The sequence below is a fragment of the Nyctereutes procyonoides genome, unplaced genomic scaffold (assembly GCF_905146905.1).
Source record: "Nyctereutes procyonoides isolate TBG_1078 unplaced genomic scaffold, NYPRO_anot_genome, whole genome shotgun sequence".
Lineage (NCBI taxonomy): Eukaryota > Metazoa > Chordata > Mammalia > Carnivora > Canidae > Nyctereutes > Nyctereutes procyonoides.
This window is the reverse complement of record NW_026575122.1, coordinates 21573598-21692433: the sequence shown is the minus strand read 5'-3', so window position 1 is coordinate 21692433 and position 118836 is coordinate 21573598. Positions and strand designations below refer to the sequence as shown.

The 118836-nt window shown below is 39.6% G+C and overlaps 3 protein-coding genes and 1 pseudogene across 12 annotated transcripts; 3 read left to right on the top strand and 1 right to left on the bottom strand.

Annotated features, from left to right (window-relative positions):
* The first annotated feature begins 6769 nt into the window (after positions 1–6769).
* TDG (thymine DNA glycosylase) lies at positions 6770–31306 on the top strand. 3 transcript variants are annotated; one of them, XM_055336212.1, is made up of 10 exons: positions 6770–6970; positions 19003–19145; positions 21597–21838; positions 23154–23223; positions 25537–25672; positions 25864–25946; positions 26027–26121; positions 28234–28405; positions 28862–28987; positions 29430–31306. In XM_055336212.1, the coding sequence occupies exons 1-10, from the start codon at positions 6948–6950 to the stop codon at positions 29558–29560; spliced, it is 1221 nt and encodes a 406-aa protein (XP_055192187.1). In that variant the 5' UTR covers positions 6770–6947; the 3' UTR covers positions 29561–31306. The 3 variants fall into 3 exon arrangements, with proteins under 3 accessions (XP_055192187.1, XP_055192188.1, XP_055192189.1); XM_055336213.1 differs by lacking the exon at positions 6770–6970 and adding an exon at positions 7152–7350; XM_055336214.1 differs by lacking the exon at positions 6770–6970 and adding an exon at positions 7404–7422.
* On the top strand, positions 13200–15074 carry LOC129516752 (protein SET-like; annotated as a pseudogene).
* Positions 31307–31499: 193 nt separating the features above from the next.
* On the bottom strand, positions 31500–72707 carry GLT8D2 (glycosyltransferase 8 domain containing 2). Of its 7 annotated transcripts, XM_055336220.1 has the most exons (14): positions 72522–72707; positions 71878–72174; positions 64371–64543; positions 60659–60860; positions 60425–60548; positions 51576–51622; positions 48984–49076; positions 45497–45668; positions 41552–41669; positions 40317–40401; positions 39675–39787; positions 37587–37753; positions 36456–36568; positions 31500–32079 (listed from the first exon to the last, which is right to left on the bottom strand). In XM_055336220.1, exons 6-14 carry the CDS (start codon positions 51592–51594, stop codon positions 31907–31909), a joined length of 1053 nt encoding a protein of 350 aa, XP_055192195.1. In that variant the 5' UTR covers positions 51595–51622; positions 60425–60548; positions 60659–60860; positions 64371–64543; positions 71878–72174; positions 72522–72707; the 3' UTR covers positions 31500–31906. The 7 variants fall into 7 exon arrangements, with proteins under 7 accessions (XP_055192195.1, XP_055192192.1, XP_055192193.1 ...); XM_055336217.1 differs by lacking the exons at positions 71878–72174; positions 72522–72707 and adding an exon at positions 69771–71490; XM_055336218.1 differs by lacking the exons at positions 71878–72174; positions 72522–72707 and adding an exon at positions 69841–71490.
* Positions 72708–72831: 124 nt separating this feature from the next.
* Positions 72832–113830, top strand: HCFC2 (host cell factor C2). 2 transcript variants are annotated; one of them, XM_055336486.1, is made up of 16 exons: positions 72832–72994; positions 74468–74616; positions 76031–76191; positions 83477–83685; positions 84483–84567; positions 86624–86730; positions 86840–87028; positions 92736–92903; positions 93408–93460; positions 94954–95125; positions 98585–98788; positions 99349–99422; positions 101730–101867; positions 103592–103777; positions 104688–104973; positions 109264–113830. In XM_055336486.1, exons 1-16 carry the CDS (start codon positions 72832–72834, stop codon positions 109269–109271), a joined length of 2352 nt encoding a protein of 783 aa, XP_055192461.1. In that variant the 3' UTR covers positions 109272–113830. The 2 variants fall into 2 exon arrangements, with proteins under 2 accessions (XP_055192461.1, XP_055192460.1); XM_055336485.1 differs by lacking the exon at positions 109264–113830 and having other exon boundaries at positions 104688–109248.
* The last annotated feature ends 5006 nt before the right edge of the window (positions 113831–118836 follow it).

The following is a 118836-nucleotide window of genomic DNA, read 5'->3' as shown; positions in this document are numbered from 1 at the left end:
CGACTTCATGAGACAAGAACTTAGGCTCGGGCTTCCGGCTTCGCTTTGAGATCTGAACCAGGCACACCCGCCCTGCTGTTCCCTTGTGCTATGTGCTGCTGGGATGAAAGAAAACTGAAGTGGGCATTGTTTAATCTATGCGTATTTAGATTGCCATAGGGCTATGGATTGATTTTGTTGAAAGAGTTAACCCAGGACCAAATTCTGAAGCATTATGATTGTATGTATAACATGAATCATGATACACTCAACCTTTTTTTTTAAGATTTTATTTATTTATTCATGAGAGACCAAAAAGAGGCAGAGACACAGGCAGAGGGAGAAGCAGGCTCCATGTAGGGAGCCCGAAGTGGGACTTGATCCCGAAATTTCAAGATCACGCCCTGAGCCAAAGGCAGATGCTCCTCCACTGAGCGCCCCAGGCGTCTGGATACACTCAACTTTTAAACACAGAGGGGATGCCTGGGGAGCTCAGTTAAGCATCTGCCTTCGGCTCAGGGCGTTATCCTGAGGTCCTGGGACCAAGGGCGGATCAAGGGCGGAGGTCCTTAAACACGAAGGTATATTTGACATAAACGACATTCTTGAAATAAACAAATTGACAAGGTTTGACATGTGTATGCCTGTGTCATCACTACAACCAAAATAAGATATCCAGTATACCCAAAATTTCCTTGTTCCTCTAATTCCTCCCTTACTGTCTCCTCTGGATCAACCACTGATCTGCTTTCTGTCACAATAGATAAATTTGCATTTTCTAGAATGATATATAAATGGAATCATGCCATACAGTATGATATTGGTCTGATTTCATGTAGCACAATTATTTTGAGGTTCACATCATTGCATGTCTCTGTAGTTCACTTCTTTTTATTGCTGAGTATAGTTATAACACAATTGGTTTAGCCATTCACCTTTGGCAGACATTTCAGTTTTTCTAATTTGGGACTTATAGGAATAAAACAATTATGAATAGTGAAATTTACCCAAAAGATTCACAAGCCTGTGAACATATGCTTCCATTTCCTTTTTTTTTTTTTTTAAGATTTATTTATTTATTTACTTGAGAGTGCAAGCAAGTGAGCACAGAAGGGACAGAGAATATCCAACCCAGACTCCCACTGAGTGTGGAACCTGACGTAGGGCTCGATTTCACAAACCCTGAGATCAGGACCTGAGCCAAAACCAAGAGTCAGATGCTTAACCAACTGAGCCACCCAAGCACCCCCCGTATGCTTCCATTTCTATCGAATACTTTCCTAGGAGTAGAATGGCTGCAGCATATAGTAAGTAGGTGTATATTTTACTTTTTAAGAAATTGCCAAGCCCTTTTCCAAGGTAGGTATACAGTTTCGTATCCTACCAACAGTTTTAAGAGTTCCAAATCCTCTCCATCCTCTTCCAACACCTGGTCTGGTTAGTCTTTTTAATATTAGGCACTCTGATAGGTTGGCAATGGTGTCTCATGACTAACAATATTGGGAATCCTGTTATATGCTTGTATTTTCTTTGGTGAAGTATCTGTTTAAATCTTTCATCCATTTTTTGTTTTATTATTTTAGTCATCTTTATCTATTATGGATAGAAGTCTTTTATCAGATAGATTGATCTACAAATACTTTCTCCCCGTGTATAGCTTTTTACTTTGTCTTAATAATCTTTTGAAGAGGGATGCCTGGGTGGCTCACTGGTTGAGTGCCTGCCTTTGGCTCAGGGCATGATCCCAGAGTCCCAGGATCGAGTTCTGAGTCCCGCATCAGGCTCCCTGCAAGAAGCCAGCTTCTCCCTCTGCCTGTGTCTCTGCCTCTCTCTTTCTGTGTCTCTCATGAATAAATAAATAAAATCTTTAAAAAAAAAGATTTCAAACATTAACCAAATTCTTGGATTATCTGTGGCAAATGGTTGTTGTTGATGTTGATGTTGATTAAATACCATACTAAAAGTCAGAGGCTATTTTCTAAAAACAATGCAGAAAATAATTTATATTAGGAGAATTCTACCCTTTCTAAAATGTATTTTCTAAGACTTTATATTTAAGTAATCTCTATACTGTCATGGGGCTTGAACTCACAACCCCAAGATCAAGAGTTCCATGTTCCACCCACAGCCAGCCAGGTGCCCCAAGATTATTTTTAAATTATACATTCTTACAAACGAAGAAAGTATGTACTTTTTTTTTAATTCTTGAGATAGAATACATAAGAAATTTCAGAACATCTTTTCAAAAATTTTTAAAATTGAAATTCAATTTAATTAACACATGGTATATTATTAGCTTCAGAGGCAGAATTCAGTGATTCATTAGTTGCATACAACACCCAGAGCTCATTCCATCAAGTGCCCTCTTTAACGTCCATCCCCTAGTTACCCCAGCCCTTCACCCACCTTCCCTCCACCAACCCTGAGTTTGCTTCCTAGAGTTAAAGAGCCTCTTATGGTTCATCTCAGGAGAACATCTTTTTTTTTTTATAAATTTATTTTTTATTGGTGTTCAGTTTACCAACATATAGAATAACACCCAGTGCTCATCCCGTCAAGTGCCCACCTCAGTACCCGTCACCCAGTCACCCTCACCCCCCGCCTACCTCACCTTCCACCACCCCTAGTTCCTTTTCCAGAGTTAGGAGTCTTTCATGTTCTGTCTCCCTTTCTGATATTTCCCACTGATTTTTTTCTCCTTTCCCCTTTATTCCCTTTCACTATTTTTTATATTCCCCAAATGAATGAGACCATATAATGTTTGTCCTTCTCAGGAGAACATCTTTAAGGCAAGATAAGTACCACAAAATATTGGCTTAGCACACCTAAAAAGCAGTGAAGTTGCCTTAAAAAGCTGTTAAATGACAAACTTAATTGAGTAAAGACTCCATTCCACCAAAGAGAAAAATTGTCTTTTCTATCTTTTGAGTTTTCTGCTATGCACCTCAAATCACATTTTATGCAGTGCCCAACTCCCATTCTGATAGTCTATCAGTAATGGGTCCTGTGTCCATGTATCTTGTGTCTGTCTTCTTAGAAGGACACCAGTCATTAGATTCAGGGCCCACTTTAATCCACTATGACTTCCTCTTGACTTGATTACATCTACTATGACCCTATTTTCAAATAAGGCTACATTCACAGATATCAAGTGCACATGAGTTAGGAGACACTAGTTAACTCAGCACAAGCCCTTATCACCTATACAAAAACTTAAAAAATATGTAAGCAAAATTTTAAATGTTAACTGTGAAAAAAATGTTCAAAGGCCCATAAAATTTAAGAATAAGGAAAGTCAGGGGATCTGGGTGGCTCTGCTGGTTGAACATTTGGCTCTTGATTTTGGCTTAGGTCATGATCTCAGGGACATGGGATTGAGTCCTGCATCGGGCTCTGCATTCAGTGGGGAGCCTACTTGAGGATTCTCTTCCTCTGCTCATCCCCTGCTCACTCTAAGATAGATAGATTAATTAATTAATTAATTAATTAAAAATTAAGTGAGTTCTCTGAAGCCTAGAAAACCTTGTATCCTCCCCTAAAATGAATGTTCGTTAAAGCCCCCTGACACATAGATTTTCCTCTAAATCATTTGCTTGACACATGTAGCTATTCCCCCCAGTGACACCACAAACCCCCCATTCTACAAAACATAGGTTAAGGGGGATCCCTGGGTGGCTCAGCAGTTTGGCGCCTGCCTTTGGCCCAGGACGCGATCCTGGAGTCCGGGGATCGAGTCCCACGTTGGGCTCCCGGCGTGGAGCCTGCTTCTCCCTTCTCCTGTGTCTCTGCCTCTCTCTCTCTCTCTCTATCATAAATAAATAAATAAATCTTAAAAAAACAACAACATAGGTTAAGTAGTAAAAACCTGCAATAAAGGGCTGAGTAGATACAGGAGTGTGAACCACAGGCTTCCTAATTTGCTGTCTATCATTTGCAAGAATAAGCCCTATTATAATGACTTTGCAAACTTTTTTTGATTGTGATTCACAGTAAGAAATACTTTTATAACATGGTGATCCTATCTGTACACCTGTACCTATGTAAGTATAAACCAATACTTACCTTTATTACATACAAACACTTTGACACTTATTCTATTTCTTCTTAATGCTTAATTTCAGGACCCACTTGTGGATGAAAATCTATAGTTTGAAAACCCCTCCCCAGTAGCAGACCTTGTTGAAAATATGATGCAACTGAATGACAGAACATTAGCTAGGAAGGAAGCAAGCTCACTAGATTCTTAAAAGGGAGATGAGTATTGGGAAGAAGAGGGAAAAGGTGAAGCGACTTGGCCTTCTTTTTTGTTGTCCTATCATACAAGAACTCTTTGAGGTAGAGATACATCTGGCAACGACAGGAGGACATTCTTCTAGGCTTCCCCCAAGCTCTGGCAGGCAAGGCTCACAAGCAGAGCAAGTTTGTCTTCCAGATTCAGCTTCAGAGGGTGAGAGAGATACTGATGAGATAGGAACCTCTTTGCCACAATTGCTTCATCGTTTCCAGGTTTAATGTCCTTCTTCCCAACACTTCTTCCAGTAATCTCTTCTTTTTGCAAGGCAGAAGTGAGCAGAGGCAAAATAAATAAATAAAATAAAATAATTAAAGTTAAATTAAATTAAAAAGTGAGCAGAGGCCCCCAGTCAGGTTATGAATGGAGCTGGCAGGCCAGAATGCAGAGCACCCCACGGTAACTCCATGTAAGTGAAAACATCCTGAGAAAGGGTTTCAGCTCTTTACACTCATTTTTAGTCAGCAGAATTCTCTCTCTGAAATAACTGCTTTAAAACTTTTCTGGATTGGGGCGCCTGGGTGGCTCAATCAGTTAAATGTCCAACTCCTGATTTCAGTCCAGGTCACGATCTCAGGGCCCTGAGATTGAGCCCCAAATTGGGCTCCATGCTCAGCGGGGATCCTGCTTTAGATCTCTCTCTCTCTCTCTCTCTCTCTCTCTCTCTCTCCCCCCCCGCCCCTCCCCTACTTGTGCATGCCGTCTCTTTAAAATAAAATCTTTAAAAAAACAAAAAACAAAATTTTTCTGGACTGTGGTCCTGAGTGGTAAGAAAAACCAGAGAGAGGGATCCCTGGTGGCTTAGTGATTCAGCGTCTGCCTTTGGCCTGGGGCGTGATCCTAGAGTCCGGGGATCAATTTCCACATTGGGCTCCCTGCATGGAGCCTGCTTCTCCCTCTGCCTGTGTCTCTGCCCCCCGCCCCGGTGTCTCTCATGAACGAATAAATAAAATCTTAAAAGAAAAGAAAAACCAGAGAGAGAGAGAGAGAGAGTGAAAGAATGGGCTGCTGTTCATTCATTCAACAGATATTCACTGGACACCTACCATGAGTCAGGTTCATTTAAAGTTTCATTTAAGCAATCAATATAATACAAATTAATCACTCTGTATTTACTCATGAAAGCCCTTTTCTGGATCCCAAAATGAAGAAGACACATGAAGAAAGAGCCATAGTCATTCCCAACCATGTTATATTAGTAAGAAATAAACCTTGGTTGCTGCAAAACCACTGAGATTGAAAGAGCCCTTCAACTGTCTCCATTTTGACCACAGTCTGTATTTTCTAATTGACTGAACTTTTCCTTCCAGTTTATCTCTTAACTCAGCAAGAGACTCAGGGGGTAATGCATCCCATGTTGGGAAACAAAAGCACCCCTCAAGCAATAGGAACTACCTTGATGCGAGCAATACCTTGCATGACTGACCTGAAGACAATGATCAACCTGATGTTACTGCCCACCTGCACCTACCCCACAGACTTTCTCCTACATTTTCCCTATATAAACCTACAAGTATTTTCAGTGTTTTGGAGACAGTCGGAGACTTAGTCTACTGTCTTTCTGGTGTTGGCCTTGCTGAAATAAATTCTCCTTTCACCACCATTCCTCTCTCTGCCTTTGGATTTTGTCAGAAGTATGTGACCAAATCTGGTCCATTTGGGACCCCTGGAGCCATGTGCTCTTGCACCCTAGGGCTCGGGCAACAAGATTTTGGAGTCATTTGTTCCACAGCCTAACTAGGGAAAATTAACTAATACAGCAGCCATGATTTTCATCATGCAAACTAGAGAAACAGAAAAGCCTATTTCCATTAAGTTATTTCATGAAGTCTTTGTACAAACACCAGCGAGAACTTGAAAACTAATGAAAAAAAAACTAGCTGGAAGAGCCATTGGAAAATAAGAGTAGCTAGTCTGTAAGGAAGACGTGCTGTTAAATCATCATACGCTTGAAACGTTATTATCTTTATATATACAAATTAAAGCAATGTTTCACGTAAAGCTTTACGTTTTACGAAGCAGTTTTACAATCGTTCTATTTTTACAGATGAGGAAATTGAGGCCCAAGATGGCACAGTGACCTCAGCTCCCCCAAGTATTCTGACTCCAAAGTCTTACTTGCCCAAAATCACACTTCATAGTTGATCCCTGGTGATTAACGCAAAATATTGTTTTTAATCAGGATAAAACTTGAGGTGGACTGGCCTGCATCACCCTGATAAGGATGCCCCTTTTCAGGGCCCCACCCACACAGCGCCCCCAGGACGTCACCCTCCCAGCTCCCACCCCGCCGGGGCCTACGAAATCTTACGTCAGCAGAGCGCGCCTCGCCCCACCCTTTTTCGTCCGCCACCCTTCCCGAAAGGCCAAGCGGAGAGCAGGGGGAACCCGCGAGAGGGGAGCGGACGTGATTGGGCTGGCTGTGTCACGTGACGGCCACGAGGCGTGGGATTCGGCTTCGAGCAGGCGGAGGCGCCGCGCGAAGGGAGGGGTTCGGGCTGGGAGCGGCTAGGAGGTCGGGGGAGGAGCTTGAGCGCCGGCCGCCGTCCCGGCTCTACCAGACATCGTGTCTAGTCTCTGGTTACTGCCGTCCGGCCGCTGGCCCCCCGCGGTACTACGGAGGCCAGTCGCTCGCCCGCCCGCCAGGAGCAGCCGCCAGCTGGGGCGACAGCGGGGGATGGAAGCGGAGAACGCGGGCAGGTAAGGCCGAGCGGAGCGCCGCCCCTCCCCCGCGCCCCTCGCGGCGGCGGCCGGCGGGCGCGCGCACGCACGCGGGGGTCTTTAAATGCCGCGGCCGGAATACAAAGGCCGGGACCGCGCCTGCGCACCGCGGGCCTCCCCGGCCGCTGGCCGCGGGTTCCTCCGGCGGCGGCGGCGGCGGGTCCAGCGCCTCAGCTCTTCCTTCTTCCGGCCCTCCCGGCATCCGCCGGCTTTTAGATGGGTTAGCGAGCAGCCAGCGGTCTCCACTTGATGTTTCTTCGCGGTTCCCGTTCTGGCAGCGTTTCCCTTTAGCCTCCCTTATGCGAAGAGCTGTGAAGATGGAGAATCACACGTATCACCCCTGGAGGTTTTACTTTAGAGTTAGTAGATTTATTGTGGCTTCTCCCCCCCCCCCCCTTAGGTTTACTAAAAGCACCGTGAGGAGCCCCAAGGTAGGTAACACTGCCGTACTAGAGCTCTTGAATTCTGGACTGTGACTAGTACCCCAAGAAGTCATCAGTCCTTTCCTGTGATCTTGGAGGCGAACTTAAGAATCTGCTTTCAGGGATCCCTGGGTGGCGCCGCGGTTTGGCGCCTGCCTTCGACCCAGGGCGCGATGCTGGAGACCCGGGATCGAATCCCACATCGGGCTCCCGGTGCATGGAGCCTGCTTCTCCCTCTGCCTGTGTCTCTGCCTCTCTCTCTCTCTCTCTCTCTGTGACTATCATAAAGTAAATAAAAATTAAAAAAAAAAAAGAATCTACTTTCAGTGTGACCTTTGGGGAGTGTTAGATACGTAGAGAGAACGTTTGGCAAGAGCAGGTATTTCACAATTTGAACTCCTGGCAGAGAACTAAACGAAAAAAATAATTAGGTGGGGTAACCGGGTCTTTAAAAAGAAAAAAGTAATCTACATTGGAGTAAGATTGTTTTAGACCAAATGAATTTTCCTGACTCTCCGTGGCTAATGGGTCCTGGACTTAAGACATTTCGCTTCTCTGGGTCTGTTCATATTTGTAAAATAGGGCATCTCTGATACCGGGTCCTGCATGCTGTGAATCTGGGTTGTATGGAAGGGATTAGATTAAATAGTCTTTAGCGTTTAGGAGAGGTATATGTAGACAAAGTGTGGGCTTGATATCCTGCCTTTGCAGGTCGAATCCTGAAATAAAGTATTGCACTTCCTTCCCAGAAGAACTTTACATTTAAAAGAATTTACTGGAATTTGTGGAACTTGCTCCTACCTCTGTAATCTTACTTCACATCAGCACTGAAACCTGTGTCGAGTCTAACAGCAGATGAATTACACGTTAGAAGGCCTTGCTCACTGTCTCACAGCAAAGTAATAGGTGTCTTATACAATGTTTATCCACAAATTGACATTTCTGTTTTAACTTCATCCTGTGTTATAGACCATTTTTAATTTTGACTGGCAAAGTTTCAATCCCAGGAAATAAAGAGAATTTTGTGTTAGTAGTGTAAGGGCTTTATCCTTGGGGATTCTGAAATGACCGAGGCCCCAGATAATCCCGAGAGTGTCAATATCCACTTTATGCTACTCAAGGAGTAGAATGGAATGGGTATGATGAATTTACTTTTTATTTTGGAAGAGTCATTTTTAAAAAGTCAAGGAAAAAATTCTATTAATATGGGGACTCTTTTTTTTTTTTAAAAAAAAAAAGAAGATAATTCAAGTATCATGAGTATTTAAAGGCTAAACCAGAGAGGAAAAAAGGAAGAAGAGGATACTGTTTCAACTGAGCTCCAGCACAAAAAGGACATTTACCAAATGGGGGATCCCTGGGTGGCGCAGCAGTTTGGCGCCTGCCTTTGGCCCAGGGCGCGATCCTGGAGACCCGGGATCGAATCCCACATCGGGCTCCCGGTGCATGGAGCCTGCTTCTCTCTCTGCCTGTGTCTCTGCCTCTCTCTTTCTCTCTCTGTGACTATCATAAAATACAAACAAAAATAAAAAAAAAAAACGGTAAGTAGGGTGTCAAATTAAAAATGACTGGAAAAGTGTAACACAGACCACTGAAAATACAGAATGGCAATAGTAACCCTCAAATGAAATCAGCCTTTCTAGAAATGTTAGAGACTGGGGTACCTGGGTGGCTTAGTGGTTGAGCGTCTGCCTTCAGCTCAGGGCGTGATCCCGGGGTCCTGGGATCCAGTCCTGCATTGGGCTCCCCGCAGGGAGCCCGCTTCTCCCTCAGCCTATGTCTCTGCCTCTCTGTGTCTCCCATGAATAAATAATAAGTCTAAAAAAAAAAAAAAAAACTGTTAAACCAAGAATTTTTTTAGTTAGATATTGACAACTGGGGCAAGAAAGGCTTGGGTTTTCTGCGTAGTCCACTGGCATGCTATTAGGAAATAAACACTTGGTTCTGGTGTTAATTTTTTATCTCTTGTGTAAAGAAAAATGATTGTAGACTGGGAGTGGCAGAATGAATGTTTTTAAGAGACAAGATCGGGCAGCCCGGGTGGCTCAGCGGTTTAGCACCACCTTCATCCCAGGGCACGATCCTGAAGATCGGGATTGAGTCCCATGTCAGGCTCCCTGTATGGAGCCTGCTTCTCCCTCTGCCTGTGTCCCTGCCCCCCCCCCTTTCATAAATAAATAAATACAATCTCTAAAAATAATAATAATAATAAGAGACAAGATCGATGAGGGCATTTTAGAGAACTTTCAGCTGATCTAAGAGAAATCATATTTCAAATGAGAGGTAGATTACTGCCAGTCCATAAGAACTTGTAGAAAATGGGAGAGGAGCCCGAAGCCTGAAAATAAACACGTGGGATCCCATTTCTTCCAAAGGTGGAGTCTGTCCTCTAATTTATTGACTTTGATCCTAAACAAAATTTTTACTTTTCAGTGGTTTTGAGCATATTTAAAAGGAACCAGTGACCATTAGGCTACAGTATAATTTCAGAAAAAAGTAGGACATACCAAGTTAAGTTAATTCCATTTTGGATAATGATAACTGGACTAGCATCAAGAGGATGATCGAAGGTACCTAGAGTATGTCATCATTTCCTACTGTCTTTATTATTCCAGCAAAATTACTATATACCAGGGAGTTTCAAGTGTTTTGCATGTGTTAACTAATTTAATCCTCATAACCAGTGAATTAGATACAACTATTGGCATTGTGCTGATGTGGAAACTGAAACAAAGAGGCTAAGGAACTTGAGTCAGTAAATGACAGAACTGGAATGTGTACCCAGGCAATGTCCCTCAAAGTCAGCTTCCCTAACAACTGTGCATGTGCTGTACACTTCTCTGTGGGCAGGATGGACTGATGGCTGTCTGGTTAGGTAAACTCCAAACTGGTTTACCGCTGAAAGAATCAAGGGTCAGCTCTGTGTCGTGTACTTCTACCCCATCTTGTTCTTTTCAACAATTTAACAATGTGAGGGTGCTGATAAAATTTGTCAATGACCCAACTCTGGGAGAGGTTTGTGGAATCAATAGTTTGAGTCAGAACCCAGATCTATCCAAACTGGCTGGGATGGTGAATCACCTTTTTTATTCTTTTTTTAAAGATTTTATTTATTTATTCATGAGAGAGACAGAGAGAGAGGCAGACACACAGGCAGAGGAAGAAGCAGGCTCCATGCAGGGAGCCCGATGCAGCACTCGATCCCGGGTCTCCAGGATCAGGCCCTGGGCTGAAGGCGGCGCTAAACCGCTGAGCCACCCGGCTGCCCGTGAATCATCTTTTACCAAAGAGCCACAATCCTGTGCCTAGGTGCAGAAAAATCAGTGATACAGTGGGGAGGTGATAAAAGGGGAGTTCTCATTGACAAAAGTCAATGACAAATGACAAAATAGTGAGGATATTTGAAATCCTACTATATGAAGAATAGTTGAATTAGTTGAGGATTCTGGCTTACTCTAAATCTTTGCGTTTATAGTTTCTGATAGGTTGTATACCACAAATACCCAGTAATGCATGGTGAAACACACACTTCCACTTTGCAATATTAAGTCTAGTCTTTAGGGGATCCCTGGATGGCTCAGTGGTTTAGCTCCTGCCTTTGGCCTGGGGTGTGGTCCTGGAGTCCCAGGATCCAGTCCCATGTCAGGGTCCCTGCATGGAGCCTGCTTCTCCCTCTGCCTATTTCTCTGCCTCTCTCTCTCTGTGTCACTCATGAATGAATAAATAAATAAAAATCCTTAAAAAAAAAAAGTATAGTCTTTAAATAGTTATGGTAGTATTCCATCATACTTTATGTAAAGGTAGTTTCCTTTAGTTGAGCATTTGGATTATTTAGCATTGATTGTTATTTTGTAACTATTCAGTGTTGTATTATTATTATTTAAATGAAAATAATAAAATACCGCTATATGAGTATCCTTCCAAAATTCATATGTTGAAAACTAATAGTCCCACTGTGATAGTATTTGGAGGTGGGGCCTTTGGGAGGTGATTAGGTCATGAGGGTGGAGCCTTCATGAATGGGATTAGTGCCCTTATAAAAGAGGTCCCAAGAGATCCCTCACGTCTTCCATTTTCTAAGGATTTAGTGAGAAGGAACCCATATGAACCAGGAAGCAGACCCTCAACAGGCGCTAAATCTGCTGGTGCCTTGAACTTGGACTTTCCAGCTTCCAAAAGTGTAATAAGTAAAAATGGTGGGGGGTTTTTGTTATTTTTAGTGAGCGAGAAAGCAGGGGAGGGGCAGAGGGAGAGAGAATTCCAAGCAGGCTCCACACCCAGTGCAGAGCCCAGCGCACGGCTGGTCTCAGGAGCCTGACATCCCGACCTGAGCTGAAACCAAGAGTGGGTCGCTTAACTGAGTGGCCTAGTGCCCCTAAAAATTGTTTCTGATGAGCCACCTAGTTTATGGCATTTGTTACAGCAGCCCAAGGGGACTAAGGCAAACGTATTTAGAAAAGAGCAACCTAAATCTTTAAAATGGTGGAAAATAACAGGATTAAAGAAGTTGGAGTTTTTAATTTTAGAGAAAACCTGAGAGAGTTTTTGAAATTCAGCAAAACCTGAATTAACTGGACTCCTCAGTCCACTGTGTTGTGTTTTTGAGAAACACTGTCAGGAAATACGTAGTTCATCAGGAAAATGGACAGTATGTCGATTCCGGGTGGCCATAAAAAACAGTGCTTTGAGCACTGATGTTCAGGAGAAGGGCGGTGTGAATGGCGGCCTGGGAGGGGATGGGGGGGGTGGTTAGCTGGAAGCACAGGAGAGGTGGCCCAGAGAAGTGCAGGGACAAATGTGATAGAGAAGATAAGTGAGCAAAGGGAAATAAGACCATCCCTCTTGCTTAGAGATTTAGTTATCAGGGAGTTACAGAAAATAAAAACTCTAAAGAGTCTGTTTGGAGTCTGGACAGATTTAGTCCCGTTTTCTCTACATTGTCCATATATAAGAAATCATTTTCATGGTTCTGAAAGGTCCTGAGAGGATGAGTGACTTGGCCGGGTGCTCTTCTGTTGCTGTCCCTCACACAGAGAAAATGAAGGCTGTAAGTTTTGCACAATTCTGAGTTACAAAGTGGCAATCCTGTCTACAGCAAATGTATTAAATATTTTCACATTAAGGTTGAACAGGTTTATGCTGCTTACAGGTAGAACTATTACTGGATCATAGAAAATTAAATTATCCAGAACTCCAGTTTCCTAGATTTGAAGTTCTTGAAGGTTTTTGTATGGATATATTGCTTCTGCCAAGTAATAAGAATATGTGACACACTTTTTGCTTTTGTTCTTTTTAGAAAACTGTTGAGATGCTAAGACTAAACACACAAAGATAGTGTATTACCTTAGAACTTATCTATCACATTTTTCATAGCTTTCTTTTTCTATTCCTAATTTCTTTATTTTCTATTTCTAGTTTAACTGGTTGTCAAGTACCAGGGATCATTTTTAGAAAGATTAAAAAGGACATTGTTGATATTATCAGTAAGTTTCTCGGTTTCTTTCAAAATAAATAGATCTATGTCTCTAAAATCAACTTCATATTTTTTTCTTCCTTTTCATTTTTTCTTCAGCCAATTGATTTCTAAAATTTTAGTTTTCAGATTCTGAGCTTCAGAATTTAATGACTCCTAAATATGTGAAAGGAACCACATTTTGGAAATTTATTTTTTAAAGTTCAGATTCCTTTTGTAATGTGGTATTTTCCTAAATTAAGTATCTTTTTTTTTAAAATTTTATTTATTTATTCATGATAGACATAGAGAGAGAGAGAGAGAGAGGCAGAGACACAGGCAGAGGGAGAAGCAGGCTCCATGCCGGGAGCTCAATGCGGGACTTGATCCTGGGACTCCGGTATCGCGCTCTGGGCCAAAGGCAGGCACTAAACCGCTGAGCCACCCAGGGATCCCCGCTAAATTAAGTATCTTAAGTTTGGACTTTGTGAAGTGCTTGAAATGGGACTCCTCTGTGAAACTCTTGAGAGAGGTAACGAGGCAAATGGAAAAGGGTGAAGGTCGCCCTCCTGAGTGTGGCATACTAAGAACAGACATCGTGCATTCTTCTGGCGCTCAGTTATTATGACCATATATCTTTACTTTTACATATTCCAGTTGAAAGGGGCTGCTAATAGCTCAGGAAACTGCAGCTGGCCACAATCAAAAGTTACAGTTCATTTTACTAGAATTTCCGAAGGGTAACTAAATAAGATGTCTCCATGTAACCTAGCAGTATCCACACCTTCATTGGAGTATTTGTGTCATCAACACTAAACAACAGGACAATCGGAGCTTCTTCCAGACATGCCTCTCTCCCGGTTTCATGGAGTTTCCTCGCAGCCCAGGCACCACCCCTCGCTCAGGCCTCAAACGAAGGAACCGAGGCTGCTTCCTGCCCCCACGCCGGAGGAGACGTCAACCTCTCAGCACTTGCCGAAGGGAGAAAAAGAACAGCAAGAAGCAATTGAACATATTGATGAAGTACAAAATGAAATAGACTTAATGGACAAGCCAGTGAGGAGATTTTGAAAGTAGAACAGAAATAAACTCCGCCAACCATTTTTTCAGAAGAGGTCGGAATTGATCGCCAAAATCCCCAATTTTGGGGTAACATTGGTTAACCATCCACAAGTGTCTGTACTGCTTGGGGAGGAAGATGAAGAGGCATTGCATTATTAACAAGAGTTGAAGTGACAGAATTTGAAGATATTAAATCAGGTTACAGAATAGATTTTTATTTTGATGAAAACCCTTACTTCGAAAAGAAAGTTCTCTCCAAAGAATTTCATCTGAATGAGAGTTGTGATCCATCTTCAAAGTCTACTGAAATCAAATGGAAATCTGGAAAGGATTTGAGGAAACATTCAAGTCAAACACAGAATAAAAGCAGCAGGAAGAGACAGCACGAGGAATCAGAGAGCTTCTTCATCTGGTTTACTGACCATTCTGATGCAGGTACAGATGAGTTAGGAGAAGTCATCAATGATGATATTTGGCCAAATCTATTATAGTACTACTTGGTTCCCGATATGGATGAAGAAGGAGAAGATGAAGATGATGATGAGGGGGGGAGGAAGGAGAGGAGGATGAAGGAGAAGATGACTAATGGAACACCGATGGATTCCAACCTTCCTTTTTTAATTTTCTCCAGTCCCTGGGAGCAAGTTGCGTCTCTTTTTTCCCCTCCTCTTGTGCTCATCTGCTCTATTTTTTGAAGTCTCTTTTCTCTCCCTTTATATCATGGTTCTCAACTTATTTTGGGAGGGAAATACCTTGAGCAGAGTACAGTGGGAAAAGAATCTCTACCCCTTTCTATTCCAAATTCATTTTTATTTCTTCCTGTCTCAACAAAAACTTTATGGAATCAACACCACTGTGATCTGTGGGAAAAAAGAAAAACCTTCTGCTCCCTTAGCTCTGCTGGAAGCTGGAGGGTGCTAGGCCCCTGTGTAGTAGTACATAGAATTCTAGCTTTTTCCTCCTTTCTCTGTGTATTGGGCTCAGAGATTACACTGTGTCTCTATGTGAATATGGACAGTAAGCATTTACCAGCATGTACCTGTCTACTTTCTCTTGTTTAAAAAAGAAAAAAAAAACTTTAAAAAATGGGATTATAGAAGGTCAGCAAAGGGTGGGTTTGAGATGTTTGGGTGGATTAAGTGGGCATTTTGACAACATAGCTTCTCCTTTGGCAGAGGGAGAAGCAGGCTCCATGCAGGGAGCCTCACACAGGACTCGATCCCGGGTCCCCAGGATCACGCCCCGGGCCGAAGGCAGGTGCTAAACCACTGAGCCACCGGGGCTGCCCTCCTTTAGCATGTTTAATTGTGATGTTTAACAGACATCCTTGCAGTTTAAGATGACACTTTTTTTTTTAAGGTTTTATTTTTATAAAAATGTGTGTGAAGTGAGTGAGTTGGGTGTATTGTGCACTAAAATTTTCTGATAGAGGAAGCCTGATTAAAGAATGGTCCATGCTAAGGACTTATTAGATCTAGTGCGTTCTCCATTTAATAATTATATGCTATTTCTATATTTTCATTCTCCTATCACCTGTCTTGCCTTTTTCATTATTTTATTATGAAACTTGTGTAAATACAATTTTGTTTCTGTACTTTTTTGGCATAACATAAATCTGTGAACTTGAAATTTTAATTTTGTGTTAGAAAATTTGTTTGTTCTTTGTTTAGTCTTGTCTCAGATTTTATTATGTAAATCCCATTATTCAAAGTTGCCTAAATCCATTTGGAAATCTTTAAAAAAAAATTGGGGATTCTTAAAGTGAATTTATTGGCTTTTCTGATCCAGTTTTGTTTGGACCAAAAACCAGTATTGTACAAAGTATTAAGCCTATATTTTAATATTTACTGAAATGGACTGTGGTGACTTTGGATAATGAGGAAAAGTTTAATATTAAAGCCATGTTTATTACAGTATAATTAACATGTTAAACCATGGGATAAAATGCCATCAATAAAAAATTATGAAATATTAAAAAAAAAAAAGACACAGATTGAGAGGCAGAGACATAGGCAGAGGGAGAAGCAGGCTCCATGCAGGAAGCCTGACGTGGGACTCGATCCCTGGTCTCCAGGATCACACCCCGGGCTGCAGGAGGCGCTAAACTGCTGCGCCACCGGGGCTGCCCGATGACACTTTCATTCATTCATTCATTTATTTTAAACTTTTAAGATTTTATTTATTAATTAGAGACACACACAGAGAGAGAGAGAGAGAGAGACAGGCAGAGGGAGAAGTAGGCTCCATGCAGGGCACCTGACGTGGGACTTGATCCTGGGTCTCCAGGATCATGCCCTGGGCTGAAGGCGGCGCTAAACCGCTAAACCACTGGGGCTACCCCCGATGACACTTTTAAAATAAAACTCTCCTAATGATGACTTGAGCCCTGCCAGTCAATGGGAGAATCAGCAGAACCTGTAGGATCTTACTTGGAATTGACATTCTCTATTGTAATTTTGTTCCTGTATTTTTAAAGTTTCATTTTGTTTCACTGGAAAGGAAATATGCTCAGTTTTAAACCTTAAAAGTGTACGAGTTGCTTTGTTATAATAAAACTAAATGTGTACATATTCACAAAAAACACTGAACAACGGATGTTTTTACAATTCATCAAAAAGTTATGAATACTATTAAAGAAAAGTAGAGGGTGGGGAAGAGGACATGTTACTTTGTGCCTAGCACAATTTAAGCACTTCACTTCTCTTCATTTTTCACATTTGAGCTTCTAGAACTTACTACATACTTTTCTGGTGTGCAGCCTCAGGTTACAATACTGTTCTGTGTTCTTTCTACTTTAAAGTCTGCATTAAACAATTTCTGTGCTTTTAAAAATATCAAATGTAATTATGCTACATAGTATTTTCTCATGTTAATGTATCAAGTTTATTGCATTACTGTGTTTTTTTTTACATAACTGAATATGATATATTTAAGGAAATGAAACACTTAAAAAAAAAGATTTAATTTGAGAGCAAGAGAGAGAGCACAAGCAGAGAGAGGCAGAGAGGGACAAGCAGACTCCTTGCTGAGCAGGGAGCCTGATGTGGGGCTGGATCCTAGGATCCTAAGGTCATGACCTGAGCCAAAGGTAGATGCTCAACCGACAGAGCCACCCGACACCCCAGAAATAAAACTCTTAAGATATAGTATAATATCTTTCTAATTCTTAACCTTTTCTTTAGCAGCTTATCTTAAAGATAGCTTATAGCTAAAATTCCTCTCCATTGGTTTGTCCACTGGGGTTTGGCCCCTGTATGTCTCATGAGCACCCAGCATCCTAGCCTAACCACCACAGTCTATTACCCTGTATCTACCTCGGACATTTAAGTTTATTAAGGCTGTTTTATTAAGATGCAAATTATACACTATGAGTTTTTACCCATTTACTGTGTACTAGTTTGCCTTTTTTTTTTTTAATTTTTATTTATTTATGATAGTCACAGAGAGAGAGAGAGAGAGAGAGAGAGAGAGAGAGAGAGGCAGAGACACAGGCAGAGGGAGAAGCAGGCTCCATGCACCGGGAGCCCGACGTGGGATTCGATCCCGGGTCTCCAGGATCGCGCCCTGGGCCAAAGACCGGCGCTAAACCACTGCGCCACCCAGGGATCCCTAGTTTGCCTTTTTAATCTCTACTTTCTGAGCTTCTTCTTTGCTTTCTTTGTGACTAAGAAGTGTGTAGTTAACCCACAGAAAACATGACTTTTCTCTCCAAATGGCAAATGATACCCATTTTATTTCCTAGTGTTTTCTTTCCATTGTGTATTTAATGGCATCATTTGGCATCAGTTGTAGTTTGAGTTCCACAAAATATATGGTTTATTCCTCTGGCTTTGTGCTGAGGGAAACAGTTTGAAATAGTGATTTATAGTCACTGTAAGATCTTTTTGGCAGTTTTCTGTGAAGGCCTGTGTTCCTTATATTGAACTGACCACTGGGAACCGTCTAAAAAATATTCAGAAAAGAGGTTTAAAGTGTTTTTTTTTCCATAAATTCACAGATACGTACAGAATATCAAATTCTAGTCTTAATCTAATGGTAGAAGCCCAGCAACAATTTAAAAAAGATCCAGGGCAGCCCCCGTGGCGCAGCGGTTTAGCGCCGCCTGCAGCCCGGGATGTGATCCTGGAGACCAGGAATCGAGTCCCACATCAGGCTCCTTGCGTGGAGCCTGCTTCTCCCTCTGCCTGTGTCTCTGCCTCTCTCTCTCTCTCTCTCTGTGTGTGTTTCTCATGAATAAATAAATAAATCTTCAAAAAATAAAATAAAATAGATCCAATGAATAAATCATTAAGTAGGCAGATCAACCAAAAGAGAACCTTAAGTTAACTTGGAGGGAAGGCAGGAATAGGGAGATTTGGTTGAAGGTATAAAGATTACCAAGGTCTGGGGATCTAATGTACATCGTGGTGATTACAGCTAATATTGTACTATATTCTTGAAAGTTTCTAAGAGATTTTCAATGTTCTCATTGCAAAAAAGAAATAGTAATTTTTTTAAAGAAATAGTAATTATTTGACATAATGCAGATACTAGCTAAGACTCTTAATAATCCTCTTTTGCAATACATGTATCAAATCAACATGTTACACATCTTTACCTTGCACAGAGTTGTGCAATAAATCAGTAAAGCTAGGTGAGGGTTAGATTGGCAGAATCTTTGTGACAAAGGGATTAAATCTGAAGATAGAGATGCAAATTGTTTTTATGGACACTTTAAACCTGTATGAGCTGCTGTGCCTTTTAAGTTTCTCTGCTCTAATGATCTCATTTCAGAGAAAGCAGAGACTGACTTGACAAGACTGGTAAGTTTTATTGATGACACATTTTGTCATTAAACAGTGGAAGAGTTAATTAGTGTTTGGTTAGTAAGCACAAGGTAAAATTAGGGTGAATGTGCACATATGGAAAAAGATATTCCTTCTCCCTTTTGACCATTTTATCAACTCTAAATATTACAATCTGTTACTAAGTGTTTGGATCCTGAAGTCTTTTATTACAGTTAATTGTTTAAATTCCTGGTTAGGAATGGCATTTATTGTCATATTTTATATTTTTATACTTTATTTTTCTTTCAGCTATTCCCTTCAGCAAGCTCAAGCTTTTTATACATTCCCATTTCAACAAATGATGACAGAAGCTTCTGATATGGCAGTGATGAATGAACAGCAAATGCCCACAGAAGTTCCAGACCCAGCTCCTGCTCAGGAACCCGTACAAGGTAGCTTTTATCAGGATAGTTTAGAAAATTAGCTATTGGACTAGCCAGCTTACAGAAAAAAAGGGTTAGTGATGAATTTTAGTTTTATTTCATTTATTTATTATTTTTTTAAGATTTTATTTATTTGACAGGGAGTGTATACAAGCAGATGGAGGGGTAGTCAGAAGGAGAGGGAGAAGCAAGCTCCCTCCTGAGCAGGGAGCCTGACACGGGTTCTGGGATCATGACCTGAGCCGAAGGCAGGTGCTTTATCAACTGAGCCACCCAGATGCCCCTGGTTTTATTTTAGTATTAAAATTTCTAACTTCTTTTTAAGTATGTACCAGGCACTGTGATAGGTTTTGGGAAATAAAAGAACATGGATCCTGTCCTCAAGTATCTCATGATCTAGAAGTAGAGAATAATAAGTAGAGATCCCTCGGTGGCTCAGCGGTTTAGTGCCTGCCTTCGGCCCGGGGCGTGGTCCTGGAGTCCCAGGGTCGAGTCCCTTGTCAGGCTTCTGCGTGGAGACTGCTTCTCCCTCTGCCTGTGTTTCTGCCCCTCCCTCTCTCTCTCTCTGTCTTTGTGTCTCTCATGAATAAAAAAACAAAATCTTAAAAAAAAAAAAAAGAAAACACAAGGGAATTACTTATTCTTTTATATTATATTTCAACACACAAAGGTGAGGAGGGGCATAGAATGCCTTGAGAGCTCATAGGGTTGACACCTAGTTTGGACCAAGGCTCAAAAGCAGCTTCCCAGAACTCAGGAACCAAGGGTGGGGAGATTTTATCACCATGAATAGTGGAGTGGGGAAATTCCAGTCTTAAGGAGCAGCATGTGCAGAAGCATAGATACAAAAAAAGCATGACCGTTAAAAAAAGTAGTGATTATGTGTCACTGGCCTCTGGTGCATAGCCAGAACATAGGCTTGTAACCTGATGAATGTAGAGTCTGTTCTGAAGGCAGTAGGGAACTGTTGAGAGAATGTAAGCAGAGGGTGACTTGCATAGACTGACATTCTAAAACTCAGCCTAGAAATAGTGTAGAGGATAGATTGAATGGCAGGAGTTGAGGCAGAATATGGAGACAAAACATGGACTCAAGACTGAAGAATATGGGGATGAAATAAGGAGGTCCTGAGGGGATGGAGAAAAGGTAATGGCTTTCTCCAAAGTAGCAGTATCGTAGGAGAAATGTGCTCAGAATTTCACTGTATGATTTCAGAAAACGCATCTGCCTCCGTTGCGTCGGAGATGGCCCTGCTCTTGACTCTCCTATTGGTGTAGAGGTAGATCCCTTAGTATAGGAGTAAACAGAGTGAGGTAGAAGAGAGGACGGACAGGAGGCTGGGTTAGGGAACCGCCAAAAGTAGTAGAATGGGAGAGGGGCCCAAGAAATTGAGAGATGTCAAAGAATTAAGGGTAAGAAAACCCAAGCCTTCTTGTGGGTAACTTTAGGTCAGTGATTCTTGACCGAGCAACTCCCAACCACCCCCCACACACACGCACATCGCGCAAGGAACATTGCAAGGAACATTGGGCATTGTCGGAAATGACTTTGTCATGGTTGGCAGGGTGCTCCTGGCAACTATTAGGTAGAGGCCAAGGTTGCTGTTAATTTCTGTAAGGTACAGGACAACCCCCCATAACTAAAAATTATTCAACCTAAAACGTTAGTAGTGCTGAGATTCAGAAACTCTGCATAGGTCCTGAAGTAGATCCCTACTCTTCCCTTTTGAAAAATTCTTTCCTCTGAGAGATTTCATCATTAGCACCTCTAAATTCACCTCTTTGGCTGTGTGTGGAACAGAATATACATTCAGTCTCTAAAACAAGCCCACAAGCCATTTGAGGCTTTCTATTGCTGGAAATGGGAAATTGAGTTAAAATGTTTCTCTTTCTATTTTTCTACTTATTTTTTCATTTGTTTATTGACCTATTTGTGTATTTACATTTAGAATTTCTATAAAATAGTATAGATGCCTTGTATCCCTGGGGAGGCAAAGATGACAGGTAAGAGTGTGTGGAAAATCAGTCTTAGTTATTATGGGCATTTCAACCAAAGAACAGCTAGCAGGGGGATCCCTGGGTGGCGCAGCGGTTTGGCGCCTTCCTTTGGCCCAGGGCGCGATCCTGGAGACCCGGGATCGAATCCCACATCAGGCTCCCGGTGCATGGAGCCTGCTTCTCCCTCTGCCTGTGTCTCTGCCTCTCTCTCTCTCTCTGTGTGTGACTATCATAAAAAAAAAAAAAAAAAAAAAAGAACAGCTAGCAGAGGAAGGAGGGTGGGGGATGAGCCCATGTGAACCCAGTCCCAGGGTGAAGAAGGAGAGAATAGTGCAGAGGACCCTGAGGTTGGGAGATAGAAGAGAAAGATAGTGTTAATAGAGTGACTTTTCTGGGAAAGTTGCCTGATGTTGTATAAGTTATATTTTTCTGCATCTACATTCTGGAAATCATTGTGTTTCAGAGACTCCAAAAGGAAGGAAAAGAAAACCCAGAGCAAAAGAACCCAAAAAGCCAGTAGAACCTAAAAAGCCTGCTGAGGCCAAAAAATCTGGCAAGTCCACAAAATCAAAAGAAAAGCAAGAAAAAATTACAGACACATTCAAAGTGAAAAGGAAGGTAGACCGCTTTAACGGTGTTTCAGAAGCTGAACTTCTAACCAAGACCCTCCCAGACATTTTGACCTTCAATCTGGACATTGTGATTGTAAGGATTTTTGTCCCTATTTGGTTCTATAAATGGCACATTGCATTTTGTTGAAAACAATCATTTCTAAAAAATCCTTTTAGTGGTAAATGGTGTCTCCTTCATGAGAATGTGTTATATGGTTGTGTTTAAGAGGATGGGCTCCACTGTGGGGCTGTCTGGTTTCAGATCCTGCCGTAGGATATAGGGGTATGATCTCAGACAAGCTTTAACCTTCCTAATCACCAGTTTCATTACTGGTGAAGCAGGGGTGGTGATAGTACCTCCCTCATGGAGTGACAGATAAAATAATCCATGTGGATTGCTTAGATTATATGACACCTGTGAGTTCTCCATAAATAATACTGCCTTTGAGCTTTGATTTTTGTCAGTAACTCTCAGAAACATCAACATGCAAACAGCTCTGGGTGATGTGGAGTGAGCTGCATGGTGGGACCTCACTCTTTCCAGCCCAGTTGGAAAGAGTGAGGGGGGCCTGGAGATATATGAGGAGTAAAATGGTTTTTATTTTTAAAATTTGTTTTTTTTTTCCTTTGTATTGAAGCATACTTGGTACAATTACATTCGTGTAAGGTGTACGACAGCGATTTGAGAAGTCTGTGTGTCACTCCACGCTCCTGACGGGTGTAGCTACCATCTGTCCACATACACTGTTAGAGTACCCTTGGCTGTATTCCCTGTTCTGTGCCTCCTGCTCCTCTTTGCCTGTTTTGCCCATCCCCCTTTGCCTCTGGCAAACACCATTTCCTCTCTGTATTTATGGCTCTTTTTCTGCTTTTTTTTTTTTTTCCCTAGACTGGTTTTTGTTTTTTCTTGTTTTGGTTGGTTTGAGAGAGAGAGAGAGAACGAGAGAGCAAGTAGTAGGGGCAAAGAAGGAAATAGAGGGAGAGGGAAAGAGTGAATCCCAAGGAGGCTCCACACCCAGCATGAAGCCCCACGAAGGGCTCAGTCTCTATTATCCTGAGATCATGACCTCAGCCAAAACCAAGAATTGGATGCTTAACCGACTGAGCCACTCAAGGGCTCTCAGACTGGTTTAAAAACAACAGCAACACTTTAAATATAAAGGGAATGTTTTTCCTCAAAATGGAATACTTTGGGGGTGCCTGGGTGGCTCATTAGGTGTGGAGTCTACTTAAAAAAAAAAGGAATATTTTGTTCAGATCAAGAATAGGTACTTAATAAAAAACATTGCTTATGATGCTGTCTTAAATTTTTATTTTAAAAAATTCAGTTTTGTCCACCACCTCTCCACAGAAGCCCTAAGGTTTAAACCATATTTTTCAAGACTTAACTATATAAACATTTTTTGTAGATTGGCATAAACCCAGGACTGATGGCAGCTTACAAAGGGCATCATTACCCTGGACCTGGAAATCATTTCTGTAAGTAATTATTTTTTTTATCATTATACTTTTATTTATTTTTTTTATAAATTTTATTTTTTTCTTTTTATTTATTATTTATGATAGTCACAGAGAGAGAGAGAGAGAGAGAGAGGCAGAGACACAGGCAGAGGGAGAAGCAGGCTCCATGCACTGGGAGCCCGACGTGGGATTCGATCCGGGGTCTCCAGGATCACGCCCTGGGCCAAAGGCAGGCGCCAAACCGCTGCATCACCCAGGGATCCCTTATTATACTTTTAAACTATGTTTGTTAATATTTGGGGATTTTTTTAAGCGAATTGTGTTTTTTAAAAGAGGGTATTTGTAAAGATCTATATGTGTTTTCTATGCCGGTGTACACAAAAATAAAAGATTTGAGAGGATATGTCACTGTTCACATTTTAGTGTAAGAGTATGAAGGGCAAGAAAACAGTACTTCCCCTTTTGTTTTGTCAGTTATTTTATAGGGGTTTTACTATATTTTTTTAAATGAATTTTCTTTTTTACTTGTTATCTATGGTGAGAATAACAATAGTACATCATTGTGCCAGAGCAGACAGAGAACTGACCTTTCCAGATTTCTACTGATCTTATTTCCCAAGAAAGATGAAATGCATTGCTCCCTGGCAGTCAGTTATTACAGTAGTTAAGAAATTCTGGGGGATCCCTGGGTGGCGCAGTGGTTTAGCGCCTGTCTTTGGCCCAGGGCGCGATCCTGGAGACCAGGGATCGAGTCCCACGTCGGGCTCCCTGCATGGAGCCTGCTTCTCCCTCTGCCTGTGTCACTGCCTCTCTCTCTCTCTCTCTCTCTCTCTCTCTCTCTCTCTCTCTCTGTGTGTGTGTGTGTGTGTGTATCATGAATAAATAAATAAAATCTTTAAAAAAAAAAGAAATTCTGTGTTGGAGACATTCTCTACAGATTCTTTGTATCTAGCAGAAAATACTTGTAGAGTGAGCTTTATTTTTATTTATTTTTAAGATTTTTTTATTTATTTGTTCATGAGAGATAGAGGCGCAGAGGGAGAAGCAGGCTCCATGCAGGGAGCCCGACGTGGGACTTGATCCCGGGTCTCCAGGATCAGGCCCTGAGCTGAAGGTGGCACTAAACCGCTGAGCCACCCAGGCTGCCCCAGAGCGAGCTTTAAAACCAAGTATAACTACTGTTGTATTACCTTATATGTAAGTCTACTCACCTAACACCACCTAATAGAGAAAGGCCTGCAAAAGCCCTCAGGAAATACTAGTCAATTATCTAAGAGTAACATTAAAAACATTTAGGTCAGGGGTGCCTGGGTGGCTCAGTCAGGTAAGTGTCCGCCCCCAAGTCAGGTCCTCTGCTCAGGGGGGAGTCTGCTTCTCCTTCTCCTTCTTCTGCCTGCTGTTCCCTCTGATTGTGCTCACTCTATGTCAAATAAATAAAATCTTTAAAAGAAAAAAAAAAAACATTTAGGGCAAAAGATCTAGTAATGTGTTTTTGGAACTAAGGATTGATTTGATTGATTGATTTATAAAGATTTTATTTATTTATTCATGAGAGACACACACAGAGGCAGAGACACAGGCAGAGGGAGAAGCAGGCTCCATGCAGGGAGCCTAATGTGGGACTCGATCCCAGGTCTGCAGGATCACGCCTGAAGACTGCGCTAAACTGCTAAGCCACCCAGACTGCCTTCATCTCCATTATTTAAAAAAAAAAAAAAAATGTCTGTAGAAGTTGGGTCTTTTTTTTTTTTTTTTAAGATTTTATTTATTCATGAGAGAGACCGAGAGAGGCAGAGACCCAGACAGAGGGAAAAGCAGGCTCCCTGTGGGGAGCCCAATCCCAGGACCCCAGGATCATGACCTGAGCCAAATCCACTGAGCCACCCAGGCGTCCCAGTTTGAACTTTTCATTTCTTCCATCATCAGGACATTTGAATGTTCTGGGTCTCTTGGTGTATGTTTTTATCTGTTTGCGATATTCTGAGGGCAGGGGGTAGTATCACCAATTTTTAGAAGGGAAACAAAGATTTTCAATTTCCTACACTGAGTAGCAGTGTACTTCTGATAGCTGTTTACTTAATCTGTCCTGTGAAAAGGAGATAAAAATGGTAATTAATGTCTTAGAAGATCATTATGATCAATAAATGAGATAATCCATACAGAGGGCTTAGCACATAGTAATTGCTTGATACATGGTATTTGATCTGTAATTTTTTAAGTATCCTAAGTTTTTTTTCTTGTAATTTCAGGTTAAAATTTAGACTACTGTGTCGATTCATGGGGCAAAAATGTTTGACTTACTGGAAATAAACTGAACTGTCATTTTCACAGGGAAGTGTCTGTTCATGTCAGGCCTGAGTGAGGTCCAGCTGAACCATATGGATGATCACACTTTACCAGGAAAGTATGGTATTGGATTTACCAATATGGTGGAAAGGACAACACCAGGCAGCAAAGATCTTTCCAGGTAATTACATTTTATTTTTATAGGTTGGAACTGATCATGCCAATGCCTCATATACTCTAAGAATGCTAAATGTACCTACTTGAGGCTGAGCTTAACAAATACATGAATAGATATTTTATTCAAAGCTATCTGAATTAAGCGTATTAATATTGCCATACTTATATTTTGACTACTTTTTAATTCAATTTTAGTAAAGAATTTCGTGAAGGAGGACGTATTCTAGTGCAGAAATTACAGAAATATCAGCCACGAATAGCAGTGTTTAATGGAAAATGTAAGATTTACTTTTAAATTTTATCTTTTTTTATTTGCTGACATTATGGGCAATGTAAATATGTTTGTATTTCATTTTAGGTATTTATGAAATTTTTAGTAAAGAAGTTTTTGGAGTTAAGGTTAAAAACTTAGAATTTGGACTTCAACCCCATAAGATCCCAGACACAGAAACCGTAAGTACTTAAAGTGATTCTTGTAACAATCAGCTAAATAGGAATTTTTTTCTAGCTAGTTTCCCTTTTTTATTTGTCCTATCCATTGTAATTCATGCCATTCTAAAAACACTGTATTTTGTTTAGTAATAGTTACATGTCAACTGAAACTAATTGTTGCAAATTAATTCAGGAACTATTTTAAAAAATAAACCTTTTTTTGGATAAAATGTCTTACTGATGTTATTTGGCTAAACTACTGGGAGGAGTTGAAAATAAATTTAATGGCATATTTTTATTAGCAAATTCAGGTAGGTTAGTCCTTTTTCGGTATGAAACAAACATGTAAATACAGACATGCTCCTGATGAGTAAAACTGCTCATTACCCCCTACTGGTGTATCTTAGCCCAATTTCATTCTAAAGCTGTATGAATAGTATGCAGCTCGGTTGCAGACAGACATCCAGCTAGCCTGACTGGCATCCGGTACTGTTTACTGGTGCTGTGTCCACAAAGGCGTCGTGAAGAACAGTGGGTTTCAAACTGTCATTTCTGCAGAGTTTCTGCAGACATTAGGTTTAAATTTGCTTCTTAATGTAGTTTTGTTTACAACTTTTTAAAAAATAACATACATGCACAGACCCATGTGTTCTAGACAACATTTTAAATAATGGAGAAGCCCATGTGCTGACGGGGTTTTGTGGAGAGCTCAGAATAAAGTTTCTGTCATCTCCATACATTTGAACTTCTCCCTCTTAAATTTCTTCTACATAAATATATGCTTGATAAAGTAAGTGGTCTTTCTTAAAACCGAGGCCTAGGGATCCCTGGATGGCTCAGCGGTTTAGTGCCTGCCTTCGGCCAGGTGTGATCCTGGAGTCCGGATTGAGTACCACATCAGGCTCCCTGCATGGAGCCTGCTTCTCCCTCTGCCTGTGTCTTCGCCGCCCCCCCCTTCTCTAATGAATAAATAAATAAAATCTTTAAAAAATAAAAAAAATAAATAAAACCGAGGCCTACGCTTGTCTACTTTGGTAAAGTTGGTGCAGCTGAGTTCATTGCCTTCTATAGAAAACTGCTTTATTGTCCCGTAGGAGCCAGATGAGGCTAGGCTACACGCCTTGAATGTAGGTGACCATAATAGTGCAGTACTAAGTATTGGATAATATCATGACAGGTAATGTTAGCTCCTATAGTGACTTGGGAGTGCTTGTGTGTTTTAGTTTATTCTTTGTTATGAAATATTTGCAGTTACTGATGATGTTAGTGATTCAGCTTTGAAACAAAATTTTTTTTCAAATTTCTGCATCATTTATAATTGAAGAATATCTTGGGATGGGAAAATGAGTAATTACAAAACCTGGTAGTATTTATACCTACATATCTTTAGGAGTCAGGAGTTTCTAAATTCTTTATTAAAAAAAAGTTTGTTTTATGGAATGTTATGGAGGGCAATATAAAAATTGCAAGAAATTGCAACTAGAAGTTCCATAATCGAGCAGCCTCAGTCTTTGATATGTATGTGATATATAGTATTATATATTTTCTGTTCTATGAAGGACAGTTTGTCACCATTATCCCAAATAATAAATGCAAATGTCTTTCTCCTTAGCTATTTGACAGAATTCTGATTATGCTTTTGAGTCAAAAAGCAGGATGTAGAACAGGAAATAGCATGTGACCATTCGTGTGTATTTAAAAAGGGTGTGGGAGAGTACATATGTGAGATACATTTGATCATATATTCATAGAATACATCCGGAACCAGCAACTGTGATTGCCCTGGGAAGAGAACTGGTAGAGACAGAACTGGGAGGGAAGATTTTCAGTGTATATACCTCTTTGCCCTCTTGCACCTTTAGAATTGTGAACCATGTGTTTACTATTAAAAAGACAAGATGATTGGTAAATGAACATGAGGGGGGGCAGCCTCTTCATTTTTTATTTATTGACTTTGTAGTAAGTAAATTTTACAAATTTGAACTCAGACACAACTACTTGTATTGATTTGCATATATTAATGTGTGATGAGCATCATTTTTAACCAAAAAATGTATGAGTTTTTTAATCTCTATGTGAGTGGATTCAGTAGACTTGGAAGATTTATGTAACTGTAAAATTTTATGATTCCAGCTCTGCTATGTTATGCCATCATCCAGTGCAAGATGTGCTCAGTTTCCTCGGGCCCAGGACAAAGTTCATTACTACATTAAGCTGAAAGACTTAAGAGATCAATTGAAAGGCATTGAACGAAACACAGATGTGCAAGAGGTACAATATACATTTGATCTACAGCTAGCCCAAGGTATGTTCCCATTTTCAACCCATTCATTCATTTCATGGATCTGTACCTTACAGAAAGCAGGTTGTGAATTTAAAAGCAGGAGAAAAGAAAAGTTAACATTTGCAGCATGAGTTCTCAGACAACATTAGTCACTGTTAAAATCTCGTTTTACCAAGGTCATCTATCTGTTGTGGGTACACCTACAGATGTTGAGGGTATAAGAAACATGGTAAAAAAAAAAAAAAAAAAAAAAGAAAGAAACATGGTAGCCACTTGAGATTAAATCTAATAGGTTTTTGCAATTCTTAGGAGTTAATTTAGTATATGTTATAAAGAGTTTAAAACATGATACTAATGAAAGATACATCTCAGTATATGTGAACTAGAAAAAGATTCGTTCATGATGACCTTTGAATAAAGCTATTTTCAAAACCGTTGTACAAAATCCATTTTAAATCCCTTTTACTCTCCTCACAGAGGATGCAAAGAAGATGGCTGTTAAGGAAGAAAAATATGATCCAGGTTATGAAGCAGCATACGGTGGTGCTTATACAGAAAATCCGTGCAATGGTGACCCTTGCAGCTTCTCTTCCAGTGGGCTAAGTATGTTCCCCTCCATATGTGGATTCCTTTTAAATGCTTGGTTTTGTCAGGACTGGGGGCAAGTTTTTTTTGTTGTTTGTTAGCTTTTTGTTGTTTGTTTGTTTTTTTTTTTTTTTTTTAAGAGAGTGAATTATTGAAGTGTAGGAATGACACTGAAAATCTGTAGTGGCCAGTAATGGAAATTACAGTGGTTATCTGATGTCCCGCCACACATGTGTGTCCAGCTCATTCTCTCTAAGTTAGCGAGTCATCCCATTCACAGTCCCTCTGTGAAGTCCTGTATCTGCCGAAAGAACAGAGATTTATTTATCATGTAGTCAAGAAGCTTGCATAACTATTTAATAGCAGTTTCCCCTCACTGGACTGCTCACATCTCCTCTTGAATCCTGTGACAATTTTAGATAGAACAAACTAACACTAACATTCTTTTCCCCCCTGGCAGCTGACAGTGGAGAATCATCTTTCGGTGACATTCCAAATGGGCAATGGATGACCCAGTCGTTTACAGACCACATTCATTCTGTTAATAATCATCGTGAAACCCAAGAACAGGAAGAAGGAAACCATGCTTAAGAGTGGTGTCTCTCAGCTCTACTCAAATGCTGCAGTTTTAATGCAGTTGTCAAGAAGTAGTCCTCAGTTTGCTGACAGGCATTTTATTAGTATTTTGCTCTGGTGATACAATGATAGTACAGTTGTGTGGTAGAATCAACTGTATGAACCTAAGTAAGTGGGAAAGGAAGAAGTGGGTTTTTTTGTATTTGAATTAACCATCATTCCAGCTTTTTATAAACTATACTTCATTCATGAAGAAACTGATTTTCTTGTGGGAGTCACTTTTAATCTGTAATTTTAAAAGAAACATTCTGAAAAAAAATTCTGAATATTTATACTTGATTATTAACTGTGCATAAACCCAGATACACTGTTACTTCTTTTATGCTTAAGAAGGACATGCTAATAATAATTACCACTGGTAAAGAGGCGGATGTATTCATTTTTGTATATGAAGTTAACCCACAGTGGAGTCTCACTGGGTAGTCGTTAGCAGCGTTTGAGTTGTATTCACACTCAGACCTCTTTATCTCCACTGGTTTATGAGAGATGCTCAGCAGTAGAAGTGTAGTTTGGCCTTAGGGCAGCAAGGCTAGCCTGGCCTTCCCTGCCAGGATACCAAGCCCTGGGTGTAAATCCCCTAGTACAGGCAGAATGGGAAGTTCCAGAGAATGAAGCAGACCTTTTTTAAGTTTGTTACTTCCTCTGTGTTTTACCTGAGAGACATACATTTGATAGGGAAGGAATTGAATTTTTCTTACAATATCTGTCGCCATTCTAATTTTATCCTTGGCTTTAAGGGTACGACATGGAAAGTGGTGAGAAATGAACTCTCAGGCTGAGCAGCAATATGCTGGAAGTGTTTGATAATCTTATTTAAACTGGTGCTTTATGTACATGAGATGTATTAAAATAACAATTTTTCTTGCTAGGTATATCTAGTCAGTAATTTAAAAAAAATCTCTGCATCATTGCTGTTACTGTGGACTTACTGAGCTTCACGGCAGGGTTGGTTTGAAGTAACATCCCTTTGTGATTTTTCTGATGCCTCTTCCATGGTGCTACAAATAGTCCAGACTACTCGGCCTGGTGGATAGTGAAGCTAGGTATTCAGAAATGCTACTGCAATTAACTCCTGGTCACTTCTGAATGTCCTGATTTCATACATACCCAGGGAGCATGCTGTTTTTCAATATGAAAATATTTATGAGGCTTTGGGGTTTTTTTTCCTCTAAGAGATTATATGTTCTTCTCTATGTAATAAGAGAAACAAATTCTTATGAATCTTTTTTTTTTTTTAATTCTTGTGAATCTTAACATGCTTTTTAGCTGTGGCTATGATGGATTTTATATTTCCCTTAGTCTAGGTCAAGCTATGTAAAAGTTATTCAACTTATGTTATTTAACTCATGTACTGTACTGCTGTTTACATGGATGTTTTATGCGGGTGCTTTGAAGTGCCTTGCATCAGGGATTAGGAACAATTGAATTATTTTTTCATGGGACTATGTAAAGCATGTAAGTAGGAATTGCTTTGGTGTATAATAATTGTAGCCTTACATTAGATTGTTTTTCTTTGAGTAGAGAAAATACTCTTTAAATTATGATGGACACTCATTAGAGAATGAGTTTGAAGATTTTCCAAGCTTACAATAATGGTGTTTTTCATTACATATGAAAAATGAGTGGTAAATGTTGATATATCCTATACATGATAATATGGGACTTTTTCATTAAATAATATTGAAAAAGTTTTTAAATTCATTTGGAAGTCTGATCGTTTTTACAATAAAAAATATTAAGAACGGTTATCCCAAGTTACAAGTTTTTCTGCAGCAGGAGTGACTGGTATTCTTTCCCCCTTTACATGTGAGGTCAGTCTACCCTGTATTACATTTAACCTGTAGAATAACATATATACTGAAAATCATTAGAAAATCTGTAAATATTTTATTTTTTCAGACATTCATGTTTTAAATGAAATAGTGTTTTATAAAAGATAAAAAAAAAAAAAAAAGACTGGCAGCCTGTTAAAAAATACCTACATGTGAAAAAACACATTTAGAAATTTTTAAAAATTGTGAATACAAGTTGTCATTCAGAGTTAAGCAAATTGCTGAAACCTAAACATTTCCTTCTAACAATATATCTCAGGCACATCATCTTATTTCCATAGTTGCCACCTATACGTAGGAGGTCCATGCCTCTGTGATCCGGAGTACCATTGGCACACAGTAGACTTTGTGTTGTACATTGTGAATCATCTGTACTGAAAGTGCTAGTCATAAGAACAATGAAATAAGAGGGCTGCGAATGCACAATTCCACATTTTTATATAGGAAATACTTGAAATGTCAAGTCATATCAGCTATTGTGGTGATGGAGTTTAAATATCCCTGCAGGGTCAGGAACAAACCAGCTTTCCCATAAGTCGTTGTGAACACTAGGGAAGTCCCAAGGTTTATGTCTTCCATTCCAGTGGAGTAATTTTGCTTCCTGCAGAAAATGCTCTGAATATCTGGTATCTGGATTCCAGCCTTCATTTGTGTTTAGAAGAAAATAATAGACTTGTTAGAAAGTAAGATTTTTATATTGAAAATTGAATGCAAATCCATTATTTAAAAAACTAAGCAAATCAAAGAGTATACAAGGAAAGATTTACCACCTACTCTAAATCACCAAAATAACCACTGTTACAAGAATTTCTTATGAAATCCTTCCAGTAATACTCTACCTGTATGAGTGTGTGGGGGTCCGGGGATGTGACACATGCAGAGTTGCTGAATTATTTTTAATGACTTTAATGACAATGGATATATAGTTATTTTTATTTCTTTAGTGAGTTCTTTATTGAGGATATCTAGGTTTCCTTCCCTTCACAAACGTCAGTGAACACTGCACAGACTTCTGTGCATATCTTGTGCATGTCCACAGATACATCTGTAGGGTAAAGTCTTATAGGTGGAATCCCTCAATTGAAGGGTGTATGCCTTCACATTTTTGGTAAGAGATTGCCAGATTGTCCCCAGGAGAAGTTATATCAGGTTTCCTCCCACCAAGAGTTTATAGGAGTTCTTGTTTCTCTACATTTCCCCTCCTTAGTATGGCAACATCTTTCTATAATGATCTTGTTTTTACCATATGAAATGTGATGGAGGAATAAGATTCACTTCTTAACACAAAACTATCCCCATTTGGATATTGCCCTCATAAGGAGTCACTTAGAAATGGTGTGTTTAGGGATCCCTGGGTGGCCAGCGGTTCGGCGCCTGCCTTTGGCCCAGGGCGCGATCCTGGAGACCCAGGATCGAATCCCACGTCGGGCTCCCAGTGCATGGAGCCTGCCTCTCCCTCTGCCTATGTCTCTGCCTCTCTCTCTCTCTGTGTGTGTGACTATCATAAATAAATAAATTAATTAATTAAAAAAAAAGAAATGGTGTGTTTACCTTGATATTGCCATTGGTTAGAGTATTTTTAGAATATATCTTCCAGCAGTACATTAAGATCTTGCAAATGTAATGATTTTTTTTTTTTGAATCCTCTATGGTGTTAACATTTTCTATGAAAGAATTTTTTAAAACTGAAAATCCCTTGGGATGCTTAGGTGGCTCAGTGGCTGCGCCTCTGCCTTCAGCTCAGAGCGTGATCCCGATGTCCTGGGATCGAGTCCCATCAGGCTCCCTACATGGAGCCTGCTTCTCCCTCTGCCTCTGTCTCTGCCTCTCTCTGTCTCTCATCAATAAATAAAATCTTTAGGGGATCCCTGGGTAGCTCAGCGGTTTAACGCCTGCGGTGTGATCCTGGGGTCCTGGGATCGAGTACCTCAACGGGCTCCCTGCATGGAGCCTGCTTCTCCCTCTGCCTGTGTGTTTGCCTCTCTCTGTGTGTCTCATGAACAAATAAATAAATAAAATCTTTTAAAAAAAATCTTAAAAAAAAAAAAACAACACTGGGATCCCTGGGTGGCACAGTGGTTTGGCGCCTGCCTTTGGCCCAGGGTGCGATCCTGGAGACCCGGGATCGAATCCCACATCGGGCTCCCGGTGCATGGAGCCTGCTTCTCCCTCTGCCTATACCTCTGCCTCTCTCTCTCTCTCTCTCTCTCTCTCTCTTTCCTCTCTCTCTCTGTGACTATCATAAATAAAAAAAATAAAAAATTTAAAAAAAATTTAAAACAACACTGAAAATCCCTTAAGAGAGGGTAAATAGCTGGAGTTGTGTTATTCCAGCTTAACATATCATGCAAGAAAAAAAAATCTGTCTTCTATTCATAAACAGCTGTGAAGGCAGTTGCAGAAGAGGATTTAGGTGTTTCAGGCTATGGTAACATAATTGGAATGATTACCAACTTCCAAAGACTACAAAGGAAATGCTCATTTGGGAAGAAACACCTTAGAGTCTTGATTCTGTGGGAGATCATCTCTCTGCCCCATGATTGGAGGACTCCATATAGACGTAGAATTTGCTTTTAGCTAAATATATATCATAAATTCTTAAAATCTTAAGACCTGCTTGAACCCAAACTTAATACCCATTAGTGTCACATTGGTTTCTGCTTCCAAAACACACTAAAACTGAATCATTTTTCAAATGTTAGTTTTTTGGTTTTTTTTTTTTTTTTTTTTTTATTTATGATAGTCACACAGAGAGAGAGAGAGAGGCAGAGACACAGGCAGAGGGAGAAGCAGGCTCCATGCACCAGGAGCCCAATGTGGGATTCAATCCCGGGTCTCCAGGATCGCGCCCTGGGCCAAAGGCAGGCGCTAAACTGCTGTGCCACCCAGGGATCCCTAAAACTGAAACATTTTACAAATGATTTCTGTGTAGCTTTACTTTGCTGACTTCGCAGATTCCAGAACCTTTAGCATAGATGTAGTCTCTGCTTAAAAGAAAAATCACTTATTTCCCTTAGGAAGATTCTGTCCCTTCTTCCCAGTTAGATATTTCATAAAATGTGATTGCGACTCTATTCCAAGGCCATGGAGTGTTCTAACCTTATCAATGTAAACTATGCGTAACTGTTCCTACACAACCATTCTTATAGACCTACAACTTTGATGGGATTTTCTGCACATTCATTACATGGAAACATTGATATTTGACTTAACAGTCCCAACATTATTATAAATCAAACCAGATGGAACACTGGTGTCCTTAGCTCCCCTGCGTTGCTCCTGTGTGCATACAGATTCTCAGGAAAACCGAAGATTCCGATAATGAGGCAGAAGCAAATCTATACAGAATCCTTAAGAGGAGACCCAGGAACCCACCTTCTATAGTTTTATGTGTCCCTTCTTTTATTTATTTATTTATTTATTTATTTATTTATTTATTTATTTATTTTTTATTTTTTATTTATTTATGATAGTCACACACAGAGAGAGAGAGAGAGGCATAGACATAGGCAGAAGGAGAAGCAGGCTCCATGCACTGGGAGCCCGACGTAGGATTCGATCCTGGGTCTCCAGGATCGTGCCCTGGGCCAAAGGCAGGCGCTAAACCGCTGCGCCACCCAGGGATCCCATGTCCCTTCTTTTAAAAGGAGAGTAAGGGACATAACCACCTTGCAGGTTGTTCTGAGAATTAGAAATAGTAATCACCTTTATCGCCAGAACTGAGCTCAGTTCTTGACAGTGTGGAAGGTATTTTTAGTAAATATACATCCATAAGCCATTGTCTCCAATTCTAAAATCCCCAAGTGTCGGAAAACAATTTTTACTAACTTTTTTAGTAGCAAAACCTAGATCCCACTCAGCGTACTGCATCACATAAATGTATGCATCGCATTACCTTTTTTAAAATTCAAAACCTTTCCAATTTCTAAACAGGTCTGGCCCAGTGCTTGTGGCTATGGGGTTGTGGTCATGTGTTTGATTGAATGAATGTGACTGTCTTCTGCATGAGGCTCTGTGCTCAGCAATTTACATGCACTAGGTAATTTATTCCTTATAAAAACTTTATAAGGTTCTATTAGCTTCAGTTTACAAATGGAGAAACTAAGGCAAAGAAAGGTTGAATAATTTGCCCAACTTGGGTAATAAGAGTTGCGATTCCAGTCCATATCATAGGGCATTGCACTCCTATAATGAATAGTGTGAATAAAAGACTCACATGGTACACAGTCCGGAAATAACTTTTTAAAAGAAAAGTTGTGAGCTATCTAAATGCATCATAAACCATCATGCTAATTTGGTTTTGCCTTGCTGGCTACTGCAAGAGGGCAATAAAGCTGAGTGAAAAAGTTTGACAGTGAAAGTTCTATTTTAACAATAGGTAATGATTATGTAGCACATGCTATATGCTAAGCATGAGTCTAATGGCTTCTCATGAATTCCTAGAAACACCTCTCAGGCCCTTTTTTCCTTTTTTAAAATATTTTATTTGGGCAGCCCAGGTGGTTCAGCAGTTTAGCGCCACCTTTGGCCCAGGGTGCAATCCTGGGGACCAGGGATCGAGTCCCACATCAGGCTCCCTGCATAGAGCCTGTTTCTCCCTCTGCCTGTGTCTCTGCCTCTCTCTCTGGGTCTCTCATGAATAAATAAAATCTTTTATTTATTTTTTTAAACAGATTTTATTTATTTATTCATGAGAGATCCAGAGAGAGGGAGAGACACAGGCAGAGGGAGAAGCAGGTTCCCTGCGAAGAGCCTGATGTGGGACTCGATCCCAGGACCCCAGGGTCACGCCCTGACCCAAAGTCAGATGCTCAACCATGGAGCCACCCAGGCGTCCCCTCTTAGGCCCTTTTTAGCAATTGCATTTGTAGAATGTGAGCAATGAAGGTTAAATAATGTGTCTGAGATGACCTCCAAGATCACCTGGAGGACCCGAATTGAGGAAGTTGATGCCCTAGCAGTTTGGTGCTCAAAGATCTATAAAATGCACAGCTGTGTTGTCTCTCTATGATACTTACCCAGGTGCCTTATGTGCCACAGGGGGTTGATTGCGGAGTATTTCCCATGAAACACAATCAGCATGGGGGAGGTGGCCACCCCTCCTCCCAGGGAGCTGCTGTAGAGATTTTCCCTAAGAAATGGAATAGAAAAACATTTGGCCTCAAACCACACAGACTAGATAAAGTAGAAATTACTACTCTTGAAAGATGTTAGTCTCTCACTATATAAAAAGACCATAGTTTTTCATTTTTCTCTCAACTTTATATTTTGAAAATTGTCAGACTTACACAAAATTGTAAGAATACCATGAATTCCCATATAATTCACCCTAAACTCAGCATAACGTTTTGCCATTTTAATTTTCAGCATTTTTTAAAATTCTCAGTATTTTTAATGTCAAATACAGAAGAGATCAAATTCTGATCCTATATTATGTAGAAAAACTTCACTCATAAATTCAAGGTGATGATGGTATTTAAAATATCCTGATAAAAGATGAATAGGAAATAACAATGACATGATAATAGTGGTTGTGTTAGAGGGTTTTTTTTCTCTATTTTAAAATTTCAATAATGAAAAATGATACATTTTTTAAAATTCAACCTTCAAAAAAAAGTTGAGTTTATAAAATAATTCTTAAAAACAAGTCTATGGGACAGCCTGGGTGGCTCAGCGGTTTAGCGCTGCCTTTAGCCCAGGGCGTGATCCTGGAGACCCGGAATTGAGTCCCACGTTGGGCTCCCTGCATGGAGCCTGCTTCTCCCTCTGCCTGTGTCTCTGCCTCTCTCTCTCTCTGTCACTCATGAATAAATAAATAAAATCTTAAAAAAAAAATCTATGTAAGAAAGAGAAACTTGACTGAGATAAATTATTTTCAGTAGAGAAGCTTCACTAGGCTTCTGGGAGAAGACTTAAAATTGCGTTATTCATTAGAAAAACATTTGTATAAGATTCTGCAGGATCTCGCTTCCGTTTACATATCATTTGAGACTAGATTTTCATCTGTCTCCATTCTTTCTCATCAGTTCTGCAAGAGAATCTGATCTAAGACGTCTGTGAAATACTTCAAACCCCTGAGTTATGCACAGAAAATTAATTGAATAGTTCTGTTGCCAAGCATGGAGAAGGGCAGAGAGGTTTACACATACTCCACATTCTTTTGCATCCATTTCTCCAGCTGTTTGGTGATGCGCTGGTGCTTCCATTCTGTCATGTTGGCCACAATCACACCCGGATTGAAGGAGCAAGTGCTGGGGCTTATGCCAAGGTCCTTTATCGCCTTCTTCCTGTAGTCTAGGTAGCCCATGTACGTGTTCTATAAAGGAACAGGATATGCTTTTGACTAACAAATCTTTGATTTCTGGAACATAATCATTTTCTTGAAACCACTGCCCAGAATTTCTGGGTCTCCTGCTGTGTCACCAGCCACTTCCTAGAGAGTCCCTGGCTGCTTTTCTCCTTCCTTAGCCTCCAAAAGCAGTGCCCCTGCCTGGTCTGTAGCACTAACTCCCTAGACAGCCTCATCCAGTTCATGGCTTGAAACACTGTCCAGGTAGGCAGCCCTGGCCTCTCCTCTGGGTGGCTGACTCCTGCTACCTCTGCCAACTCTGTCTCCTGGAGCCTTAATTAAGGCAGCTCCCCTTACAACCCCAAACTGATCCCAATCCTGTCCCAAACCTGCTTCCCTACAACCTGCCCCCACATTCATTCCTAGCAAAAAACCCAGGGTCATGAGGTCATCCATGGCTCCTTCTCACTCACATTTCATCCACATCCATCAACAAGCCCTGTTGGTCTTGTCTTCCACAACATATCATAGGCCAACCACTGCCCACGCTGCTGCCCTCCCAGTTCAAGCCATAATTACCACTCAGGATTTCTGCAACTCCTCCTGAATTGTTCCTGCTTCCACCCTTTTCAACTTTGTCTCTATGTTACTCATCTGCTCAAACCCTCTCCAGTGGCTTCCCATCTCAGAGTAAAAGCCAGAGTTTCTAAGTTTCCCATGTCCTATGCCATCTGCCCCCACCGCCATTACCTTTCTGACATCCGGTCTCTCCCTGGCTTCCTCTGCCACACTGGCCCCCCAATTTTCCAATACAAGAAAGACCCACTCCTGCTTCAGGATCTTTGAATTTGCTGTTACCTCCTCTTGGAATGTGTTTCCCCTAAATACCTGCTGAGGTGGTTCCCTAAGTTCCTTTAGGGTCAGGCTCAGTGACACCACCTCAGTGAGCCTTCCTGTCACCCAATTTAAACTGCAGCCCCACCCTGATCCTCTGTTAAATAATTTATTTACTGACGGTCTCTTCTAACTAACATGTAAGCTATACAGTTGCAGTAATTTTAGTTTTGTTCACTGTATCACTGGCACCTAAGACCGCGTCAGGCCACAGTAAGCACATAGGGAGTTGCTGAACGGATGTGACATATCGTTTGCCCCCACCCCCCACCCCGGGCTGTCCTACCCACCTCCGTGTGATGCTCAAATGTAACATGGAAATAATGGAGACACCTGAGCACTTTCTGTGCACCAGGCTCTGTCCTAGGAACTCTGCATACATTAGCTCATAATTGCACAGAGTAACTTTACATGTATTAACTAACTTAATTCTCACAATGACTCTACAAGGGAAGTGCTCTTATTGCCTCTACTGGAAACTGAGGGAGAAGCTGATTGGTAAGCAACTTCTTACAAACCAAGAAAATGACAGAGGTTTAAACCGGGGTTACAAACCAAGTAAATGACAGAGCCGAGCTTTTGGCCAAGTCAGGTCTGGCCTGAAAGCCCAGGCCTCAAAGTGTCACATCTCATTGTGACACACATAAAATCATTTCCTGGAACTTTTTGTGGAGAACAGCATTTGATTCTTAACAGCACCTTGTCTTTAAAGCCATCCTTTTGGTTTCCGTACTCCATGTAGGTTTGACTTTCCTCATTTCCACCGGGGTAAGGAGCTCTTTACCATTGAGGAAAATCAGTACTTTCTTCTATTGAGAGGGGGTGGGGTAGGAAGCAATGATCACAACTCGAGAAACAGAACCAAAAGTTCAGGGAGTCTCTCATAGGAAACTCCATCTGGGACAGGGAGTGTGGTTCGGACCACCTACATCCTGAACAATCATCAGGGGCTGTGCTTCCTGCCTCCTGCAGTCCTGATTGGATGACTGAGCCCTGGGGAAGGGAAGGGGTGGGAGCAGCAGAGCTGGGCAGGGCCTGGGAGCAGCGAGCCCACCTGCAGCCCCACAAATCTGTTCGTGTCCTGAGCGGAGGGCAAATCACAGTCATCGGAGAAAGCTGCCGCGTGGCCCAGGGCCAAGGTGGTGTCGTAGAGTTCTTGGATATCACCTGGATTTAGAAACATCAGTGGTTAAAATATTACAGCATTTGTTTTAGAGCCACATGGAGCCTTAGGACATCAAACAGTCCCTGATTTGCCCAGGAAGTAAAGTACATGATTTGACTTTCAAGCGGCCTGGTCATTTATTTAATAACATAGCTTGTCTGTCCAGAAAGCCACTTGACAATAAGCTCAGCTTGGCATCCAGCGGGCCTGACTGGGGCTCACCTGTTTGCACGTGGCAGACAGAAAGCATCACTTAAACACCCACACTTAGCTGCCGGGAAAAGGAGGCTACTAAGTGATTTACTGCCGACTTTGACAGAGTAGCTCTCAGAAAGTCAGCCAGACTCTATAGGGAAGTGGGTACCAACCCCCATTATCAAAATATTCCTAAACTTCTAACGATACTATTCTCCCAACTTGAATACACAGTCAAAAACACTGGGCATTGAGCTATTTGGAAAATGAAGGAGATGGTTATTCTACTTATCAGCTGCTCCTTTTCCGAGTGTTCTTGGCAGTCGGCGAGTATACCTTGTACAATTACGTCATCGTCCAAATAGATGACTTTCTCATGTTGATGAATAAGCAGAGGGAGATAAAATCGAACAAAATTCAGCTGTTAAAACAACAAAAGAAGCAATGGTGGGGAAGAGACAGGTGGCTCCGTGTCTTCTCCTGCTGGAGGCGTGGCTCTGACCACAGCCTCCGCTCAACTCCAGGTATGGAGCTAAATAAAATGGGCAGCAGACATCTCACTGCAGCCTCCTGGTGCCCAGTTAGTGGACCTGGGGTGGCAACTGGCGCCGGCAGATCAGTGCTCTCCTAGATCGAAGCCCTCAGCTGCCGAGACCATGGCATGACCCTTGCACCTCTGCAAACTGCTAGAGTGGGAGTCACAGAGGCATCTTTTAAGGCCACAAATCGCCTGCCCTCCTCTACACTAGTAATTTGACTATTGTCAACTAAATCACACACGTGGGCACGGGGGTCCCAACCACAAACTCAAACTCTAGTTCCTTGGACCAGAAAATCAGACAAGTATGAGCTGAGGGTGGGAGTCATAGTTTTATTAGGCATACCACTTAATCCAAAATCCCAACTCAGCTCACACTCTGATAATAAATACAAGGAATTAGGAAAAGATCATGTTATCAGAGGGCTTAGAATTCAGTAAATTTTCAAGGATAGATTTCAGTAACAATTAGAAGGTGGCTGCATTTTCGGTAACCCTGCCATCAACACTACTCTTTATACAAGAAAGAGTCCCTTTTATAAGAACTCTTGCAGTAAAATACCTTAAGATTCCCAATGCTAGGGTAAAAGTGGGTGTCTCCTGAAGGTATTATCTCAGTTGATCCTACGAGATATAGAATCTATCATATAGTTAGATAGATTGTTTTTCCCTTAGCTGCTGGGATACGCTGGGCTAAGTTTAATGTTCAACTGCAATGCACACAGCAGCCTGTGGGTTGGGAATATTTTTTCCTGGCCCCACCATTTGGCCCCGACCCCCAACCCCTACAGGCATATTCACACACACAAACACATCCTACGTTTTCTTAGGCTTCATTTCTTCTTTAACAGCTTCATTATGTTTAGCTAAACCATCTTAAATCCTTCTGGAGCAGGTGGCTTATAAATTATAAATAAGCAGAGCTTCGTGGAGATCTAACACTGCTTCAGAAATATTCCGTGTGCATAGTGCTTTCCCCTGAGCAAGGGTCTCACCAAAGACTGTCCTCAGCATATGCGTGTTTCCTACTCACAGGCTGGAGCAATTCAGGCCTTGATGAGTCTGGTCTGATCTTCCCTTTGAGGACTACAGGGTTGAATTCCACGATTTTAAAGTTTATTTCTCTTAGTTTAGAATGTTCAATCCATTTTCTAAAGACATGACAAAAAAAAAACACAACAATACAAAAATGCCTCTAGTATACACCTCCAACCTTTCCTCAACTTGCCTATTGCCTCAATCTGCTGCTTCTTAGAAAGTTAAAAATAAAATGAGTATAGCCTTAGTAGAGTTAGTCTATAAATCCTTCTGATTTTTCCCCCCATCTGGTCTGGCTTCGAATCTTTCCTCTTTTTTTCCCCTTTAAGTCACATAACTCTGCAAAGGAAATGAAGCAAAATAGTAATAACCAAATATCTCCCCAGATCCACATAATCTCCACAGGAAACTGGAAGAACAAAAAGCATTTATTCTTTCTCATAAAGCTGCATCTGTGGCCGCTGGTCTATGTTTGCCCCGGGCCAACAGATCTGCCCAGCTATGAAGCACGATGTTCTGAATCTTCTGCTTGATGGAAGCGTCCTTACTCTGCTGTGTTGGACTCCAAGGATGATTTGCTTCTGCCTCTGTGTTCCCCTCCTGTCCTCACTTCTCATCTCATCCTCCTTCCTCTCTCCACCCTCTCCTCTTATGTCTGCTCAGTCTTAAACAATTTGTGACTATCTTTAATTCAATTCATAGTGCAATTCTTGGTAGAAATTATTTCAAAATTGCCAATGACTAAAGCCACACATGGTAGCATTTGTTGTTGCTCAAAAATTGACAAAAGAGCCAATCTTCTGAACAAAATTTAGATCTACAAAATTTGAACTGTAAAAGCAAGTCATTTATACAATGTTATATATCAGTTATATCTCAATAAATCTGTATGTGGGGAGAAGTCATGTAAATATGAAAAACACAATCCAACTGAAAAACTGGCAAGAGACTCAAGCTTGCACATCTAAGTGGCCAAGAAATATGTAAAAAACAGGGCTCAAACTAATTGGAAATAAAGGAATCTCAAGTTAAGCTACAATGAGATAGCCTTGGACACTCGCTGGAATGGCAAACCTAAAAAGACTGACCATACCATGTGGGTGGGAGTTGTTACCTGGTTATGCTTACCTTGTGATGATTCACTAATCTGTACACAGGATTTATGTAATTTTCTGTTTTTTTTTATTATTATACTTCAACGACAAGAGGGTTTTTAAAATCTTAATAATTCGAACCGGGGGCTACTACACCACCAAGGGCTGGGAGACTGTCCCTGCTCAGATGTCATCAAGCCCTGGAGCTCATGCCTTTTGTTCCAGTACAAACCCTTGCTCAGAACATATTACACACATGCCACCCTTTGGGGTTTGGTTATCTGGGTTTCATACCCACAGATAATTACAGTAACAGCAAGCTAAATGAACAATATGCAACAATAAATGATAAGAAGAGTGAGAAATGATACAGAAAATCTAGAATGTATGCAGAAGCCCTCAAAACCCATGAGAGCCAAGGACCATTTAGATTAGGAGTGAGTGTCTTCCATAGTCAGTACCTCTTAACAGTGCTATTTTTAAGTCATACATGAACACATTCTCGGGGAGCCTCACCAGCTCAGTTGGAAGAGCATGCAAGTCTTGATTTGGGGGTCATGAGTTCAATCCCTACATTGGGTGTAGAGATTACTAAAATAAATACACTTAAGAAAAATAAATTCTTTCTTAACTTTTTTTTTTTTAAAGTAGGCTTCGTGCCCAGTGTGCAGCCCAACATGGAGCTTGAAATCATGATCCTGAGATCAAGACCTGAACTGAAACCAAGAGTCAGATGCTTAACCAGCTGAGCCACTCAGGTGCCCCCATTCTCCTTTGGAATAAAGGAAATAATACTTGAAATACCCTGAACTATACCTTTCATCACTGCTCTCCCCAATCCCTCCATCCTCCCCAGAGATAGTCACTGTTAACACATGGAGATCTTTGGGGTCTTTTTCTTTATAGAAACATATATATGTACATGTACACATTTATAGTTTGGGCCTTTTTTTTAAGATTTTACTCTTAGGTAACCAACACTTTATTCTCTATAGTTAAAAGTCTGTTTCTTGGTGTCTCTCTTTTTTCCTTTGCTTGTTTTTTGTTTCTTACCTTCCATATAGGAGTGAAATCCTATGGTATTTGTCTTTCTCTGATTGACTCATTTCACTTAGCATCATACCCTCTAGGTCCATCCATGTCATTGCAAATGGCAAGATTTCATTATTTTATATGGCTAATATTCCACTCTACATATATATACCACATATTCTTTATGCATTCATCTATCGATGGATATTTGGGCTGTTTCCATAGTTTGGCTGTTGTAGATAATGCTGCTATAAATGCTGGGGTACATGTATCCTTTGAATTAGTGTTTTGGATTTTGGAGGTAAATACCCAGTAGTGCAATTACTGGACTGTGGGGTAGTTCTATTTTAAACTTTTTAAGGAACCTCCATACTGTCTTCCACAGTGGCCACACCAGTTCTAGTATGTAAAATTTTATTAGACATTGCCATATTGCCCTCTCAAAATGCTTTCCCAATTTATAAAGTGTACATTGTTTTTTTCTTAAAGATTTTATTTATTTATTCATGGCAGACATGGAGAGAGAGGCAGAGACATAGGCAGAGGAAGAAGCAGGCTCCTTGTAGGGAACCCTACGTGGGACTCAATCCCAGGACCCCAGAGTCATGCCCTGAGCCAAAGGCTCAACCACCGAGCCACCCAGGCGTCCCTAGACATTGTTTAAAAAAAGAATACGCATGCCCATTTTTCTGCACTGGATATTGTTGTCCTATTTAATTTTTACCATTTCGATGAGTGAAAAATTATATGTCATTGTCATTTTAACTTGAATTTCTCTATTAGTAACACAGAATACCTTTTCATGTTTGTCGACCATTTGTATTTTTTTCTTCTGTGAATTGTCTGTTTGTATTCTATCCTCATTTTTCTACTAGATGCTTGTATGTTTAAAAATTTTTTGTAAGAATTCTTTATATACTTTGGGTAGTAATCATTTATAATACATGTTGAAAATATTTTGCCTAGTTTATCGTATGATTACTTTCACTCACAGTATTTTTCATCATTAAAAGTTTTTGGAGGCACTTGGGTGGCTCAGTAGGTTAAGTGTCTGCCTTCAGCTCAGGTCACAATCCCGGGGTCCTGGGATCTGGACCCATATCGGGCTCCATGCTCAGCAGAGAATCTGCTTGCCCCTCTCCCTCTGCCTGCTCTTGGGTTCATTTCTCAAGTAAATAAATAATAAATAAATCCCTTGTCTGCGAATTCCAACACCCCCAAAAAATTAATAACAAACAAATAAGTAAAAGTTTTTAATTGTTACGCAGTTAAATCTGTCCACTTTTTCCTCATGATATTTGGACTCACAGTCGTTGTCCTTAGCAATATTATATAATTATCCCACATTTTTATAATACTTTAAATTTTGATTTTCTGTTTATTTCTTCTAAATCTATTTCCAACTTATTTTTTTAGCATGTTGTGTGATAGGAAAGATTGCTTAGTGGTTCAAAAATTTTAATTAGTGATGATTCTGGATCCTATTAAAATGCTATTATATTGATATCCTCCCAAATTAAGAAGGCAGAGAAAAGAGAAAGCATTTTAGAAAGACTTTCACACAACCTGCCTAAGGGCTGCAATTCTTTAATTCATTAGACAGCATGATGCATTGCTCTAGTAGAAAAATGAGGCTTTGCTGAAACTTCCTTAGCTAGGCAACACATCCATCAGGTCACCAAGCAGACCTTAGGTCATGCCCTCGTTAATTCATTAATGACATTTATCAAACCCAAAACATAGGGAACTCCATTAAGGAAAGATAAAGAAAGGTGAAATGTAGAAAACTCCAAAGTCTATAGCACACAAATTACCGGATTCGAGACAGAGTATTCCGGAGTCCAACCACATAGAAGAGAATGTTGGCGTCGGTGTTGCTGTAGATGCTGTTGATAGCAGCCATGGCGGCACCCATTCTCCCTGCCGCCGCACAAATCACCACAGGAATCTCCTCCTCCATCTCCTCAGGAGGCTCAGAGTCATCATCTGGAAACACCAAATCTATTGTCTTAGAACACGAAGGAATTTCATAGTAGGGCCATATTAAGCTGTCTTCCACCCTCCTAGGGGAAGACAGCGTAGTGCGCAAGAGACTGCCGATTGTTCTCCAACATCCAGTCTCCTCTTCTCTCAGAAATAGAACATTGGGGCAGCCCGGGTGGCTCAGCGGTTTAGCACCGCCTTCAGCCCAGGACCTGATCCTGGAGACCCTGGATCGAGTCCCACGTCGGGCTCCCTGCATGGAGCCTGCTTCTCCCTCTGCCTGTGTCTCTGCCTCTCTCTTTTTCTGTGTCTCTCATAAATAAATAAAGAAAATCTTTTAAAATTTTTTAAAAAAATAAAATGCATTTTTAAAAAAAGAAAGAAAGAAACAGAACATTGAAGGGGTGCCCGAGGGCCTCAGTCAGTGAAGAATCTGCCTTGAGCTCAGGTTGTGGTCCTGGGATGTATATATCAGGTCCTCTCCTCAGTGGGGAGCCTGCTTCTCCCTCTGCCTCTGCTGCTCCCCCTGCATGCTCTCTCTCTCTCTCTCTCTCTCTCACTACCTCCCTCTCAAATTTAAAAAAAAAAAATCTTTTTTTTTTAAAGAAATAGAGCATTGGAATTTCAGCCGGCACATAGCCAACAATGAAGACTATTGTTGCAGACTCCCTTGCAAGTCTGTGTGATCAAGATCTGACCAACAGAAGCAAACGATGAAGCCGTGAGGGTGGGGCCTGAGCCCAGGAGGGCCAGTGACCTTCTAGGAGGGACACCTTTGGCAGGGACACCAAGGCTGTGAACACGCAGGAGAGGTCATCTGAGGACATGGGGAGAACTATGAACCTACAAGGGAAGTCTTGGGAGAAACCAAGGCTGCCAACACCTGGGTCTTGGACTTGCAGCCTCCAAGAGCTATGAGAAAATAAATTTCTTCTGTTTAGGCCACCTAGTCTGTGGTATTTTGTTAAGGCAGCCCAGGCCCACTAATACAGACTTCTTAAAAATTTGGGAGTTTGGAAATTTCTTAAGATTTCCTACTGTAGGTATACAGTTCCATGATTTTTCGTAAAGTGATAGAGTTGCACAACCATCAATCACCACAATCCCATTTTAGAACATCTCCACCTCCCTGCAAAGGTTCCTTAAACTGGGTTGCAGTCAGTCCACTCCTCCCAGCCCCAGGCAACTACTGCTCTCTTCTCTGTCTCTGTAGATTTACGTTTTCTAGAAATCCCCTTTAAAAAAAAAAAAAGATTTTATTTATTTATTTGAAAGAGAGAGAGAACATAGAGGCAGGGGGAGAAGGAGACTCCCTGCTGAGGGACTCGTCCAGGACTCGGGGATCATGACCTGAACTGAAGGCAGATGCTTCACTGTTGCCTCTTTTCTAGAAATTTCTATACATGGAATTGTATAATATATGTGAGTTTTCAGGCGTGGCTTCTTTCATGTAGCATCATCTCTGTGAGGTTTGTCCATAGGGGAGCTGTAATACTGTGTTCCTTTTCACTGTTGAAAAGGACTCCACTGAGTCAATACACTACATTTTATCTACTCGATAGTGGATTCCCATGTGGATTGTTTCCAGTTTGCAGCTACAAGGAATAATGCCCTAGTAACATTTGTATACACATCTTTAGGTGGAATCATTCTCTTTCTAGATGCTCCTTATGTTCATTTAGACCAGATTATACATAGTTTTTCAACATCTGCGTCTTTGTATTCTCAACATGCTGTTGCTATCTCATAACTGCACGTATTGTAGGGTCGTTGACAGGCTAGCTGTATTATACTAAGATAAGTCAGCATTGTGAGAACAGGGACATTGTTTTTTTCACTGATGTTTGTCCAAAGCCTAAGCTGGTTTAAGAAAAAAAAGTGCGAAATGAATGTATGTAGGGCACCAAAATATTAACTGTATTTGTCTTTGGCTGATACAGCAACAGGTGATATTTTTCTCTTCTGCATTTTCCATAAATGTATTTTGTTTGATTAATATAAAAAGTAAATTATTTAAAAACAGGGGCATCTGGCTGGCTCAGTTGGAGGAGTGGGTGGCCACTGATTTCAGGGTTGTGAGTTTGAGCCCCCTGCTGGACTTAAAAATAAAATCTTTATTGGGGCTCCTGGTTGGCTCAGTTGGTTAAGTGTCTGCCTTGGGCTCAGGTTGTCATCCTGGAGTCCTGGGTTGGAGCCCCACATCAGGCTTCCTGCTCAGCGGCAAGCCTGCTTCTCCCTCTCCCTCCATTTCTCCCCCTGCTTGTGCTCTTTCATGCTGTCTGTTAAATAAATAAATAAAATCTTTTTAAAAAGTCCTAATAATAATATAATATAATATAATATAATATAATATAATATAATATACATGCTACCAGTACTTCTTAATTTTTGTGGCATTGATTTTGTGTGTTTAGAAGTTGTAAAGGTGCCATGTCAAAGAATCCACCCCTCAGGAGGGAAATTTGGCTCCTCAGGACAGCTGGAAGAGGATATAGGGGCAATTCAGGATCTTTTTTAAGTTGAGAATTCTGAGGCTATTGGTGTACTGATGGGAATGAACCAGTAGGGGAAAGATAGAGAGGACAATTTTCATAAGCAAAATCATTCAGAAATTCAAAGGATGGATGCAAAGCAGACAACCCAAGCATAGTCCAAGAACCAGTGTCAGCATCTACTGGAGCTTATCAGAAATGAAAATTCTCAGGCCTCACCTAAATCTACTAATTCAAAATTTCTCAGAGTGGGCCCAAGTATATTGTGTTTTAACAAACCCTAATTGTGATTCTTATATGTGCTAAAGCTTGAGTAGCACTGATCATTCTAGAACATCACTGGACTTGGGTGGATATTCTACAAGCAGGCCCTTGGGATCCAACCAAATTGTTGCTTATCTCTGAACCCAGCTACTGAAAGGAATCAAAGGAACACGTTTAAACCACAGTCCTAGGTATACCAACCTAATATTATATGCTTGTTTATCTCCTTTCTTTTTTTAAAATTCTTTTTATCGTGGTAAAAAAAATCATAAAATTTATCATCTTAACCATTTTTAAGTACACAGTTCAATGTATTAAATATATTCACATTGTCGTACAACTATTGCCACTGTCTGTCCCCGTAACTCTTATAAAACTTAAAGAGTTTTATAAACTCCTAAAACTGCAACTTATACCCATTAAACAAGAACTGCCTATTGCCCCTCCCCCCAGCCTCTGTCAACCATTATACTTTGTTTGGATGATTTCAACTAAGTACCTCATATAAGAAGAATTGCACAGTATTTGTCTTTTTGGGACTGGCTTACTTCACTTAGCATACCTGTCTCATTCCTGAGCGCAGTCTCCCTGTGAACTTTCTTATACAGGATCCCACAGAGGGTCACAATCAGAAGGAACAGCAACACCTGATTAACTGAAATGGAAACAGAAACACATTCAAGTGTAACTTCTCAAGCTGAAATTTGGGGAGAGTTTAGAACAGTCATGTGAACAGAGAGTGGTGGTTGGGGCTGCTCTTTCAGCAGAGAGCATGTGGGATGCTGTTGATGCTCAAGGATACAAAGATGTAGTTTAAGGAGGATCCAGGGCTACACCCAGGCAGTCTGATGGCAGAGGTTACAACATTAATGCCTATATGATGTGGCTTCTGAGCCACTCTCTGTGCATGAACACTTTGAATAGCCAACATCTACTTAATGTTTATGGTGAACCAGTACTTCTTAAGAGTACATGTTGTTAGCTTTTATAACACAGCTCCTTCTCAGTTAATTTAAACACTAGTCAAAGATGATGTACAGAAAATTCTGTATAGTGAGAAGCCAGAAGACCCAATACATTTTCCAGGTCTAAGTATCCAGGACCATCTGTTCCAGAGCTATGATGCTTGCTCTTGGGATCTGCTAAGGAACAGAGTGATATAGGACAGTGCTCTCCTAATAGAGCGCATGTACCACTGATTGTACATGAGATGGCTTAGGAGGCTTGTGATCACGACATTAAGTAACATTAAATCACAGCGTGAGAAATTAGTTCTAATCTCATTGCAGGGAGGGAACAAAAGCTACCCAGATTTGAATAACACGGTTCTAATCATACATATTTGTATAATCACCTTCTTTTCATGATAGGAGATAGCTTATTTTACTTACAGTAAGGATATACACTTTTTTATTATAAAGTACACATAATTCTTTATTTTTTTTAAAGTTCTGTGGTTTTTCTTTTTTTTTAATTTTTATTTATTTATGATAGTCACAGAGAGAGAGAGAGAGAGAGAGGCAGAGACACAGGCAGAGGGAGAAGCAGGCTCCATGCACCGGAAGCCCGACGTGGGATTCGATCCCGGGTCTCCAGGATCGCGCCCTGGGCCAAAGGCAGGCGCCAAACCGCTGCGCCACCCAGGGATCCCATAAAGTACACATAATTCTTTAAATGAATCAACTTAAAATAGTTAAGTCATGCATAGGAACCGAAGAAAAACAGACGATGAAAAATTGAGATGCTAGTCCTCCTTCTAAAAGGTAGATCCCCATTGTTCTACATGAAACACAAATACCTGAAGTCTGGAAAATGTTGGTAGGAAAGGAAAGGGCTAGGATTTCAAGTGAGATTCAAATCTTGTTTCTAACACTTCTCACCTGTGTGGCTTTGGACAGGTTACTTAACCTCTCTGAGCCTCAGTTTGCTCATCTGCTCAGTGAAGACTGTAAACTGTATTATTAATCATTGTCTCACATGGAGGTTTTGAGAGTTAACAAAGGCAATGTAGGCCAAATAAACACATTACAATTGCTACGTATTATCATTTCCTATCTTTGTGCAAGATATTTACATTTATTGGCCTCATATTGATCTATTTTCTGGCCCCCAGGCCTTTGTCTTCACATCTGTAAAAAGAAGGAGTCAGTCTCCGTGGATGTCTTCCAGAGCCAAATCCTGAGGCTCAATGATCCTACTGTGCTGACATCCAGCTCTTCTTGGCTTTTCTGGATTCTCAGATTCAGCCAGAGACAACTGGATGTTAGACTCAGTTTAAATAGAAAAATAGAAGATAAAGAACAAGGTCCTATAATTTATCAATACGTCTGATTGACATTTACCTGACACAGCCAGTTTGGGGAAGCAACTCAACATCTATTACCACCTCTTTTTTTTTTTTTTTAGTATGTCTTATGCAATATCTGGGATATACTTACAATAAATATTATTCCTAGTTAGTCTGAAATTCATATCTAGCTGAATATCTTGTCTTTCCATTTGCTACATCAGACAACTCTGCCCTGAGGCTAGCAGTAACACAATTAGGTTACCATGTTTCCCTCCCAGATTCACAAACTGCTAGATCTAAAATCAAGGGCAAATCCAGGTTTTGGTGGGATTTGAAGATTATATAATTTAAGGTCACTCTTTAAGAACAGGAACGCAAAATTACAACTGCTAAATTAGATAGGAATATGAATATTTATTTAAAGTGGGAAAATAAATTATATTTGCAAGTTTTATACAAATGTATGACCCCTCTCAGGATAAATCCACCTCTGGACACAATACTAAACATCTTTCCACAGGCATCATCCTGAAATGATGATGCCAAGAATTGCCTGTAGGAAAACTACCCATAAAAATCAAAGAGGCTTGGGACACCTGGGTGGTCAGGGGTTGAACGTCTGCCTTCTGCCCAGGGTGTGATCCTGGAGTTCCGGATGAGTCCCACATCCGGCTCCCTGCAGGGAGCCTGCTTCTCTCTCTGCCTGTTTCTTTGCCTCTCCCTCTGTGTCTCTCATGAATAAATAAATCAATAAAATCTTAAACAAAATCAAAGAGGCTTTCAAAAAGAAGCCAAGACCTAGCATCACAGTCCTTTAAAATATCTATTTTTAATAATCATGATTATTAAAAGCTGTAATCTTACTTTTTCGTAACAAAGCCATGTGTGTTCACGCTGACAAAAACTGTGACCTGCGGATTAAAGAAAAAATTTGTTTAAAACAGAATCAACCCAAAAGTTATCATACAATTATTAAGGACCATGCCTTTGATGGTCTGGTATGTGGCAAACTGTGGACTCATTCTTTACTGTCTTGAATCTAGAACCTTGGAAACAAATATTTCTTGGATGTATAGCTCTCTCTTCCAATTATTTTTTCTGGCTGTACAAAAACCACAAACATCCCCCAAGAGGTAATCTTTTGTCTTCAGTGGTTTTGTTTTGTTTTGTTTTGTTTTTGTTTTTACCTTCTCCCAAAAGAGCCCTGTCAGATTTCTGGGTTGGCTAGTCAGACGGTGCCAACTAAAGAAATGTCACATAAGAAGATCTCCTTGATCGAAAATATCAACACCATGCATATTTTCTGCTATTATAACTGCATTCCTTTGACAAGGAAATTTTTACATCTTCAGGGACTCCTTGTGGAAACAGAACTATACCTTACACTACAGTCAATCATTCATTCCATGAGTATTTACTGAGATCCTACTAAAAGCCCAGCACTGTGTACAAGGATGCATCAGTGAACAAATCAGTCCCAGGCCCTATCATACTAGGGGCTTTCACTCCTGTGGGAAAATATATATTAAAATGTAACAAAATAGGGATCCCTGGGTGGCGCAGCGGTTTGGCGCCTCCCTTTGGCCCAGGGCGTGATCCTGGAGACCCGGGATCGAATCCCACGTCGGGCTCCCGGTGCATGGAGCCTGCTTTTCCCTCTGCCTGTGTCTCTGCCTCTCTCTCTCTCTCTCTGTGACTATCATAAATAAATAAAATTTTAAAAAAAAATTATAAAATGTAACAAAATAATTAGATTATGGTAGATGTGAAGGAAACAACAGAGGTCCTAGGATAAAGATCAACAGAGTTTCAGGAGGAGAAATCAGGAAAAACCTCACTGATGAGCGGCATTTGATTAGAAGGAAGAGCAGGAGCCAGTGGGGAGAATGCAGAAGGAAATAGAAAGTGCAAAGGAAACAGCAGGTGCAAAGGCCCTGAGGCTAAAAAGAGCTCTGAGTATTCTAAGTACTGTGAGAAGTTCAATGTGGTTGGAATAGACTGGACTAAAGAAGAGACTGGCCAGATGATAGTGGAGACAAACTGTGTTGTCTGTAAAGGAGTATAGATTTTACTTCACATGCATGCAACTCCCTCCATCAGTTTTTATCTTCATTAAAGTCCCCACAGCAAGGTTTTCAAACATTCCCATAGCAATTCTGATAGTAAAGGAGAGTAGACACTCAAAGTCATCCACAACAAGCTCTAAAATACAAGGTCCTTGCATTACCTTCAGATTCCTGTAAACTATACAAGAATGAAGAAACATAATGACTCCTTTCGTTGCTAGCAGAGGTCCCCCCGGAGAGAAAGTTCTTTGTTCTTCTGAAGCCAGTTTCCCATGCATGGATGGGGTGGGCAGGGATGAGAGCAGAACAGTTAAATGGGTCCCAGTAAATGATGAGCTGGAATCCTGGGGTTGGCAGCACTCACAATGTGAGGAGAAAGACCCATCGTAGGGGCTGCCACTTGCTCATTAGAACTTCTTTCCTTGTGGCCAACGGCCCCCAGGGACCTTCTGAGAACTGCGATGCCCAAGATTCAGTCCCCAGTCTTCTGCCATGCCCTGCACCCTATAATCCCCACCCTATCTCCACCCTGCTTCCCCACCGGATCTGAAGACATGTATCCATGTGTTTGGGGGAAATCAAGGAAAGGAGGCCATGTTCCCCTTGTGGGACATGGAGAATGGGAGACAGATGCAACTAAGACAAAGGTCTTTTTTTTTGGTGTTTATTTGCCATCTGTATATGGTTGTGATGGTTAATTTTATGTGTCAACTTGACTTGGCCATAGAATACCCAGAATGTGGTAAAATATTATTCTGGGTGTTTCTGTGAGAATACTTTTGGATGATATTATATTAAAGTGGTAGACTAAGTAAAGAAGATTGCCCTCTCTGATGTCAGTAGGCCACATCCAACTAGTTGAAGTTCTGAATAGAACAAAAATGCTGAACTTTCCCTGAGTCAGAGAGAATTTCTCTGGCCTGACTGCCTTTGAACTGGGATATTGACTTTTTCCTACCTTTGGACTCAAATGAAACACATGTTCTTCCTGGGTCTTGAGCTTGCCAGACTACAGACTGGAGCCCACCACTACTCCTCCTGGCTCTCAGACTGGAGCTACACCATTGTCTTTTGAGTCTCTAGTTCGCAGCCCTACCCTGCAGATCTTTTTTTTTTTTTTAAACTTTTTTTTTTTTAATTTTTATTTATTTATGACAGTCACACAGATAGAGAGAGAGAGGCAGAGACACAAGCAGAGGGAGAAGCAGGCTCCATGCACCGGGAGCCCGACGTGGGACTCGATCCCGGGTCTCCAGGATCAAGCCCTGGGCCAAAGGCGGGCGCTAAACCGCTGTGCCACCCAGGGATCCCCCCTACCCTGCAGATCTTGAGTCCATAAGTCACATGAGCCAATTTCTTATAAAAAAATCTCTTCTACATGAATATGCTTTCTATTGATTCTGTTTCTCGGAGAAACCCTGGCTAATATAAATGTGAAGGTTCTGCTTAAATCTTTTGCCTAGTTTTTATTGGATCATTGCTTTTATTTTTGAGTTTTGAGAGTTCTTTACATATTCTGAGGACAAGTCCTTTGTTGGATATGTGATTTGCAAATACTTTCCCCCAGGTTGTGGCTTATCTTTTAATTTTCTTTTTTTTTCTTTAATTTTCTTAACAATGAATTTTGCAAAGAAAAATTTTTTATTTTGATGTCAAATTCATTCATTTTTTTCCTTTTGTGGATCATGCTGTTGGCCTAATCCAAGATCATGATGAGTGTCCCCTCTGTTTTCTTCTGAGACTTTTGCAGTTTTATATTTTACATTGACATTTTGAGTTAATTTTTGTACATGGCATGTGTTATATGTCAAAGTTCATTTTTTAGCATGTGGACAGCCAGTTGTCCCGGGACTATTTGTTGAGAAGATGGTCCTTTCTGCGGAACTGATTTTTTTTCTTTAAAATTTCATTCCAGGGGTGCCTAGATGGCTCAGTTAAGCAGCTGCCTTTGGCTCAGGTCATGATCCCAGGGTCCCAGGATTGAGCCCCCACATCTGGCTACCAGCTCAATGGGGAGCCTGCTTCTCCCTCATCCTCTGGCCCTCCCCACCATTGGTGGGTTCTCTGTCTCTCATGTGTGCTCTTTCTCAAATAAATAAATAAATAAATAATATTTTATAAATAAATAAATAAAATTTCATTCCAATTTCAGAGTGTCCAAAGGAACACTTGAAATCTGTCAAGGAATTGGAGTCTAGAGGAGTGTGTGCTCCAAAGAAAGCAGAGAGAGCTCAATAGAAGTTTTGGATTTTCTCTCATGCTTTCTATAAGGATTATAGCTCTGGACAGCCATCAGTGGCTAAAAGGTGAGCTGTATCATCAAATAAAGATTCCATGATGTTCTCCAAGTAGCACCAGGCTTAAAGAGGCAAGACAATGGCTAACACATCATGACAAAATTTCATCTAAGCATTTCCCCAAATTCAAATCTTATCTTGGCACAATATTCTGGAGTACTTTACCTGTGCTCTGAAACCCAAGAAAGCCAACAACCTCTTTCTCAAAGACCTGTAACAACTCTGCTTCCTGGTTGTCACAGTTTACAATCCATTTTTATGCTTATTACAATACCTTGTATACTCATTAGAATAAGCAGTGGCATTAAGAGAAGCAGAGACTAAAAATGCACCCTTGATGAAAAGATGAAGTTTAGTGGTTAGAATTTTTGCTTACAAAAATAGATTAGAATTTAGATTATAAAAATAATTTAGATTATTTTTAAAATTCAGTGTAGTCTGAAAAACTAAAATTGAATTTTGTCACATTTACATGTTCATTCCTGTTTTTGTGACATTTTGTCAATCAGCCCAGGAGCTGGAAACTGACTTCTTTATCCTAAAATTAAAAAAAAAAAAAAAGTTAATTTGCTATAAGTAACAATTTGTCTTGAAAACCCAAAGTTTATTTTAAAATTAAGTTGATCCCTCTTCACTGTGGTCCTTCAAAGGAACTTCTAAACTTCACATTTGACTGGAGGTAGCAGTCAGCAAACAGGAATAATAACCTGAGGAAACCAGCTCTGTCCCCCAGGTTGTGGTTGGTTCATGCATTCCCTTCTGCCTCGACCACCCTTCCTCCGCCCTGCCCCTTTCTCCCCAGTAAACCGGGGACTCAATGAAAGACTCAATTCAGGCATTACCTCCTCCAGGAGGTCTTACCTGATTACCCTGCTGGGTGCCCCCCTGACCCTCATCCCCATCCCTATCCCTGCCCTCAGAACACTGTTCTAATAATAGGGGGGTAACTGTCACGTCCACTGTGGCTTGCCCACCTCTGTGTGCCTCAACAAATGGGTGTGGATTGAATGAGTGAGAGAGGAAGAAAAGGAGAGGCTCTAGTTCTGTTCTTGAGTTCCAGGAAGAAAGGGGGCAGCATATCATTACTCAGGAAAAAGGCTAGGAGGGGAGGCTGTCCATTCCAGGAACAAAAGTCGAGGGCTCTGGTCTTTTTATCAGCCTTTTTCTAACCATCAAAATAAGAAGCCCCAGGTACCGTGTCCCCTGCACCTTTGTAAGCTCAGTGACTTCTGCACTGTGGTTTCTCTGCAGCAGTATGTAGCCAAGCCTTTGCCATTAAAGAGCCCGTGGGGTTGTCCTCAAGACAGGAAGATAGAGCCTCTTAGCCAGTGCTGGAGAGAGGAGTTGCCTAGGCAAGGCCCTAGGTTGGTGGCACCTTCAAAGAGCAGAGGAGGGAGGGCTGAGGTCCTGCGGCCCATGAAGAAAAGGAGAGTGTGGAGAATTGGTCTGGACCTGAGAAGTGTCCGTTAAGTTTAAAAAATGGGCCCCTGAAGACCTTACATAGGGTGCTGTTTCACCAGATGCCAAAGAGTTCAGGCCTGTGGCCAAATCTGGAAAGAATGTTTTAAGACCTGGCAGTGGCTAAGCAACTTAGCTCTGCCTTGGAAGCAAAGGCAAACATGAAGACTCCAGAGTAATATTCTAAAAATCAGAGCCCCTAAATTTTATTCTATACATGCCAACTCTAATCAGTTGGTATGGACTTTCAATATGGCTAAATTGAGAAGAAATCTAAAGCCATCACCAGAGTTGGTTAAAAACAAAACAAAACAAAACAAAACAAAACAAAAAAACAGAAAATTAAAAAAAAAAAAGGGAGAGCTCTGATTAATCCTGTCTGCTATGGGTTTAGGTAAGGAGGACTAGGAAAGAACTTGGAAATCTGAATGAAAGATAAAAGAGGGGGCTTCTAAAAAAGGGGGGGGGCTTCTTTTTTAAACATTTATTAATTGAGAAAGAGAGGGAGTTAGCACAAACTGTGGGGAGAGGCAGCTGAGGGGAGAGGCAGAGGGAGAAGTAGAAGCTGACTCCCTGCTAAACAGGAAGCCTGACATGGGCTCAATCCCAGGCCACACAGGACTTGACCTCAGGACCCCAGGATTATAATCTGAACCGACGGCAGACACCAAATCACTAAGCCACCCAGGTGCCCCAAGGGGGGCTCCTTAAAGATATTATTGAAAGAATTACATCTAGCAGGGCATGTACCTGAGTGGAAATGCCATGGACTTTGTCATTAGAAAGAGCTGAGTTTCAATCCTGATTCTGCCCCATTTCTTAGCCATGTAAGCCTGGGCAATTTACAAAACCCAATGAGTAACAAGGGACTCTGCTGCAGATTTAACAACAGGTAACTCTTACATAGCGATTTCTGTGTGCGAGGCATTGTTTTATGACCCTTCCTCACAACAACCCATGAAGTTACTATCCCTGATTTATCAGGGAGGAAGCTAAAAGTTCAGAAGGGTGATACAATTCATGAGGGGCAGAGATTCCCACCCAGGCAGTCTGGCTCTGAGTTTACATTCTTAGCCACCATAATATATACTGTAGCCAACCCCTTTCCATTGCTGATTGCAATCCCATATGTTATGGGTCAAGCAACCGACATAAGCTCTGTGATTCAACTGTATTCTGTAAGACTCGCACCTGCATAGAACATTTTCTTTTTTAAAGATTTTATTTATTTATTCATGAGAGACAGAGAGAGGCAGAGACACAGGCAGAGGGAGAAGCAGGCTCCATGCAGGGAGCCCGACGTGGGACTCGATCCCAGGTCCCTGTGTTCACACCCCGGACTGAAGGCAGCTCTAAACCACCGAGCCACCCAGGCTGCCCCCTGCATAGAACACTTTTGTAGAGCACTTCACCTTAACCGTGTGAGCTACAGAGTCATGAACAGGACAGGAGCATGAACTCACCTGATGAAAGGAGAAAAAAGGACAAAATCAGGACTCAGGGATTCGGTCTTTAATGAAACATCTCTGGCCTTTTTATTTTGCTCTAGCATGAAAGGTTTACTCAAGAGCCATCACAATACACAGAACAGTGAAGCCAGATGAGGGAGTCTTCAGCTTGTGGAGGACTCGTTCTTTCTCCCATGCTGGAATGAAGCATTCTTTCACAAAATGGTTTCAGAGCAGGTGCCAACAAACTATGGCCCCTGCATCAAATTCTGCCCATTTCTTCTACATAAAGTTTTATTAGAATGTAGCCAGGTTTATTCTTTGATGTTTGGTCTATGGCTAGTGTCACACTACAACAGCAGATCTGAGTAGATGCAAAACAGACCTGATGGCTCACACAGCCACCTTTCTAGCCATTTGCAGAAAAACTGCTGATCCTGGCTCTCCAATGAGGCCGGACTTTCTACATATCAATAATGGCACAGGTGATCATCTCATGCCCTGACCTAGGGAAGGAAGAACACCATGGCCCCTTGGGTGTTTGCTATGGGAGATGTGAAATAGGATGTCTATAAGAGAAACCAAAAGGAAACAAATGTGGCCAGAATAGCATACTGCAAAGTGTGCTCTGAGGAATGTTAACCAATGTTTTGTGATAAAACAGTTCCAGGGTCAACTGGGAACTTCTTTGGTAAACAACCTTAAGCAGATTTCTCTACTGCAGGACTTCTCAGGACATTTAAAATGCCATTATGCTTGAGATTTCTCAGAGGGTGATATGGTTCACAGAATGTATTGTCCTCATGGAGCTATGTTCTTCAGAACATTCTTTGGGAAATGTTGAAATAAAAGAAGTATTTAGAATTATGCTTCCTGGGAGCTAGAAATGAAAACTATGTGAACTGTGGCTTCATAAGCATGTCTTTCTCTCAGCAAGGAAAGAGAATGAAGAAGAAATAAAAAGAGCCAGGGTGAGAAAAAAGAAAGAGAGAGAGAGAGAGAGAGAGGGAGAGAGGGAGGGAGGGAGGGAGGGAGGGAGGGAGAGAGAGAGAGAGAGAGAGAGAAAGAGAGAAAAAGAAGAAAGAGAAGAAAGAGAGAAAGAAAGAAAGAAGAAAGAAAGAAAGAAAGAAAGAAAGAAAGAAAGAAAGAAAGAGTGTTTGAAGGGAAGAAGGAAGGAAGCAGAGCCCTGGAGAAATACTGTATGAGGATATGAAGAACATCTGGGTGATGGCACCATCAGAGGGAACAGTGTGTCAAACGCTGGGTACCACCCAACACAGAATGTGTGGCCACTGCCAACATCACCATGGTCATCATTGGCACTACCAGAGAAGCTAACCTTCCCTGGGGTCTCGCCACTCTGTAGATTCTGTGTATGTCCTTTACACCTACAATGTCACTTAATTACCTTTTTACAGATGAGGAAACAGAGGCACAGACAAGTAAGTAGTCAGAGTCAAAGCTTATAAAGTTTGTAAGTGGCAACGCATAGATGCAACTCTGTGATACGGGCCCAGAGCCCACGTTCCCGCTGTGGCACAGCATTGCTCTGCTTGCACCTCACTTGCCTGGGGCCACAAGCCCACCAGGCAACACAAGAAGGATTCTGCACAGAAATGTGACACGAAGCCATTTGGAGGAAAAGACAGAATAAGCCAACCCCTGTCACGTTGGATAACCGACCACGCAGGGAGCCAAACAGCTAGAGGACTGATTTCTTCCCCCCATAGGACAGCCAGATGTTTCGATAATATCATGTTTTCTTCCTCTTTCTCTTTCTACTCATGTTAACTATTCCTTCTTAACTCTTATCATAAGTTATCTATCAGGCTTATCCAAAGTACTATATTTGCTCATAAAGTGAATATAAGATAGTTTTTGAATGTTAAAAAAGCATTTTCAAACCAAACACTATAACTACTGTATAAGCCTCATCTAACCCACAACTACCAATTTATTTTTATTTTTATTTTTTTTAGGATGATGGCCCACATAACAGCTTCCTCTGACAGATTCTGAAAACATGAATCACAGCTCAAGTAAATCTTTTGTGGCTCAGAAACATACCTGCATTTAAATACTAGCATTATCCAGGTCCTAGCTAACCACTGACTTCCATGCCTAAAATATGATGAACAGAGTAAATCACACTGGGCAGGGGAGTTAAACCCAGGTCTGGAAAAGCAGTCCAGTCCAGCATGTGAAAGATTTGCACAGAGTATCCTGGATTTGCTCCAATGGCAAAAAAAAAGAAAGAAAGAAAAAAAGAAAGATGGTTGCCTCGGCCTGGGCCAAGACTGCAAAACACTGACTGGGAGCTCCTGAAGGCGAAGCTGGCGTGGGACAGTCTGCCTCTGCTCCTCGAGCTACAGCAAACCAAAGGGCCAGGGCAGGGGCCCAGGTCAATGCAAAGACCGCCACGCTGCTCACCCATGTCCATTTACCTGGTGCAGGTGAAGGCAGGGCTGTGAGCTCCTCCGTCCAGAAGAGCCGTGTGGCAGTGTGATCCTGGCCTCCTAGCCTCCCCGGTGGCCTGGGCTGCTGCCCTGCACGCTGCTTCCGCGGCTTCTAAGGTCCCATTGGAGAGCCCCATGGGTTGGGGAGCCCCACCGCTAGGATCGCGTTTCCAAGAGGGTGTGCCTCCCTGCCCCGACCCGCCCTCCCCCCCCACCCCTTACGCCTTTGCCTGCGTTGACTTTGGAGAGGCTCGGGTTTCTTCCACTCCTGCGCTGGCTGCTGGGGTGAGGCGGCCCCTGAAACCACTTCCAGATGTGCCCGCAGGCTGGCTGGCTCGGCCGGACTTCCTCTCACATCCTCCTCTGGCAGTCTGGGTGCAAATCAGCTCAAAAACAAGGCAGCTCTGGAGGAAAGGATTCAAAGCTGGAGAAGAGCAAATGCTTGGAGTGTGAATTTCCACCACACATTGGGTCTAAGTAAACTTTGGAAAAGCAGAAATGGAAAAATTAAGTTCATACTGATTTTAAGAATCTCATCATAGCCACTAGTTTCTCCTCAAATCTCCCAGTCATTAAAATGTTGTGGTCCCCAAATTAAAGCCCAGATAACAGCTGTCGTCTCATTTCACCAAGGCAATGATAACAATAGAATTTTTAAGGTGGTTTTGAGCCAGAACATGAAAAGGAATCAGGCAGGGAATGAACCCCACCCAGCTCTGGGCTGTTCTGTTTCTGCTATTGATTCTCAGAAACTCAGGAAATGGTGCCAGCACATTGCCTGGGATCATGGAATTTATTTCTGCAACCTCTCTCTTAACTCCTATAAGGAAATGAGGATCCCTCTGCTCACTGGCTCTTTCTAAAGTGGTGTTTCCCAATAGATATATAATGCAGGCCACTCTGTAATTTTAAATTTTCTAGTAGTCATTTTAAGATAAGTACAAAGATAAGTACCTAGCCTGCTCTGTCAGAAGAACATTCAGGTTATGAGTTTGAGCCCCACATAGGGTACAGAGATTACTGAAATAAATAAATAGATAAATTTTTAAAGAGCGAGGGGGAGAGAGGGAGAGAAGGAGAGGAAGACACACAGAGAGAGAGAGAGAGAGAGAGAGAGAGAATAACTCTGCACCAGGCACTGGGCTGAGCATTAAACTAAAAAAAAAAAAGGTCTAAAGAGGTAAAATTAATTTTAATGATATATTTTACTTAACCCAATATATACAAAATATTATTCAACATGGAATACAAAATATTATAACAAGATATTTTACATTCTTTTTTTGTATTAAGTCTGAAATCTGGTGTGTGTCTTACATTTGTGGCACATCTCAATTCAAACACTAAATTTCATCAGAAACAACTGGTATGTATTTATATTTCATATAATTTACAGATTAACAATTAGGCTCACATACTCATGTTGTTCCAAGCATACTTAAAAGCTTTCCAATAACTGAATCAAGTATCAGTTTTTCAACCTAAATTCGTTAACATGAAGTACAATTTAAAAGTCAGTTCCTGGGCAGCCCGGGTGGCTCAGCAGTTTAGCACTGCCTTCAGCCTAGGGCGTGATCCTGGAGTCCCAGGATTGAGTCCCCTGTCAGGCTCCTGTATGGAGCCTGCTTCTCCCTCTGCCTGTGTCTTTGAGCCTCTCTCTCTCTCTCACGAATAAATGAAATCTTAAAAAAATAAATAAATAAAAAGTCAGTTCCTTGGTTGCACTAGTCACCTATTACATGCAGAGCAGCAGCATGAGTAGTGGCCCTTGTACTGGACGGTGCAGCTCTAAAGGGTTTATTGGGTTGATTGTTTTTTTCAGACTTGAACTTGGAGAGCAGGAATGTCTGAATACCTTCCCTTTGTACAGGACTTTGAACACTGACAAAGCATCTTCACATTTTCTATTTCATTTTCTTCTCATAACATTCCCATAAGGTAGGGTGAACAGAGATGTTGTTCATCAATTTGCAGATCAGCAAATTGAGTTCTTGGGCATGTTAAAGTCCTAAGTTCCAAAGTAAGATGGTGAATAAAGCCAGGACTGGAATTCCTGTCAATAGGTCTCTCACCCTTTTCTCCCTTGAGGCACATGATTCAAAAATGAGGATATTTGGCTGCAACTCTAAGGGTTAAACTGCATTCAGGGCTTTCGCATTCTTCACTTGGCCAGCCTTCAGCATCCAGTCAGGGTGCAGATGGAGTTGTCTGTTGCCCTGGTGGTGTTCCCTCACATACTCCTACCCTAAGGCCCTCATGCGATCCAGCTAGAATGGCGTTTTTCTTTGGAGCAGGCTTGATATTACGCTATTCTTCTTTTCTCTTTACTTCCAGGAGGTGCGCTGTATCTTAAAGCACAACTTTACTCATTCATCTTTGGTTGCAGCAGGCGCACCTGACACATGGATAGCATGCAGGAAGTGCGAAGGTCCAGCAGCAGCACAGACAACTGTACCCTGAGCACTCCTGCTCCAGTCCTCATGGCCCTCACGTGAGCAAAAATATCACCACTTCTTGGCTCAGGGCTTGCTGCTACTGTTCCAGAATCATGTGCTATCAGGAGCAGCAGGACGGTCAGTCAGATATGTCCCAAAGTATCATTGGGGAGAAAGCCCTCAAGCTGACCCCTGTCTACTCCAGTTTCCTCCAAAGGCTGGGGCTCCCCTCCTCCCACCACCTTTGCATCTCTCATCCACCTAGCAGAATGCCTGACCCAGTGTGAGACCCAGTAACTAAGTAGGTTCAGAGAGGATGACAACCAAAGTACTCCAGAGGGGGGCTCACAACTGAAACAGTTCTGTTGTTTTCATAGACTCTGCTTGCTATTCATATTGGCTTCCATCTGGACCTAAATCTCTCTGCTCACTGTTCTTTGTACACTTTCTCTTTGATGCCCTACTGTCTCCAACTGAGGATTCTCTCTCCTTTATTTCTAGTGGACCATGTCCTGAGGATGCAAGAGGCTTATTACCTATGACCTAGATTTCTGCATTGTGGGCACATGTATCCTTTTCTGGGGAAGAAAAGAGGAGAAAAGAAAGAGACAGGTTTTAAGGGATACTCCGGTAAGTGCAGTGGCTGCCAGCATGGGCTCTGAGGATGGACAGACCTGACTGTTAGCTCAGACGTTATACTGAACACATCACTCAGAATCTCACCTGTGGTTTCCTCAGCTGTAGTGTCAGGAGCCTCCTAGTGAGCAGTGAGTAAGGGCTCAATACATGGAAGTCATCACAGTCATCCCTCCTTGTCTTCTGGGAGTCTGCTCCCAGATCCCCAGGGGGTGCATGAAACCATGGAGAGTTCCAAAACTCTATGTATACTATTGTTTTTGCTATACATACATACCTACAGTAAGGGGTGATCTATGCATTAGGCACAGAAATTAACAACCATAATGATAAAGTTGAACAATTATAACAATATACTGTAAGAAAAGCTATGTGAATGTAGTTTCTCTCTCTCTCAAAAGATCTCATTGTACTGTTCTCACCCTTCTTGTGATGATGTGAGATGACAAAATGCCTGCGTGATGACATGAAGTGGACAAAGTGACACGAATGATGCTGGCATTATGACGCAGTGTTCGGCTACATCGTCTTCTGACCATCCATCGTCAGAAGGCAGATATTCCACTTCCTGACTATGGCTGACCAAGGGTAACAGAATCCTCAGAAGCGAAACTGCCAATAAGGGGGGGGGGGGGACTACTGTATTTTTACTGTTGGATGAAGACAACCCTCTTCAAGGTATAAACTAGGAAAAGGAATTATAACAGTAAGTTATTTGTAACTTTTTCTTAAGAAGTCCAAAAGAGTGATATGATGTTGCGAACGCCACCAGTAGCCTACTTAATAACCCTCTCTGCTTCCTCCTTTGAAATAGAAACACTCTTTCGTGTGGGGGCAGCAATTGCCCAGTTAAAAACACTTACCTCCTCAGACATCCAGCATCTAGGGTGGCACATGAGCAGAAAGAAGTCAGCCATCTGTGACTTCCTAAAAAGCTATTGTGTTCCTGGCAAAGAGCCGTTAGGGGCTTCTTGCCATTTCTTCCTGTCTGAAATCCAACCTTGATGCCTGGAGGTGAACTCTCCATCTTGCAGCTCTGGAGATAAAAGGTCCACACTGTACTTCTGCATATGGCCACACCAGCCATGCACAGATTAGTGTTGAACTGTCAGGGTCCTGGCAGGATACAGATGGCTCACTCCAAAAGGTTAATGGTGGAGACTCTGAAAAAAGGCACTATTTGAAAAGGTCGGTATTAAGGAAACACAGTAGCGTGGAATTAGCAACTGCAGGAATTAGCAGGTTATAACCTGGAAGGATAAGGCAAGGGAGTGGCTACCAGGACTGGGAAAGTAGGTACATGGACAAGGCTACCCAACAGGAGCAGCCTGTGTTGACTAACACAAAAGGGACCAGGGGACTAGTTACCCTAAGTTTCCAATCTCCTGTTGGTGGTGCCTCCCACTGGCTAAACCATACTGGAAGTCAGAGAGCAGGGGAGCTCAAGAGACATAATATCTTTAAGTCAGCCTCTCAGGGCACTGAACATGTTGAAGAAGATTGGAGGGTGGATCTGTATAAGCAAATAGGAAATACCCTTGCACAACGTGGGTAGGGTCCCCTGGTAGCCCTGCACGTGTTAAGGAGGGCAGAGCAAGAACACAGGAGGAGCCTAATTCCCTGATGGCATTGGGAGTCACCAGAGCAGCAATGAACTAAGTATTCTGAAACACCTAACCATGTGAGGAAAACAAACCATCACGTGGGCATGTCACTCTGGTCAGATTTCAGTTATGTGTCTGAGTGCAGTTCTATGGGATTTATATGCATCTTCTTTTTGTGGTATCATCAGCTGACACGATGTATATCTGAGTTTATTTTTTTATTAGTTGAGAGTCAAATGTTCATCCTTACTTCTTACCCAATAGGCCTGCCTTGGCTGAGTGTACTGCTTTGTAGATAAGGCCTTAGATAAAATCTATTAAGGCTGATAAATGGACTAGAAGGAAGGAAGCAGCTTAGTATAGCAGCAATGAATCACTACACTGGGTCTGGCTGATGGCCTCGATTATCGCCTCGTCTTCCAGGGCTGGGCTCCAAGATCACCCACCTGGGGTAGGACGTATAACTAGAGGAGCCTCAGTTCCTCTCTTTTTCCTGATGGGACTCAATGACTGGTCATCTTCTCGTCCCATGCTGAGGCGCTCAGGACTCTTTCCTGCTACCCTCTAAGCTGCAGCAGTTGTGCCTGCACCTGCCTCTCTACCTGTTGGCCCTCTTTCTCACTCCGATGAAGTATTTTTCTTCCTTGATTCTGAGTTCCCTGTTCTGGGAACTGATGTAGGCTCTCTCTGGCTTAGAGTCCTGGCTTGCTCTTGCCTGCTGCCTTTGCCATGCCTTGGCCACCTCTCTAGCCAAGACCCATGGCCAGAGCCCTGTGATCTGTGAACAGGCCTCTCAGACACCATCTGCTTCTTTCAACTCAGGAGCACTGCCTGCCCCACCTCTCTGCTGTTGAGTCCTGCCCCCCTGCCGCCGCTCCCTAAAACTCCCTCCTAAACCTCTGCCAATAAGACCTTGGCCTGAATCCTTAGTTAAAACGAGGGTAGCCCTTGGACATGGCAATTTACACTCTTGGCTGAAAACACAGCCGTCTGCCACCTCCCAGTACCAGCCTCTTCCTCTCCAGCCAACTCCTCAGTGGCTCAGAAGGAAGAGCAGAAACAATAGTGATGTGATGAGAATGACAAAGATGACACAGGTGAGATAGCCTACTACCTACCAACTGCTAACTACCTGCCAGGCATCACCTCGTGCAGCCTAGCCCTGGCTTTGTGTGGCAACGGCACAAACACCAGTTTTCATGGTTCAGGTCAATGACATCAGGCCCTCTGCACAGTTCACAGTTTGCATCTGTTACCATAGTACATTAACAGTGAGTACTTGCCCAAGGACAAACTTTGCTGCTAGCTTTTAGTCCATGAAATTACTATGCAAATAACAGACCCAAATCCTGATCCATAACCAATCATGTCGCTTCCATCAGTTAGCCAGTGGTGGGTCACTGGACATTTGCTATTTGGTTTACGTACAGATGAAGCATGTGGTCATGTCACCTCCTTAATTCCTGGTGATAAACTCTTGCGATGTTTATAAAAATGAATAATAGAGAGAATTGGCCAACAAAGATAATAGGGTAGCAAAGAAACAAAAAGCGATAATGACTAGAGTGAAGTTCAAATCAAAGGTAAACGGAGGTAGAGAAGAAATAGCTGGCTGTGGGATGACACTGTCACCAGGCAACTCCAGACATGCAGCCAGAAGAATTGAGTAAAGGTAACTTTATGAACATGAATGCAGAAACTGGTTGTGTAGAAAAGGATGAAGATATTCCCAGGGAAGAGACATGGATAAAAAATTCATCTTAAAGGAGCTCTCAAAGATATTTCACGACATTGAAAGTGCAAAGAATAAAATATGGAAAGCTAACCCAAAGCTGAAAAGGAGTATGACAATTTGCCAAGGCACAGAAAAGATGCTCATTCTGTACAGTAAGTTTTATGATGGTAAGGCAAGCACGACTCAAACTACTCTTGATAAGTTTTATTTCTTTTTTAGAGATTGTAGCTATTTATTTGAGAGAGCAAGTGAGGGAGGGAGTCCGATGTGGGACTCGATCCCAGGACCCGAGGATCATGACCTGAGCTAAAGGCAGACGCTCAACCAACTGAGCCCCCAAGGTGCCCCACTCTTGATAAGTTTTAAACAAACAAAAATCCAAAAAACCCAAAAATGTAACTCTCAATGTTTCTAATGATTCAAATTACAGTAAATAAATACTAAGTCTACTAATTTTCTCATTTCCCTAGGCATTTAAAACCAACAGTAAGAGTATTAAATACTTTTATGAAAATGTTTAAAGATCACAGCACAGGGGTGCCTAGGTGGCTCAGTGGATTAAGCATCTGCCTTCAGCTCAGCCTGTGATCTTAGAGCCCTGGGATTGAGCCCCACATCTGGCTTCCTGCAGAGCAAGGAAATCTGCTCCCTTCCCCATCCCCCACTCATGCTCTCTCTCTCAAATAAATAAAATCTTAAAAAAAAATAAAAATCACAGCACAATTGCAATCTTTCCCATTGAGATTTAAGATCCCTTTGCAACTTATATGGTCATTTTACAGAACTACACTACTGGGGCACCTGCATGGCTCAGTCAGTTGGGTGTTTGACTCTTGGTTTTGGTTCAAGTTGTGATCTCATGGGCTATGGGATGGAGCCCCACACCAGGCTCCAAGATCTGAGCTTAAATGGGGAGTCTGCTTAGAGATTCTCTCCCTCTGCCCCTCCCCCTACTCTCTTTCTCTCAAATAAATAAACAAATCTTAAAAAAAAATAAATAAATACAATAGCCAAACTGTGGAAGGAGCCTCGGTGTCCTTCGAAAGAAGACGAATGGATAAAGAAGATGTGGTTTATGTATACAATGGAATATTACTCAGCCATTAGAAACGACAAATACCCACCATTTGCTTCAACGTGGATGGAACTGGAGGGTATTATGCTGAGGGAAGTAAGTCAATCGGAGAAGGAACAACAACAAACATTGTATGTTCTCATTCATTTGGGGAATATAAATAATAGTGAAAGGGAATATAAGGGAAGGGAGAAGAAATGTGTGGGAAATATCACAAAGGGAGACAGAACATGAAGACTCCTAACTCTGGGAAACAAACTAGGGGTGGTGGAAGGGGAGGAGGGCAGGGGGTGGGGGTGAATGGGTGACAGGCACTGAGGGGGGCACTTGACGGGATGAGCACTGGGTGTTATTCTGTATGTTGGTAAATTGAACACCCATAAAAATAAATTTATTAAAAAATAAATTTAAAAAAACATAAACTATATTCTATGAAAAAAAAATAAAATGCAAGGATGAAAAATGAAAAAAAAAATAAATAAGAGCTACACTACCATGCAAACCAAGGACTGCTTGTACTTTACATATGTTATCTCATTTGGTCTGCAAAACAACTTTAATAGATGCTATTATTATCCCCATCTTATAGACAAAGAATCTGAGACTCAAAGAGGATAAATAATTTGACCAAGACCACACGGCTAGTAAATGGCTATATCCACTGAATTCTAAATCCCATGATCTTAATTCCTGCTATGTGGCAAGTCCAGATACATGATGGGTGTTTGATATGGGAGAGCAGGAGTGAAGGAGAAAAAGTAGCGTGGGATGAAGGGACCTTCACTAAGGGAATCTTGAAAGGCTAGAGCAGCACCATCCACTAGAGCTTTCTGTTTTCCATGTACACTTACACAATAGAAATTTATGTAATCTAGAATCTATAGCACAGAAATACAATATATTAACCCTTGTGCATATGTAAATCTATGTGTACTTCTGAATCCACCTTTTCTTGATCCTTCAGGATCTTGCTCCATCAAGTGTGAATTCTCCTCCAGGTAGGCCTCGTTGGTTAGCTCAAGTAACTCTCATTTCCAACCTTATTCTCCCTTCCCTCCTTATTATTGAGGCTGAAAACAAACAAACACAACTACTTTCCCAGACTCCTGTAGCCACCCTCCTGAAGATGAACCCCAATGTCTGTTCTCCTTTCTCTGTAGCAGAAACTTGAACATTAGCTGGGGACATGGCCATTCTAAATAAAAACATGTCCCATACTTTCTTTCTTTTTTAAAGATTTTATTTATTTATTCCTGAGAGACAGAGAAAGAGAGGCAGAGACACAGGCAGAAGGAGAAGCAGGCTCCCTGCGGGGAACCCAATGTGGGACTTGATCCTGGGACCCCAGGATCATGCCCTGAGCCGAAGGCAGATGCTCAACCACTGAGCCACCCAGGTGCCCTGTCCCAGACTCTCTTCAACTAACTGTGGCCTTGTGACTAACTTCTGGCTAATGGGATGTAAACAGAAATAATATATATAATTCCAGAATGTGTTCTGGAGAAGGGAGCATTCTTTTCCCTTATTCTTTCCTGTTGGCTGGAATGTAGATGCAATAGCTAGAGCTGGAGCAGCCATCTCAGACCAGGAGTTGGAAAGAGGAATTTTTTTTTAAAGATTTATTTATTTGTTCCTGAGAGGCACAGAGAGAGAGGCAGAGACACAGGCAGAGGGAGAAGCAGGCTCCATGCAGGGAGCCCGACGTGGGACTGGATCCCAGGTCTCCAGGATCACGCCCTGGGCTAAAGGCGGCGCTAAACTGCTGAGCCACCTGGTCTGCCCGGCTTTTGCTTTGATAACCACTTCCACTTCTGTGAAATTCCTTTCACCTGTGGCTTCTTAATCTCACCTGGTTCCCTTTCAACCTCTCTGGCTCCTCATTCTCTGCTTCTTTCATTAGTGTCTCCTTCTGTTTTTACCTCTTAAGTGTTGGGTTCTTCAGGGTGCTCTTCTGCCTCACTCTTCTCTTTCTACATTCTCCTCCTAGGTGGTAACTTCCATTCTTAGAGTTTCAAAGATTGAGAATCAGAGACCTATTTTAAATTCTTCACTAAGCAGAATTAAGCCAAAGCTGCTGTGGTAAAATAGCATCGCCCTCCCCTCCCCTCTTTTTTTAAAATAATTTATTTACTTATTCATGAGAGACAGAGGCAGAGACAGAGGCAGAGGGAGAAGCAGGCTCCCTGCAGGGAGTCAGATGTGGGACTCAATCCTGGGACTACAGGATCACACTCTGAGCCAAAGGCAGACACTCAACCAAGGAGCCCCCAGGCGCCCCTAAAATAGCATTTCCATTGGATGAAGCACTTTGTCATGGATTGAATTGTGTTCCCCCAAAAGACAGGTTGAAATCCTAATGCCCAATACACGTGAACATGACTTTATTTGAATGTAAAGTCTTTGCAGTTGTCATCAAGTTAAGATGAGGTCATTAGGATGTAACTGTGAATTAGAAGCAGAGACGAGACACAGACACATAAGGACAACAATCACGTGATGAGGAAGGCAGAGACTGGAGATGCAGCAAGGAATGCCTAGGTTCAATGGCCACCACCAGAAGCCAGAAAGAAGCAAAGAAGCATTCTCCCCTACAGTTTTCAGAGGGATCATGCTGACACTTGATTTTGGGTTTCTAGCCTCTAGAACTGCAGACAACAAATTTCTGTTGTTTTAAGCCACATGGTTTGTGGTATTTGGTTACAGTTCTAAGAAATGAATATACACTTCCTCCATTGTAATGTACCTCCTTATCTAAGCAACCAGTTATGACTTGAAATCACCTTTCTCTTAATATTTTGTCCTCATCTTATCCCCAGTTCAGGGATTTTCAGCCTTTCACATATCACAGACCAGTTTTGACTTTTTTTTTTAAATTTGGATATCAACATTGGGTTTACACCTTTCAATTTTGCCCTTAGTCTTTTGCTATAAGGGCATTAAACACACACACACAACTACTATCTGCTTACAGCATCATTGATAAAAGTTAGGACATTTCAACACTAGACTGTCCAAAGTACAGTTCTTATTAAATTAAATATTTTAAGTTCTATGAAAAGTTCCTTGCTTTATCCCAGTACTTTCCCAGTATTGTTTCAGATATTCTTTCTTTCTTTTTTTAAGATGTCATTTATTCATTCATGAAAGACACACAGAGAGAGAGAGGCAGAGACACAGGCAGAGAAAGAAGCAGGCTCCCTGCAGGGAGCCCGACCTGGGACCCGGGACTCCAGAATCACACCCTGGGCCAAAGGCAGATGCTCAATCACTGAGCCACCCAGGTGTCCCTGGATCCATCCTTTCTAACAGAAACATTTATGTATGTGACAAAGAAACATTAATACATAAATATTCATAGACTCCTTTGTTTCCAGCCATCTTCCCCCTCTTTTCCAAAATTCTCTTTGACCATATTGCAAAACTGGGGTAATCAGTGACAGGATGAACTTGAGAAGCAGGAGCTGAAAGAGCGGTGAGAATTGGGCACCTGGGTGGCTCAGTAGTTGAGCATCTGCCTTTGGCTCAGGGCATGATCCTGGGATCTAGTCCTGCATCTGGTTCCCTGCAGGGAACCTGCTTCTCCCTCTGCCTATGTCTCTGCCTCTCTCTGTGTCTCTTATGAATAAATAAATCTAAAAATATATATAAATAACAATTAAAAAGGTAGAGAATCACTTCTCAAAGGAAAGTTCAGAGGGATGAGGGGGTGGAGAGGCAGGCTCATGACTGAGGGAGCTGGGGTACAGGGGATGATACAGCCATAGCAGAGAAATTGCAAATGATAAGAGATGAGGAATTTTAGGAAATTTGCTGTATGTTGTGTGTATGTCCCCTCCCGTACCTTCTTAAGAGTGTGAGATAGATTTAAATTGCTCTCAAATTTTTTTTTTCTTCTGGAATTGTTTCTCTTCGAGTGTCTTTATAGGACCAGATAATAAGGCAGCTGTTGGCCTTACCAGAATCACATATATGACTGTGAGCAGAGGCAGTGATCGTACAGTCGTTAGGAAAGGGGGCCATGGAGTGAGGAGCCTTGTGTTTGATTCCTGGTCCCAATCTGCTTCTGCTGTGTCCTCTACGTCTCTGTGCCTCACTCCCCCAGGCACGATCGGGAGACACCAGTATCCACGTCACTGGAATGTTGGGCTTATCATGACTCAATACACACAGCGCGAGGAGCGCAGCGTTTGGCCACGGAAGACTCGCGGATGTCCGCTGGCAGTCAAACGGAAACCTACGCAGTTTCCCACCTGCTGAAACAAACAAACAAAACGCCTTTGGCGGCGGACTGTTGCTAAACTTCCTGGCATGACACCCAACAAAGCGCCAAGGGTCTGATTTGCCTCAGCAGGGTCAGCTCCGAGCGTCCCGAGGCGCGGGCGCCGGGCCCCCTTTGCCGGCCCCCTTGCCGTCCCTCCCCTCCATTCGCCGGCATCCTCGGCGCCCGCCGGCCCAGACTCTCGGCCTCCTCCCCGCGCTCCCGGCACTTGGAACCTCCACAAGAAGCGGTTCTCCGCGCGGCGCTGTAACTGTTCAGGGTCTGACTGGCCCGCACATCCTAGGTGCTCAGTTAAAGTGGCCGTAAGGGAAAACGCTGTACCTTCTCCAGCAAATACGACCCGGGAGGGCCCTGGGTGGGGAGGGGAGACTCGGCTGGTAGGAGACGTCTTTACAGCCGAAGGCCCGTGGCCAAAGGCGCTCGGCCCGGACACCGCGCCCCGGGGTGAGGGCGAGGCGGCCCTACCGGCACCCCTCCGCTCCGCGCCCGCCTCCAGCCGTGCCCCGGGCGCCCGCGGTCACGTGACGCCGTCCCCGGCGCACAGCGGGAGGCGGGTCCCCGCCCGCCCCCGGGAGCCGCGGCGCCGGAGCGGGCGCGGTGCATTGTGGGCAGAGGGGCGGGGGTTGGGAAAATGGCGGCTCCCAGCCTCCTCAACTGGAGGCGGGTTTCCTCCTTCACGGGGCCGGTCCCCCGCGCCCGGCACGGACACCGGGCCGTGGCCATCCGGGAACTGATGATCATCTTTGGAGGGGGCAATGAGGGCATTGCGGACGAGCTGCACGTCTACAACACGGGTAGGCGCGGCGGCCGCTCTACGGCCCCGCCTGTGGGAGCCGCGGAGGGGGAGGGGAGGCGAGGCGGCGGCCGAGGCCCTGACAGCTGTCACCGCCGGGTCACTGCCTCTTCGGGCGGGCAGCGGGGACTGCGGCTCAGCCGGGCGGCCGGGGTTCCACAGTGTCCTGGGTGGCAGCTCCGTCTCCCCAGGGCCCGCGGGGTGGAACCGGGCCCAGAGCGGGGAGCGCCGGCCCTCAGGCAGGCGGCCCCGGACCCCCCCCCCCCCGCCCCAGCCCTCGGGCGGACGTAGGCGAGAGAGACGGTTTCCACCCGCCTGGGCCTCTTCCCCGAGTCTCGCTCACTCCGGGGGTCCGGGATCTCTCCCCTGTCAAAAACCCAAACCAACTCCAAACCAAAGCTGCTCTGGGCCTGTCTCGTCTTTGCCTGCGGTCTTCCCTTTGGAGGAAATGAATCAGGGCTGGTGTGTGTGTGGGGGGGGGGGCGGGGGGATGGCTGGGGGACGATGAGGAGGGAAAACGAGAGGCCTGGTGCTTTCACCCCAAATACAACACCGTATCTGGCAGGTGGGAGCCAAGATTCTTACTCCATTGCTGACCCTCTTAACTGGCGGGGAAGTGGCTGGCGAGACCGGCGCCTGCTCTCTGCATAGTTAGGTTCGTGCGCTGAAGCTCAGCTGGGCGGCGCTCGCGGAAGGGGGACTGTCCCCTTGAGCATCGCTGCAAGTCACTGTGCCCCTGGCCGGGGAGGCCCTGCCTTTGAGCGCCTCGGGATAAAAGGAGGGTGGAATGTCATGTTCCCCAAGTTGTTAATGGGCCAGCTCTCCAGAGGAAGCGGTTTCCTCGGCATAAGGCTAATTGCCGAATTTTGGGTCTACGTCATGATCAGTAACTTTGACCAAATAACTTAATCATAGTGGTCGTTTAAAGGGTAACCAAATAGTGCCGTAGGAGGAAGCTTATTTTTTCACCGTCTCCTCCTCTTGGCACTCTAATATATAGTTTAGAAGTTATTTGACAATTTGGTGTAGTGTAAAAATCCTGGCTTTGGAATAAGTTGGTAGGCCTGGTTTTAGTGTTGCTCTGGCAGTTGCCCAGGATCAGCGCTAAAGTTACCAAACTTAGATGTTCACTTGTAAAACGGAGTTGATGATACTCAACAAGTAGGATTTTGGTAAGAATTAGATTGTATAGGTCAGGATTGTTTAACAGCACTATTGCCACTTTTAACCAGAGAATTGTTCTAAGAGCGTGCACTGTACATTGTAAGATCTTTGGCACCATCTCTCGTCTCTACCCACTAGCGTCTCTCCCCTCCCTCCAGATAGACAACTACGCGTTTTTGGTTTGCTCCTGGGGGAAAAAAATCATCTCCAATCTCCAATAATCACTGATACAGATGATACATATAAAGTACATAGTCATGGTTTGTGATAACTTTATTATAATTGGTTTTAATTTTATTTTGGCAACTAGTTACAAATCAGTGGTTCCTACCAGCTGTTAGAGGAGACATCCCTCCAGGTTGCGCTGCCCATGGATTTGTCTGTGATGGTACCAGAATATTAGTATTTGGGGGAATGGTTGAATATGGAAGATACAGCAATGAGTTATATGAGTTGCAGGTAAGTGTATTTCAAATTTATTTCAATCTGTGGCTTTAATAATAATATTGCTCCTAATTCTTTGAAAGATCGTAAAATATTTCATTGACATATTTAAAATAGTATGAGCTTCACATTTTATAGTTTCAAAGAAAATGTTTCCACTGCACTAAAAAGCCAAAGTTTCTAATGTAAGTCTTTTTCTCGTACCCAGTGTAACAGTTGTAACATTAAGATATGTTACTTAGCATCAGTTATACATGTTACTGGTTTAGATTTTTTGTATCTTAGTGTCCTAGTTCTTCAATTTTAGCAGCAGCAGAAGCATTGGAGGGCTTGTGAAAACAGATCCCTGCGCCCTGCCCCCCAGAGTTTTTCTGAATGGGTATTGTCTGGTGTGGGGCCTCAACACTGGCATTCCTACCGAGTTCCCATGTGTTGCTGCTGGTCCCCAGACCATACTTTGAAAACCTCTGCCTTCGGTAGAGTTTGTTACCCTCAAACTAATAAACACTATTTTTTTTTTTTTTACTGGCAAGACATACAAAAAAAAGGGGTACAGTTTCACATATCCATTATAAATTTGATTCTACTAAGCCACACTCAGAGCCCTGACAGCTGTGCATATGTTCATAGGGCTGCTATCATGAGCTGCTAATTGACAGATATAGGTGAATTATACCTACTTAAAAGCAAATAGTTTTGGTAATAGAGCCTCCATAGAGCATAAGTTTTGGAGTTTGGTTTATTAAATGATCTTTATTTATGCTTATTTAAAGGTTGAAATATATACTATCTATGGATTACCTAGTTTCAGAAAAGAGTATATAAATTTCATTTAATCTTCAAGTGATATATATTTAATTTTTCATGTGGTAAATATTTGGGAACTATTAGTGTTTATTATTATTTGCTTAGGTTTGCTGTTGAGGAAAGCTGTGAATATGAAAAACTAGACTGAATTCTTTCTTTCTTTCTTTCTTTCTTTCTTTCTTTCTTTCTTTCTTTCTTTCTTTCTTTCTTTCTTTCTTTCTTTCTTTCTTTCTTTCTTTCTCTTTCTCTCTTGTGGGATTGGGAGGCAGAGAGGCAGAGAGAGGAAGAGAGAGAATCTCGAACAGACTCCAGGTCCAATGTGGAGCTCAATGCAATGCTGGGCTCGCTCTCATGTCCCTGAGATCATGACATGAGCCGAAATCAAGCGCTAACCACTTAACCGCTTAACCAACTGAGCCACCCAGGTGCCCCAGGAAGACTAGACTGAATTTCTATTGCAGTGTTTATTTTAGTTCCAGAAGTTACCTGTTTCCTTCTCATTTGTCCTCAGAATAGCTTATTGGAGCCTTCTGATTGGATTTTGATTAAAATATATTGATATGATGTTATATTATTGACAATATAGGAATGCTTTCTTCATTTTATCTGTGCTTTTTTTAAGGCAAGTCGTTGGTTATGGAAAAAAGTGAAACCCCACCCCCCTTCTTCTGGTTTACCTCCTTGCCCTCGGCTTGGACATAGCTTCTCTTTATATGGTAACAAATGCTATTTGTTTGGTGGTCTGGCAAATGAAAGTGAAGATTCAAACAATAATGTTCCCAGGTATGTTGATTCTTTTTCGAACCAAATGTTTAAGACTTAGATTAAGAAAATTTAATTTCTACCAGTTATTAAAAAGATAAAACTTAGCCTTTTGCATTTAAACCTAACAATAAACAAATCTGTGAGCAGTTGTGTTTTCCTTAGTCCCTGGAATGTGTGTTTTCATAACTATGCCTTTTCTAATCAGAAATCATCTTATTAAATGATATCAACATAATTGTTTATAGCAACCTATTTGTATATATTGAGCCATAGTGTATTTTACTTGTCATAAATGATAATGAAAATAACAAATGATTATTTTCAAATTAGATGTCTCTGGGAATTTGGTGACAAAAATGTCACTATAAAATAAAGGCTGTCATATCCACTTTTCATACAGGAAGTTGTTATGGTAGTTCACACAAGCAAATACTTTTTGAAACAATCCTCTCCCCCTTTTTCCAAACAGAACTAATCACTACCTCTTTTTGTATAGTGTTTTGATCACATTGTCGTTTTGGAGATTTAGAATCTGAAAGACTTTTCTAATTCACTGCTTACCATGGGTGTCCTTTAGTGGAAGTAATCTAATACTGTTTTCCTTGACTGTGAAATAAGAGTTATTGAATACCAGCATTTCAGTGTCATGATGATGGCTAAATAAGATCCTTGGCCTCATTTTCAAAGTAGTTGCAGGTTGCCATCAGCATATTACCGACATTACATTGATGTTAGTCTTAGCTTTTTTGTTTTTTCCAAACCTTAAAAAAATAACACTAAATAAGATATCATGGGAAACTTGGAAACTAGAGAAAAGGAAAAAAATTTATCCCAACATACTATAACCCAGATACTTTTACGTCTAGCCATGTCTTTTTCATCCTTACCTTAAACAGTTTTTTCTAGATATAGACTTGTAAAAAATTTAAGAAATTAGAAAGTATACAAAATTCTTTCTCAAAGCATCATTGTCTTCCAACACAAGCAAACACATAATTCAATTTGATGTATATCTTTTAGAACCTTTTTCATGTATCATATGTTAGTCAGTTTTTTTTTTTTTTAGTTTATTATATATAATGGGCAAGCTTCTCAAGTTTATGCTGCTTGAGGGAGCAATAGATAGATGTAGTGCTTTTGAAAGCCTCTGGTTAAAGCTAGCAGATTCATTTCTGTTCACATTCCATTGGTTGGCCATCCTAGGCTGAGTGTTCTGCCTAGCAGGAGAGGGGAGGTGGGAAACATTGATCTGATCATACACAGATATGTATTCTTTTTTATAGAAGTGGGATCTTTCTTTTTGCTTTGCAACTTTGGGTGTTTCCTGTTTGTTTTTGTTGTTTTTTTTTTTTCCTTTGACAGTGTATCTTGGAGATCTTTTAGGGCAATAGATAAAAATTGACCTTATTTTTTTCTTAATGGTTGAAAAGTAGTCTGAATTTTGCAAATTACTTAACCATTTAAATGGTAGACATTTAAATATTTCCACTTTTTTGGTATTACAGTCTTTGCACAAGTATGACTATTTTTGCTTTTTAGAGAGAAAGGGAGAAAGTGAGGAGACAGGGGGTGGGCATAGGAAGCGACAGAATCTTCAACAGAATCTTCTTCCCTGCATGGAGCTGGTTGCAGGGCTTGATCTCACATTCCTGGGATCATGACGTGAGCCGAAATCAAGAGTCACATGCTTAACTGGATTGTAGGATTCATACTTGTAAACGGAATCGGTGGGAATGAGGTCAAAATATATTTATTCAAGTTTGTTAGAGATTCCTGAATCAACCTGCAAAGAGACAGAGCCATTTTAATTTTATACTCCTAATAGCAGTGTGCAGGTCTGCCTACCCCCTTAACAATATCGAATTGTCTCATTCTTCTTAGTTTTTGCCAAACTAATAGGTGAAATACATTTTGTGGATTTATTTTTATTTTTAAAAACTAGTAATGAGTGTGACAACTGGGTGGCTCAGTCAGTTAAATGTGCAGCTCTTGATTTTGGCTCAGGTCATGATCTCAGGAGCATGAGATCCAGCCTCATGTTGGGCTTCAGGCTCAGTGCAGAGTCTGCTTGTCCTTTCCCTCTCCCACTACATCTCCCCATACGTGTTCATGCACACTCTTGCTTGCTCTCATAAATAAACAAACAAATAAATAAATAAAAATCTTAATAAATACTGATAATGAGCTTGATTATGCTTATTGGACATTTGCAATTCCTTTTATGAAATTGTTCATATCTTTATTTTTCCTTTTTGAATAGTTAAAACATAAACTTTATATGATAAAATTCATCCTTTTTATACATACAATTCTGTGATTTCAGTCAGTTTATTGTGTTGTGTATCCATCACCATAATCCATAAGTTTTCAAGTCTTCTATTTGCCTTTTTTAAAAAGTGTTTTCATTTTTGTTTTATCAGGGTTGACAGTATTTTTAATTGCTTTGTGCTTTAGGAAGATTCTTCTACCCCAAAATTATTCAGTGCATTCATAGCTTTGTTCTTTATGTTTAAAATATTAATATATTAGAATATATCTTTGTGACTATTATGAGGATTTTTACTTTTTCTTCCTAATGGATTTCCAATTCTCTACCACCATTTATTAAATAAACCATTTATTTCTTCACTGAAGTCCCATCTCTATCATATCTTAATCCTCATATAAATGGGTCTTTTTCTAGGCTTTCTAGACCAGGGGTTATGAACTATGCTCTGTCTTTGTTAATAAAGCTTTATTGGAACACAGTCATTCCTATTCATTTACATGTTGTTTCTGGCTGCTTTCATATTAAAAGAGGAAAGTTGAGTAGTTGTGACTTGCATACTGTAAAATATTTACTGTCTGGCTTTTTACAAAAAAAAAATGTCAACTCTTGTTCAAGACTCTTCTGTTTTATTAATATATTTACTTTTCTGTCGTTAATTGTGATGTTTGCTATAGGTTTCTAATATTTGCCTTTGATCAGATTAAGGAAGTTTTAAAAGATTTCTAGTTTTCTAATTAGTTTTATTCTCTCTCATTTTAACCAAAGGTGGATGTTCATATTCACTTCTGACATGGAAATGAACTTACTGTTTCTTTTCTTTAGTCCATTGGTTGTGTGAATTATTAAGTTTTGAAATATAAGCCATCTTAAATTTGTAGTTAAACCCCAATTTGTTGGATTACAGTGTTATTTTCATACTTTGCTGAATTCATTTGCTAACATTTATATATTCTCTATAGTGTCTAGTGATTTTTCGTATATTGACTTTATTTAGGGTAGTGGTGTCCTAATCTGATTTGAGTATCAGAATTCTCTTATTCTCAGGAACACAGTCAGGGCTCTGTTCTGCGATTTCAGGAAGCCTTTTATCTTATGCTTAAATAACAATTTCTTGAATATTTAGTAGAAATTTCCCATAATTGTCTGAGATTGGTATAATTTAGGAAGATGATCTTTGACTACCTTTTCAATATCTCTTATAGTTATTGATCTATTTAGATTTTCTACTTTCTCTTGAGTCATTTGGTAATTTATGTTTTCCTTGAAAAACACCCATTTTATTTAGATGTTTATATTTATTGATAAAAATTAAAAGACAGTTTTCTGTATACTTTTAAAATCTCTATCTGTAGTCACAATCTCTTTTCTCATTTATAAATGTTTTTTGTCTTTTCTCTAATCAGACTCATAAGTGGTTTGGTGTTTTCAAAGAACCATTTTTCAGTTTTATTAATGATTTATTTTTATTTTTCACTTTTTTCTTTATTCCATTTCTTTAATTTTTTTTATAACTTCTTTTAAAAATTTTCTTTAAGATTTTATTTCTCGGGATCCCTGGGTGGCGCAGCGGTTTGGCGCCTGCCTTTGGCCTAGGGCGCGATCCTGGAGACCCGGGATCGAATCCCACGTCGGGCTCCCGGTGCATGGAGCCTGCTTCTCCCTCTGCCTGTGTCTCTGCCTCTCTCTCTCTCTGTGACTATCATAAATAAAAAAAAAAAAAAAAAAGATTTTATTTCTCTATTTGAGAGAGAGAGTGAGCACAAGAGCTCCCACCTGAGTGGGCAAGTGGGGCAAAGGAAGATGCGCAGAAGCAGACTCCCTTGCTTAGCAGGGAGCTAGACGTGTTTGGAAGTGGGATGTGGTGGAGGCTCAATCCCAGGTCCAGGGATCATGACCTGAGCCAAAAGAAGACACTTAAGCGACGAGCCACCCAAGTGCCCCTCTTTTAAACTTTTAATAGTTTTGATGTTTTTTTCTAACTTTTTTCTAATTTCTAGTAATTTGAATGCCTATTCATATATTTTTTGTTTTATTTTCTATTAATTGCTACAAATTTTCCTCTGCTTATGGCTTTGGCCATATTCCATAGGTTTAGATATATAATACTCTTATTGTTACTACTTTTCATTAACTCTAACCCAAAAGTAATTTGACATAAATTTGTAAAACTTTCCAAAGGGAAAGTTTTGTTATTGTTGCTAATATTTAGTTTTATTATATTGTATTAAAAAATATGTGATATAAAAAAATATATATGTGATCTGTTGGATTTCTCTTTTTTGGAGATTGTCTTTGTGGTGTATGTCAGTTTTTGTGATTACTCCATAGGTGTTCATAAAGATTTTAAGTTCCTGATTGATTGAGTACAAGGTTCTTTATTAAATCACTGTTTTACATTATTATTCAAAGCTTTTTTATTTTGTGAGTCTGGATTGTATCAGCTTCTGAATGACAATGTTCAAACCTAGTATGATTGTGAATTTACTGTTTGTACCATCTATATCTACTTTTCAACCTGTGTGTATGATTTTGTTGTAGACTTATCTTTTGTAAATAGGAATAACCATTGATCACTATGAGCTAGTATAGCTTACTGGCTGGCATCCATTCTGATCTGTGTCAGTCTATGCCACATCAGTGGCATAGTATTAAAATAGTATTGTATTATCCTTGCTGTTAATTGCTTATAGCTGGTTTCAGGGTTCTTTTATTTTGTTTTCCTTATATACTTCCTGCCCTTGAGAGAAGTGTTTTTTCTTACCTTTGTTTTTTGTTTTCCATTTATTCTGTTTGTTGTTGCTTCTCTACCTCCAACCCCCTGCCTTTTCCTGCATTTGCTGATTTTAAAAAATTGTAATGAGGCTGAATATTTGTGTATGTATTTGTGTTTGTGTTATATACAACTTTTATTTCTCATTCTGTGAACTGTCAGTTTATGTCCTTTTATTTATCTGTTGTGTGATTGGTTGTAATCTTGATTTTGTAGGAACGTGTTACATTAAGAAAATTTTACCTTTTTCTGTGATACGTACCAAATTTTTTTTACAGTGTCTTTCTTTTGACATTGTTTTATAGTATTTTTCCCCTAACCATCTTATTAGTCTATGCTTTCCATAGACTATGCTTTGGTTATGTTTCATTTTCCTTTTTCTTGATTTACTATTTTTTTCTTCTAATGATTTGAAAGCTAAACATGCTAATTCCGTGCTTGCCTTAGTAGTTGCTCAGAAATTATCACATACATTTAAACTGAAAAGATCTTGTCATCTTTGAGAATAGATTAGTCTTTACCGTCTTTTGCTTATCCCCTTTTCCCATATGTTCCTTGTATTCTTGACTCTTATTCCAGATTATAGTAACTCTAAGAAGTTAATTTTTTGGTCAGTCTTTATTAATGATTATTTAGACCTCACAACCATACTTTATAAGCATCAGTTTAAGCATATTACAAATTACTGGTTTCTTTGTACTACCATTTCTCTTATTTCAGTGTGTTCTTTCTTGGATTTCTTTTTATTTTTCTGGAATAATATCTAGAATCATTTTTCTCCCAAAACAATTTTATGGCTAAATTCTGAGGTTTTTTTTTTTTTTAAGATTTCTTTATTTATTTTGGTGGGGAGGGGCATAAGGAGAGGGAGAGTCTAAAGCAGACTTGGTGCTGAGCAGGGAGCCCAACACAGACCCAATCCCATGACCCAGAAATCGTGACCTGAGCTGAAATTGAGAGTCAGACACTTAAACCAGTTGTGCCACCCAGGCACCCCTAAACTTTGAAACTTTATATGTCCTAAAGTGTTTTAATTTTGCCCTCATATTTGAGTAATAAATTGATAGGAAATATATTCCTATAAAAGTTATTTTGCTCAAAACATTGGAAACATCCATGTCACAGATGAAAAAAAATTTCTTTTAATTTTAAATTTTATTTATTTTTCATGAGACAGAGAGAAAGAGAGACAAAGACACAGTCAGAGGGAGAAGCAAGCTCCGTGCAGGGAGCCCGATGTGGGACTCCATCTGGGGTCTCCAGGATCACGCCCTGGGCCGAAGGCGGCGCTAAACCGCTGCACCACCGGGGCTGCCCCACAGATGAAAAATTTAATGCCAGTTTCTAGAGTTTAAAAAAAAGCTACATAGAGCTTTGCTACATTATAGTGTGAATGTTTTAAAAGAAAAAAAGTTACAAAGGAACATTTGTAATATGTCTCACTTATATATATGTGGATGTCTAAAGAGAGAGAGAGGTCAGAGGATATTTAGCAATTATTGCCAATAGTGATTGTCCTAGTTATCTAGTACCATGTAGTCAACTCCCCCAAAAGTTAGTGATGCAAAATGGCAACAATTTATTATGTTCGGAGACTCTGCATTAGGCATTCAGACAGGACACAGCAGTGATGGCTAGGCCTAAGATGTAAAGGCTTGAATGGTCACTCCCACATCTGGTGCCTCCACTGAGATGACTGAAGGCTGAACTGAACTGGGGCTGTCATCCTATGACACTTCCACTCCACTTGCACATATAAACACCACTTGGTGTTTTTGTGGGAGTTGGACTTACGTGGTGCTTCAGGATCCCAAAACCAAGTGTCTAGAGTGAAGCTGCCTTCTGTGACCAAGCTTTGGAAGTCATCTAGTGTCATTTCACCAAACTCTAGTTGAAGCAGTCACAGGCTTGCCCAGAATGGAGAGTGAGGATGGACACATAGACCCCACCTCCTGATGGGAAGAGTGTCAGAAGATTTGCAGCTTTGTTTTGAAACTATCACAGCTGTAATAGACAAGAGTGTTGGTTAAAGGATGACAGGAATGTTTTTAAAAATCTCTTCTATTCACTACTGACACCCCAGAAGAGTAGTGTTTGATAAATATGTGTTGAATGAATGAGGGAACGAGTTTTTGCTCTCTCAATGCTTTTCTGACTATATGAATTTTTCACAATATGTATATATGATCTTTATAAATAGAAACAAAAATCATATAAAAGGTATATATTATGTTAATGTTTTAATTTATTTCATGATATCCTAGATATTTGAATGATTTCTATGAGTTGGAGCTACAGCATGGTTCTGGTGTTGTGGGTTGGAGCATTCCAGTGACTAAAGGGATTGTGCCTTCTCCAAGAGAATCCCACACAGCTGTCATATATTGCAAAAAAGATTCTGGAAGTCCTAAAATGTATGTCTTTGGTGGAATGTGTGGTGCTCGCCTAGATGATCTATGGCAACTTGACTTAGGTAAGCTTACCTTGATTTAGGCTCAGGAATTGGTTATGATTGATAAAGGCAAATATAAAAATTGCTATGGAAAAATATTTTTGATTGCAGTGTTTATTGAGTTACATTTAAATTTATAGAAGGCACTTGTGGCCAGCTCTGGAACAACAGAGATATGATGCACATGGTTGCTGATCAATGAAGTTAAACAAATGAATGTTTGGCTTATGACAGTAACTCTCCTGTGCTCCTTATAAGTAGGGTCTCCATATGTAATGGTTTGCCTGAGATGGCCCTGATTTATGCTTATTGTCCTGTGTAATTTTCAGTAGTACCAATTATCACTCTATAAAGTGTCCCTCTTGGGGATGATCAAATTTATATGGTTACTCTGTCTCCAGGAAATGTAGCATTAATAACATTATGGCTGGTCCATAAAAAAAAACATGGCTAGCTTTTTTTAAAGAGATCCTAGAAGTGAGTGAGTGGAGGGTAGGTGTGTCTCACTTTTGACTACCTTCTACACAGTATGTTCTTACTTAAAATGTTAAAATCCCTAGTCTGGTTATAATTCAAAGTTGGTGGCACCCTAAACACACTTCTCCATTACAAATACTAACATTCAAATATAAATAGATTACTATAATTGGCTATTTATGTCAGCTGGAAATGTTTATTTTAAGATGAAGTTCGTGTAATGGTTTTGAAACACTTTTGCTTCTTTTTGTTAAGTCCCTTTTTATTTTTTTAAATTCTTCAAGGTGAGGTAAATTGCTATTATTAAACCAAATTGCTAATATACTTATTTTTACTTCTAGAAACTATGTCTTGGTCAAAACCAGAAACTAAAGGGACAGTGCCACTTCCACGAAGCCTTCATACAGCCAGTGTTATAGGAAACAAGTATGGTTTTTGTTTTCCACTTTTTTTTTAAACCAACTCAAGAAAGATACAGAGCAGTGCTACCAATTTCTTAGCAATAGATTATTGAATTTAATAATATTTTATTGTGTTTACTAAAGCTAAAATTATAAGCCTATAGAAGCTAAAATATTTACTGTGCCAATTTCTTATCCTGCTGCCTCTTATATTTCTGTATATTTCTTACAGTGCCTTGCTCAGAGTAGGTAGTAAGAGTGAGGCAGAGTGTTGTGACACTGATCTGTCCTCCATTGCCAGGTTTGACACACCAAACTCAGTGTTTCGTTTTACTTATTTTTGGTAATGCTTGATTTGTATTCAGATGTGTACTCAGTATGTATGCTTGATGATTGAACTTGGTGTCATTATGGTTGGAATGTAAACTCTGTAACCAGATCGCCTGAATTCAAGTCTCCAGTTTTGGTATTTGTCATGTATGATCTGGGGCAAGGAAATTTAATCTGCACCTCAATTTACTCACATATAAAATATAGATAATAATAAAACCTATTCCACAAGGTTGTCTTGAAGATTAAATGGATTAATACATATGAAATGCTTCAAATGGTGTCTGGTACATAATGAGCACTCCATAAAAGGTGTTACTGTCATCAACAAGTTCCCTATTTGTGCATTATTGTGTAAATAGAATTTAATTAAATATTTTCCTTGTGTAGGGACTTTTTCTTATAAGTAATGTTTTAGGAAACAACTAGAACCTCATTAGTTCTTTTTTAAGAATAGAGTGACTGGGCAGCCTGGGTGGCTTAGCGGTTTAGCGCCGCCTTCAGCCCAGGGCCTGATCCTGGAGACCCAGAATTGAGTCCCACGTCAGGCTCCCTGCATGGAGCCTGCTTCTCCCTCTGCCTGTCTCTGCCTGTCTCTGCCTCTCTCTCTCTCTCTGTCTCTCTGTCTCTCGTGAATAAAAAAAAACAAAAAACAAAAAACCTTTAAAAACAAAAATAGAGGGGCAGCCCCAGTGGCTCAGCGGTTTAGCGCCGCCTTCACCCCGGGGCCGGATCCTGGAGACCAGGGATCGAGTCCCACTTCGGACTCCCTGTATGGAGCCTGCTTCTCTCTCTGTCATAAATAAATAAAATCTTTTTTAAAAAAATAATAAAAAATAAAATAAAAACAAAAAAAGAATAGGGCTCCTGGGTGGCTCATTCAGTTAAGTATCTGCCTTCAGTTCAGGTCATGATCCCAGGGTCCTGGGATCAAGCCTCGGATTGGCCTCCCCACTCAGCAGGGAGTCTGCTTCTCCCTCTCCATGTTTTTGGTCCTTTCTCTTTCTTTCTCAAATAAATACGTCTTTGGGGGGAAAAAAATGAATACTCTACTTTGTTTAAAAAAATAGCCATAAAAAATCTTAGTAAGATACAGTTTTTATTTTTTTAATTTTTTTTAAGATAGAGTTTTTAGAATATCAGAACCCTTTTATAAAATGTAGTTTTTCCATTGGAACTCTAATATGTTAAATAGAAAGAAAATAGAGCTTCTCTTGTTGGCATAAGGTCACATGGGCCCTAAGCTCTACCTGATGAACCTTTCTCCTTTAGCAGCCATTAGGCATGTCTCAAGAACCCTTAGGGCCCTGAGGGACATAGTTTAAAGTATTTTATTTGAGTGATATCAGTGACCAAAGTTATAAGAGATTTAATCCTCTTTGGGTACTGTATGCATACAACTCCAAATTTGATTTTAGGTGTCATAGATCATTTGACTGTCTTTCTGACTGAGGTACACTGAGTATATTATACATAATGATTTTCAAAATAAGTGAAATATTCCCCATTTTAACTTGCTGTAGAGAAATAATTTGATTCTGTATTGCTTCATGAAATTGTAAACTCTTCAGAGGAGGCCTCTTTATTCATTATCTTATTCCCATTATCTTGATCATGATAAGTGAGTAGTCCTGAAGCTTTGAGTCGACAAATAAGAAATTTAAGTCTATTGTTAGTATTTTAAATCTTAAAAAAATTAAAGCTTTAGTAAAGAAATCAACCACTTTATGTTCTCTCTTTTTGTTGTTCAGGATGTACATTTTTGGTGGATGGGTTCCACATAAGGGGGAGAATATTGAGACTTCACCTCATGATTGTGAGTGGAGATGTACTAGTTCATTTTCTTACCTAAATCTTGGTGAGTATTTTAAGAGTTACTAACTGAAATAAAATTTATTAATAAAATCATTTTTGTTACTTTATTTTTTAAGAACAATAGAGTAGTTATGGATATTTCTATCTTATAGATACAGCAGAGTGGACCACCCTGGTATCAGATTCTCAGGAAGATAAAAAAAATTCAAGACCAAGACCAAGAGCTGGACACTGTGCTGTTGCAATTGGCACTCGATTGTATTTTTGGAGTGGAAGAGATGGCTACAAAAAAGCACTGAATAGTCAAGTTTGCTGCAAGGATCTTTGGTATCTTGATACTGGTAGGTAAGAGTATTCAGTAAATAAAAATTTTCCTTCAGGTAAATAAATACTTGAGCACTGCATGTCTCTTGAGATTTAGTGTAAATGCCACTGCGTCTCTCTTCCATAATTAAAAATGAATGGAATAAATATTATATGTAGATACTTCCCACTCCAGGAGAATATCTTTTTTTTTCCTCCCCAGGAGAGTTTCTTAATTTTCCTGTCCTTGAGTGTAAAGGACAGGATTTAGTGACTCTCTTCCAAAGCACAGAACATGAAAAGGGACCAATAGTAACTTAACAATGGAAAGACCTGGAAAACACCAGCTTGATCGAGTAGTCAGTGTTAATATCACTGGTGATAGTCACGTTGAATCATTTACCCCTGCCTCTAATATCATGTGAGGAGAAGAAACTTCACTTCTGTGTTACCCCAAAACCCATAACCTTACTCTCACTATGAGAACATACCAACACACCCAAATTGAGGAACATCCTAGACATTCTGCAGAATATGTGAACCGTACTTTTCAAAAATTTAAAAGTGATGAAACATAAGGAGAGTGAGAAATAGTCACAAATCAGAGGAGACGAAGGAGGCATAATGACTAAATGCAGGGTGGTACCCTAGATTGGATTGGAACCAAAAAAAACCCCACATTAATTAGAAAACTGGTGAAATATGAGTAGTCTGTAGTTAATAGTATTACTCCAGTGTTAATTTCTTAATTTTGACAAATGTGTTAACATTAGAGGAAACTAAAGAGTATATGGGAACTCTGCATTTTTTTTTCTATAAATCTAAAAGTACTCCAAAATAAAAAGATTTTTAAGAAAGATTTAGTTAGGGGTGCCTAGGTAGCTCAGTTGGTTAGGAGTCTGCCTTCTGCTTGGGTCATAATCCCAGAGTCCCGGGATCAAGCCCTGCAACAGACTCCCTGCTCAGTGGGGAGTCTGCTTCTCCCTCTGCCCCTCACCCCTCTCATGCATTCTCTCTCTCTAAATAAATAAATAAAATCTTTCTTTAAAGGATTTATTTATTTATTTTTAAAGAGCATGAGAGAGCATGGGGTGGAGTAGAGAGAGGGAGAGAGAGAATCTGAAGCAGACTCCTGGCTGAGTGGTTGAGCCCCAAGATAGGGCTCAATCCCACGATCCTGTGATCACAACCACAGCCAAAATCAAGAGGCAGATTCTCTTTTTTTTTTTTTTTTTTTTTAAGAGGCAGATTCTCAACCAATGAGCTCCCTGGGTGACCCTAAAAGGATTTCTGTAAAAGAGTTAGAACATGAAAGAATTTTAAATACAGAACTTATCCATTTTTCAAGAAATATTTACTGATTGACACCTATCAGGAATTGTTCTAAATTGTTTTACATGCTGAGATGTGAAATGCTACAGCAATGAGAGACTGATAATGTCCCTGATGTTAAGAATGTATATTCTTAGAATGTGGGCAGCAGGATGACAGGCACTAATCAGACAAATTAATAAAATAAGTTCCGTTTCTGGTAAGCATGGGAAGATAGTAAGATAGAACAGTGAGATAGTGATGGGAAGTACTGGAATGGAGAAATGAGGTTAACTTCAGAGTAGGTATATATGAGATGGCATTTGGGTTATAATCCAAATAGAGAGAAGACGCTATCCATGGAAAAAGCTGGGAGAGAAACACTGTAGGAAGAGTCAACAGCAAGTACAGGGCCCTGCGTTAGGAATATATGGCACATTTGGGAACAGATTTGAGCTGATTGAAAAAGGAGAACATAGGAATGGAGGTTAGAGAAGTGACCACACGACAGATCATGTAAGGCCTTGAACATTGTGGTAGAGTTTAGGTTATGAAGTACAAAGATAGTTTATTTATTAGTTTGAAGGAGACATGTGTTGTGATCTGATGTACATTTTGGAATGGCCACTGCAGTTGTGTGGAAAATAAATTGAAGGTGGGCAAGAGTGCACACAGGGAGACAAGTTAGGAGACTTTCACAGGAGCCAGAGAAGTCTTAGACTACAGCAGTGCCAGTGGAGATGGGTAGAAGTGGATAAATTCAGAATATGTTTTAGAGTTCTTGAAAGAACCGACTGATTAAATTGGGTGTGACATATGGTACAAAGAGAAGAATGGAGGATGAAGTTTTTAGCTTGAGTAATTTGGTGGTATTTCCATTTACTGAGATGGGGAAGACTGAGGAAAAAACCAGTTTGTGGAGGAAAGAGTTCCATTTAGACTATGCTAATTTTGAAATAAGGAGATCAAAAACATAGTCGATGAATAAAGAAATCTGGAGACCAGTAGAGAAATCAAATCTGGAGACGTAATGTGCATTGTTACATGAGAAGAGAAGATTATAAAACATACTTATGAGTCCAGGTTTTTTTTTAAGGGTGTAAACAGAAAAATCTGGAAGGATACATTGTGTACCAAAGTTTTATCTAAAAGGTGAGATTTAAAAAATAATAAAAAAATAAAAGGTGAGATTAAACATTTTCTGAAAGGTTTTTCTTTAATCTGTATTTCCTCAGGAGCATGTATTGCTTTGGTAATGTAAAAACAGTTTAATTTTAAAATTAATTTAAAAAGTAATAAATGGAACAACTAAGTTAGAGACTAAAATATCTTCTATGGAAGAAGCACATACTAGCAAGCAGGAAAGAAATCTAGAAAATCCACCTTACTGATGCATCTTTGAAATTGGGAGTTATTTCCTGAAGTCCAAGGATAAACTTCAGTCTCTGAGATTGAAAGAAAAATGTGTGTGTATAAATTTTTCTTGGCAGAGAATACATCACTTTCAGAAGATTGTCTAAGGGATCTGTAACTTTTAGAAGGTTAAAAATTATAGACTGGCCAGTTTTTCCATAAACCTTTTCTTTAGACGTGAATATCTATCTAAAAGTAATCATGGCCACAATCATAAGGTCAAAATTTAGATTTTGCTTCTCGGTAAATTAGCATTAATTTGGGGGATTGGAGAAATGAAGGCTCTTCATCTTGCTTTTTTTTCCACTTTATTTAATCTTTATATTTGATAACATTTAAAAGAGTGATTAATTCCATAAGGCTTTTTTTGAAAAATAGCAGTCCTTTGCTCCCACCTTCCTCTCATTTTCCTTGCTTCACAAGCATCTACTTTCAACTCCATTAAACAATGATTTTGGTATTTACTTCCATCTTTCCATATAACATGCATATATTGTTATCCTGATTTTTTTCAGTTTAGGCATAAAATGCTCACTTTTTACTATGGAAATTAAGGATTTATCTCTTCTTTCCACCATTCCTCACCTCTCTCCTATACACCTCTCCTACCCCCATTCTCTCAATATGGTTATACCATAATTTTGTTAGATGAGTATTCATTGTTTACCTTATGACCATATAAACACTGTTCACAGGTGAGCCATGTAGAATTTTGTGAAACTTTTCTTGTATAACTTTTTATTTACCATGGATTAATAATTGTCACTTTTGTTTATTATAGACTTGTATGTATCTACCACTAATTCAATCCATACTGTGTTATTTGTTTAAATCTTCTCTCATTATGGTTAGATGCATCAGATATTGTATCAGATTTCATCGTCTTGAAGAAATTTCTCCTGCTCCAATCTGGGATGGTTGTCCTCCACAAATCAAGCCCAGCTATCATCTTGGAGTCTCCCTTCATCATCTTCCTGGCGATATCTTTTGCCTCTCACCTGTGCCGGATTCCCTGTTTCCTGGATCCCATATTTTTCCCGTCCTTAGTTTATTGTTTCATTTCTTGTGGAACACATCCCAGGAAAAGGGTGCATAGGTGATAAATTTATTTTGAGATTTCACATTGTCTGGAAATATGTTCCGTCTTTCTTACACTTAATTGGCCATTTGCATAGAAATAGAATTCTACTTTGGAAGTCATTACCCTTCAGGATTTTGAAAGCATTGTTAAACTGTATTCAAGCTTCCATTTTTTTGTTAAGAAACCCAAACCACGGGGATCCCTGGGTGGCTCAGTGGTTTAGCGCCTGCCATTGGCTCAGGGCGTGATCCTGGAGAGCATGATCCTGGAGTCCCGGGATCAAGTCCCACATCAGGCTCCCTGCATGGAGCCTGCTTCTCCCTCTGCCCCTCTCTCTCTCTCTCTCTCTCTTTCTCTCTCTCTCTCTGAGTCTCTCATGAATAAATAAATAAATAAAATCTTTAAAAAAAAAAAAAAAGAAACCCAAACCACTTCTAATTTTTGTTCCTTTTAAATGTGATCTTCCCTCTCACCCTTGATAGCTTTCAGGATTTTTTTTTTTTTTTTGTCCCCACTATTCTTAAATTTCATGGTGATGTGCCTTGTGCATCTATTTTTAACCCATTGTGCTGAGTACTCAGTGAGTCCTTTCAATCTAGAAACTCATGTTCTCTAGTTCTGGAAATTTTCTTAATTTATTGCATTGATTTGCACCCTTCTGTTTTCTCTATTTTCTCTTCATGTAAATTCTGTTATGTGGGTGGTGTACCTCTTGGACTTGTCTTCTTGTTTGCTTGTATGGGTTGTCTTACTTTAAGAAACATAAACTGGACTATGAATAGGATTATGGAGAAATCCAAATGGGGAATAGTTGAAGGAACTGTGTTTACTCATCCTCTAAAACACAGTCATCAAATTTTTTCTGTAAAGAGCCAGGTAGTAAGTATTTTTGACTTTCTAGACCATATAGTCTTCATTATAACTATGCAATTCTGCTGTTGTAGATGAAAGCAATCATAACTAATACATAAACAAATGATCGCAGCTGTGTTTCAATAAAACTTTATTTACAAAAACAGCCCATAAGCTAGCCAGTTTGCTGACCCCTTCTCTAAAAGATACAGAGATAGGTATTAGACTAGTAGTTCTATAAGAATTACATTATAGCTTATAGATAATCAACTCATTAGAAGAATTACTTTTCTTATATACCTGTCTAAAGATGGAATGTACTCCTCCAGGAATTGTGAGTTCCCTGAGTTGGTAGGTAAACAAAAAGACAACAAGGATATTGTAGAAATAATTTCAGGTTAATTTCTTTTTCCCAGTTCTAAAAGTCTATGATTGGTATTTGTTTTGGAATTTTGGAAATGTTGGTAATATTTAATACCAAAGTAATTATTTGTTTGGGGTAGTACAAGTTTTGATAAGAGTGTAGGGGGGCACTTGACGGGATGAGCACTGAGTGTTATGCTATATGTTGACAAATTGAACTCCAATAAAATATACAAAAAAAAAAGTGTATTAACTTGAAGAAGTTATGTTTTTCCTAAATATCATGTCCAAATTATCTTTGGTAACATTGACAATATTTCTAACATGTATGCTATTGGCTGAAAATTGGTTCATAAAATTAAAAACTTACAAAGAAGGTAAAATAATGTAGCTTTAACTATAAAATACTTGGTTCCCTTCTCCCCCTCACTGCTATGATTAAACATTTCTTTCTGATTCTAATAACTCAAATAGCTTGGAACCAGATTGTTTTGTTTGTAGAGCTATTTGTACAAGGAATTAAATAAATAAATAGAATCAGAACCCCAAACTGTTTTCATTTGACCTACGATAGCTATGTTTATCTGAGTAAATTTTCTCTCTCTTAGTAAACAGATGAAATACTCATTGCTAACGTTTTCCAAGCCCCAGGCCCACACAAACTATATAGGCAAACTGTTGATACATTTGAAACACCAATGTTTAATATCAATATTGTTCTTTAGAGAAACCACCGGCACCATCACAAGTACAACTGATCAAAGCCACTACCAACTCTTTCCATGTCAAATGGGATGAAGTGCCTACAGTTGAGGGCTATCTTTTGCAGCTGAATACAGACTTGCCGTACCAAGCTGCATCATCAGATTCTTCAGCAGCACCAAATATGCAAGGTAACATAATTTCACCTTAAAGCATGCATGCTCATGCTTTTTTTAAAAAGTTACTGCAGGAAAACCAGTGATTATGGCCTAATTTAAAAAATCAAATAGGTTGCATTTCAACTCTGAAGCTTACCTGTCTTACCATTATAATGTGGTAGAATGCATAGATATGTAGGATGGAATGTTTTTTTCTGCAGTTCATTCTGATATACTTTCTTAATTTGACATACTACTTGACTTCAGGAGATGGTTTTAATTAGCTTTCATTAGTATTTCAGCTTTTTTCAAAAGTGTTTTTGTATAGTAACAGGCACTTAGTAAAAACATTTGATTTTACATGTACTTTTAGGATTGTAGTCAACTATTAAGCAAGCTATTAAAATAGATAAACTTTGATAAAGATACTACTTTTTAACCTTTAATACATAACTTTTTAGAAATCCTTAATTGTAATATATTTTTTTGAAGCTAATTTAGAGCATCGTGTCAGTCTGAACTTTCTTATCCCTACAGGAGTCAGAATGGACCCTCACAGACAAGGCAATAATAGCACCATTCCTAACAGTGTAAGTTTAAAAAAAAAATTATGATGGTAAATGAATGTTTATGGTTAGAATCCCAATTTTTATTAATATTTTTAGTATATTACCCTAGGACAGAGGTTCTCAGCCCTGTCTGCATGTTAGAATCACCTCTGAGATTAAAAAACAAACACACACAGAATCCTAAGCCTTTCCCCAGATTTAGTGAAGCAGAAACTTTAGGATGATGCCCAGGTAACTCTGGTTTTAAGGAACACTCCATAGATCACTATGACAGTAGCCTACATTAAGAACCCCTAACCAAGAGATTAAAGTCAACCTTCATTACACAGCATCAGAGGCTAATCCATTATAGTTTATACTTACAGTATCTTGAAATCTGTATTTTGACATTTGTAAATATCACACACATTTTAAATTTTCCATATCCATTGAAATATGGAATGTGAAATATATCTCTTTACTATGTGCTTTGTTGACCAAAGAATGAGTTGCTAAGTTGAGCATTGATGTTCGTGAGGTTATTTTTTGTTTATGAAGTGCTTCACAATAGGTATTTGTAAAGACTAATGAACAAGCTTCCTAAAATTTACACTGGTTTTATATGGCAAACTGCTACTTAAATATACAGTAGATTCTTTTCGAGGAAAATGATAGGTATAAGTGCATGTGTTCTGAATATGCCTGTTATGGACAAGTATCTTTAAGGCCATAAGAAGTTATAACTGACTCTAGAGTTCTAACTGATAATTAAGATAGAGAGAGATAAAAAAGTAACAAAAAACAGGTAAGTAAAAAGGGAGCCACATATTGGGGTTTTTGAATGAAGCCAGATCACTTTTATGGCTCAGTAGAACCCTAAATATTGCTATATAGTAACTGATATTCACACTGATAACTTGAATTATCAAAAAGTTTAAGTGTATTCATTATAGTGTATATAAGAAGACAGAAACAGAGTTAGAAGATTCCTATCTAAAATGTTTAATGGTAAAGAATATTGGTATGTGTATGTATTAAATAGTAATCTCTCTTTGGAAAACTTAGTCAAACAGAATAGTTCATTTGCTTGAACTGAGATTTTATTTTTAGGAGTCATCAGATCTTTAATACCCATATTGACCTTGTTAAGAAAATTTAACAAAAATGTTAAGCTTGTTAGCTTTGATGTTGTCTCCTTGTTACATACATATTTACTTGAATATTAACTACCACTTATAAAAATGTCGTGTTTTTTTTTTTTTTGTTTTTGTTTTTTCTCAAAATATACCCTCTCATTCCCCTTCAGAACTGGTCTTTTGAGAATAGAGATTAAGTGAAGAAATTGTTCTCTTAAACTATTGTAAAATTTAAAGAATAGCCCTATACAAATTAAGAGTATAATTTAAACTGTTTTATACTTTTGGTAAATTTATTTTCAAAAGCATTTAAGTTGTAAATTATTTTCTTGGTTTTTTACATGTATTTCAATTTAATTGAACATTGCTTGCTACAGTAAGCTATTTTATTTCTTATAGGTCAGTGATAACAGTGCAAAAACTGAACACACAGCTCTGAAAGGAACTTCTGTGAAAAACAGACCAGATCTCAAAGCATCAAGTGATTCTAATGCCACTTTGCATTCATCTTTGGCAGCTAATGCTTCTAATCATAATAGTTGTGTCGTGGATGTGCTAAGGAAAAATGAAGGTATAAGGATGGCGTTTTAAATAAAGCTAAAGCTTTTTATAATAATAGGGAATTTTAGTCTTTGGAAAAATAAATGTTACATGGTTTTGATCCATTTTCAAAATAATAATAAACCTACTGTATTGACCCTTGTTAGAATGATGTCAGGGTACTAAGGAACTACTTAACCTGAATAGAAATGCTTAGTTAATGAGCTATGGAATTCAGGCGAGGCAAGCTTTTGTATGACATTTGAAGTTGGCCAGTGTGTTCATTGTCCCTCTTCAATTACTGTATTTTCTTAGCACTTAGAACTATCTGAAATCATTGGGCAGGGATTTTCTTGTTCATCTTTATTTCCTTAGCACCCAGATCCATGTCTGGTTAATAGTAGCCACTTAGTAAATATTTGTTTCTCAAGTAACTGGATTATTCTCAGAAAGATAGTTCATTTATAAGAACTGTTGGTTACATTCATGGGACAGCTTGTAATTCAGTGAACCCTATGTTTAAAATGAGTTCATTTGAGTATCCTCGTGCCATTTGAGATACATTAAGCATTATGCCTGATTTTAATATATGAAATTTATATAAAAATTTATATAAATTTTATAAATCTCATTGTGATAGATATATCTGTGACATAGAAACATGTGTTTGTATTCTTTTTTAAAGATTCTATTTATTTATTTATTTATTTATTTATTTATTTATTTATTTATTTGACAGAGAGAGAGAGAGCACAAGCAGGGGGAATAACAGAGGGAGAAGGAGAAGCAGGCTCTCTGCTGAGCCAGGAGCCCGACACAGGCTTGATCCCAGGACTCTGGGATCATGACCTGAGCTGAAGGCAGAAGCTCAACTGACTGAGCCACCCAGGCGCCCCTGATTGTATTTTTAATTTGATAAAATCTTGACAGCTGATATAAATCTAAATCCTCTTCAATGATGGAAACTTAACATGATGAATTTTATTTCACATGAATATTTTTCCTCATTTCATTATATGTAGAAAAGGAGAGGTGTTGTTTTCTTGATTTTCTGATAGAATCATTTGGTCAAAATTATAAAAGCCTGGTCCTGGGTCTCCGCTTATCTTCCTTCTTCTCTCCCTTTCTTCCTTCAAACAGAGAGAGAGTATAAGTAACAGGAGTGGCAGGAACAGGGGAGAAGCAGACTTCCTGCTGAGTGGGGAGCCCAATACAGGGCTTGATCCCATGATCCCTAGATCGTGACTTGAGACGAAGACAGATGCTTAACTGACTGAGCCACTCTAGGCACCTACTTCTTATAATGATTTTTGTTTATGTCTGTCTTATAAAGAAGTTTATACTCTTAAAAACAAAAGGAGCTTTGAGATTTCAGAATCTTAATGTACTCTAAATCCTAGGTCAGAAAGCAGTTTGGATAAAATTAGTACTGAGCAAATGTGAAAACTAGAGTGGTTGTACAGTGATAGTATCTGGCAGATCAAAGACATTCAAATATGTGAAAGAATGGCTACCCAATCTCAGGTTAACAGGAGATTGGACTTTTTCTCTGTAGTTTGAAAAGCTATATGTTTCCAAAGTGGGAGAGTGACACGAGTAGTTGTTTAGAAAGAAACTCTGGCCTCACTATCAGAAGAACTATAGTAGGAAATGATTGGGGGACCTGTTAAAGTGTTCTTTTAGGACTGTAAGAGACACAGACTAAAGCAGTGGGTAGGATGGAGAGGAGATAATATATTATTTCTCAGGCTTTTAGAACCTAGCATCTCTTATTAGCCTTGGAAACTAGTTGGATGTGTGAAATAAAAATGAGTGGACCATGACTCCCAGTTTTGGGGTTGGAAGTTCAGTGGATGACGGTACTCTTTATCAAGATGAAATGTAAGAGCAAGAACAGACGTGGGGGAAAGGTAAGTTCAACTTTGAACTTAGTGTTTTTGAGGCACTTGAACATATTGGTAAAGATTTCTAATAGGCAGTTGGATACTTAGGTGTAGACTCTAGGTGGTAGTTTTGGCTGGAAGTACAACTTAGAAGTTAAAGGCACCTGGGTGGCTCAGTGGTTGAGAGTCTGCCTTTGGCTCAGGGTGTGATCCTGGAGTCCTGGGATCGAGTCCTGGATTGGGTTCCTTGCAGGTAGCCTGCTTCTCCCTCTGCCTATGTCTCTGTTTCTCTCTGTGTCTCTCATGAGTAAATAAATAAAATCTTAAAAAAAAAAAAAAAGTTAAGAGTATCTAAAATATAAGCTCCACAAGAGCAGGGACCTTGTCTGACTTGTTCACTGTGAGATTCCTAGTGCCTGGCACAATGCCCAGGACATATATATTTGAGAGATGTATGATTTGTGAATGGTAGTTAAAGCAAAGGAAAATGTGTCAATGAAGATAAGAGAGGGCTTGGGAATTTAAAGAGTCATTTGAAGAGAAGAAACCAGCTAAAGAGATTGAAAAGGGGTTGCTAGGAGGTCAGGAAAAGAACCAGAGATTGGTGTCCTGTTTCTTCCAGGCATCACAGATTGTGACTATGTATTTATTGTGTTTGCATGTCTGTCTCTACCACATCATTATAAGTTAATGAGGTATTAACCATGCCCGCTTTGTTTCAGCATTGTAGAGACAAGTACAGTATCTGTAAATAGTAAATCTTCAGTATTGTAGAATGAGTAATTATAAGTCATAGAAAGAAACAGCTTCAAAAAGGAGTATGTGGTCAGCATTGTTTACATTGCAAAAAAGGTCAAGTAAATAGAAATCAAAAGGCATCCCCTAAAAAAAAAAAAAAAAGGCATCCCCTAGAAACCATTGGCATTTGCCAGAGCCGGTTCATTAACCTAGTGGGTTAGAGACCAAGTTTGAGGAGGCCAAGGAAGTAGAGACTGCTCTGAAGGGAATCAGCGAGGGGCAAAGGTAATGGGAGATTTGTGGAGTCAAAGAAGTTGCGTGTTTGTTTGCTTGAGAGACTTGATAATGTTTATGGATTGAGGGCCAAAAACTACTAATGAAAAAGAATCTGGAAACCCTGAGAGAGAGGACTGATTGATGAAAGAGGGTCCCAAAATATGGGGAAGAAATGAGACCAAGAGCACAGGAGGATAGATTATCCTTTCTCAACAGAGAGGTCAGTTCATCCTCTGAAATGGAAGAAAAGACAGAAAGGTTGGGCATAATATCACAGACATGTGACTTCTATATTTTTCCCTAAAATGGTAAGTAAAACATTTGATCTATGATTTAGGGAAAGTCCGAGAGCAATGATGCAGTGTTTAGAGTGGACAAAAGAGCTGAGAAATTGGACATCTGTTATCTATGTAGTGCACTTTATTTTTCTAAACATTTTATGGCTGGTGGTTAATTCATGCGAATGACATTAGTGGTACTCATGTTTATAATTTTAAAATTGAAAATACGAAGAATTGTATGACAAGAACCATAAGATGGCACATTTATTGCAGGCATTATGTTAATAATTGATCTTTTCACTTTAATTTTAGGTCCTCATACTTCAGCATATATAGGTGTTCTAAGTAGTTGCCTGGACTTAAGAACAGTAGTCCCTGAAACTTCTGTATCCAGTTCTGTTTCCAGCGCACAAACTATGGTAACCCAGCAGACCATTAAAACTGAATCATCCAGTACAAATGGGGCAGTTGTTAAAGATGAAACTTCACTAACAACATTCAGTACCAAATCTGAAGGTTTGAAATGTATTTCGCATACTGTATTTTGAACCATTTTTGTATATAAATCCATCAGGCTTATTTGTTTGGATGGGGATTGCATTTCATCTTGGATTGAATTATATATAAACAGATAAAACACTTAATTAAAATTATTCTGTAATATACTCTGCCGCCTTCCACAAAATATTTAAATCAGCACACACTGAAATACATTCAGAATGTATTCTCCTACCATGAATATATTCAGCAAATTTTTTTCCCCATAGAAAAGATTCATTCTTTAGACTATGGAGTAACAATTCTCCCAGCTTGATTTCTGTTTTTGTAAATTCTCATTTCATTCTTTTGGAGTAGGACTTGTGTTTCATCTTTGGTAAACGTTCTCTACAGTTCTAGCTAGTCATCAAACCCTTGAGAAATGAACTTTGTAGATTAGTTCGAGTTAGAGGGTTCATATCTAATTATTGTGCCTTTCTCCTTCTGGCTATTTTTTGTATGTTTATAAATTATATTTTAATGTGTCTGTTTGATAAGTGATTACATAAGTCTTACATGATGAATTGTTTGGTTTTTAGTTGATGAAGCATGTGCGCTGCCTGCAACTAAGATCAGCCGTGTAGAAGCACATGCTACAGCGATGCCATTTTCTGTAAGTATATGACCTGAAGATCATATGTGTTTACAGGTGGAATTCTGAGCAACTTCAGCATGAATTCATGAAAAGATTCTTTGGTGTCCTCTAGTAATGACTTGCCAGAGATTGAGAAATGAAGGCTTGAATAGGGAAATGTTTACAATATAATGTTAAGTGAAAAAAGGTGCATAAAAAATTATACACATAAACACATATATATACACTGTGGTCTCGATTTTATTAAAAAATACACGTGATACATTCTCTTTTTTTTTTAAGATTTTATTTATTCATGAGAGACAGAGAGAGAGAGGCAGAGACACAGGCAGAGGGAGAAGCAGGCTCCCTGCAGAAAGCCCGATGTGGGACTCAATCCCAGGACCCCAGGATCACGTCCTGAGCCCAAGGCAGACGCTCAACCACTGAGCCACCCGGGTGTCCCGATACATACATTCTCACTCTCATGTGAGTCCACACATAATTCACACTACAATACCAGATAACTCTCTGCAGGCTGTGCGGCCACAGATAAGTTTTACTTTCCTCTCTAGACCTTCAGTATTTTTGTATAGTTAAATGTGCTCTTTCATAATCAGAAATACATGTCTGTGTGTGTGTGTACATATATATGTATACACACAAATTACGTTAATGAGTAAAAGGACACGTTACAGAATATAAAACTAATGACCCTATTGCTAGCTACTTATTAGGAGAACAGTAGAATATTGCAGTATGGGGTTAGATATACCTACAGGGTAGCCCAATAATCTCTGACTTTGGGTTGTTTTATGAAAGGCCAAAATTGGTCTGCATGGCACCAAATTTAAAATGCTCAGTATGTACCTCACAAATATACCACAATTGTTATAGTGAGGTAAATATAAGGGTCATACATATGTGTATATATACTTTTTAATTTATTTTAAAATTATCAGTCATTTCAACTTTATTGCTATGAGCAAGAGTTTTTATTTGACTTAATATTTACCTCTTAGAGACACCTAACTCTGGAAAATGAACAAGGGGTAGTGGAAAGAGAGGTGGGTGGGGGGTTGGGGTGACTTGATGATGGGCAGTGAGGGGGGCACCTGGTGGGATGAGCACTGGGTGTTATGCTATATGTTGGCAAATTGAACTCCAATAAAAAAGTAAAGAAATAAATAGTAAAAAATTTTACCTCTTAGAATCTTCAGGAATTGTCTGTAGTTTTAATTTTCTTTCAATCATTATTTTATGGATTTTGATCATATATTTACCTTCTTCAGCATTCATCTTTCCAGAATGTTAAGCCCTAGTGCTCTTAGACTCTCTTCAGGGAGGAATTATTAAAGGGAACTTTTTTCTCCTAAATCTATTTTGCAACACATCAGCCAGAATGGTATTTGTTATTTCAGTTGGAGCCAGTTGTTTTATAAAAATTGTTGAAGAGAGTTTTTACAACTTTAAAAATGAAAAGTTTAAAGATATTCCTTTAAAAAAAAAAAACCTTAAAAGACTTTTCTAGTTAGCTCACTTTGTCATGTGTGATAGCTTAAATAACAAATAATGTGAATTATAAGCATGTACCTCTGCTATTATATATTTAAGACAGAAATAAATAACTGAAGTGCACATTTGTTTTGAGCTTCTGGAAACAGTGTCTCATTTATAAAGAAGATGGCTTAAAAAGGTTAGTTCCAGGGATAAGTATTCCCTTATCACTAAAAGTAGCTTAAGGTAGAGGAAGTTTATTTGTTTTAAAGCAAGGTAAAGAATGTAAAACTGTTTAATCTGCTCCTCTTTAGTATATACTAAAGTATATTCAAATTGCATTTTAGTTTTGAACATTTTTTCTCCTTTTAGGTTTGGAGAATCCCAGGTATTTCAAGTGCAAAGATCACTGAATTTCTGCTAGTTGTTTTTGAATCTAGGAATAAGCCAGCTTGGAATGAATTTTTCCTTATTTGCTCCTTCTGGAGCAAGGTATAATGTCACACTAAAGGGATTACATTTTCTGAGAGAGTCTCTGAAATGACAATGTTCTATAAAACAGCTGGCATTTTAACATATCACTGATTGGAAAGCATGCTAACTCCAGCTAGGTTGATAGTACAGAGCTACTGACTTGGAGAATGCCTGTCACTCCCTGTGTTTGAATTGGCATCCCTGTTTCACTGTCAGTTGACCTAATCTGTTAAGAGTTTATTTACTTATGAGCTATTAATGTTGTGGTGTTTACCCATATACCTACTTGTAAATCACTGCATGGATTTATTAAATCTTGAAGTGTCTTATATGCACAATAAGAGTCCTGACAAATTTTTCTTTCTCTGAAATTAGAAGGAGACTCCTTCAAATCCAGTGGCCACAATGAAAGCAGGAGAACGACAGTGGTGTGATGTAGGAATTTTTAAAAATAATACAGCTTTGGTGAGCCAGTTTTATTTGCTGCCAAAAGGAAAGCAAAGCATCTCAAAGGTAGCTATTGATATATTTCCCACGCTGTGGGTTATAAGTTTCACGAATTAGGTCTTTTTTTATAACCCTGATTCAAATCGCTTGAATGCATGAAATTGGGATCTGTTTACAATCTGTAATTGAGAATTTTATATGCCTCATTATCTTGTATTCCTTTTTAAGGCACTTCTTATGGAACATATCATAAGCAGGTCACTTAAAAAACCTTATACAATCACTGGGCTCGATTCTGAGTCATAAATTATATGGCCTAGCCAGTATAGATAAGGATTTTCAAAAATATCTCTAATTTTGTAACCTGGTGTGTTTAGAGGATGGGGCATTTTTTTTCTTACTAAGAAATTTTTTTAAAAAAAGATTTATTTATTTTAGAGAGAGAAAGAGCATGTGTGCAAGTGTGCACATCAGGGGAAGAGCAGAGGGAGAGAAGCGGACTCCCCACTGAATGTGGAGCCTCTATCTGAAGACCCTGAGATCTGATGTTATGACCTGAGTAGAAATCAAGAGTTGGATGCTTAACCATAAACTGAGCTACCCAGGCATCCCTTTACTGAGAATTTTTTAAATTCTCGATTTCACAATTTAAAAAATGTAAAAGCCCTTGTATGTTATTGAATACAATCTAATTTCACTTAATTCTGAAACCCCTTAAAGAAAAACTCATATATATAAAAGAGACGTTAACCCTTAGAATTATGAAGGAGGTGACAGCTCCAAAGTACTTTGAACTAATTTCTTTTTGGCATGGGGTATTTCAGAGAGTGAATTGCTTAGACCTGGACAAATGAAGAACTTACCATTTGTCGTTACATTTTAGTTTCTCCAGTATTACTTTTGATATCTTTTTCATACAGAATTCTTCCAATTCTTGACAAAAATAGAAATCCTGCTAAATAATTCATTAGTATTATACCTAATGAAATTTCTGGCTGTAGTTTAATTTCACATATAAGGAAATAACATATCTAAGGACTAATAACTACCTCTTTTTCCCCAAAAGAAAAACAGAGCATTAAATTTAAAACCAGTAAACTTTGGTTTGAATTATTAGTTCCTGTGCTCAACAGTGTGACTTTGGACAAGTCACCTATTTAACCTCTCTGAGACTCAGTTACCTCATCTATAAAATAAAAATGATATAGCTCCCTTAAAAATGGGAATGATGCATTAGCACTACCAGTCTCATGGTGGTACAGTGAGAGTTAGGGAGAACATGTAAACATTGTTTGAAAGTTGTGAATGTTATGAACTTCCTACCCAGAGTATGCAGTCCAGTAATTTAACATTTATTCAGCATTTACTGAATATTAATTTTTAAAATGCTATATACTACATGCTAGTCACTTTTCTGTCATTGTTCCTGGTTAGACTATTTGAGAGTAATTCTTCTGAGATCTGTACTCTAAGTTTACATGGATAGTTGTTACTTTGTTTATAGTGGTTGTCAGTGTTTTTCTACCTTCATATTCTTCATGTGCAGAATATGCTTACATTTCTCTTTATAATCAGTGGTTTTTAACTGGAAAGAGCACTTTTTCCTCTGGGTAAGAATCACCAGTTTATGGGCTTAGTTGCTTTTGGATTGGAAGGATTATTCCATGTGTAAAAAATGGATATAAAAGTGATTTAGAACCTTAAAACAAAATTCATTCTTTTAAAGTTTTCTTGTTTAATGAAAAAATGACTAATTGCACCTTTTGACTTTTGCATATATTACATTTTAGATAGGAAATGCAGACGTACCTGACTACAGTTTACTTAAGAAACAAGACCTTGTTCCAGGCACAGGATACAGATTCAGGGTTGCTGCCATCAATGGTTGTGGAATAGGCCCTTTCAGCAAAATCAGTGAATTTAAAACTTGTATTCCCGGTTTTCCTGGAGCTCCTTCTGCAGTCAGAATTTCAAAGGTGAGATGTCAGGTCAAGGCATGGTGATTTAATTATTGATATTTTGTACATGAAGTGAAACTGTCAGTTTAGAGATTCTTGTTAATATCTGATGAGAGATATCTAAAAGGGATGGATTAATGTACACCTGAAACAAATGTAATATGTGTCAACAGTACTTCAATTAAAAAAAAAAAGTTAAGTCTTAAAAAAATAAATAAATGGCATGGAATTAAAAGTTTAAAAAGGGCAGCCCCGGTGGCTCAGTGGTTTAGCGCTGCCTTCGGCCCGGGGCGTGATCCTGGAGTTCCGGGATCGAGTCCCACATCGGGCTCCCTGCATGGGGCCTGCTTCTTCCTCTGCCTGTGTCTCTGCCTCTCTATCTCTGTGTCTCTCATGGATAAATAAATAAAATATTTAAAAAAAAAATAAAGGTTTAAAAAATGTTGTTTGGTAATCATTCATAATTTTAAGGACCAAATTTCAAGCAGAATTACAGCATCCAAATTATAGAAAGTTAGGGAAATATACTTCATATTAACTTTGTTCGTGTTGTTATGGAACCAAAGAGTTTGTGCTGGAGAATTTTAATAGAACACATGAAATTGAATTATATTTTATCCTAAGGTCCTGCCCCTCTTTAGAGAAGAAAAGATCTGCTTTCAGGTAAGAAAAGTCCCTTTCTTAGGATGGTACAGGCAGACATTTAAGCCTAGTTATGATATTGAAATGCGAGCATGTATTTAAACATTGTAGGTCCAATTGAGGTAGGTTTTTAAAAATCATTAATAAAAGTTCTACTACCTAATGAAGTTACTTTAGCAGAAAACAATATTTTGTGTTCTAGAGATAAACTCTACATTATACGTGATGTTAGAGAAAATTTCAGAACTTTTACCTCGTTTTGTTTTGTTTTTCTCCTCTCTTCAAGAATGTTGAAGGTATCCATCTCTCCTGGGAACCTCCGACTTCCCCTTCTGGAAATATTTTGGAATATTCAGCCTACTTGGCTATCCGCACAGCACAAATACAAGATAATCCAAGTCAGCTTGTGTTTATGAGGATTTATTGTGGTCTTAAGACATCATGTATAGTAACTGCCGGGCAACTTGCAAATGCACATATCGATTATACATCCAGGCCTGCCATTGTGTTCAGGATATCAGCAAAGAATGAAAAGGGATATGGACCAGCTACGCAAGTTCGATGGCTTCAAGGTAACAATAAAAAAGCACCTTTAAATTGAATTTTTTTTTTTTTTACTGAAGCTATTGTGATGATTATTTATTAGTAACTGGTTATGAAGATTTGTCATTTAAAAGAGTATTCTCTGTATTTCTAGCACTTATGAGTTTGAGTTTGTAAGTTGTTCTTAAAATGTATTTGCTTAATTTTAGATTCAAATAAACATAGAAAAGAAGCAAAGACTCTCTGAAAATCAGTATATGGATTCGTCCTTACAGTTACATAATTGCTTTTCTATAAAAGAAAATAGTAAAATTAAGATAAAAGCTAGAAGGCTTTATTACCCCAATATCTTTTCTAAAGGCCATGTAACTCAGTCATCCTAGAGTTATTGAGATGATTCTAGTAACTGGCTGTTGTACACTGTGCTGTCTTAAATAGTAGTAGATGTTCTCTCCATTGTAAAAGGCCCCGTCTTTGAGTACTCCCTCTAACTTTATTATTCTAGATAAGCAGCAGTCCTCTTAACAACTGTCTTCTACTGAATAATATTTGTGATACTAATTTTGATAAGCCGCTATTTGATTCATTTCTTTGTCTATAGTTAGCACAGAGCTTAAGAAATTACAAAAGAGAGAAAGAGGTGAGTTTAGAAACTCTGGTTTTGAATTTTTATTATTGTCCAAGAATCATAGCAAAATACAAAAAGAATAATGGGTTTTCTTGATTTATACCTGATATATTGGAATATATTTTTTGGCCAAAGCACTTAACTTACCTGGTTCTCGATTTCCTCATTAATAGAAGAGAGAGTTAAAAGAATTTACACTTAAGGTTTCTTTCAGCACTAAAACTCTCTATTTTCATCAGAAGCAAAGTGTATCTGTGAACATTTTAACATCTGTCTTAATGGCTCTAACTTTGCTTTTGCTGAAATTAATAAAATGTTCGAAATTTAAAATTTGAAATTGAAGTATTTATGTCCTCTTACTGCAGAAAGAAAGAAGCACCTTAACAGGACACAAATTTTGAAATAGTGTTTTAAACATTTGTAAGATTTTTGTAAATGCTCTAAATGTTTTATTTTTGCATTGTTTTTACCTCAAAATTGTATAAACTTTTTTACAACTGAAATATAAGCATTAGACAGCTCACTCAGGTCCCATTGCAACCTTAAAGATATAGATAGGCATTATGAATCCTCTGCCACGGGTAGCTTGTTTTGAACCTTTTCGGAATGTCACGGTTCCACTGCCTGTTCAGATCTGGATTGGAAATACAGAGCAATAACTTCACATAAAGTATTTCACACTAGGAGCTGCAATAACTGCACAGGCCCAGGCCTATCTCTTTTATATCATGTAACCTTATGCCAGTTTAAGTTGACTGAGTAGCTGTGTCCTCGAGCTTCACATAGAATACTCCCAGCCAAGATGGATTTAATTGTGCAGAATTGATATATATGTATGTTCCAGTTACTAATTTAAAGTGTATAGAATATTTTAATATATAATTTTTGTAAAGAACTGGGATTTTTATACTACAGTATTTGTAATTAATGTGTCTCACTAATTAAGTTTCTCTTGAAGAAAATATGCAAACTGTTAGACACATGATGAGTGATTTCCAAACTCTAAAGGTAAAATAAATGCACTACTATGGTGTTGTTAGAATACCTTTTTTGTGGCTGTATGAATCTTTAATCTTTAAATGTGTATTTTTTAAACAATGTTTACAAGGAGCTTCTCTGGTTTGTTATGTCAGCATCTCCCTTGGTGAGAGCTTCATTCTGCATTTGTTAAATTCATATGCTTTGCTTTTAGCATATGCTTGCTTTTTGCACTAGTAGAATTTTAACTTACCTCATTATTATGTTTGTAATCATTTGTATAGCTTCCATAATATGTCTGATATAGGCTAAACAAATACTTAACCAAAGTTAAAATAAATGGTAAGCAATTTTGCACATATTAAATGCTAGGATTTGTTTTGTATATGTGTGTGTTTAGTTATAAAAAGAGTAAGAATGGAAAAAAAAAGTAAGAATGGAAAGGGATAGTATATGTTTCAAGTCCAATTATTTTAATGATCTGTTGGCTTTATTAGAAAAAGGTCTCACTTTTAACTCCTTATTATCTGCATTAATTAACAATTTGCATCTTGAAGCACTTCTCTCAATGACAAGGACGAAGTTGACTTTAAGCAAAGAATAGAATATTTGAGTGTGCACATTTATACCTATTTAGTATCTGGTTTAGTTTACTTTGCTTACATGCCTCAACTGTGCTGTGAACCTGTGGTTCTAACATACAGCTAATTTTCTAGTGAGAAAGGGAGTCTTTCTGTACCAAGGGATTTGTGAAAATAACAAATGTTTTTTACTTTGAGAACTAGCCCAGATTCTGTCACAATTTTTTGACATTTGTACATGAAGCACTGGTCACATTTATTGGTGACTGAAAAATGCCATTGAGAAATCTCTGTGGCCAGACCTTCATAGTTAATAACAGAGCTTTGAGCTGCATGTTCATGAATAAAATGGACTAGCATAAATAATAAGAGAGGTACATTTGGCTTCCTATGATTGGCACATTTTCTAAGTGAGGCTACCTGAGTAGCAGTGGGCTAGATCATGCAGATATCTTTCTTAAGAGGATTTATGCTGAGTTAAAGGACTTTCTCTACTCCTCCCTGCTGGATAAGCAATTCAGATGTACAAACCTTTGTGCCACAGTCCTCTCCCTGGGCTCTAAAACTTTGGTTCACATAGGTAGTAAATAGATTTTGATGTTGCATGCTCTTAGAATTACGTTTTCTAAAGAATTGTATTGGCTTCATTTTAGTTTAGTAAACTGTTTTGGTAATTTAACTAGAAGTAGAGTATTATAAACTCACTTTTATCTGCATTTAAAAAAAAAACAGAAATAATCTGATTGCATGTATGAGGCCCCCTTGCCCTGTAACCCATTTATATAAATACAATCATCTATAAGAGGGTAACACCGTTGATCCGTTATTTCAAAGACTTGTAGCGTCACAAAGATTTGTTCTGCTTAGAGATATGGTCTACTATAACTGAAGTATTTTTATTTTGAAAAATTGCAGCACTTGTAGCATAAAAATCATTTGTAACATTGGCTATGAAGAGATAATTAGTATTTAAAGTTACTGTAGTAATATGACCATGAATGAAATAGGTTGCAAAATAGACTTGGTCTCTGACTGCTTAAGGTATAACTGACAGTTAAGTTTTCCAAGACTGATTTTAGACAGTTTTATGTATCATGTACCAATGATGTGTAAAATAAAGCACCTTTCCTTTTATAACCAATTACAGGTGTTATTATTTTGAGCTATATGAGAGAACAATTAGTGATGGCAGAGTAAATCTGTAGAAATGTTGATTTTATGTTGTTCACTTAAAATAACATAGGCAGTCTCGTAAAAAATAGACTGTGTCCCAAAACTTGTTTTCACGTCAGTGGATTGTGTTTGGAGTCATATTCTCATAGAAATGTAAGCCAATATATTCCTAACCTTTATTGTGGCTGAGTTAGTAAATGAAAAGGCACATGGCTCCAGGAAACCGATCTGAACTGTTGTCATCTCTTTTTTGTTCTCTATTCACTCTTAATCTTTGGTCTTTATGCTTACCCATTTTAATTTACAGCAGTGAGATTTCTGTCCTGCTTCTCCATCAAAATGGCTCTAGCAAATGTCAGGGATAACTTCTCATTTCCCAAATCCAGTGATTACTCTTGTCTGTCATAACTTAACCACTCCCTGGACACTTGGACATTTTCCTGGTTTCTGTGATACCGCTTGCTCTCTCTTTCTGTACCTTCTCCTGTCTGTGGTCCCCTTTTCCACTTGCACCCGCCTCCATTTTTTTCAAGAGTCCTGTCCTTTTTCAAGATTTCACTATGAAGCCTTTCCTGACATCCTCCAAATCTAGGTAGATTTGACCACTTCTTGTGCTCCCACTACCCTTTGTCAAGCCTTCTGTCATAGCAGCCTAAAAAACATTGTATCTGTACTTGTTATTGCTTTCTCCCTCTCCCAGAATGGTAGGTCTTTGAGGCAGAGACTGGGTCTTTATATTTCTTACATATCAGCCATTTTAGCTGATACTTAAATAAGTTAACACATGATTAAAGGGAATTGTCACCTTTACATCTCTACATATTCTCTCTCTCCTCTCTCAAATTGGGGTCAAAATGGGAGGGAGGCTCTGATAGGGAAAGAGATTTTTGCAGACTTAGTAAGCTTCTGGAGGAAATACTAACTTCAGCTTTGTCTTATCCTACCCTGCTCTTACTTAGGTTCCTAAGAGAAGTTCTGGGATAAATAAATGATGTGTCACATTGTGCCTGGCTAAAAGAGATGTAATATAGGTATGTATAGATCTCAGGCAAAAGTGTTTTATCTAAAAAGATCTGAGCATTTAGTGAGATTGGTGCGTGTTGCTGGGATTATGATTTTTAACATTGGATGATCCAGAAAATGAGCTAAATATATTTCCAAATTATTTCCTTGTAGCAAAGCCATGGGCAATTGTCTAACATTAGAAAAAACCACGTACCTACTTAATATTTAAGCATGGGGATTGCTGCAAGACGTGGGACACCAGCATTAGTACGTATCATGTCAGAACACTATTGTCACCTCTGAGCTTATAGAACAAAGGATTCTTACCCTACTAGAAAACAACATGACACTGGCATAACTTCCTTACACATTTCCCAGTTACAGTTGGGAGTCCCTGTAGCATTTCTGTAACTCAGAAAGACTTTTTTTTTTAAATCATGCCTGGAAAAACATGAACTATCACATTCTGGGGAGAAAAAAATTCTATGAACTGAATGAAAAAAAGAAAAGGCTGTAAAATCCAAGGATACCAGCCTCCTTCAAGATAGATTCCTGTATCTCATTAGTGTCTCTTTGCTTCTTTCCTGTCCTCTGAGGAACTAAAATTTTAGAAATGTCCACTTGTGAGATTGTTAATTTCAGCAAGGTCATCTGAAACTGTGTGAGGTTCTTTTGTGTATTTAGTATCTTGGATGAATTGAATTGAGCAGCCTGGAACTTAAAGGTCATCATATTCGTAGTCTGATGACCACTGCTGCCATGAATCTCACATCCACATCTTGAGAATACAGGGTTATAAGGCATTTGGCCTTAAATAGAAAACAGGCTAGGAGGTTATAGGTATGAGAGATGGAAGCAATGGAAGGATTCGTTACTTCCTAATTAGATTTCTCTGATTCAACCAAAAGTCTTTGCAGAGTATTTAGAGATATCAGAGTGTTTACCTCTGAAGATAAAAGTGTAAAAAGTATGAGTTGATGGCATATCAGATATGAAAGCAATTGCAGAGAAGGAAATGGCCCCCTTTCTACCCACTCCCCCTTTTTGTTCTCCTTACCACTCAGAGACAAGAAAGCTAAAGGAGGGATCCCTGGGTGGCTTAGCGGTTTAGCGCCTGCCTTTGGCCCAGGGCGTGATCCTGGAGTCCCGGGATCGAGTCCCACGTCAGGCTCCCTGCATGGAACCTGCTTCTCCCTCTGCCTGTGTCTCTGCCGCTTGCTCTCTCTCTCTGTGTCTCTCATGAATAAATAAAAATATTAAAAAAAAAAAAAGCTAAAGGATCCATTGTTCCTCAGTGTGAGCATTGAGGAAAGCAAAGGAGAACCTGCTGTGTCTGAACATATACAGGTTAAAACTAAAAGGTAGGAGCTGGTGTTTGTTCTTGAACATGGAATAATTCTGTCCACTAGTATAAATCATGGTCTAGTAAATGTCCAGCTCTGATCTAAAGGATTATTCATTCCTTGTATCTGAGAAGATAGAGTGGAGATTCCTTAAGAACTTGAGAAAGGTGCCCTCCTAATTTCTCTGTTTCTTACTGCAGAGGGAGGAAAAAGCTGCAGGTCCAATACTGGCCTTCCAGAATAATAAAAGTGCAGATGTCCCACGTATAGGGCAGCATAGCATGTGAGACAGTGGGCAGCGTCCTGAAGGTCTGACTTTGTGACCCTGAGCACTCCCGCTGCCTCTGGGGGTCCAAGATGGTGGAGTAGCAGCACCCTAACTCACTGTGTCCTGTGTTTACAAAGGTGTCTTGCCACCAGTTGCAGTATAGCACCCCTGGTGGCCTTGTCCCTTCCAGTTTAAAGATGGGTGAGATTTTAGGTCTTGTAGCAGCTGCCTCTGGGACTTTAAAAATAGCTACAGCAATGTCTGGAACTTTCTGATGAGTTGGCACACCTGTGTTAGATTAGACCCAGCTGGGGAGTTGGGACCTGGAGAATACTTTTTGACTTCCCCATTTCATGGGAATGGGTTGCAGGCCTTTTGTTGCCAGGCCTAGTCGACCTCTTGAAAACAACTGCCTCACCCAAGATAATAACGGTAGCTTGCCCTGTTTGGGTAAAGGGGCTGGATCAAATGTTTCAAGATCTTTTGTTTTCTTTTTTCTTCTTTTCAAATTTTGAAATTGTATACCAAATTAATAATTATTTTCCTGAATCAGGAAAAATTGCACCTTAACTGTGTCTTATTTAATCTGCACGATGGCACTGCTAGCAATGAGCCTGGCAAAGACATGATTGCAAAATTGTTCTGACATTTGTGTGACAAACCTAACACCTGTTATTGATCAATGTGGAGAAACAATAACTACCATGTACTTTCTGTATTTTTGGATTACTTTGTATGTAAGCACACTATTAGGAGAATGTGCCAAAGGGAATCTGTATTATTGAAAGTCAATAGAATTCAGTAAAGAGGCAGGGTCTTTGTCCATTATTTTGGAATTTGCATCACCTGTCTTTTTTCTCTGCTTTATACAAATGATTATATCCAGTGAACAAAGTAACCAGTTAACCAGAATCAGACTAGTGACGGATTCTGCTTGGTAGAGCAGTCCTGTAATGCTGCCATCTTGTGGGATCCTGACCTTTGGGAGCCTAGTTAACTTCTGTGAGGAATAGCCCATACTTGTTCCTCTTTTCCTATTATCGGCTACTTCTCCCCATCAGTTGAAATAATTAGCTGATAATCAGTACACAGCAGTGGCTAAAATATGGGGAGATACTCCCTTTGTTGATGAAATTATGTGGTAAATAATCGTATCTTTTTTCTTTTAAAATATTTCTTGCAAAAAAAAATATTTCTTGCAAAATAAAGACATGTGTTCAACTTTCAGCCGAAGAACTAGAACATTCTCAGATACCCAGAATCCTCCCATTTGTCCTTCCCCATACATCACACAAGGCAAACATTTTTCTGGATTTTTTTGTTAATAGTTCCCATGTTTTTATTTATGGCTCTACCATCTCTATATGTATCCCTAATAGTATATTGTTTAGACTTACCCGATTTTGAACTTTCATGTAAATGCTTTCATGCTGCATTATATCCTTCCGTGGCTTTTCTGACATTGTTTTTGAGATTCCTATCCCTGTTTATGCATGTAACTGTATTTCATTTGTTTTCCCTGTTGTATAGCATTCCATTGTATGCTAAACCATGGTTTGTTTATCTGTTCTTCTGTTTGTGGAGTTTTGGATGGTTTTCCATTTTGGGCTATCAAACAATGCTGCTCTGAACATTCTGCCAGTTACAGTGTAAGCTCCGTGAGGGTGAGGATTTTGTCTATTTTGTTTGATCTTGTCTGTTGAGACATTCACAATGTCTGGAACAATGCAGAGCATATGGTAGATGCTCAAAAAATATTTGAGGAATGAATGAGTTCTTGTATATGTCTCCTGGTGCACATGTACAAGATTTGCTCCAGGGCACTTGTTTTCAAAGTGTGGTTGAGGTACCCTTAGGTTCCTTGAGACCCTTCCTGGGGGTTTGTAAGGACAAAATTATTTTCATGAAAATACTAAAACATTATTTGTCCTTTTCACTCTCATTTTTCATGAGTTTAAATATTTTCCAGATATGATGACATCTTTACTCTGAGAACTAATCAAGTGCATTCTTGTGTATAACTGTGTTTTGAAAATGCCTCTGGGGAGATCCCTGGGTGGCTCAGCATTTTGGTGCCTGCCTTTGGCCCAGGGCGAGTCCCAGGATCGAGTCCCATATCCGGCTGGGCTCCCTGCATGGAGCCTGTTTCTCCCTCTGCCTGTGTCTCTGCCTCTCTCTCTCTCTCTCTCTCTCTCACTGTCTCTCATGAATAAATAAAATCTTTAAAAAAAAAGAAGAAAAGAAAATGCCTCGGTTTTAGTTTCTAATATGGTAAAAACTGATAAATATAATAACCCATGGGAAAAACAGCTCTTTGAAGTCCTCAGTACTTTTTAAGGATATAAGGAAACCTCCTTGCCTGAGACCAAGCATTTGAGTACCACTGCTCTAAGAAGCAGGTTTTACTTGGTCATGCTAAACTGTTTCTTAAAGCATTTGTACCAGTTGGTATTCCCTTGGCGATGGTTGAGCTCCATTGCCCCATATCTTAGCAAACACTTGGTCTTGACTCTCTTTTATATTTGCCAATTGGGTGGTGATTACATTGTGTCTTACTGTGGGTTTAATTTGCATTTCCCTGATTACTAATGAAATCGAGTGGGGTTTTTTTTCATATATGAATGTGTTTTCTCTTATGTGAAATATTTATTCATATCTCTTCCCCATTTTTCTGTTAGGTGTGTATCTTTTTTTCATTGATTCATATGATTTCTTTATACATTCTGGATACCAGCCAGTCCTTTGTCATGTATATATCTTCTCCCAGTTTATGTATTACCTTTTGTGATTATATCTAATCTGTTGATCAGCCTGGAGAAAATTGGTATCTTTCCAGCAATAAGTCTTCTTAACCAAAAACACTGTTTCCATTTATTTGGTATTCTTTTAATAACTCTCAATAAACTTTAATGATTTTTCTCCACAAAGGCCTTCTTGTATTATATTAAATTTCTTCCAAAAAAAAATAAATTTCTTCCTAGGAATTTTATGTATTTTTAATGCTATAGTAAATGTTTTTAAATTATAATTTCTGTTCTAACTGGTCGTTATTAACATAATGTTGCTATGTGTTGATTTTGAATCCAGCAACCATGCTAAATTTTTATTTAAATAATGTATCTAGATGTTCTTTTGAGTTTTTTTATGTAGTTATTATCAGCAAATAGTGACAGTTTTCTTCCTTTCTGATCCTTCTACCTTTTAAAAAATTTCTTCTTTCATTTCTGCACTGGCTGTAACCTGTAGTACAATGTTGAAAAGAACTGATAGTGAACATCCTTTTTTTAGCCCCAATTTTAAGGGAATACTTTCAGATGTCAACTCAGTATTTTTTCATAATTGGTCTTTATCAGTTAAGATTCTGTTTCTGGTTTGCTAGTAGTTTTATTTTGAATGGACGTTACATTTTATTGAATGTTTTTTTCTCATCTATTTAAATGGTTTAATGTTTTTTAATGTTATGTATTAAATTATGGTGATTGACTTTTTAATATTGAACTAACCTTTAATTCTAGGATAAACCCAAGTTGGTTGTAGTATGTTTTATAATACATTGCTGGACTCAATTTGTCAATATTTTGTGTAGGATTTTTGCTTCTGCATTTATTAGTAAAACTAGCTTTATAAGTACTCTACTTTTTATATCCTGTCCTGGTCTAGATTCAGTATTCTAGCCCCCTGAAATGAGTTTTTTAATTGTCTGGAAGAGTTTAAGATTGGAACTAGTTTTTAAAACCATTTGATCATTAAGAGATTTTTAACTATTGATTCCATTTCTTTAGAGAGCACAGGAACATTAGAATTTTATATTCTTGAGTCAATTTTGTTAAATTTAATAAATTTTGCTGAAGGTTTCTCCACTTAAAATTTTTTTGATATGAAGTTATCCATTTTACCTTTGTTTTTAGTTTCCACAACATGTGTAGTTATGACCTGTTTTCACTCCTACTTATTTTATAAAGTGCCTTCTCACTTGATTAATCCTTCTAGACTGTTGAGTATTTAACCCATTGTTATTTTAAAAGTAGATTTCTAAGTGTTAAAGTGGCTTATGCTGTCTCAATCTTTATATTTTGCCAGAGAATATGAGCTACAGTATTTTAATTTTCTGAAATTTGAGACTAGCTTTATGATTTATGTGATCAGTTTTCATATATGCTCCATGTACACTTGAAAAGAGTACATATGTATGTATGTATTCCCCAGTTGAGAACTTTATTCTAGATTTATTTATAGAAGTCATAGGATCTCATTATGATAGCTAGATTTCTCAATTTCCCTTTAAGTTATATTTGCTTTTTCTTTGCCATTATTATTAGATGCCTAAATTTAGAACTTTTGGATCGTCCATGGTGAATTAAACCTCTAAGAATTACGTAGTGATTCTTAATCTCTATGAATACTTGTTGCCTTCATCTTCGTTGTTACTTACTGTAGAAATATTTGGTTAGTTTTAATCTGAATATCCTAGATCTTTCTTTGGCCTTATGTTTTGAGTTTGCAAGAAACACATGCAAAGATAAGGCCAAAGAAAACCTGCCTTTTTAACTAGATAGTTAAGGACATTTATATCTATAGTGATTACAAACATAAGTTGGATTTATTTCTAGGTCCCTGTTGTCAAAATGTCTTGTTTTGTTTTGCCCATTCCCCACTTCTGCCTTTTCTTTTTTCATTTTCTTATTCTTTTTTTCCCTCCTCTATATTTGTTGGGTTTTTTTCAATTCTTATTTTTTTCTTATGAGTTATATCTGGCTTATAAATCTTGCTTGTCCTCTGTGTATTCTTTTGTTCCCTATTCATATTTTGCATGCTTCTTTCTATTCCTTTACTTATAATCAATTTTCCTGTGTTGATTCCAATATTTTTAAAAAGATTGTATTTATTTATTCATGAGAGACACAGAGACAGACATAGGCAGAAAAGAAGCAGGCTCCTTGTGCTCCTCATGGGAAGCCTGATGCAGGACTCAATCCCAGGACCCCAGATCACAACCCTGGCCAAAGGCACTCAACCACTGAGCCCCCAGGTGCCCCTGTTGATACCAATATGAAGTCTCTGTGGGCAATTCTATTGTCTATTGTATAAGCTGTGTTTTTCCCCATTCATGGTGCCATTTTACTTTAAATTACTTTTGATAGAAAATAGGGATTTTTTTTTTTTAAGTATGGGCTAGGGGATCCCTGGGTGGCGCAGCGGTTTAGCGCCTGCCTTTGGCCCGGGGCGTGATCCTGGAGACCCGGGATCGAATCCCACATCGGGCTCCCGGTGCATGGAGCCTGCTTCTCCCTCTGCCTATGTCTCTGCCTCTCTCTCTCTGTGTGTGTGTGACTATCATAAATAAAAATTAAAAAAAAAAGTATGGGCTAAAATTGACACCCATAAGAGGATATGTTTGCTCTGCCAGACACCCAAGGACTACCAACCTGAGTACACTTTGTTATCAACTGGAAGGTCTGTGATTTCAGATCATGAACCTTGAGGGCTGGCCTGTGATTATGAATTTGAGGGAGGTGGTTATTTATCCTCCTCCACCCAGCACCGAAATTGAGATTGGCAATATTCCTTGCTGCCCACTTCTGTGGTGGCCCTGCCAGACTCCAGCCTAGGCTTTATGTCCAGTCCACCACCCAACTACTGCTAGTTTAGTCTCCAGAGTTCAACAGAACCCTTCGGGCAAAAGCAGGCTTTGGTGTGATGACTTACCTCACAGGTTTCCTATTTTCACTTCATTTTTATGGATTTTTGCCTTACTTTCATAAAGTGTTGTATTTTAAATATTTTATACTACTTAATGGCATGTTTTATTCAGCATCTGTTTTTTGTTGTTGTTTTTAGCATCTGGTTTTTTGAACCAGGCATTATCGAGGGTGTCTAGACCACTTTACTCTCAGAAAAGTAGTCTAAATTAAAATTTGTGGCCTCTGTGTGGCTCAGTTAAGTGGGACTCTTGGTTGTGAGATGGAGCCCGTGTTGGGCTCAACACTGCCAGTGGAGCAGGTTTAAAATTCTTTCTCCTCCCTCTGCTCCTCCCCTGTCTCTCCCCGCCTCTAAAAATTAAAATGTTTTACTTTGCCCTTGACATGAGTATTCCTACTCATGTGGGAGTCTGTAGTCTATAAAAAATTATAGGATGCTTAGTTCTGCCTTTTGTGCTGTCCTGCAAGGTAGCACTCCTATGCTGTGGGCATTGCTACTTGCAAGGTTAGAATGTACACAAAGAAACCATATTTTTAAAGTTGTATTTTTCCTCTGCCGTTTTCTTAAATGTCAGCCCAAATATATTCCTTTGTGTTCTTTGATTAGTGATTGCTTTGGTCTGAAAAAAGGATTTGGTCTTGGCTTCTTGTAAATCAAACATTGGGCATTGGGCATCTAGAATGATGCATGAATAGGCCTCTTGGCATAGCTGCTCTGGCTGTAAGGCACTGTTTATAATGGCTCGTCTTTGCCTAGCTGTGTATTTTCAACCAAGTACCTAGTGCTTAAGGTTCTGAAATCTCTTTCATTCTGATGTACTCTGAAATTGTGCCCTGGAAAATAGGTGAAGACTTACTACTTGCTCTTAGAGGATGCTCAAGGAAGACTCAAATTATACCTGGAAAAGACAAAGTTTATGCTGCAGTGTCAGAATATTTTAATCTTCAGTATTGTTGTGCAAGATGGAGGAATTACTTATCAACTTGTAATTTCCACCCCTAAAACTAATACATAGCCATTAGGTTTCTACAGACAAAGCCAGCACATGTTGACTATTTGGCAAGCTTGTTGGCATTCACCTTGGCAAAGGAGGGTTTACAGTAAGGTGCCTTGCATAGATATCTACTTTGCAGCGCAGAAGGAAACGTAACTGTGTCATGAGGCAAGTTTACATTCTTTAAAGGTAATGGCTAGAAGCCAGAGAAAAGCATCCATCCCAATGCCATCTGTGGCCATGATTTGAAGAGATTCTGCCTTATGGTTTTAAAATCCCTAAAATCAGGTATAAAGAGAAATGTAATCTTGAAAGAAATTTCTGAGGGGCTGTGGCAGCCAGCAAATACTGTGTACAAACCTACTCAGGTTTAGGTGGTGACATTTTCCTGTATTTGGTAATTAGTATGAAACAAAAGTTTTAAAGGCTTTCCTGATGAAGCTTAAACTAAAACCTGAAGGATGAGCGAGACTTAGCCAGGCATAGGAAAAGAAACAATGTTCTAGGCAGAGGGAAGAATACGTGGGTAGAGGAGGCAAAGAACATGGCAGAAGGAGCCAAGAGATTGGGGTGATTAGAGCATAACAAGCAAGAGAAAGCTAAACTTGATGAAGAAAGCAGAGGAACATTTCCAGCTTTAAAAGAAACCATAAATTAAAACTAAACATTTTTCAGGCAATATAGTATACTTATTTAAGAAATAAAATTAGTTGAGATTGTTCTATTTTTTACTCATGAACACATCATGACTTTATACTGAGCTTAAGATCAATATACATAAATTGTTACATAAACATAAATAAGTTGCCTAATTCAGAGAAACCAAAAATATACATTTGGGATAGCTCAGCTATTGGTATAGATCTTACCTGATATCATTTGAATGATTCAGAAATGTACTTTATCACCTAAAGCAACATATATTGTCTTGTTTTGGACTGTTGTAAAATAACTTTCCCTAAAGAGAAAATATATAGATGTTTAAAACCTTCTACTATAAGACTTTATTCTTGGCAAATGGGAGAAGCTATTTAGTTTATCATGCTTAACTTCTACCACTGCAGAAATATTTTAGTTGGGCCCTCAGAACTGTGTTCAGTTAGTATCAGAACTGATACTCCTTTAAATCACTAAGGCAATCTAGAAAACAGACAATAAGACATATTTTTGAAGAAAGGAAAATACTGCATAGATATTACACTGTAGAAGGAAAAGAAATACA

What these genes read in the sequence shown, in the direction of transcription:
- TDG (XM_055336212.1), top strand. Translation starts at nt 6,948, where the DNA reads ATGGAAGCGGAGAACGCGGGCAG. An exon ending in AGATCCCAGACACAGAAACC is followed by an intron (nt 26,122 to 28,233) that starts GTAAGTACTTAA and finishes TTATGATTCCAG; the next exon opens with CTCTGCTATGTTATGCCATC. An exon ending in TGATCTACAGCTAGCCCAAG is followed by an intron (nt 28,406 to 28,861) that starts GTATGTTCCCAT and finishes CTCTCCTCACAG; the next exon opens with AGGATGCAAAGAAGATGGCT.
- GLT8D2 (XM_055336220.1), bottom strand. An exon ending in GGCCTGAATTGCTCCAGCCT is followed by an intron (nt 40,402 to 41,551) that starts GTGAGTAGGAAA and finishes TTGTTTTAACAG; the next exon opens with CTGAATTTTGTTCGATTTTA. An exon ending in ACAGATTTGTGGGGCTGCAG is followed by an intron (nt 37,754 to 39,674) that starts GTGGGCTCGCTG and finishes GTTCCTTTATAG; the next exon opens with AACACGTACATGGGCTACCT.
- HCFC2 (XM_055336485.1), top strand. Translation starts at nt 72,832, where the DNA reads ATGGCGGCTCCCAGCCTCCTCAACTGGAGGCGGGTTTCCTCCTTCACG. An exon ending in ATTCAGTACCAAATCTGAAG is followed by an intron (nt 98,789 to 99,348) that starts GTTTGAAATGTA and finishes TTTGGTTTTTAG; the next exon opens with TTGATGAAGCATGTGCGCTG. An exon ending in CTGCAGTCAGAATTTCAAAG is followed by an intron (nt 103,778 to 104,687) that starts GTGAGATGTCAG and finishes CCTCTCTTCAAG; the next exon opens with AATGTTGAAGGTATCCATCT.